We start from the raw sequence: 144,179 nt of genomic DNA on the forward strand, positions 1-144,179 counted from the left end.
ACACTAATCTTCCCGCATAAGAGTTCTGCTCATTTTATGTGCCACAAAGGGTACATTGTGACAGCAGTGATCAAATATCAAATTGCACAATTCTTTTCAAACTGCCGTCCTGTAACAGGAGCATGCCGTAGTCGCGGAGAAAGCTCAGCTTTCCCATTGATACCCATACTGCTTTTCCAAAAGCCCCAGTGTCCTCTAAACTTATTATTCATGATGATTGTTGTTTTAAAGGGCCTGATATCTAGGGCATTCCTAGAATTTTAACAACAGGAAAATTCCGATCAGTTTTAACTACTGTGTTGATGGGGTGATAATATCTGATGGAGATTGTAAGCAAATAGGTTATAAAAATAATAGCGGAAAGTAGGCGTGAAAACTTGCGACAGCGACTGTGGCTCTCTCGGGAGGCTCGTAGTGTAGACGTAAATCTGGGCGTCAACAGCTGTGAAGTAATTTAGTGACAATTGTTAATAATATTTAATTGTTTAAAGAAAATATGGCTGTAATAGGCCACAAGGAGCAGTCGACAGCTTTTCGTTTTTACACTGCGAGCCGCTAGATAGGGCTAGTCTCGTCGGAAAACTAGTTGCTGTAAGTACACAGGTGTTAATACTGAATAAAGAATGGTCTTCATTGAGGTAATCACATTAACGAGATCGTAAATAAATGTTACAGATCTCTTCACATGGTTATGAGGGTATTTAGGCGTTGTAGTAAGAATGTAAAGGAGAGGGCGTAAAAGTATCAGGTAAGACCCCAATTAGAGTACGGTTCCAGTGTATGGGATTCACACAAGGAGTTTTTTTAATGCTATTTGTTTGGAGCGTCGACGTAGAAAGATCTTTTGCCCCTACTTGCACCATATGTTATGAACCTGCGTGTATTTGGAAATTGCAGAAGTGTAAAGTGTTGAATGTGAGGAAAGGAACGCTAAGGACGACAAAAACACCCAGGCCAGGGATATTAATCATTTACAATTAATAACCCCTGACCCGGCCGGGAGTCGAACCCGGGGCCGCGGGGTGAATGGCGGACGCTGGGCCGGATCACACCAGGGCTACTTGATACGAGAACTGAAAAGGATTCAGAGGACAGCAGCACGTTTTGTTCTTGGTGATTTCCGACAAAAGATTCGTGTTTCGAAAATGCTGCCAACTTCGGGCTGGAAGACTTGAGAGAAAATTGGAAACCACGGAAAAACACATTCAGGGATGTCGACATCATGACCGTTATTATCACTTACGTAAGCCTGAGTGGAGCTTTTGAAAGTAGAAAAACCGAGCTCGATAGCTGCAGTCGCTTAAGTGCCGCCAGTCTCCAGTATTCGGGAGATAGTAGGTTTGAACCCCACTGTCGGCAGCACTGAAAATGGTTTTCCGTGGTTTCCCATTTTCACACCAGGCAAATGCTGGGGCTGTACCTTAATTAAGGCCACGGCCGCTTCCTTTCTATTCCTAGCCCTTTCCTGTCCCATCGTCGCCATAAGACCTATCTGTGTCGGTGCGACGTAAAGCAACTAGCAAAAAAAAAAAAAAAAAGTAGGAAAGATAAAGTTATAATTCATGTATGAGAAGAGAAATTGGGGACTGGAATAATTTATCAAGGGAAATGTTCGATAGGTTTCCAAGTTTTTTGAAAACGTTTAAGAAAAGATTAGGTAAACAACTGATAGGGAATCTGCCACTTGGGCGATTGCCCTAAATGCAGATCATTGATTGATTGATTGATTGATTGATTGATTGATTGATTGATTGATTGATTGATTGATTGATTGATTGATTGATTTTACGTCCCACCGTCTTAACGGATGTTCGGTCCGACTCGTTGACTGAATAGTCAGCGTACTGGCCTTCGGTTCAGAGGGTCCCGGGTTCGATTCCCGGCCAGGTCGGGGATTTTAACCTTCATTGGTTAATTCCAAAGGTTCGCGGGCTGGGTGTTTGTGCTGTCCCCGACATCCCTGCAGCTCACACACCACACATCATAACACTAGCCTCCACCACAATACCACGCAGTTACCTACACATGGCGTATTCCGCCCACTCTCATCGGTCGGTCTGCCTTACAAGGGCTGCACCCAGCTAGAAATAGCGACACGAAATTATTAATTGTATTAACGGCTGTTCGGAAGTATGATGCTCACTTACGGAACCACGTCTGGACTTACGAATGTTATTCCGGTCTTAAGATCAACTTCCCGAGCTGTATCTGATACATCGGTTGGCTTCTGAACATCTGAGGGTAGCAGGGTTTCGTCCTTTTTAGAAATAAAGTGTTGAAACGGTGGTTGGTGATATTTGAAGTTAGGGTGTATGTTTGTTCAGTCGTCAGCCCGAAGGCTGGTTGGATACTCAACAGCTCCGCCATCAGCTGTCATAGATGGCCTAGTCATCACTGAAGAGGCGTACTAGAGAAATGAGGAGTGAGGTAGTTTCCCGTTGCTTTCCTCACCGAGCCAGAAGTTGCTATTACATATCAGTCTGCCAAGCTCACTGAAATGCATGCATCAACTGGCCCTATGAGCAACATTTTCACACCATTCATAGCAGGGACTGGCTGCATAAGGAATGACATTACTAGCATCGCTCATACCTCAGTCACTTTCGTATTGTCACAGCCAAGGATAAGACTATGACAGGTCAATGAAAGTAACAAAATTGCTCTAGCCTATACCAGAAGACATAGTGCACTGCAAACACTAGGGAAGTTAGAGTAGGGCAGACTAATTGTCTGTTCTTACAAATAATCCAAGATACGAGGGCGAAGCTATGAATATGTTAATACGGTACCTACCACTGATGTACTTGCAGTTGATGTTTAACCGGGCGAGTTGGCCGTGCAGTTAGGAGCGCGCAGCTGTGAGCTTGCATCCGGGACATAGTGGGTTCGAACCCCACTCTCGACAGCCCTGAAGATGGTTGTCCATGGGTTCCCATTTTCACACCTGGCAAATGCTGGGGCTGTACCTTAATTAACGCCACGGTCGCTTCCTTCCCACTCTTAGCCCTTTCCTCTCCCATCGTCGCCATAAGACCTATCTGTGTCGGTGCGACGTAAAGCAACTAGAAAAAAAAAAAAGTTGCTATTTAGCATGCTACTCTATGGACAAGGTTCAACGTCTCTAAATAACCTGCTTATTGCGTCACGTGAAGGCAACCAATCTACTGTTAACTACGGCATCATTCATTGTAACGCAGACGCGTAGCCGATTGATTCCCACCTGATTGGAGATAAAATTCCATGCGTCTCTACTTCAAGCTAAGAATCTGCCGCACACTTATTCTGTTCGAATTTACGAGGGTTACTTTAAAATTAATGCAACACGTTTGTTACAAAGCCAATTTTTATTCCAATCCTTTATATCTCTACAGTATAATGCTGTATTAGACACACCACGTCACTCCTCTGCATAATCTGCGACTCTATCAATTGTCTTACGTCAACGTTGTCAAGAGGGGTCACTGGTGGCTTTCGCCCTTGTTTTTCCATGAAGCTATGCCCATAGCTGTTCATGTTCGAGCTCGTAGATCAGTCATCTCGCGACGATTGTTGTAAATTATTATTATTATTATTATTATTATTATTATTATTATTATTATTATTATTATTATTATTATTATTATTATTATTATTATTATTATATTGATCTAAGTCCGCCTCTGTGGTGTAGTGGTTAGTGTGATTGCTGATTAGCTACCACCCCCGGAGGCCGAATTCGATTCCTGGATCTGCCACGAAATTTGAAAAGTGGTACGAGGGCTGGAACGGGGTCCACTCAGCCTTGGGAGGTTAACTGAGTAGAGGTGGGTTCGATTCCCACCTCAGCGATCCTTGAAGTGGTTTTCACTGGTTTCCCACTTCCTACACATTCCTACACTCCGGATTTTTATTATCAGGAGACAAACCTCGTGGGGTAATACACCCCAGGAACCCTTAGGGGCGGGGGAAGGGGGTGAGGGCGAGAGCACTGAGACATAAAAATCATTGAAAGTAGTGTCGAATCGATACGTTTCGGGGTCGCTGAGATGAATAGTGACACTCCGCAATTTTTTAAAGTCAAAGTTCAGCCCCCTTGGGGGTGGGGGTCGATGGGAGTGTAATATAAAAATAATCGAAAATAGCGTCGAATCCACAGTTGTCGGGGTCGCTGAGATGAATAGTGAGACTCCAGATATTTTATAAGTCCAAATTCATCCCCCTTTCGGGTTGGTTTTTTTTTTTTTTTTGCTAGTTGCTTTACGTCGCACCGACTCAGATAGGTCTTATGGCGACGATGGGACAGGGAAGGGCTAGGAAGTGGAAGGAAGCGGCCGTGGCCTTAATTAAGGTACAGCCCCAGCATTTGCCTGGTGTGAAAATGGGAAACCACGGAAAACCATCTTCAGGGCTGCCGACACTGGGGTTCGAACCTACTATCTCCCGAATACTGGATACTGGCCGCACTTAAGCGACTGCAGCTATCGAGCTCGGTCTTTCGGGTTAGGAGTGAGGGGGAAGTGATACATAAAGTTAATCTGAAATAGTGTCGAATACATAGTTTTCGGGATCGCCGAGATGAACACTCCGGATTTTTAGTATCAGGAGATAAACCAGGGGGGTGGGGGGTAAGACACTCCAGGAACCCTTAGAGGTGGGGAGCGAATTGGGTGAGATATAAAAATCATCGAAAGTAGTGTCATATCCATACTTTCCGGGATCGCTGAAATGAATAGTGACACTCCGAAATTTTTAATGTCCAAGTTCAGCCCCCTTCGGAGCGAGGGGTGATGGGGGAGTGATATATAAAAATAATAGAAAATAGTGTCGAATCCATAGTTTTCTGGGTTGCTGAGAGGAATAGTAACACTCCGTATTTTTAGTATCAGGAGACAAACCACATGGGGTAATACACCCCCAGGAACCCTTAGGAGTGGGGGTGGGCGAGGGGGCTGTGATATAAAAATCATCGAAAGTAGTATCGAATCTATACTTTTCGCGGTGGGGGCGATTTGAGAGTAATATATAAAAATAGTCGAAAAAAGCGTCGAATCCACAGTTGTCGGGGTCGCTGAGATGAATAGTGAGACTCCGGATATTTTATACACGTATGTCCAAGTTCATCCCCCTTTGGGGTGGGGCGAGGGGGGATGTAGATACAAAATAATCAAACATAGTGACGAATTTTTCGGGGTCGCTGAGATGAATAGTAATATTTCGGATGTTTTAAAGCCAACTTCACCCCCTTTGGCATAGCGGGTGAGAAAGAGTGAAAAAATAAATTGTCCAAAATGACCGAGATAATAGACGTGTATATGTTCCAGTATGACTTACAAGTATGACTTACTACCTGGAAAATATAGGCCTACTGTGGGGTAATACGCCTCTAGAATCACTAGGGAAGCGGGTAAAATATAATCCATATTAATTATGGAAGTCTGTTTTGAGCGATTTATACGAGTATATTCTGTATCTAATGTATATATATTTTTAAATTAAGGCATAAAAATGAAAACAGACGTGAATGAATGAAGCACTTCCAGGCATCTTAGAAACTTAAAACTTGGAACCAGACAAGCTGATGACTTCAGGATCCCTAGAAAAATCGAAAATTCTCAAAATTATCTGAGGGGGACACGCTGCGAGTTTCAAATCTGCATAAGAAAGCAGTCGGATATATTTACCCAAAATTATAACCTATAGGCTTCATGAGCTTAAACGTTTCTTGAAATTCCTAATTTTGAACTCCCTCCTCCGTATCAAGATGGCGGCACAATCTGCCAGACGAATTAGAAATTTGAAATTTTGCAAAATTATAGCTTTGAGCGTGTAATCGACGGAAAATTTACGAGATGTTTAATTTTTTTTACCCACGAAAAATATCGAAATATGGAGGCAATTTTAATGACGGTGCAGACCTTCCTTTCGAGGTATTTGGTGGCTAACGGTAAGCCATATCACAAAACGGATGGCAATATCTCTGTTTAGTTTGGAGTGATATACAACTTTGGTCTTATGACATTTTGTCGTATCTCTATCCCTTATACCGGTACGTTAAATTTGGCTCTATTTCTGGATTTGCCTAAATTTTGCACTTTGTACACGTATAATTGATGGTTTGAATCACTTATAGGAAAAATAGGATCATCAAATTCTACACGAATATTGGCCCACCCAGTAGCCATATGTGAGCCAAATTCTATGTTTGAAGCTGTCGCATTATCTGAAAAGTAATTCACTGTGTGAAAACCTTACACAAATTTCACCCTATTCAACGTTTCTAAAACAATCTTACCTTTAAATAGATGAGATACAAGGAAATATCGTAGGACCAGCCATTTAGATCACTAAATGAGGCCAGAGGCGTCTTACCGAGCTCGATAGCTGCAGTCACTTAAGTGCGGCCAGTATCCAGTATTCGGGAGATAGTAGGTTCGAACCCGACTGTCGGCAGCCCTGAAGATGGTTTTCCGTGGTTTCCCATTTTCATGCCAGGCTGTACCTTAATTAAGGCCACGGACGCTTCCTTCCCAGTCCTAGCCCTTTCCTCTCCTATCGTCGCCATAAGACCTATCTGTGTCGGTGCGACGTAAAGCCAATAGCAAAAAAAAAAAGAAAGAAAGAAAGAGGCGTCTTATCGTACAATCCGTTTTTGATATGATGCACCGTTTAGCAGCAGTTATTCTGTAAATGAAGGTGAACATGCATATACTTCCGTATGTCGATCTATAGACTATTTATTCATTCAAGTCGATTTGTAGCCATCTAGAAGGGGTATGCCTTCCATTGTAATTAATACTTTACAAATCAATAGTGACTCTCAGCAGGAGGGCGTTTGCTGTTGTAATCAATAATCCCCACATCGACTTTAACTGGCAGTAGAAATGGGGTCCTCCTCCAACTCCTGTGGACCATTGTAATAAATAATTCTCTTCTCGATTACACTAGCAGAAGGTAAGGGAGCGTGCAATTTTCTTCAAAACTCCTTTACCCGATTCTCTTTGTAATTAGGGAAAGGTGCCCCCTTGCAAGGGTGCCCCCCGATTATAAACAAATTTACCCATCAAAATGTGACCACGTTACGCATAGTGAATTGCAGTAGACAAGTGGACCTGTCGTTATCATCACAAATCCGCAACTCGCACTTTACATTGGAAACAACGTCTGCGGACCTTCCCATGCTATTTCTCGGATAACGCCAAGAGACATGCAATTAAAACGTCTTATTCACTTCGAGTACAGTAATTTACGTCGATATACAGTATAGAATACCGTAGCGAAGCACGGGTACATTTGCTAGTTACTAATAATAACTTACCAATATCACTAGGCTTGGTCCATTTTTTGCTCATTGTTATAATTCTATAACCATTCTCATCCTGACTTAACGCATATCAATCATTACTATGTTTACATGAAAAGACCTGCAACTGGCCTCTCCGATGGCCATTCAGCATTTTATTTTACTGGAAATTTTAATTGTTTGAAACAAAATGACAAATCATTTGAGATCAATCGTCGCATATCCAAATCGATCGATTGGTAGATGTGGACCATTTCCATAGCTACCCCGGTCGCCAGATTTGACACCTTTCGAATACTTTCTCTGGAGTGGTCTGAAGAGTGCATGGTGTATGGCACTCCCGTGACGTCAGCAGAGGACTGTTTTTGTTCCAGTCCAAGGAAAGATTAGAATTCTCAAAGACAATCGCACGAGGCTCATCAATGACGTACGAGGTAGACAGTTCGAGCCCCGTTTGTAATGAACCCGATGTGCTACTCATGTTGGGTTTATTGATGACATGTGGAACGCACACCCATCTCACACTTCGATGTGCTACAGTGTCCAAGCCGTGCGTTTCTGGGTATGGGTTTCTTCTTGAAAACCGATCAATTTGCATACGTTGTCGGTATTTTTGGGGGGCACCCTGTATGTCTACACGGTAGAAGTCTGGGCTAAACCACTGTGTAGCATCTGTCACGACGGAGTCGTTATGTTAAAACCTTCTCCCCCGAAGCGAGTCCTCCAGTTTACTAAGGAGATGGCAATAAAACGGTGCCATATCAGGACTGCAATGTGGGTATGACAATGCTGTTTATCCTAGATTTTAGACAGTGTCCTTGGTTTTCTAACACGTATGGTCGAACCTTGTCATGTTACAGAAAAACATCCTGCCGATCCCTAAGTCCTATTTGGTACGAAAGTTAGCTCTATAACCATGCTGTTAACGTAGTCCTCAATGTCAGTGTTGGTGCAGTTTGCAGTGTGTGTTGTGGAAGAGAATCTCGAATTTTGATCACTCAATTGTTGCCCGATAATTTTTTTGCCAAGAGATAAGCCTTACTGTACAGTGATTGACACCGCCATCTCTATACACTTATTTCAATCTCGTTGTGAATGTTTCCGCGGTTTCTTTCAATATAGGATCTCCATAACAGTATGTTGTTATTGACGAGCAACAAGTGCAGCGGCCACCTTTAACGTCTGTTACGACCGCACCGGGTGTTGAAACTATTTTAACTAATTCGAATGCAATCGGACAGGGCGTTCCTATGTTTTCCAGAAAGAGCAAAGGTGTACAACAGAAACTGAATTTATAAAAAGAATGTGGTGCATTAGTGTAGGAGTGACCCTCGTAACAACGTTTATTTATTTATCGTTTGATGAATCGAAGTTATTTACTTATACATTTTATACACAAATTTTGTGGACAAGTTTGCAGTCACAAGCTAGTACAATGTTACAATTCTAGGTCTAGTTCTCTGACCCTTTCCATTACTTCAACTGGCCTATGATGGATGTCCATTATCGTTCTTCTGAAAGCACGAAGAGGGCAGTCAGCAACAACGCGGTAGACACTCAGCAGCTCAGTGCAGAGAGTTTCGAACTCGCTTCTATCGACCATCACAAGGCGTGATGCTGTACACTTGGCTCGACTCAAGACAAGACCGCCATATCACTCTGTTCCATTAACGTTCTCAACCCATTCAGTCTCTTGTACCAGAATTTCAAAGCCTTCACACAGTATTAAAGGAATATTTGCATCTGTGAAAGATAATTTTCTTTAAGGTAACGGAGTAAATTGGTTGTCATAGGATGTTCATTCATACGGTAATAGGAATAGACGGACCGACGAACTGCATCAAGCTGAAACCATCCAAACGTGACTACTTTAACTTTGTTCCTATTCTTGCCCGGCGTATCAAGTTTTGATTCCTTGCACTGTACTTTTATTTGCCGATCACTATTACTGTGCTTCGATGTATTTCCTAGCGTCGACCATTCTCTGCACTCCTTGCGCTACAGGTAAAAAGAGTGTGTCCCCTCTTTCCTTCTGCCGCTCAAAAGCTCACACGTTACAGTGGGATCTCTTGTCCTATAGCCTACAGCTCTTATTGGCTAAGGCCTTACTCGAACTGGAATCACCTGCCGACATTTCACAGTAATGTCCAGCACACACTCAAAGAAACCCATAGACTTCAAAAATACCCTATAGCTACAGCGAATTAAACTCTGAAATACAGCACGAGTATAGAATTGTACTAAATGATATTGTACACTGAACAGTATTCTCATCTAAAGACATGAACTAAGAAAATTACACAAGAAAGAGAAGAGAGCAAAAGATGGCCAAAGCAACCGAAAACTACGCACGTCACGCAGCTATTAAAGCATGTGGTACACTGAAGAATCAACTGACGAAGGTGGGAATAATTTTCGATTTAAATTTGATTCATTGTGACTTACAGATGCATATGACACCACATGATTGCTAGTCTCAGCAAATAGGCCATTCCTCTGATTGTTGCTATATAGCAGTGATGAAACTTCACGTAGGAAGTAAGGTATGCTGTACTATAACAACGCAGCCAACGTAAAGAATGAAGCTTTCCATACAAATTCGTGGAAGCTACAGCCCTCAATAAATTATTTTTGAAAATGTGAGGATTTCAACAGGAACATGTGAAAAATGTTATTTAATTGTAACTAAGTTGACCGCCACTGCGGTCTAGGGGTAGCAAGCATGCCTCTTACCCGGAGAACCCGGATTCGAACACCGGCTACGTAAGGATTTCTGGATCTAAGGACTTGTCCGCGTATTCAGCCTACGTGAGAACAGGCAGCTCAGGAGCTATATGATGGTGTGGTGATATAGCGGACCCGGTATGGAGAATGAAGAATAACAACCAAGAGGATTCGTCGCACTGACCAGGCGTCACCTCGTAGTTTGCATGCCTTCGGACTGAGTGGCGATCGCTTGGTAGGCTAAGGCCCTCAGTACTGTAGCGCCATGAGGTTTGTTAGCTTGTTCGAATGTTCGTAACTATGTAGACATCTACACCAGAAACTTTTATCTACTGTGGAGTATATTTCTTAAAAACTGGTTTAATCAGTAAATTATCAATTTTTTATGGTATGAAATGCTAAACTATTTCATTTTTAGACCCCTAAAACCCCTCAATGTCTTATTAGCTTACGACTAAACGCATTTGTAAATCGGCGCCTTTGACAACAGCAGTAATATATCAAAGACAACTTGCATTGTGGATAATTCATCTTATTTATTGTCTCCGGGGATGTTTAAGTTGTTAGTGAACTAGTAATAGGTATCATAACATAATGTCTAGTTTTATACTTATAGTAAGCATTAATAGATGTAATTTATATCTAGGTTTCATATACCGGTTGGTTAAAATTAAATTTTCCCTATTTAACTGCCTCTATATATGAACATGAAACCTAATCCAAGCATTGCGAAGGGCATGCGGAAGATACAGCCGCTCGCAAAAATATTCGTCCACGCTCGTCATGTGAGGACAATAGCCAACAGCACCAATACAATAAAGAAGTTAATTGTAAACAAGTAATAATATGTTTTATTTGTCATCTGTACAGCTGAGGACATAATTTATAGCACCCTATGCACTGGCATCTGGAACAAATATAAAACAATCGCACTGCTTGCAGGAATGTCACGTTGCAAAAGTATTCGTCCACAATAAGAACTCAAGGAATGTTCAATCATTTCCTAAGTATCAGTAGCGCGTCGAACGTCCTTTGGCATCAATCACGGCTTGAAGGCGTTTCGGCATGGATGTTACCAGTTTTTCTGTCACTTCCGGGCCTATTTTGTGCCATTCTTCCATGAAGTATTGCTTCAGACCTTCTTTATTGGGAATACGCGACTTGCTCAGTTTACACTTCAATTCCGCCCATAAATGCTCTATGGGGTTTAAGTTTGGGGACTGGGAAGGTGTCTGCAGCACATGAGATGTATTGTAGAGTAGCCATTCCCTAACAACCCGAGCAGTGTGCTTAGGGTCATTATCTTGCTGGAAGAAGTACCCACTACCAAGACCTAATTTTGCTACGCTGTGTGGTAAGTGTTGCTTTAATATATTCAAATACACCATGTCATCCATCCGTTCAGGTATTATATGGCAGTTGCCTACACCAGCCGCCGACATACACCCCCATACTATTATGGAACCTCCTCCATATTTTACGGTCGGTTGCAGATTTTGACTTTGGACCTCGGCGTTCTTCTTTCTCCCTACACGTCGCTTTCCAGAGCAATTAAATAAACAAACTTTGCTTTCGTCCGTAAACAACATGCGTTTCCAAAATGCTGCTGGCTTCATAACGTACTGTTTAGCAAACGCCAGCCTCTTCTTATGGTTCACCTGACTTATCCAGGGCTTCTTCCGACCTGTACGCCCCTGCAAACCAGCTCTGTGTAACACACGTCGTACGGTGTCGGTACTGATGTTCTTCCCAGTGGAGGTTTGTACTTCTGTTCGAAGCTCAGGTCCAGACACATGGGGATTTTTCAGGACGGTGCGTATAATGCTTCGCTCTTCGCGTGCTGTCAGCTTCCTTGGCCGCCCAGTTCTTGCTCTGTTGAGTACAGTTGCACTGGTCTTATATTGCTGAATGATACTTGCGACTGTAGTTCGCGGTATTCCGGTTTTCTCAGCAATTACTCTTTGCGAATTACCAAGTTGGTGGAGTTGGATAATTCGTTGGCCTTCAACAACAGTTCGTTCCCTTATCTCACCCATTATACGCAAGGCATGCACTAGATGTGGACTCACCGACACTGTCCGTATCACTGGTGGACTGAGCTTAGTGATGTGTCTCACTCCTCAATACTGTATTCGTTATACAAGCCAGTGCACAAGGTGGACGAATACTTTTACGTTGCCATTTCCTAGACCAAACACACTCATTATCTTTTATTGAAGAGTATTGACGTGCAAGAGGTATATTCTGCCGGTATTATTCTACGTATATATTGCATATCACTGCGTATTTGTTTCTGAACGTACCCGAAGCCTTGTAATGCATTTTTGGTGTTCAATATATGAAAAGGACAGATGGACGAATACTTATGCGAGCGACTGTAAATCTTGTTAAACTCTGCCCTTCAGGTACAGCGAACCATGCAAATCTTTTACCCCATAATTTGGACATTATTCTTACCGAGTTTGGTACTTGTACTGTAAATACTGTAGTTTCCTGTGTAGGCGGTTTAAGCAGAGACAGTTTAGTTGTAACCACCCGCTATTTTAAATGTGGGTGTATTGTATTGTGTACCGTAGGTGGGCCGGGATGAGTGGCTCAGATGGTTGAGGTGCTGGCCTTCGGACCCAAATTAGGCAGGTTCGATTCTGGCTCAGTCCGGTGATATTTGAAGGTGCTCAAATACGTCAGTCTCGTGTCGGTAGATTTACTCGCACGTTAAAGATCTCCTGCGGGACTAAATCCCGGCCTCCCCGAAAACGTTAAAAGCAGTTAGCGGGACAAAAAGCCATTATTTTTTTTTTTGATTCGTTGTGCCCAGCTGTGGAGCGCGTTTGAACTTATTTTGCACAATGTTTCTTCTTCTTTTCTTCCCAATATCTCTTCATTTTTTCACTGTGTTCCTTTCTGCGTGTTTCTGTCCAGCCTGTATTTTTTCTTGTTGGTTTCTCTGCAAATTTATGTTTGTTTACTAAGCTTCTAAATTTCATTCTATCTTGAATGGTTTCGTCTTCAATACCCATTTCTTGTAGATCTTCATGAATTTCTGCTAACCAATTGTTGCGGATTTTCAAGGTTAGAGCTAGATTTAGAATTTTCTTTGTCAGCCTGTTGTTATCCATTCTGTGTAGGTGTCCGTAGAATTTTAGTCGTCTCTTTCTGATGGTATCTGTGATTTTTTCTGTGAACTGAAAAATTTCGTGTGGTTTCTTTTTCATCCAAATTCCATTTTCGAACTTTGGTCCTAGGATTTTTCTGAGAATTTTCCTCTCTTGTTTCTCAATGCTTTTCATTTGTGACCTGCCGCCAATGATCAGTGTTTCAGATGCATAAAGTGCCTCTGGTTTGATGACTGTATTGTAGTGTCGTAATTTTGCATTTTTTGATATACATCTTTTGTTGTATCTGTTCCATGTGATTTTGTAAGCCCTTTGCAGTTTAGCAGTTCTTTCTTTGTTAGCTTCCTGATTTAACCCTGCTGGCTGAATAATTTCACCTAGATACTTGAATTTGTCTACTTGGGAAATTATTCCACAATTGGTGATTAATGGTTGATTGTCGAATCTTGATTTAGTTCCTTCCATAAACTGCGTCTTTTCAAATGAAATTTGAAGTCCGGCTTTTGCGGCTATTTCACCCAATTTTTCTATGGATTGGATTGCTTCTTGTCTGTTGTTCGAAAGGATCGCAAGGTCATCTGCGAAAGCTAAGCAGTCAAGGTGAATTTTGTCTTTAAGAAGTCTGCCAATGTTTATACCTTTAGTTTCTTTTCTCCATTCACGAATCACTTTTTACAAAACTAAATTGAATAGTAGTGGGGATAGTCCATCTCCCTGTCGGACGCCAGTTCTGATTTCGAACGGTTCAGAAATTTCTCCCAAGAACTTAACTTTTGATGTTGTGTTGGTCAGAGTTTGTTTAATCAATTCCCTCGTTTTCCTGTCGACTTGAAATTCCTCTAGTATGTTGAACAGGGTCTGCCGATCTATGGAATCATACGCTTTTTTGAAGTCAACAAAGGTGATTACTGTTTGTTTGGTTTTGCGAATCTGCAGTATGGTTTTTAGGTTTAGGATTTGTTCTGCGCAGGATCTCCCTTTTCGGAATCCAGCCTGATAATCTCCGATCAGGTGGTCTGTTTGTTTCTCTAATCTATTAAGTAGAGCTTTAGAGAAGATTTTATATACGAGTGAGAGGAGAGAAATTCCTCTGTAGTTATTAATATCTGATTTGTCTCCTTTCTTGTGAAGCGGGTGAATCAATGCACATTTCCAATCCTCCGGAATTTCTTCAGAAAACCAAATGTCCTGTAAGATTTTTTTGAATACTCTGGGCCAGTTTGTCACCACCAATTTTCAACATTTCAGCGATTATTCCATCTTCTCCTGGTGCTTTGTTGTCTTTTAAATCTCTGATTATTTGTTTGACTTCTTGTAATGTGGGGGGTTCTGAATCTGGAATAGGTGTTGGTTTTTCATAGGTGAATTGTTCCTTTGGAGATTCACAGTTTAAAAGGTTCATGAAATGGTTTGCTAGGAGTTCACAATTTCCCTTATTGCTTGTTTCTGTACGTTTGAAACAGAGACTAGGTGCCTGGTAATTGGATAATTCTTCTCTGAATGTTCTGTAGAAGTTCCGTGTATTGTTTTTCTTGAAATCTTCTTCTATTTCTACCAGTCTGTTTTGATCATATTTTCGTTTTTCAGATCTGATGATTTTTGAGGTTTGTTTCTGTGTTTTGAAGAATTCATCACGATTTTGATCAGTTTTATGGGAACTCCAGTTCAGCCAGGACCTAATTCTGACTTCTATGGCCTTGTCACAGGTGCCATTCCACCACCTGTGTTTGCGTTTCCTTGGGGGATGGCTGATGTTTTGTGAAGCTTTCAAGAGTGTGTCCTTGAGTTCTAGCCAGTTTGAAGGAGCATCGTTGGAGATATTCGCAAGGAAATTGTCTGAGTTCTGTCTCAGAAATTCAGGGTCGATTCTTGGGTTTCTGATTGTTTTGGTTTTCTTCCTGTTGGGTTGAAACTTTACTTTAACAAGAGATAGGTGGTGGTCAGAGTCAATAATTCCCTTTTTGACTTTAACGTTCATAATTTCTTTTTGGTTTTTCTTGGAAATAGCCACATGGTCTAGTTGAAATTCTCCTAAATGCATGTTCGGGGATCTCCATGTCATTTTCTTTTGTGGAAGTGCCAGGAAATGGGTTGACATCAATTTTAGATCGAAATTCTCGCAGAAGCCAATTAAACGTTCTCCATTTTTATTGGTTCTTTTGTGAGCAGGGTAAAGTCCTACAGTGGTCCTAAATTTCTTCTCTTTGCCAATTTGTGCATTGAAGTCCCCCAGCAGAATTTTGATATGATGTTTTGGAACTTTGGCTGTAGTTTCTTCTAGTAATTCCCAGAAGTCATCTACCTTCTGTGGGTCTTTTGTGTTGTAATTGTTTGTTGGTGCATGTGCATTGATTAGTGTATAAGCTTTGTTTCCTGATTTGATTGTCATTAGCGAAATTCTTTCAGAAGGAGATGTAAAGTATAATACCGAATTTGTGATATTTTTTCTCACTGCAAAACCAGTGCCAAATTGTAATATTTTGTTAGGGAGGAGGGTAGCTGGTTTACCTTTATAAATTCTATAGTTTCCTGATTCAAAATGATTTTCGTCACTGTACCTAGTTTCTTGGAGTGCCAGAATTTGGATGTTGAGTTGGTTTAATGTGTCTGTTAAGTGCTTCAACTTTCCAATTTTGCGAAGCGTGTTGATGTTTAAAGTGCCAATAAAATGTTTTTCCTTTGGGCGAAGAGATTTGGGAAGCTCCGATACATTCCCGCATGATGTTCTCGGTCCCCCAGAATCCGATGACCGAGAAAACCTAGTATGAATACTAGGGCCTGGGGTAGTAGTATCATTAACTGACGTTGCCATCATGCTAGTAAGTTGAAGATAATGGGGAGATTGATCTTTGTCAATCTCATAGTTACAACTAAGGTATTGAGCCTCAGAGGTTGCCTCAAGATGTTTTCTGGCTGTGCCTGTTTTTGGTCCGCGAGAGGTATTTTATTTCCCTCAAGCCCTCCGGACAAGTCCGGCGAGCCCCCCGATCCGCCACCTGGGACGCGCCCGATAGGGGAACAGGCAAAACCCCCACGGGCATTATTATTATTATTATTATTATTATTATTATTATTATTATTATTATTATTATTATTATTATTATTATTATTATTATTATTATTATTATTATTATTATTATTGTACTGCGAGGCACACCCGTCCCGATCATTCAAATGAAGCGCCTTGAAGAAGGCCATCTGATGTATGAAGGTCGCCACTATTAGCGCAAAAATTATGGACATTCCTCTACAGACGTCTATACCATTGCCGACTTTACACAAGGCCGCGGCGTTCGACCTTGCAACCCCGCACTTCTCTAGCCCGGGATGGCCACTGCCAGCTCTTGGCACGTGTTTGCTTCGCTACGAAAGTAATTGAAATAAGGAAATAAAGTATTTGTTATTATCAGCATTAAAGTGAAAGGATAGTGAGGAGTGAGCACATGGAGTAACAAAACCAACTTCCTCTCAATTTTTATTGGACTTTTTTTACAGAAACATAATACCACAAGTAGGCCTACTCTAACAAAGAATAGCGAGGTTTCTGTGATTAGTATGAGAAGTTACCCGTTCAGTCCTCAAATTCCTGCAATTATTTAACAAAATGTTACTCATTGTTAAGACAATACTTGTAACTATTGTCGTAACATTACATCCACAGACATAAGTTTTCTCGGCAATTTCTGACAATTCATTATCTGATAAAATGCCAAGTAGACTAAGATGCTGAATTAACTGGCGTTGATCGTTACATTTACATTTAATCTGCACAACTATTGAACTGACAGAACTTTCAGGTAAGAAAAAGTCGTGCCAAAATTCCATTGCTTGGAACAACTGGCTCCACTTAATAATGAATTTCGAAATATTAGAGAGCCAGAATGAATAACATTTGCGTTAGGAATTACGCCGCCACTACTGATATGGATTCCGACTGTAAAATCGTTGTGTATCGTAATACTTGACCTTATTTTAGGTATGTTTGACAGATCTAATTTATATAAAATAAAATAGATTCCACCAGTACTTACAGACCACTCAATTTTATACTCCGCCAATTTGTTTTGTATATTAGAAATAAAGGACTCAAAAGTCTTAATTTTGTTCGCTTCCTCAGCTAGGGTCTTCTTACATTCCTCTGCAGACTTTGTCCGTTTTTCTTCTTCTTCTTCCCTTCTTTCACCTGGGGATTTCCTTATCTTGGAGGAGCACTTACTGAAGTACGATGGTAAGTTTGGAACCTTAAGAACCGCACGAGGTAACAAAACAGGCTTCTTCCGTGTGAATTCCCGATTGTTCCCATCACCATCCTTGTATTTTTCAACGTAGCTTACGTCTTCAGGAAGAAAGTGTTTAATACATACGAACGAATATTTGGTAGGTACTGTGTAGAGATGAGAAGAATGCAAAAATGAGGAATGTGGCCTGCAAACACGAACTTCCTGTTCTGCGCAGACAGATCAGCTCTTATCTGCTCGTATCTGCTACACGAAAACATTGACTCACACTTTGCAGTTTGTTGGATTACAACTGACAAGAGCGAAGAGCTGCCAGTAGAAGACAATACAAAGTCGCCTGGATAGTAGCGGAGTTACTATGGTAACCATTGCGTCACTGGCTCTGCTAGTGAAAACCCCTTCGTCCCGTGCCTCACCGGGCATGTGCATTCTTCTGATCTCCCAACAGTACCCAACTGGCTCGAGGAATGGCACGTTCCCACACGGCTTTCAATTGTGGATTTTTAGGAAACCCAAACACTGTCACAAATCCTTCAGTTTTTATCGATAAACGATAATTAGAGTTACAATTCAGCACAACACAAGTCTTTGGGATTGTAACCAACCACTATACACAGATAAGCAACGGTATCATTTAATTTAGTTACAGTATTTTGAAGAGAACACGAGCGCGAGACACATCTCCCACGTAACTCAGTGGGCTACACAGAGCAGACTAGCCATTCACTGCGGGGTTGCCAATTTTCGCTCGCCGCGGCCTTCTACAGAGTTGGCCATGTCTATACCGGAAAAAACTTATGTCATGCCTTCTGGTGTGAAGCTGCACTATTAAAATTCGAAAGTATTTTTTTATTATTTTAAGGTTTACTACACCGAGTTGATTATTCTTTGTTTGGTATGTTAAAGTTGTCAATACTTCATCTCTTCCTGCCCACTTCAGACATTGGCCAATAGAAAATTTTGTGTATTTCTTTTCTAGGGGCTTTACGTCGCACCGACACAGATAGGTCTTATGGCGACGATGGGAAAATGGGAAACCACGGAAAACCATTTTCAGGGCTGCCGATAGTGGGATTCGAACCTACTATCTCCCGGATGCAAGCTCACAGCTGAGCGCCTCTACGCGCACGGCCAACTCGCCCGGTGTATTTAATTTTAAGCCAATTACATTTATCCTGTAACTATTTAATTATCCAATAAAAATTGGGGGGGTGTCAGGCCTTAGCCCAGATATCTCTAGAACCTTCCTCTCGGGTATAAAAGCTGGTACCTTTTCGAGCCCTTTTGTCTTATTGATCGTCCAGTTTACTGAATGTGTGCTAATAGAGGAGGCGGAGGCGTCTCGGCCTTCATCGAGTTTTACAGCTGATTAAGGTAATGGCAGCCATTTAACGACTATGTCATAGCCTCTGAAAGCTAGCTCGAGGGGAATGTTTCCAATGTTTAATACTTTAACCTTAAATTTCCAATTTCAATAATGTAAATCACAAAAGTAGTCTTGAAACTTATCCGAAATTCAGGAATAGAGAGTGTGACACCCTCTCGAGTTCCCTATCAACTTGAATTCGAGGTGACTAGTTTTAGTAACCGTTTTCTGTCTGTAGCTTTTGTAACTTAAATTTTCTCCATCTAGTCACCTCAGTAGTATAGACTTAACCTCTGTAATTTCGAGCCGAGCGCCCAAATAGGGTTTCAATCTTTAATGCAAATTTCAAGGAGTGCAAATTTCCGCCTCTGCATCATTTTGATTTTTGGGCCAGTAACTTTAACCTGTGTTTTGTTTCCCACAAAGGCCCGGTGGAATGGGTATTCGACACTCCTGTAAAATTCAATCATTTATGTGGTTAAACTGTGGAGCGGTTGAGACAGTGAATACTGTTTGAATTTTAAAACGTAGGTTGTGCTTCGAGAGGACTGGAAAGTATATATATATATATTTTTTAGCAAAGATGCTCTGGTAGTCAATATAACAGTTCAAGGTTGCCTTGAGAAGGCGTTTAGGGTATAAGGTTCGGAGCGCAGTCTCCTAGACAAGTTTGTAGAGCATAGATGCTCTTTCTATTCTTGAATAGGTGTTAGTGTAAACATTGAATGGTGCCTGTTGGAAGGCGGAAACGTTGTGGAGCAAAAGGTGCCATTGGAAGGTTGTACGTTGTGAATACTTTGAAAATGAAATAGGGAAATCTATCTCCTTGACCACTGAGTGGATGGATCAATAGTGCTCAAGTAACATTCGTACAATTGGGAGCTTTAAGCTCAGTTGACAAATTTGGTTGATTTTCTGATTTCTCTCACTTTGTATCTAAGCTAACAAGTCAGTTCTGTACCTGAAATCTTGTGCTGTAGCTGAGCGAATTGTCTGTTAAAATTTCATATCTAAAAAGAAATAAAAGGGGAGAAAAGAAATATAATTTTAATGCTTTTAATTAATCTCTTGATTGTCGTAGTTAGACTCATTCATGTCCGCACCTTCTTTCACATCTGTGATCCACGAAAACACGGTAACACTTATTATTACTGCAAGTGGGTCAACCAGATCTTCTGCAGGTGAACGACTAGTTCGGTACTGAAATACGAGGAAGTGCTGTGATAAAGGGCACAATTGTACCCATTTGCAAGCTGAACGTGCGTTTTAATTACATATCGTCATATTGAGGAACGACAATCAACCCGTAAGTCAACCTTCAGTTATTTTTGTTATTTTTAGAGGTTTAACGTCGCACTAACATATCAAAGGTTTTCGGCGACGCAAGGATCGGAAAGGGCTAGGATTGGGACGGAAGCGACCATGGCCTTAATTAAGGTACAGCCCCAGGATTTGGCTGGTGTGAAAATTGGAAACCATGGGAAACCACCTTCAGGACTTCCGACCGTGGGATTTGAACCCGGCACCTCTCGAATGCAAGCGCACAGCAAAACGACCCTAAATTCATGGCCAGCGCGCTCGGTACCTTCAGTTCTATCATAACTCTTTAATATCGTCGATTTCCTATGAGTGCGAAAATAACAATCAATCACCACTGATCTGTATTTAGGGCAGTCATCCAGGTGGCAATTCCCTATCTGTTTACCTAATTTTTCTTAAATAATTGCAAAGAATTTGGAAATATATTGAACATCTTTCTTGGTAAATTATTCCAATCCCTAACTCCTCTTCGTATAAACGAATATTTGCCCCAATTTTTCCTCTTGAATTCCAAATTTATCTTCGCATTGTGATCTTTCCTACTTTTAAAGACACTGCTCAAACGTATTCTCCACTGACAGCTCGGAACATACTACCTAGTCGAGCAGCTCGTCTCCTTTCTCCCAAGTCTTCCCGGACGAAATTTTGCAACGTTTTCGTAACGCTACTTTTTGTCGAAAATCACCCAGAACAAATCGAGCTGCTTTTCCTTTGGATTTTCTCCAGTTCTGGAATCATGTATTTCTGGTGAGGGGCCCATACACTGGAATCATACTCTAGTTGGAGTCTTACCAGAGACTTATATTGTCCTCTTCTTTAAATCCTTTCTGCAACCCCTAACTTTCTTTGATAACTGGAAATTATTTGTTTTTTCTTCATTCTATCATTTGCAATCTTCTTATTCTCATAAGCACGTTTTCAGCTGTACGTGTGGTAAGGCCTACCATCGAAATAGGCCTTCCGAATAATTGGGCATGATCTGAGATATCTTCAATTTAATTAGGGCCTATAAAAATTAAAATCCACAGCCTGTTTCTAGTCATTATATCGGGTCAGGAATGGAATGAATGAAGGTCTCATCTAGCGGCCGGCTGCTGAAGCCTGTCGCACTCTTCTGGGGCAATGATAATGAACGACAGACGAAATGATATTGGGGAATGATGCTGGAATGAATTATGACAGGGAAAACCGCCCAACTCGGAGAAAATCCTGTCCCGCCTCCGCTTTGTCCAGCACAACTCTCACATGGAGAGACCGGGATTTGAACCACGGAACTCAGCGGTGAGAGGCTGGCGCGCTGCCACCTGAGCCACGAAGGCTGTTAATTAGAGCCTATGACATATGTTTTTTTATTATCATTATTATTATTAGGTTCGTTACGACCCCTGAGGATCACGGGTGACTTGTTCGGTACGTCTTCTTTCTTCCCAATACCTCTTCATTCTCTCACTCCTCCTTTTTCTCTCGGCTTCCGTATTCTGAATCTTGATCCTGGTGTCTGTCCATCTGTGACCTTCCACGAGCCTTTTCTATTTGCATCTATCCTGTACTGTCATCAGTGGATATTTTTCCTCTATGCCAATAGTCTCCCAATCTTCTCTGACTTCCTTCATCCACTTATTTCCAGTTAAGCAGGTTGCATTCCACATCTTCTTCGTCAGCCTACTGTCATCCATCCTCATGAGATGTCCAACAAATCCTAACCTTCTCTTACTTATCACACTCGAGATTGGTTCTATACTCACATGTAGTTCCTGCCTTGATCTGTGTACCCAGATTTCACCTTGCTTTTTGGTGCCCGATATATGTCTCATATCTTATTTTATTTTTTTATTTATATATATTTAGAAGTCTGTCTTCCCGGCACGCAACATATATTTTTCATTGTGTACTGTCACATTGTATCCAACAAAACAGATGAAATCGGAGAAATCTGGAAGACAGAAAAGTTCATTCAAAGACCAACAGAATTTTGAATCCTTCAGGTATTAATGGCAGATGGTGCAGCTTCTCTTATCACTTGTGTCGTTTTTCATGAGCGTAGTAAACCTTATACATGGAACTTGTCGGCCTTCACTTCGTAACCCATGACGCAAGGATCTACCTCAAGCCTGAGGGAAGAGTGCTCTGTCACAATAATGCTTGTAGCTAAGAGGTACTTAGTCGGGCGTTGTCCATTTTACAGTGTCCGTGAAAATATTTGTCTGATATTTGTCTGGAATGAAACTCAAGGTCCGCTTCTTTGGTTTAGTGGTTAGTGTGATCAGCTGCCACCCCCGGAGGCCCGGGTTCTATTTCCGGCTCTGCCACGAAATTTGAAAAGTGGTACGAGGGCTGGAACGGCGTCCACTCAGCCTCGGGAGATCAACTGACTAGAGGTGGGTTCGATTCCCATCTCAGCCATCCCGGAAGGGGTTTTACGTGGTTTCCCACTTCTCCTCCAGGCAAATGCCGAGATGGTACCTAACTTAAGGCTACAGCCGCTTCCTTCCCATTTCCTTGTCTACGCGTTCCAATCTTCCCACCCCCCCCCCCCCCGCAAGGCCCCTGTTCTGCATAGCAGGTGAGGCCGCCTGGGCGAGGTACTGGTCATCCTTCCCGGTTGTATCCCTCGACCCAGAATTTGAAGTTCCAGGACACAGCCCTTGAGGCGGTAGAGGTGGGATCCCTCGCTTAGTCCGAGGGAAGAACCGACCCTGGAGGTTAAACTGATAAAGAAGAAGATGAAACTCAAGGTTCTAGGAATTACTAGACCTTCCTGACATGAACAGAAGTATGACAGGCTTACTTCAACAAATCGGGGACTAACCGACAGACATATTCGGCTTACATGCTACCGATTAGAAAATTGTTATATTAGGTCGTGACGTATTCCTTTGATTACATTTACTATAGGCTACTACAATTTATCAGTGTCTAACTCTATAATGAAGATATTAATTATGAAAAAGTTGTAAATTATTTTCTATAAAGGATGTATTTTTTTTACAACATGGTTTATGTTGCACCGACACAGATAGTTTTATGGCGACGATGGGATAGGAAAAGCCTAAGACTGGAAAGGAGGCGGCGGTGGCCTTAATTAATGTACAGCCCCAGCATTTGTCTGGTGTGAAAATGGGAAACCACGAGAAAACATCATCAGGGCTTCTGACAGTGGGGCTCGAACCCACTATCTCCCGGATGAAAGCTCATAGCTGCGTGGCTCTAACCGCACGGCCAACTCGCCCGGTATAAATGATGTTGTAACTTAAAGAAATCACACTGACGTTTCCTGTTTTTTTTACACTTCGTTTTATGTCGCACTGACACACATAGGTCTTATGGCGACGATGGGATGGGAAAGTACTAGGAGTGGGAAGGAAGCTCCAGTGACCTTAATTAAGCATGACTGGTGTGAAAATGGGAAATCACGGGAAACCGTCTTCAGGGCTGCCGACAGTGAGGTTCGAACCCACCATCTCCGAATACAAGCTCACAGTTGCGCGACCCTAACCGCATGGCCAACTGGCTCGGTCCCTAGTGGTTTAAAGTTGAACTAACACATCATCGAAGCAAGGGTGGGAAAGCGCTAGGATTGGGAATGTAGTGACCTTGGCCTTAATTAAGGTCCAGCCCCAGCATTTGCTTAATGTAGAAAATGTGAAACCTTCTTCAGGGCTGCCGATGGTGGGATTCGAACTCACTATCTCCTGAATGCAAGCTCACAGCTACTCGACCCTAACCGCACGGCCAGCTGGCTGGGTGCAACCTGAAGTAAGCAAGTCTCTGGACAGTGTAAGTTACTTGATGTCTTTAATTACAGCATTCATCTTTGTTTTCCGAGTCTTCGCATTGTTAACATCCAAATATTTGACCGTGGAGGTCTGCGGTGTTATTTATTAAACAAGCAGGGGCAAACAAAGATCTGTAGGCTCACGAGTGCCGTGGGAGTTGTCAAAGGACTGTATATAACATTGATCACGGTGAGTTGGTACAATATGTCCCCTGCTAACAAGGCTAACAGTTTATTGATACTCAGTTCGCGTGCCCACTGGTCATCTTAGTGCTTGTTGCTAATCGATACTGTCCCCTTCTACACAAGCAATTCTACTTTACGGTAGGCGAGCCCGCTTTTCATTTTCATCCCCCAATGACTTCAGCGACGCAGTCGGTTATATGTTATCCTTCTGTTCCCAAGAGACTCTCCTAGCCTGGATGCCGGACTAAGTGGCTCAGACGGTTGAGGCGCTGGCCTTCTGACCCCAACATGGCAGGTTTGATTCTGGTTTAGTCCGGTGGTATTTGAAGATGCTCAGATATGTCAGCCTCGTGTCGGTAGATTAACTAGCACGTAAAGGAACTCCTGCCGGACAAGATTTCGGCACCTCGGCGTCTCCGAAAACCATCAAGAGTAGTTAGTGGGACATAAATAATAATAATAATAATAATAATAATAATAATAATAATAAAATAGCAATAATAATAATAATAATAATAATAATAATAATAATAATAATAATAATAATACCTATCTGTGTCGGTGCGACGTAAAGCCACTATAATAATAATAATAATAATAATAATAATAATAATAATAATAATAATAATAATAATAATAATAGCTGTCTTTGTGGTTCCACCTTGGCAGGTTTGATTCCGGCTCACTGCGGTGGTGTTTGAAGTACGGCACTTTTTTAGGCATGCAGAACTTACACATTTAGCTTCGAGGGAAGGCGTATGGCACCGTTGTCTTAGACGGCCGCTGGTGGCTTTCATCCTCGTTTTGCCGAGATCCTGTGTCCGCAGCTCTTCGTGCTCCGAGCTTGAATGCCAGCCCTCTCACTACGCCGGTTGTAAATAATAATAATAATAATAATAATAATAATAATAATAATAATAATAATAATAATAATAATAATAATAATAATAGCGAGTTGGCCGTGCTGTTAGGGCCGCGTATTTGTGAGCTTGCATTCGGGAGATGGTGGGTTCGAATCCCACCGGCGACAGCCCTGAAGATGGTTTTCCGTGGTTTCCCAATTTCAAACCATATAAATGCTGGCGTCGCTGTACCTTATTTCAGGCCCCGGCCGATTCCCTCCATCCTTGCGTAGCCGAAAATTTATATTTATTATTATTATTATTATTATTATTATTATTATTATTATTATTATTATTATTATTATTATTATTATTATTATTATTATTATTACCGTGGTTTGGTGGATTAGCAGAGGTGAAAGAAGGTGCTGGCATGAATGGGTCTAACTACAAATGCCAAGAAAAAAATTTAAACTGAAATGGAAGGTTATATTTTCAAAAAACAACAATTTCTCACTTAGTGAGATAACAATGACCAAGCAATTTAAAATCAAGACTTAGAAAGAAATCCAAGATTTCAAATTCTGTAACACACATCGGCTATAAGCCCTCGTTTTTACAATTTTTGCGTTTCCAGAGCAAAATTTACAGAGCAGCATAAATTTACAAAGGGGCAGAAATCCCCTAGTACCAGGAGCACCAGCTCCGTAATTAACAAATGTCCAGCATCCTAGAGGCACTTTTACAATGCATAAAAGAGCTGATCCGCTCTCAATTTTTCAAGCCTATTAAAGGCAATACCCGACTTTACAATTAATTGCTATCAAGGCACAACTTACAAAATGAAACGGGGGTATCTTGTACCCAACCTACTGTGCCTTACAGGTTAAGTAAATGGCCCGAAATATAAAGGGATGGGAGCGAGAATTTGCACTCCTACATGTAACTTCTTAAAACCTAAAAGGCACTAGGCCGATGAAACAGGGGCTATTCCCAAAGTATGGAGGTGATCCGTATAAGAAAGAAATTTAAAACAAGGAAAAGAAGAAAATCAGTTACCAAAACGTAGTCACCTCAAACCAAACTGAAGGGGAACTCGAGAGGGTACAGCACTCTCTATCCCCGATTTACAATTAAAGATATTTACATTTTTAAGAGATAGGTTACATCGTAAAATTTTCGGACCTTTCCCGCGGGTTAAACTGCTGAGCTAGCAAGAAATAAGGATGTTAAATGGCCATTACCTTACTGAAGATCTGCTGCCTGATGAAAGAGGCACCTCCCGCCTCCTGCTACACGTCCATACGCTGGGTTAGATGTAGATCGAGTGGCAAGGAGACGTGAAAATCAGCAGTTTTTATACCCTCGGGGAAAGTTCGAGACTTTTTATGAATAAAACAGCCACACCCAATAAATTTTACTGGGTCGCTTAAAGTTACACACCAAAATCGAAGAAGAAACCTGTGATTGACCGAAAATTAATTACAGAAATTCTTGATTGGTTAAAATCAAAACAGGCGCAAAGACAGGATAAATATTGCCAACCCAAAAATGAATGCACTAAATTTAGTAAAGAACAAACTTGCGAATACAAAATTTATTCAAATAAAGTTCCTTTACTTCGCACCAGGGTGCATGATCATAGATTTTTGCAGAGGCATCTATGAGAGAATGTCCACAGTTCTAGATAAATAGGAAACAAAACAAGTCGAAATTCACACAATACATCTTCAGAGGAAAAATTTAAGTAGGTCCAGTTTTAAGTTCACTGTTTCTCCTGTAGAGGAGTACTTTAAGGCAGAAAATTTAAATGTGCGGCGTAGAGGTGTACCACCCGGTACAATTATTATTATTATTATTATTATTATTATTATTATTATTATTATTATTATTATTATTATTATTATTATTATTATTATTATTATTAAATGCCGAGCTATTTGACTATGCGATTAAGGTCGCTTACTTCTAAGCTTCTATTCGGCAGATGGAGGGATCGAATTTCACCGTTGGTAGCCCAGAAGATTGTTTTGCGTGGTTTCCTATTCTCATACCGGGCAAATGCCTGGGCTGTACCTTAATTAAGGCCACGGCCACTTCCCTCCAAAATCCTAGCCCTTTCCATCCTTGTGCTGCCGAAATACTTTGATGTGTTTTGTTTTGTTTTCTTTTTTTACAATTTGCTTTAAGTCTCACCGACACAGATAAGCCTTTTGCAACGATGGTATAGGTAGGCCAGGATGGGTAAGGTAGCGACCATGGCCTTGATTTAAGTACAGCCTCGCATTTTCCTGCTGTGAAAATAGGAAACGAAGGAAAACTATCTTTATTGATGCCGATAGTGAGATTCGACCCCATTAACTCCTGAATGCATGCTATTAGCTACGTGACCCAGACCGCACATCCACTCGCTCGGTCTTTGATGTGTTAGTACGACGATAAACAACTTGCAAAAAATTAATAATAATAATAATAATAATAATAATAATAATAATAATAATAATATATAATTTATAATTTCGTGTGGCTATTTCTAGCCGAGTGCAGCCCTTGTAAGGCAGACCCTCCGACGAGGGTGGGCGGCATCTGCCATGCGTAAGTATCTGCGTGTTTGTGTGGTAGAGGATAGTGTTATGTGTGGTGTGTGAGTTGCAGGGATGTTGGAGACGGCACAAAGACCCAGCTCCCGGGCCATTGGAATTAACCAATGAAGGCTAAAATCCCCGACCCGGCTGGGAATCGAAGCCGAGACCCTCTGAACCGAAGGCCAGTACGCTGACCATACAGCCAACGAGTCGTACATATATGTATGTTTTGGTATTCAGCCCGAAGGCTGGTTTGATTCTCTGCAACTCCGCCAACAGCTGTCATAAATAACCTAGGCGTCACTGAAGAGGCGTACTAGGGAAATGAGGAGTGAGGTAGCTTCCCGTTGCTTTCCTCACCGAGCCAGCCGCTGTCATTACATATCAGTCTGCCAAGCCCACTGAAATGCATTCACCAACCGACCCTATGAGCGATATTTTCACACCATTCATAACAGGGACTGGCTGCATAAGGAATGGTATTACTAGCATCACTCATACCTCAGTCACTTTCATATTGTCAAACCAAAGATAAGACTGAGACAGTTCAATGAAAGTAACAAATTTGATATAGTCCACACCAGAAGACATGGTGCACTGTAAACACTACATCTCGCCAGCAAAGGCATGAGTCGGACATAATAATAATAATAATAATAATAATAATAATAATAATAATAATAATAATAATAATAATAATAATAATAATAATAATAATAAAAAGTACTGACTTCACTTCCTATTAACTACTTTGGCGGTCCCGGAGACGCAGAAGTGCTGAAATTTCGCCCCAATGGAGTTCTTTGACATTCCAGTAATTCTACCGACACGAAGTTGATTTATTTGAGCACCATCACGTACCATCAGACAAAGCCGGGTTGTACCCATCAACTTGAGCTCAGCAGGCCAACGTTCTACTCTCTGAGCTGCTCAGCTCGGCTGTTTTCTCGAATGGACAGGGTTATTACATTAGTACCGTATTTCACATTTCGGTTTTCACTGCTCATAATGCACGTAAATCACCGGTTTTATAGCTATGCTACATCCTCGATAGCGATACGAACCGCTGGAAAACCATCACTAGCCATACTCTAACTACTCTGACAAGGGGGCACCGTCACCACCGATTTCGCTCAAATTTACAGAACATGCAGGGCTTGGCTAGAAATAATAATTTCGTGTGGCTATTTCTAGCCGAGTGCGGCCCTTGTAAGGCAGACCCTCCGATGAGGGTGGGCGGCATCTACCATGTGTAGGTAACTGCGTCTTACTGTGGTGGAGGATAGTGTTATGTGCGGTGTGTGAGTTGCAGGGATGTTGGGGACAGCACAAACACCCAGCCCCCGGGCCATTGGAATTAATCAATGTAGGTTAAAATCCCCGACCCGGCCGGGAATCGAACCCGGGACCCTCTGAACCGAAGGCCATTACGCTGACCATTCAGCCAACGAGTCGGACTTCGCTGGAAATGAAAGTACCCGAAGTGGGAACTCCAGATGGCCAAGCTTATAGAAAATAAAAATGTTGACGCGGCTCTCGCCCTTACGTAAGTGCGCGCGCTGATCAGCTGTTTGCGTAGCGGTAAGAGCTCGGACTGGTAATTCGATGATCGTGGGTTCGACTCCCCGTGTGGAGACCGTTTTTTGTCAAGTTTTATATTTTTCATTTTCCAATTACGCAAAGAGGTGAATAATTCATTTCATTTATTTATTTATTTATACGCAAAAGGCATAGAAAAGGGAAAAAATTGGGATTTCATTGTGAGACTTTTTTCTACCTGCGCCAAGAATCTATTGTTTGTGTACAGCCGCCAGGAGCAACCTTCACTTGTCAGGTGAAAACGAATCCTACAGCGAAATGACTATTCACGTTTATGGCACATTCCCCAAGGAGGGGAGATAGCCAATACAGGAGAAAAAAAGGAGAATTTCTGTTTGAACACGTCGGGAAAGTTCGCAACTCCAAATTTTCTACAATTCTGCGCTCATTAAAAAAATGACGCCCTATATGCCCTTTGCATATAAATAAATAAAATAAATGAATAATACAAACATTGAGAAAAATGCTCTCCACACGGGGAACCGAACCGACGATCATTGAAATACTAGTCCTAGCTCTTACCGCTACGCCAACAGCTGGCCGGTGTACGCACTAACGTAAGTGACTTATACGGTGTGAGAGCCGCGTCAACATTTTTATTTTTATTTTCTATACGCTTGGCCATCTGGAGTTCCCACTTTGGGTACTTTCATTTCTAGCCAAGCCCTGCATGTTCTATAAATTTGAGCGAAATCAGTGGTGACGAGTAGGGAATGCCCCCTTGTGAATAGTGTTTCTGTTGCCAGATTTAGCATATTACTTCGAGGGCTACAGAACCCTTCTTGATGTCACGAATTAACACTTGGAAAGGTTCTAATAATAATCCAATTGATTAATGGTATCGGTATATCTGATGAGTTTCACTAGAACTCTTTTACAACATTCTATCGTTCACAGCAGAGCAATTAGTACCTACTTATTAGCATACTTCTCACTTTTAAGAAAATAATCGAATGTTTGGCTTACGATATGGAACACGGGAGATGTATGTATATCCATACGCCAGTCAGTAATGTGGAAAATAATCTATGTTTCAATGTTGCCAACTTGTAAATGATCTATTTTATTGTTCACGGATATTGCAATGCATTCTATACCAAGCTCGATAGCCGCAGTCGCTTAAGTGCGGCTGGTATCCCGTAATCGGGAGATAGTGGGTTCGAATCCCAATGTCGGCACTCCTGAAGATGGTTTTCCCTGGTTTCCCATTTTCACACCAGACAAATGCTGGGGCTGTACCTTAATTAAGGCCACGGCGGCTTCCTTTCCATTCGCAGGCCTTTCCTATCCCATCGTCGCCATAAGACATTTCTATGTCGGTGCGACGTAAAGCAAATAGCAATAAAAAAGGCATTCTATTGATTTTCAAGTTTTAAGCAAATGTTGTGCTTGTACCCTAATTAAGGCCACAGCTGCTACCTTCCCAGTCATTTCCCTATAATTTCCTTACGTCGCTAAATACTTCCATTGAAGGTGTGATGTTAAACCACTAACAAACACGAAAAAAAAATTAACATTTGGCCTGATGTAGCATGAGTTTGATCATTTTGGCAATATTGGAATTGAAAACCGACCATTAATTAAGGGAAGAGATGACATATTCGAAAGAAGACCTATTACAATAAATTATTGTGTTAATATAGCACTTATATTACTGGCACTAAACTTCAGTTGCGTGCGTTGAGCGCAAATGAAGAATTTCCTGGATGTGTAATACATTTCAAAAATGTAGATAATACGTTTTCACAAATAACATAATCGAAAAAAAAAATTAACGTTATAGGAAATGGTAGTAAGGAAAGAATGAACAATGACAAAATAACAAGAGGAAAGAAAGAAGGAAACAATGAGAGAAATCAATCAATCAATCAATCAATCAATCAATCAATCAATCAATCAATCAATCAATCAATCAATCAATCAATCAATCGTCCATTGAAACAACCAATTAACCTAAAAACAATCAATCACCATGTGATATATCCAGCCAAAACAGAAACAAATCAAGCAACCGACCAAACAAATAAACAAACAAATCGACAACTGGCAAATCAACCAACCAATCAATCATTCAAATAACTGAGTAAACAACTAACTAATCAACCGAATGATCAACTCAACAACACCTTATCAAAAGGCTAAACAACAAACTATTCTAACAAACAAACAACTGACTGAACAATCACTAATCAACTGAATGATAAACTGAGCCTTCCACCTTATTAAAAGGCTAAACAAGAAACTAAAGCAAACCATTCTAACAAACAAACAACTGACTGAACAACCAACTACAGCCAGCCAACTATATAACTAAGCAGCCAAAGGTATTGACAACAAACAAGCAATAAACAAACCAAACAAGTGGCTATACAACGCAATAATCAACTGAATAACAAACTAAACATCCAAACCAAACAAACAACGAACGAACCAAGTAATCAAGGAAGCAAGCGAACAGACAAGAAAACAAACAGATGAATCAATGAATTACATAAATGATCAAACAAAATTATGTCGTAATTTTGGAATGTTTTGAACTATCCATAACTTATTTTTAGGGTGCTATTTATTTAATGAATACAGCACACAACATATTGGGTGGGGAACTTTTTTTGAAAGTACTGACAGGTGAAAACTGTCCCTATTTTATAGTAACTGAAATCCTGTTTCTTGTGCTATATATTGCTCAATGTTGGTAACGGTTGAAAACAGTGATACGGCCAGGAAGTTCACATCGCTGTGTCGGCCGTGGGTTTCTAGTACATAGACGAGCTCTCTACGTCACCCTCACGTCTACGCGACAGAAAAGTGTACAGTCTGATGTCAAGAAAACTTCTCTTTCTGCCAGCACACAACAAGGTGTTGGAGCAAATGCAATAAGCATGCCTACCAACATTTTATAATGCTCTGTGTCTATAGACCAGAAGTATAAGGTAAGTGTTAATCATACAGATTCTTAATCTTTGGGTCGCATGTATGGTTATCACGTGACCAAGGTTTGATATCGATTCTGTATACTTCTGCTACTGTAGTCCCCAATTCCCTGTCCTAACTCCCTTGATCAGCTTTAGTTATTATCTGACCTGTAGCGCAAGTTTGCGAGGTATAGACAGACTTTCAACTTCTTACCTTTTATAGACCTTCATATTCTTTAGCCAGTATCTTTGTCCTTAATGAGGAAATGATTGGTCTATGAGGTCTATATAGACTTGTTTTATCAGAATTTTTGTTATCCTTTACTTTCTTTAACTGAAGCAGGTTATGTTAATGGTATTACAATAAGCTTTTCTACGAGTATTGCTATAAGATTCCGATCTTCGTAGATGTGCTCTCCTGCTCTTAATACTTACAGTGGCGTATAGTACATTGAATCCCATCAATCCCAACTCCTGCTGGTGTAGTTCACTTTCTCACACTCATTGCACAGACTGGTATGGTACCTGAGTAGATGTAATTGTGTGTCTGCAGTTATGCGCATATTAATTGTTCTAAATTTATCTTTTCAGAGCCCCAATGTCAGACTATCAGCCAAGGCGAGAGATGAAAAGAAGGTGCACTGTATTGTGATGCACGCAATGCACGGCGCTACTTCAAAGATGCCAGATCATCAAGTATGCACATTTCTGGAGGAGCTAGGAGCCCCCTTAGCCTAGTGCGTTAATATGCTCGGCCAATCCACTCTGTTATTCCTGCCTTGAATGTGGCTTCAAATATTTTACACACCCTGTGTTATACAGATCCGGCATTTCTTACCAACATAATTTTTTTTTAAATCTTCCTTTTACAATTTTGCTCTATACTTGCGTTGCAGTGACTTACTCTCCTACATGAAATCAATATGCTGTAGCTAGGTGATATACGATATAGAGTGTCCCTGTCGTGTGCTCAAGAGGTGTTGCAATCACAGCACAAGGGAATAAATAATGCATTTGAAGTTAATCCTTTCTGATCTGGATTATTTTCCATTGGTAAGGTATTACTGCGTCACCTCAGTTTATCCGCAGTGTCCTCTATATGCTTCTTGAAAGACGGGGTCCTATCCTGAGTAATGCACAAATATCTTGGGAACCTTCGGCGATGGAGAACTTTCTCATTAAAGCTTCTTATTCATCACTCTGCTGTTGAGATGAAAAAGATCGATTGCCAGTTGAATTTCAGTATGATGATAACAACACGATGCACTAAAACCATTCCTCTGCTCCGGTTTTCACCTCTAAATAACATTACACCACCTAATTTACGTGGACAAGATACCGTTCTCGGGGAGTATAATGCACCCATAAGCGAATGTGCATAATAAATGCATAAATTAAATGTTTAATAATTCGCATATGGGAATACTGCAGTAGGCTGGGAAAAGCTTGCAGTCTCACAAAGCAACAGTCAGGCGCCGTTCAGACTGAAAATATATCCACAGAATACGTCTTAAGGCACGAACAGGAAGTAGCGGGCCTAAGTGGTACGTCCAATTATGTTTATGATGCCGACGAGAGGTGGAAACTTTCTATCCAGTTCCCACGTGAATCCGCACATTGGAATGTGCCCTGCCTAGAAGTGCGAGAGAGTAACGAATAATGCCCGTCATCCCTTGGCAGAAAATGGAAGAATCCAAGCTACTAAGAGCGCGAACGTCCCAGCCAATCACAAAATTGAAAATTTTAATGTCTTGTCATAGCGGGAATCTACAGCTAGTATTTCACGATTTGGTGCCCGAAGTAGCTGTGAAAGATTTTGTCCTGACTTCCAAACAATATTTGAAGATTTATCTGTGGAAAAGTGTGGTTAATCAGTGGTTAAATAAGAAATTTTCAATTTTTCATGGAAGAGTGGTATCGCCCAGGAAATGAACAGTCATGGCGGGAAGGCGCCATACTCTTGCAGAAAATAGAGCCAGTGACGCGCGCCGTCGTATAAATTAACCTGTGATCGTTTCTCATAACGCAATGTAACACGTAAATCGGACCAAAATCAGGAATGTTTAAAACACATTTCCTAAAATCCTAACCTACGGACGTATGATAAATCGGTCCCAAGTGCAGGATTATTACGCCACATCCCTTCCACAGAACTATTTTCGAAGTGGGGGAGGACTGTTTACAAAACCGGCGACACCAGTGTGGTGAATTTCAGTCTTGGAAGAATCTCAGTCTTGGAAGAACCTGTCTTGTGAGAATTTCAGTCTTGTCAGAATTTTGAGTCTTGTGAGAATTCGCAGTCTTGTAAGAATCTTCAGTCTCGTACAGTTGTTGGCATCCGAGTGAGTAATGTATTTACTTGTGTGGGTAATATCTTAGCCGAAATGAACACTTTGACAAACTTTTATTCAACTTTAGTTTATGCAGAGATAATCAGGCAATTAAATTAACATATGACAATGATTGTTATATTCTCAACACTTGCCTTGAATGAACTTATAACATACTAGGACCGGAATGAACAATGAATCTCTTCGTAACACGTAGCTGCATAACATTTTCCCTAGTTCATGTGTAGCTTGTATATTTTGTGGAAAAGTCATATTTTGGAGGACAATTATTATAAAATTTCTCCACATATCATTGGGAACATTACATTTAATTTTCCACACTCTCATAGAACTATTATTGCAAGTGAGATATTTGGGAGCAGAATTAGTCAAGCCAGTTACAGGGAGAAGAACTTTGTTTTCGCTAGTGGAATGCTAAGACCTTGAGTCCAGTGTTACGGTCAGAGGAGGTGAATAACCAATAATCCTTTACACAAACAAACTGAGAGGGGTGAGAGAGACGACAGTAGGAGGCTAGGCAGGTAGCGGAGTCCAGACTTTCAACTTCACGTCAGGTGCTCAATGCAGTGTCATTGAATAATCTTCATAGGAGTGTTTAAAAATGCGAGTGCTAATATAATGGTGGACGTGTGCAACGCTATCGTAAAAATGCATCAAGTTTGCGTGTGTGACCTCTTGGATAACCACATCAGCTTGAAGATAGAGTACTAAATTCATCATGACGGAGGCTGGAGGGTGATCTGACCTGCCTCCAGCACAAATAAGGTAAATGAGCAGAATGTAAATATGTAAATATGTAGGACTATGAACAATCGATGATCAAAAATGTAGTTTAGAATTCTAGATAGTATTGTAAATAATTCACGTGTTGGATGGTATTAATTATAGATTGATATCATTTTTATTTTGAGTTAAACGTGAGACTACGACAATTATATTTGGCGATTCGGAATATAAATGCCATAGTGTCACAATAACAGTAATTATAAAAATTAGGATCGTAATAATAATAATAATAATAATAATAATAATAATAATAATAATAATAATTAGGTGTTAGCGAGTGTTATTTGCGTAGTTTCCTTAAGTAAATGTTTTTCATATTATTTCTGGATCATTTTGAAGTAAGTCATTTGACATATGAGAATTTATTTTTAAGAAATTAACATACAGTGTAGTGCAGATTTTAAAGTGCTGGTGATAATAATAATAATAACTATGGTAATGAGCGGTATTTTTGTTGACGTTTTGATTTTGTAAATGCTGCCATGTTAGTTTAAATGTTTACTTTGTTATTAGCGCATCCAGTTTATTATTTCATGCTATATAATCATTATTCAGATGACCGTTTCCGGTAGCTCGCATACTTTGTATTTCGCGACGATCTGGTTGATACGCAAAGTTCATTTCTTTATGTAAACGTGGTTACACATTTCGATAGCCGTGTTTTTGAGAGGCAATCTTGTTACTTCAGTTAAATAATTAGTGACAGGAAGCCATTGATATGTTAGCTCTGATATTCCATGATATGTGAAACGGTAAATGAACAAAATAACGAGCAAAGTAATAGTAATATCTCTGATGATCTGCGTTGAAAGTGGAAAATGTGATATTTGGACCATGTCCTGAATAATGTCGTAAAAATGAATATGTGAACGACACAGTTATTTCGCCCGCCTGATATGAGCGACGCCGTACGGTACTATAAGTTACTACGTCGAGAGTATTGATGAATAAATAGAATTGAGAGATGAATTATTTAACCGAGAGTGTTAAATATGTGACGACATGTGTAATGGTTGTAGGCGAAAAGCCTGTATTGTTTCAAATAGTTTCCAGGGAAAATGGATGCTCGGAAAATATGCAAGTTAGAGTCCGAGGTGAATTGTGAACAGAGCGACCGATCAATGTGTGTTTCGACAGTCATGTATAAATCATTGATGACATGTAATACCAATAATTATTGTCCGTAAAGATTGAATAGGGTCATGTCCAGACATTTTTCGTCTGAGGTGAGAAGATTGCCATCAAATTCACATAATTTTGCTACTTGAATTAGGGTAATATTTTATAATTCGATATTGCACATTTTTTTTAAAAAAATTATTAGGCAGCGATCTTTGGGATCTGGATTTTTGTTACAATATCCTTTTTTTTGTATACATTTTGTCACCGTAGTATTTATAATCTGATACGTGAATAGTGTTGGTATTTAATTTATGTAAATAAAATAGGTGTAGTCAGGTTATTTTAATTTCAGTATTTCTTGGGAGCAGTGTTTCTCCATTGACATGTTCATTTGTGTAAATAAGATTTTATGTGTTAGGGTAATAGATCATCGATTAGTTCATAGTCAAAACCAGAGTAGTGGTATGCTCATACCAGAAGACAGTTAGTAATCACCAAGCCTTAGAAATCCACTACATTTCAGTTAGGCAAATGAAGCGATCTTTAATAAGCAGTTGTATCACAAGGGCCGCAAATGAGTTACGTGAATAAGATGGGATCTGCCTCCGTCTAGAGTTGGTACCACACAAATATGCATTCGCAATGAAAATGCAGACAGCGGCAAACTAGGTAAAAGTTAACGATGTAAAGGGATCGCTTTCATTTAAGAAGTAAACTTGAGGCACTTGGCTTAATTAATTTAAGTGTTTTAAGCGTCCAGACTATCACAGTTAAATAGGTAAAGTTTAACTAATTAAATGAGTGATGGTAGCACTCAGGTTTTGGTTCTATAAATTTTCTTGTTTCAGCCACGAGTAGTTTAAATATGTGGCAAAGGTTACATAACGGATAAAGTACCATGTTCATGGTTGTTTTGTTTTTCTCTCTTCTTTTTATTGTCACACATGGTTAGTGCATTATACTATTACTTTAGAGTTAGGTGTTTCCTAACTGGATTTGAATATGGGTTAACTATTTGATAGACACTTCAAAGTCAATGTCAATTTGATGAATTAACAAATTAATTAATTAATTACTCAAATTTATTTTGAGAGGACATTTTCCAAGGTATTGTAAATCATTTATTCAAATGAGGCTGTATTTCTGACCAGTGTTTTAAATGTGGTCACGTCATCGTCATGGAGACAGTGGTTCGGTGTAACCCAGAATATTTAAATTTTGATCGACCTTCAGTCGAAAGGTATTAAGGCAGATAATTAACTTATCGTAATGCAGATCTTTTAATTGTTTTAAATTTTAATTTCATTTCACATTATTTATTTTACACCATTTTACTTTCATTTTTACACTTTGCAAATTTTGTTTAATAAACCATTTTATTTATTTAAATTAATTCAGTCTTTGGGTACCGTCATTTAATAGTTTAGTTTACCCCATCTTTCACTTCCTCAACCCCCGATCGACTTGTGGCCCATCAACCCGAGGGATCTACGGACGCACCACGCCTGAGGAGAAGAGTCTACATGAGGCGGTAGGTATTTTTAAATGTCATTATTTGCAGGAGCAGCCGGCGCACAGATCAAGAAAGAACACCGCCGCATTGGGTGCCTTTAAAAGGGCACAATAAGAATGTAAAAAGAAATAACATGCAATCCAGAACATCCTATCCACTCACGCACCTATGCTAAAGAAGAGTCGCTTATAATATCCTCCTCGATCTTCTTCTAGAAAGTGTCTTGGTCGAGCCTGAAGTACCGAGAGTCGATTCTCAAGTCATCCATTGTCGAGAGTTTCGAGCACGTCTCTATGCAGTCGAACGCCTTCTGGTAGTCGACGAAGGCCAAGTGGAGGTGGATTCTGTACATTGCTGCCTTCTCGAAGAGCAAAATGTAAATGTATTACCTATAGCTGGTCTACAGTACTGAAGCCTCTCCTGAACTTGTCCTGTTAAAATGACTGGTAGAAGCCGAACTGGTTTGTCCACGTCTGCAGCTTTTAGCTGATCGAGAGCAAAGAGAAGGGGTGGTAGTTATCTCCGCCTACGATCATCTCGTCATTTCTCCACATCGAAAGGAATCTATTGTTCTTGAAGGCACTTATCCATTAGAGTTATCAGGGCGTCCACCAGTGGCTCTTCTCCTAACTTCAACATGTCACTTGTTATTTGGTCTTCGCCTGGAGCTTCCTTGTTCTTAATCCCCTTCAGAGTTGTTCGCAGTTCACCCCACCTCTGGAGTCTCCTCAGACCCAACGTCCAGAATTATCGGTCTGTTACTGGCTACCAAGTGGTCCGCCCTCGGGACTATCATACTGTAGAGCTTTCGGTACAAGTCCTAATGATGTTGGTGTTGCCTTGTTTATGTGTCACGATTTCTCCACCCCAGTTTTGATTTTAGTGTACCGAGAGTGTTGGACGTGCGGTTAGGGGTGCGCAGCTGTGAGCTTGCATTCGGCAGATAGTGGTTTTGAATCGCACTGTCGACAGCCCTGAAGATGGTTTTCCGTGGTTTTCCATTGTCATACCAGGAAAATGGTGGGGCTGTACCTTAATTAAGACCACGACCGCCTTCTTCTCACTCCTAGCCCTTTCGTATCCCATCGTCGCCTATCTGTGTCGGTAGGACGTAAAGCTCATTGAAAAGAAAAAAGGTTCATGTATGTTTAATTTTGATATCCAAGAACTATTGTGTTGTATTTTGCTCGATGCAGCTGATATTTATTGTAATATTTTGATGAAAATTTGTGGATTTATCTTTTCATCGTCGCCAGTTATTACGTGTGGTCATGTAACGCTGTTTAATTGCAATGTTTCTATCATCATGGCTGATTCTGGTGCTTTGTTCATCTTGGACCTTTTATTGCTAGATACTGTTTTATGTTGCATTTTAAGTATAACTCAGGTTGATAATTATTTAATTATTTCATTCGTTCAGTGAGAGCCGTGCATTAAATTAAGCCACATATTTGTTCAAGCCACTTTATAATACTAAAACCCATTTTATATCATTAAAGTCACTTGTGGTGTTTTTCGAATTATTTTGTCATTTAAATTACTTTCCCTTGTTATTTTTTAAGGATTACTCAAAAAAGAACCTTCAGACGATTCTTACTTCTCGTAATATTTAAAATTACATTTCGCTGCTCGTCGTTCATGATTATGTTGTGTACAATACTTGTTATCTAAATTTAGGGACTTTGAATGTATTCACCCCTTTTGCTTGAAAATATTACTTTGTTAAATTTATTATATTTTTAAGTATTGCGTAGTAAAGTTAGAAAATAACGTAACGATCATCCTCCATATCATCAGTTATCCAGGATTTTTCTTCTTCTCTTGTTTCCGAATTTGGCCGCCTATGGACCGCGTTGAACCTAAGGCTTTTTCTTCTTCTTCTTCTCCTCCTCCTCCTTCCAGAACCTCTTCATGATTTCACTTCTAATCTTCCTTTTATCCTGGAATGTTTTGATGCTGTCCACTCGGCTCCTAAATTCTTTTCTGTTATAATAATAATTTCATGTGGCTATTTCTAGCCGAGTGCAGCCCTTGTAAGGCAGACCTTCCAATGAGGGTGGGCGGCATCTGCCATGTGTAGGTAACTGCGTGTTATTGTGGTGGAGGATAGTGTTATGTGTGGTGTGTGAGTTGCAGGGATGTTGGGGACATCACAAACACCCAGTCCCCGGGCCATTGGAATTAACCAATGAAGGTTAAAATCCCCGACCCGGCCAAAAATCGAACCCGGGACCGTCTGAACCGAAGGCCAGTACGCTGACCATTCAGATAACGAGTCGGACTTTTCTGTTATGAATCATATCCATTGTAAGGCCAATTTCTATTGCATCTCTTTTTACCTCTTCTACCCACTTCGTCGAAGTTTTCAATCCAGTGATGTACTTGAATATTTTCTTAGTTAGCCGTTTCTCACCCATTCTCTCTAGATGCCCATAAAATTTTAGCCTTCGTTTTCGCATGGTGACAGTGATATTTTGCGGTGTATTTGAAGAGATCATCATTTTTTCTATTCCTTCACTCCCCATCAGCATTTTCCTGTGGTCTTAAAATTCTCCTTAGGATTCTCTTCTCCTTTTATTTAGGATCTTGAAGCTCGCCCTTTTCATTCATTGTCAGGCTCTCTGAAGCGTAGAGACGCTCTGGCTTTACCACTGTGCTGTAGTGTCTAAGTTTCGCCTTGTAAGATATTGCTCTTTTGTGTATCTGTTCTGGGTCAACCTGTAAGCTAATTCCAATTCTTGCCCTATTTTTTGTAAACAAATCTTAACTTTTACCTTACATTATGCTCTATGAATGATTTTGTTTTATTAATATTTCATCCCTCATCTATCAGCATTTTTCTGTAGGGACTAAACACCCCTGATTAACTTTTTACTCAATGTTATGAACGCCGAACAGGTGAAATACTGTACATATATACTACATACATACCATATAGCCTATACGTGCAGGAATTAACCCGGTGGCCTACAAGATTCTTATATCACGTGGAATTGTTCTTTAAGCAAACAAAATGATCATTTTGATAATGTAGCCGACATGCACAACGTAAGTTCTATTCATAGAGGTAAAATCGGATATATGTGGATTACCTAAGTAGGTGCATGTCTAACGATACTTACGCGCTGTTATTCATCAACATTCTCGATGCAAGCTCCTAGAGTATACCGTGACATTTTTTCGGAAGTTTGTAAAATGGGATCTTATATTGAAACAAATGTTATCAGTGTTATCACATTTTCCTCGCGATTCTCAAAGATCTGAATTGTGGGATATCATTCTAACACTCTTAGAAACGTATAGTGACAGATAGTATCTTAGATTTTCCCATCGCGAGTTGGCCGTGCGCGTAGAGGCGCGCAGCTGTGAGCTTGCATCCGGGAGATAGTAGGTTCGAATCCCACTATCGGTAGCCCTGAAGATGGTTTTCCGTGGTTTCCCATTTTCACACCAGGCAAATGCTGGGGCTGTACCTTAATTAAGGCCACGGCCGCTTCCTTCCAACTCCTAGGCCTTTCCCATCCCATTGTCGCCATAAGACCTATCTGTGTCGGTGCGACGTAAAGCCCTTAGCAAAAAAAAAAAAGATTTTCCCATCATAATTCTCAAGGTGAGAGTATGTCGGCTATCTCATCTCTTATGAACTTATCTCAGTCGGGATCGAACTCGAGATTATGAGAACACGAGGACAGCACTCTAGGTATGTTCTATTGGGGACAACTATTTTCAAAGCCGGGCTGAGTGGCTCAGACGGTTAAGGCGCTGGCCTTCTAACCCCAATTTGGCAGGTTCGATCCTGGCTCAGTCCGGTGGTATTTGAAGGTGCTCAAATACGCCAGCCCCGTGTCGGTAGATTTACTGGCACGTAAAAGAACTCCTGCGGGACTAAATTCCGGCACCTCGGCGTCTCCGAAGACCTTAAAAAAGTAGTTAGTGGAACGTAAAACAAATAACATTATTATTATTATTATTACTATTTTCAAGACGATCATAAATGAGCATTCGTAACATATACCAGGTATATGCATAAGTTTTTGGTAAAGAAAACACGTAATTTTCAACGGAAATTCATTTTTTGTTTATTCAGAATATTGGCCATCGGCTTCTACACACTTCATCCTTTTTTAGGTAAGTTATGAATACCGTGCCAGAAAAACTGCTTGTCTTATGCGGCAAAGCATTCCTGGAGCCATTTCCAACTTCCTCGAAACTGCTGATATGCTGCTCTGCGAGCGCGTGCCCAATTGATGCAAAGAGGTGGTAGTCAGATGGCGCCAGGTCGGGAGAGTACGGCGGGTGCAAATGGATGCCCCATCCAAGCGATGTGTGCTGTGTGAGACGGTGCACTGTCGTGGAACAAAATCACTTTGCTATGCCTTCTGGCCCATTCCGGTCATCTTTCGATCAAGGCGTGATTTAAATTAATCATTTGTTAGCGATAGCGTTGTGAATTAACGGTTTCGCCAGGCTTTAAGAGCAGTGTTGCCAACTTATATTTTCAAGATCCGCTAAATACTACTAAAAATCCGCTAAAATTCCGCCAAGAAATCCGACCTCAAATAATGAGCAATAATAATAATAATAATAATAATAATAATAATAATAATAATAAATGTCTGCACTCACCTGATCTGAGTTTCACTGGGATTAACCCCCTGCCTGCGAGCTAAAACTTGTAGGCGTTTTTCTGCCGGGTGAACTAGGTGAATCTCCTACCTAAAGGGCCACACACAGAACAGGCCATTTCAATAACCGGTCTTCTTTCATAGCATAAATATAAATGCTACTCTCTCACAGTTTCATTATCTGTCGTCATTCGTCAACTAAGGGATAAGTAACCTTTCTCCACGCATTAAACATTTATGATACCATGATCTTATAACATCAAATCCAAACAACATGTTTTCCTAATGTGACTGTTAGCTCCTGAACAGAAATACGGAATAGCTCAGAGAAAGACAGGGGTAAAAATTTAAAAAAAAAGTAAAATGGATAAAACACTAAATTCCGATTTTATAAATAACGAATTCCGCTAAAAAATCCGCTGTCCGCTAAATGATATTTTTCTCCGCCGACAGTCTTCTAATTCCGCCAAATCTAGCGGAAAATCCGCTTAGTTGGCGACACTGTTCAAGAGTTCATAATACACAATACTGCACCGGTCCCACCAGACACAAAGCATGGTCTTCTTGCCGAAGCGATTTGGCCTTGGTGTTGAAGAACCGCCTTCGCCAGGTGACAGCCACGATTTTCTCCGCTTCCAGTTTTCAATATAAATACATTTTTCGTCACCTGTCACAATTCGGTACAGAAAAGATTTTCTTTCGTAGCGTTGAAGCAGCATTTCACAAGTTATTTTGCGATTTTCCATTCATGCAAATCGGGTGGGACCCATTTACCGAGTTTACTGATCTTCCCCATTGCTCGTAAACGTCTGCTGATTATTTCTTGTGACACATAAATGCTTGTGCCATTTGCTGTTGAGTTTGAGTTGGATCATCATCCAGTGCGCGCAGTCTTTCACATTGAAATCACTACGTTTTAATTTGTTGAAAGCATGTCTCACATGTTCTAATCGATGGAGCGTGTTCACCGCATGTTTCTACCAGCAAAGTAGTATTGGGGAATCTGATTCTTTTAGAAGAACCGATTCATTTGAACCGATTCACTAAAATGATTCGTTCATTTGATTCGTTCATTTAATTCGTTCATTCCAATACCACGTGACGGAGAGCCGAAAGCGAAACCATGGACTCAGATGAACCATTCCGTTATGTTCTTTATAACTGCTACTGCTTTACATGTTTACAGGTTACAAGAAGTGAAATGTTCAAGGTATAATAATAATAATAATAATAATAATAATAATAATAATAATAATAATAATAATAATAATAATAATAATAATAGTATAATATACGGGTTCTGCCGCCACCTCCACCTCAGGCTCCCAGTGGCCACCTCCACCTCCACCTCAGCCAGAGGCCTCCCAGTGGCCACCTCCACCTCCACCTCAGCCAGAGGCCTCCCAGTGGCCACCTCCACCTCCACCTCAGCCAGAGGCCTCCCAGATGCCTCCTCCACCTCCCGCGGGAAATTTGAATTTGTAAACAAAGCCACGTGCTTTTTGACAGACAACAACGCATCGCAAACCTCAGTACTGCCATCTTGACGGGCCTAAACCTCAGTAGTGCCAACTTAACCTAACTAGCGCGAGGTAAACAAAGCCACGTGCTTTTTGACAGCCACGTGCTTTTTGACAGATTTGTAAACAAAGCCACGTGCTTTTTGACAGCTCTCATCAACAACAACGCATCGCAAACCTCAGTACTACCATCTTGACGGGCCTAAACCTTAGTGGAACCAACTTAACCTAACTAGCATGAGGTAAACAAAGCCACGTGTTTTTTTGACAGCCACGTGCTTTTTGACAGATTTGTAAACAAAGCCACGTGCTTTTTGACAGACAACAACGCATCGCAAACCTCAGTACTACCATCTTGACGGGCCTAAACCTTAGTGGTACCAACTTAACCTAACTAGCATGAGGTAAACAAAGCCACGTGTTTTTTTGACAGCCACGTGCTTTTCGACAGATTTGTAAACAAAGCCACGTGCTTTTTGACAGCTGTCATCGACAACAACGCATCGCTAACCCCAGTACTGCCATCTTGACGGGCCTAAACCTCAGTAGTACCAACTTAACCTAACTAGCGCGAGATAAACAAAGCCACGTGCTTTTTGACAGCCACGTGCTTTTTTGACAGCTGTCATCCGCCATCTTTAAACCACAGAGCACTGTGCTGCCCTCTTGCGTCACCTGTCATCGGCAGTGCTGCCATCTTGACGGGCCTAAACCTTAGTGCTACCAACTTAACCTCACTAGCTCGAGATAAACAAATCCACGTGCTTTTTGACAGCCACGTGCTTTTTTGATAGCTGTCATCCACCATCTTTAATCTATAGAGCACAGTGCTGCCCTCTTTAGCTACTTACCTTTGAAATGTGGTGGCGGATAATTTGAAAAATGCTTTTCGACAAGCAGCCATCTTTAATCCAGAGAGAACAGTGCTGGCGGCAAATTGAAAAATTCCACGTGCTCTTGTTTGAAAACTAACTCACGTGCTTTTTTGACAGCTGTCATCTGCCATCTTTAATCTATAGAGCACAGTGCTGCCCTCTTTAGTTTGAAACGTGGTGGCGGTAAATTCCACGTGCTCTTGTTTGGAAACAAAGCCATGTGCAGCTGTCATCCGCCATCTTTAATCAACAGAGCACCGTGCTGCTATCATGCGGGCAATTTCATCACCTGTCATCCGCCATCTTTAATCCACAGAACACCGTGCTGCCCTCTTTATGACTACTACCTTAAGCATGTAGTAGCGGGCAATTTGAAAAGTTCTGTTAGCTATCATCCACCATCTTTAATCAAGAGAGCACCGTGCTGCCATCTTTAGCTAGATACCTTTGAAATGTGGTGGCGGCAAATTGAAAAATTCCACGTGCTCTTGTTTGGAAACAAACTCACGTGCTTTTTTGTCAGCTACCATCCGCCATCTTTAATCAACAGAGCATAGTGCTGCCCTCTTTAGTTTGAAATGTGGTGGCGGCAAATTCCACATGCTCTTGTTTGGTAAACATAGCTACGTGCTTTTTTGACAGCTATCATCCGCCATCTTTGAGCACCGTGCTGCCCTCTTTATCGCAGTAGATGTAAATTCGTCACCTGTCATACGCAGTGCTGCTATCTTTAGCTAGATACCTTTGAAATGTGGTGGTGGATAATTTAAAAAGAAAAATTCTACAGCAGTCCTCTCTCAACGCTAATTGCATAAGATGGCGGCTATACATGACTCCTTAAGGGTGCTTAAGCAAGATGGCTGCTATACACAGGTTCTTATGAGACGCCCTTGGGATGCTTGCGCAAGATGGTGGTTATACAAGGCTCCTTATGAGACGCCCTAGTGATGCTTGTGCAAGATGGCGGTTGCTCTTATGAGGCGGCTTAAGGGTCCTTGCACAAGATGGCTAGAGACGCCCTAAGGATACTTGCGCAAGATGGCGGACACAAGATGGCGGCTATACACGTCTGCTTATGAGACGTCTTAAGGGTGCTTGCGCAAGATGGCTGCTGCTCTTAGCTTAGAGACTAACGTGTCGTGCTAGTTCGATTCATTAAATTTAGGGCTTAAATGCAAAATGTTAAATATCTCGAAAGCAGTGCATCGTAGAGCAAAACGGACAAAAAATTTTCCGCCCAATACCTCGGTTCGCAGTACGAGGATCAAGTAAAACATAGTCTAATGATGAGATCAACGGTTCGGTTCCTACTTAGGCCCTTTGGCATTCACTCTGTTTTAGCTTGTATTGAAGTAAGTCTTCGTAACATGATCAGGTCTAGCTATGGTAGAGAGTATAACGTGCCGTGCAGGTTCGATTCATTAAATTTGGGGCTTAAATGCAAAATGTTAAATATCTCGAAAACGGATAAAATTTTTCTACCTGATACCTAGGTTTGCAGTATCAGGAACATGAAAAAACATAGTCTAATGATGAGATCGACGGTTCGATCCTTACTTAGGACCTTTGGCATTGGCAGCTATCTATTTCTACAAGATGGTGACTATACATAGCTTCTTATGAGACAGCTTAAGAGCGCTTGCACAAGATGGCTGCTACTCTTATGAGACGCCCTAGGGGTGCTTGCGGGAGGTAGCAGCGACAAGACGGTGACTATACACAGCTGCTTATGATACGGCCTAGAGGTGCTCACACAAGATGGTGGCTGCTCTGATGAAGAAAGTTAGCTTTGCATCGTGCAGGTATCTTTACAGCACTAAACCTCATACCTTTGAAATGTGGTAGCAGGTAATTTGAAAAATTCGACGTGCTTTTTCTTCACAGCAGCTATCTTTAAACAATAGCGGCTATACATAAGCTGTTAAGGCCTCCTCTTATGTCAAGGTATAGCTCTATCGAACAAGTTTAAACCTGCATCGGGATAGCTAGAGTAAGCATGTGCTGCAGTGATGACGTCATTATGCATGTTTAGACTTGCAAATCACTAAAGAAACATAACAAGACTAGAATCGAACACCGCACTCTATGCCGTTAACTTTATCATGTGATCGGAACATTGATTGAAGTGTTTAGAACACTAAATAAGTGATCAAGACTATAATAGAACACTGTACTCGATACAACATGTGTTTAGAACATGTCAGGGGATACCTTTGTTCTAAGAAGATTAGATTACCGCACATTCCTTGGCTAAAGGGCTAATGGGCTAAAGGGCTAATGGGCTAAAGGGCTAAAGGGCTAAAGGGCTAATGGGCTAAAGGGCTAGGGCGCCTCTCCTCTCTTTATCCGGGCTTGAGACCGGCTCTACAACTAGAGGCGAAGTTAACACCCTAAGGAAGGGAGAATGTTGGGAAATAATATATACGAATATAGCTACTCGATCGACTATATACTACAGATGGATGACTTAGGTGAGGGTAAGCGCTTACTTAATAATACCAACACGACGTAATTCATGCTCTATTTCAAAAATATCTTCTTTGTACTGTGTGTAACCAGCATCATGATAGGCTCTTAGCAGTTGTAAACGTTTTACCAGTACGTTGGGGTCTTTACAGTAGCTTATATCTACATAGGGTAACAGAGGCTTGTTGTGAACTTTGAGTCTATATGCAGACAGTTGATGTGCAGGGACTTGTTTTGATATAATACGTGCTTCAGCAGTAGCCTTTCTAGGTACAAACATAACTTGTTTCGATAGCGATGAAGCGTTGAAATTTCCTTCTTCTTTACCTTGCATCTCTTCTTGAGATGTTTGCACTTCGACAGAACGTGTAGTAGGCTTAGGAAATGAAGTAAAATCATCAAGCTGTAATGGCAATGAATTTTCTTCTTCTTCTACTTTCCCTTTACTACTGTTTTGATCAACATCATTATCCTTATTATCATAATCATGATCTTGCCTCTCTTTATCTTGAAGTTTGTGCTCAGTAACAGAACTTGCAGCAGGCCTAGACAGCAAGGGAGAATTAAAAATCTCTCGCAGAGGTGTACTTTTTAAACATAAATCAGTGTTCGCTGGAATATGGTTGAGCTCTTTGTATTTCGTTCCCGATGAAGCTACATTACACGCGGCTTCATGACGTTGAGCGTTGTATGCGTTCTTGAACTCTCTTCTACAATGTTTGCATTGAAAAATCATCCTACATGATATCTCATGACGTCTCCTCTGATAGCTTCGGGAAAATGCTTTTCCACACTCTTCGCAAATATACCTAGAAATAGGTTTTTCCATGACGGACTTTTATCTTCTGCTAACAGATTCTTCTTTAAATCTACTCGACATTTGTTACTCTCTACTTCGATGATGCGAACAGCTTAGCGATTAATAGTAAACTAACACAAAAGCGTATAACCAAGGTAGCAACAGTAAGGTTTAAGCCCATCAAGATGGCAAGAGTGAGGTTAGCGACGTTCTGCTGTTGGATTTTAAATTCCGCGCTGTAACATGCATAAGGTGGCAGCCTTGAGGTTTACTGCCGTAAAGATGGCAGCAGTGAGGTTAGCGACGCTCTATTGTCCTTCAAAGTGAGGTTAGGGTTCGTCAAGAAGACAGCTGTCAAAAAAGCACGTGGTTATGTTTACCAAACAAGAGCACGTGGTCGTGACGTCACGGTCACTTCATCAATCCTTAGCTCTACGTCGTTAAGAGCAGCATTAGGATTAGCTATGTTTAAAAATCTTAGGAACAGAGCAGCAGTATGAATAGCCATGTTTTAAAGCGTGTAGACATCACCTATCGATTTTACATGCATCGACTCTCGTACTAAACTTCTTTCGCTAGATCGTGCTGCTATCTTAGCATAACCTATACGCATGACCTTAAAGTACAATGAATGGTCATGTTTCAAAGCGTGTACGCATCAACTATCGATTTTGCATGTATCGAATCTCGTACTGAACTTCTTCAGGTAGATTGTGCAGGTATCTTAGCATGAACTTAAAGTACAAAGAATAGCCATGTTTCAAAGCGTGTACACAACACCTATCGATTTCGCATTCATCGAGTCTCGTACTAAACTTCTTGCGCTAGATTGCGCTGCTATCTTAGCATAACCTATACCCATGAACTTAAAGTACAAAGAATAGCCATGTTTCAAAGCGTGTACATATTACTTATCGATTTTGCAAGCATCGACTCTCGTACTAAACTTCTTCCTCTAGATTGTGCTGCTATCTTAGCATAACCTATGTGCATGAACTTAAAGTACAAAGAATAATCATGTTTCAAAGCGTGTACAGATCACCCTGAACTTCTTCCGCTAGATTGTACTCCTATCTTAGCATAGCCTATACGCACGAACTTAAAGCACAAAAATAACGATGTTTAACAGCGTGTACACATCACCTATTGATTTTGCATGCATCGACTATTTTTTACCGCCAGAGTGTACAACGATCGCATATGTGTATTGCTAACGTATGTGTATAAAGTTAAAGCACAAAGAATAGCTATGCTCCAAAGCGTGTACACATCACCTATCAATTTTGCATGCATCAACTATCGTACTAAACTTCTACCGCTAGAGTGTACAACGTTCGCAATTGTGCGCTGCTACCTATGTGCGTGAACTTAAAGCACAAAGAATAGCGTGTACACAACACGAGTCAATTTTGCACGCATTAACTCTTGTACTAAACTTCTGTCACAACAGCGTGCGATCATCGCTTGTGTGTGCTGCAATCTTAACATAACCTATGTGCACGAAGTTAAAGCACAAAAAATACCCAAGTTCAAAGCGTGTACACATCACCTATCGATTTTGCATGCATCGTCTTTCTTACTAAACTTTTCCACTAGAGCGTGCAACAACCTTATAAGTATGCTGCTAACTTAGTATAACTTATACGCATGAACTTAAAGCATAAAGAATAGCGATGTATAAAAATCTTGTGATCATAGCAGCAGCAGTAAGAATAGCAATGTTTTAAAAGCGTGTACGCATTGCCTATCGATTATACATGCATCAACTAGAGTACTAAACTTCTCCCGCTAGAGTGTGCTGCTATCTTAGCATAACCTATGTGCACGGATTTAAAGCACGAAGAATAGTTAAGTTTAAAGCGTGTACACAACACCTATCGATTTTGCATGCATCAACTATCGTACTAAACACATTCCGCTAGAATGTACAACGTTCGCATGTGTTTGCTCTGCTACTTTAGCATGACCTATGCGAACGAACTTAAAGCACAAAGAATAGTGATCTTTGAAAATCTTGCGAACATAGTAGCAGTAAGAATAGCAAGGTTTAAAAGCGTGTACGTATCACCTTTTGATAATGCATGCATCTTCTACTAGAGCACGTGACCATCACTTGTACGTGTGCTGCTATCTTAACATAACCTATGTGCACGAACTTAAAGCATAAAAAATAGTTGTGAGTAAAAATTTTGTGAACATAGCAGAGTGTTTACTACGTAGGTGTAGACATTGAACATTGCATGCTGAAGCAGCATACTACGTGACCGTGACGTTACGACCACGTGCTCTTGTTTGGTAAACATAACCACGTGCTTTTTTGACAGCTGTCTTCTTGACGAACCCTAACCTCACTTTGAAGGACAATAGAGCGTCGCTAACCTCACTGCTGCCATCTTTACGGCAGTAAACCTCAAGGCTGCCACCTTATGCATGTTACAGCGCGGAATTTAAAATCCAACAGCAGAACGTCGCTAACCTCACTCTTGCCATCTTGATGGGCTTAAACCTTACTGTTGCTACCTTGGTTATACGCTTTTGTGTTAGTTTACTATTAATCGCTAAGCTGTTCGCATCATCGAAGTAGAGAGTAACAAATGTCGAGTAGATTTAAAGAAGAATCTGTTAGCAGAAGATAAAAGTCCGTCATGGAAAAACCTATTTCTAGGTATATTTGCGAAGAGTGTGGAAAAGCATTTTCCCGAAGCTATCAGAGGAGACGTCATGAGATATCATGTAGGATGATTTTTCAATGCAAACATTGTAGAAGAGAGTTCAAGAACGCATACAACGCTCAACGTCATGAAGCCGCGTGTAATGTAGCTTCATCGGGAACGAAATACAAAGAGCTCAACCATATTCCAGCGAACACTGATTTATGTTTAAAAAGTACACCTCTGCGAGAGATTTTTAATTCTCCCTTGCTGTCTAGGCCTGCTGCAAGTTCTGTTACTGAGCACAAACTTCAAGATAAAGAGAGGCAAGATCATGATTATGATAATAAGGATAATGATGTTGATCAAAACAGTAGTAAAGGGAAAGTAGAAGAAGAAGAAAATTCATTGCCATTACAGCTTGATGATTTTACTTCATTTCCTAAGCCTACTACACGTTCTGTCGAAGTGCAAACATCTCAAGAAGAGATGCAAGGTAAAGAAGAAGGAAATTTCAACGCTTCATCGCTATCGAAACAAGTTATGTTTGTACCTAGAAAGGCTACTGCTGAAGCACGTATTATATCAAAACAAGTCCCTGCACATCAACTGTCTGCATATAGACTCAAAGTTTACAACAAGCCTCTGTTACCCTATGTAGATATAAGCTACTGTAAAGACCCCAACGTACTGGTAAAACGTTTACAACTGCTAAGAGCCTATCATGATGCTGGTTACACACAGTACAAAGAAGATATTTTTGAAATAGAGCATGAATTACGTCGTGTTGGTATTATTAAGTAAGCGCTTACCCTCACCTAAGTCATCCATCTGTAGTATATAGTCGATCGAGTAGCTATATTCGTATATATTATTTCCCAACATTCTCCCTTCCTTAGGGTGTTAACTTCGCCTCTAGTTGTAGAGCCGGTCTCAAGCCCGGATAAAGAGAGGAGAGGCGCCCTAGCCCTTTAGCCCATTAGCCCTTTAGCCCTTTAGCCCTTTAGCCCATTAGCCCTTTAGCCCATTAGCCCTTTAGCCAAGGAATGTGCGGTAATCTAATCTTCTTAGAACAAAGGTATTCCCTGACATGTTCTAAACACATGTTGTATCGAGTACAGTGTTCTATTATAGTCTTGATCACTTATTTAGTGTTCTAAACACTTCAATCAATGTTCCGATCACATGATAAAGTTAACGGCATAGAGTGCGGTGTTCGATTCTAGTCTTGTTATGTTTCTTTAGTGATTTGCAAGTCTAAACATGCATAATGACGTCATCACTGCAGCACATGCTTACTCTAGCTATCCCGATGCAGGTTTAAACTTGTTCGATAGAGCTATACCTTGACATAAGAGGAGGCCTTAACAGCTTATGTATAGCCGCTATTGTTTAAAGATAGCTGCTGTGAAGAAAAAGCACGTCGAATTTTTCAAATTACCTGCTACCACATTTCAAAGGTATGAGGTTTAGTGCTGTAAAGATACCTGCACGATGCAAAGCTAACTTTCTTCATCAGAGCAGCCACCATCTTGTGTGAGCACCTCTAGGCCGTATCATAAGCAGCTGTGTATAGTCACCGTCTTGTCGCTGCTACCTCCCGCAAGCACCCCTAGGGCGTCTCATAAGAGTAGCAGCCATCTTGTGCAAGCGCTCTTAAGCTGTCTCATAAGAAGCTATGTATAGTCACCATCTTGTAGAAATAGATAGCTGCCAATGCCAAAGGGCCTAAGTAAGGATCGAACCGTCGATCTCATCATTAGACTATGTTTTTTTCATGTTCCTGATACTGCAAACCTAGGTATCAGGTAGAAAAATTTTATCCGTTTTCGAGATATTTAACATTTTGCATTTAAGCCCCAAATTTAATGAATCGAACCTGCACGGCACGTTATACTCTCTACCATAGCTAGACCTGATCATGTTACGAAGACTTACTTCAATACAAGCTAAAACAGAGTGAATGCCAAAGGGCCTAAGTAGGAACCGAACCGTTGATCTCATCATTAGACTATGTTTTACTTGATCCTCGTACTGCGAACCGAGGTATTGGGCGGAAATTTTTTTGTCCGTTTTGCTCTACGATGCACTGCTTTCGAGATATTTAACATTTTGCATTTAAGCCCTAAATTTAATGAATCGAACTAGCACGACACGTTAGTCTCTAAGCTAAGAGCAGCAGCCATCTTGCGCAAGCACCCTTAAGGCGTCTCATAAGGAGACGTGTATAGCCGCCATCTTGTGTCCGCCATCTTGCGCAAGTATCCTTAGGGCGTCTCTAGCCATCTTGTGCAAGGACCCTTAAGCCGCCTCATAAGAGCAACCGCCATCTTGCACAAGCATCACTAGGGCGTCTCATAAGGAGCCTTGTATAACCACCATCTTGCGCAAGCATCCCAAGGGCGTCTCATAAGAACCTGTGTATAGCAGCCATCTTGCGTAAGCACCCTTAAGGAGTCATGTATAGCCGCCATCTAATGCAATTAGCGTTGAGAGAGGACTGCTGTAGAATTTTTCTTTTTAAATTATCCACCACCACATTTCAAAGGTATCTAGCTAAAGATAGCAGCACTGCGTATGACAGGTGACGAATTTACATCTACTGCGATAAAGAGGGCAGCACGGTGCTCAAAGATGGCGGATGATAGCTGTCAAAAAAGCACGTAGCTATGTTTACCAAACAAGAGCATGTGGAATTTGCCGCCACCACATTTCAAACTAAAGAGGGCAGCACTATGCTCTGTTGATTAAAGATGGCGGATGGTAGCTGACAAAAAAGCACGTGAGTTTGTTTCCAAACAAGAGCACGTGGAATTTTTCAATTTGCCGCCACCACATTTCAAAGGTATCTAGCTAAAGATGGCAGCACGGTGCTCTCTTGATTAAAGATGGTGGATGATAGCTAACAGAACTTTTCAAATTGCCCGCTACTACATGCTTAAGGTAGTAGCCATAAAGAGGGCAGCACGGTGTTCTGTGGATTAAAGATGGCGGATGACAGGTGATGAAATTGCCCGCATGATAGCAGCACGGTGCTCTGTTGATTAAAGATGGCGGATGACAGCTGCACATGGCTTTGTTTCCAAACAAGAGCACGTGGAATTTACCGCCACCACGTTTCAAACTAAAGAGGGCAGCACTGTGCTCTATAGATTAAAGATGGCAGATGACAGCTGTCAAAAAAGCACGTGAGTTAGTTTTCAAACAAGAGCACGTGGAATTTTTCAATTTGCCGCCAGCACTGTTCTCTCTGGATTAAAGATGGCTGCTTGTCGAAAAGCATTTTTCAAATTATCCGCCACCACATTTCAAAGGTAAGTAGCTAAAGAGGGCAGCACTGTGCTCTATAGATTAAAGATGGTGGATGACAGCTATCAAAAAAGCACGTGGCTGTCAAAAAGCACGTGGATTTGTTTATCTCGAGCTAGTGAGGTTAAGTTGGTAGCACTAAGGTTTAGGCCCGTCAAGATGGCAGCACTGCCGATGACAGGTGACGCAAGAGGGCAGCACAGTGCTCTGTGGTTTAAAGATGGCGGATGACAGCTGTCAAAAAAGCACGTGGCTGTCAAAAAGCACGTGGCTTTGTTTATCTCGCGCTAGTTAGGTTAAGTTGGTACTACTGAGGTTTAGGCCCGTCAAGATGGCAGTACTGGGGTTAGCGATGCGTTGTTGTCGATGACAGCTGTCAAAAAGCACGTGGCTTTGTTTACAAATCTGTCGAAAAGCACGTGGCTGTCAAAAAAACACGTGGCTTTGTTTACCTCATGCTAGTTAGGTTAAGTTGGTACCACTAAGGTTTAGGCCCGTCAAGATGGTAGTACTGAGGTTTGCGATGCGTTGTTGTCTGTCAAAAAGCACGTGGCTTTGTTTACAAATCTGTCAAAAAGCACGTGGCTGTCAAAAAAACACGTGGCTTTGTTTACCTCATGCTAGTTAGGTTAAGTTGGTTCCACTAAGGTTTAGGCCCGTCAAGATGGTAGTACTGAGGTTTGCGATGCGTTGTTGTTGATGAGAGCTGTCAAAAAGCACGTGGCTTTGTTTACAAATCTGTCAAAAAGCACGTGGCTGTCAAAAAGCACGTGGCTTTGTTTACCTCGCGCTAGTTAGGTTAAGTTGGCACTACTGAGGTTTAGGCCCGTCAAGATGGCAGTACTGAGGTTTGCGATGCGTTGTTGTCTGTCAAAAAGCACGTGGCTTTGTTTACAAATTCAAATTTCCCGCGGGAGGTGGAGGAGGCATCTGGGAGGCCTCTGGCTGAGGTGGAGGTGGAGGTGGCCACTGGGAGGCCTCTGGCTGAGGTGGAGGTGGAGGTGGCCACTGGGAGGCCTCTGGCTGAGGTGGAGGTGGAGGTGGCCACTGGGAGCCTGAGGTGGAGGTGGCGGCAGAACCCGTATATTATACTACTACTAATAATAATAATAATAATAATAATAATAATAATTGATAGCATTTTAACAAGAGTAATATTCTTTTTAGAGGTTACAGTCGAAAAATGCTACACAACTGTCTGACTAATCCTTTCCAAACTTAAGTAGCTACCATTCGAAACTATACGAGAATCGAATTTGAAATTTATAGTAGATATGAACATTTTTGTGGCCATGTTTCACACGTTAGTTCACGAGAACAAGAACGTGAACGGAAACCTTGAAGTGAACTTAACCTAACATTTCGCAACGAGCTAGAAGTTGAGTTTATATTAAAGTTCCGAGAAGTGTGTGACTTGAAACTACGTGATAATTTCTTATTTAAAAAATATATTTTTTCCTGTAAGGTTAGGTTAGGAGTATTTGACTTGTGGACAGGACATTCAGTTCAGGTTAAATAAAAATAACAGAGTCGTACTTCAGAAGTAGTCATTGATTCAAAATGGTGGATACCCGATTTGGCGATATGAATCAGAACGAACGAGGAACCAAGCAACGAATTGCGGCTGCCATCTCTAGATTCAGATTTCGATTCACAAACGAGTCGATTCATTTCGTTCATTGAATCATGATTCAATCGTTCAGTGCAATGATTCGTTCATTTTGAATCACTCGTTCAGAATCTCCCCATCTCTACAGCAAACCATGACTTTCCACAGCCTTTTTCTTTTGATTGAATAAGAAATGCAATGCGTGCCGCAAATGTTCTTTTTCAGGTACAAACGTGGACATGATCACTGAATGATACAACACAGACGCTAGTGTTTGGCGGACTCAACTTGTGTGTGTTGATAGGTTAATATCAGACGAACAAACTGACGTATGTGTCAAATTTATACGCTGCGTACTGTTCGCTGGTGCCATCTCTTAGCGAAACCGGAAACGACTCTTGCTTACACCTGGTAATGAAATAAATGCAGTCCGGTAGTATTGTGTAAACATATTTTAAATTTTAAGAAACTATTATTGTTTTAACGTCCCGCTAACTACTTTTTGGCAGTCTTCGGAGACGCTGAAGTACCGGAATTTTGTCCCGCAGGAGTTTTTTATGTGTCAGTAAATCTACCGACACGTTGACGTTTTTGAGCACCTTCAAATACCAGGGGACTGAGCGAGGATCGAACCTGCCAAGTTGGGGTCAGAAGGCCAGCGCCTCAACCGTCTGAGAGTGGGGCCGGAATAGCTCGCCTGTACAGGACATTCTCGTTGTCTGTAAGGTAAATAATATTAGTATAGTTGAATAAAGTCCGCCTCTGTGGTGTAGTGGTTAGCGTGATTAGCTGCCACCCCCGGAGGTCCGGGTTTGATTCCCGGCTCTGCCCCGAAAACTTGGAAAGTGGTACGAGGTCTGGAACGGGGTCCACTCAGCCTCGGGAAGTCAACTGAGTAGAGGTGGGTTCGATTCCCACCTCAGCCATCCTCGAAGTGGTTTTCCGTGGTTTCCCACTTCTCCTCCAGGCGAATGCCGGGATGGTACCTAACATAAGGCCACGGCCGCCTCCTTCCCTCTTACTTGCCTATCCCTTCCAATCTTTCCATCCCTCCACAAGGCCCCTGTTCAGCATAGCAAGTGAGGCCGCCTGGGCGAGGAACTGGTCATTCTCCCCAGTTGTATCCCCCGACCAAGAGTCTGAAGCTCCAGGACACTGCCCTTGAGGAGCTAGAGGTGGGATCCCTCGCTGAGTCCGAGGGAAAAGCCGAACCTGGAGGGTAAACAGATGATGATGATGATAGTTGAATAAATATGTATGCAGTATTATTGTGGAATGATACAATACATGGTCTTCGTAGTGACCTTCGGTTCATAGGGTCCCTGGTTCGATTCTATCCAAACTGAGAATTTTAGCCACGTCTAGTTAATTCCTCTAGTTTCGGGCTAGATGTCTATAGTCTTGTTAATACACGGCTTCATCCACATACAAGACATCACACTACCAACCCCTGCGCTGAGCAGCTCAGACGGTAGAGCGCTAGCCAACTGAGCCCAGTCCGGTATTTGAAGGTACTGAAATACGTCAGCCTCGTGTCGGTAGACTTACTGGCACGTAAAAGAAATGCGACAAATTTACGCCACCTCAGAAAATCAGGTAGTTGATGGGACGTAAAGCTAATTATTTTCCCATATAGAAACCAACGGTAAAGCACTCTTAAATTCAAGTCTTCATTATTAGAGAAATCTTCCTCGTGAACATGCGAGAATTTCTTCTGGAGACGAAGAGTAAAGTTCTCTGCAACACGTAAAGAATTTCACCTTGTTATCTCGACACGGGCAGAAACTTATGATCATGTCTACAAGCATCAACCTAAATATCTACCTAACTTGTTATTGCGATCATTCGAACCACAGGAAAGTGAGTTTTTACTTGAAACATAGCACATGCATCGGTTGGAATTTGAGTCGTGGCAACCACGGATCACCTGTAACTCAGGAGAGAGTGATCATTCATTGGAATACAAATTATTTTGATACATGAATGCTTTTTTTGTTATCTACTAATTTTTCTACTATTACATTAAACACAGTGCCATGCACTGAACCCTATCTACCCGAGCGCTGCTGGGGTAAAATACTTTTCTCATTATTCCTTAGGCCGCTTTTTTATAATGTTTAAAAATTGCGAGCATCAAAGCCAAGCCCCAGTACAGCTGTCTCGACAATCCGCTTGTACTACCGCAGTTTAGCTTCTCCAGCGAGCTGGGTTTCCTTGCCGGTGCAAAAGAGAGCTACCCCAGCGAAATTTAAGGTCGCTTGGGTGACGCATGCACACTTGAAGCTTCCTTGTTCTGGCAGCGGGGCGGGCCTGTGAGCACTCCCCGATAGCAATTTACGGCGACAGGCCAGCTAGCTTAGGTAAGGGGTGTTAGTTTTAATACTTGACACTATAAGTCTTCAGCGCCACACACTAGAGACTGCAAGAAAAATATGAACATCTTAACAGTATAACCACTTGCACATCATTTTGCTAATAAAAATAGAGCCAGTATATGAAATCAATTGTAATATAGAAGAATATATTTTAGTCTTAGGTTTTGGCAAGTATGCCGTTTTTTCGGGCAATTCATTGATAACTGCAGAAAAAATTTAAGTTGCCCAGCATGAATACAGAGTTAAGCGCGAATGGTTGTCTGTGATACTGGTAAATACTATCTGCGCACATTTTAGCGATAGATTTGTGTACGGGTTTGAGGAGCAAGGAGGGATCACTTTCGGTTCCGTTAGTACTGCCAACCGAATGGAAATGAAATCTGAATTGAATCGATAATATGATCGATCGATATGAATATTCTAAACCTTTGTTATATTAAGCCAACAACTGTGTCACACACACCATTATATAACATTTTTCGATGCGAATCTTATTCCTGGAGTGAATTCTATAGTTTAGCTTTGCTGTGTAAATAACAACAGTACTAGTGTACGCCAGATGTCGCACAGCGATGCTTAAGCGATTCATAGTTTGTATTTCAAAAGTTGCCAGTACGAATCTCGAAGTTTGCCGAGGTCGTCCGATTCAGCACTAGGGCGAAAATCTGTCGCTAAAAAGTGCGCAGATAGTAGTCAATTTTTGTAGTGTTCCTCTTGGATTATAGGTGAAGGTTTCGCGAGTTCTGTGGCATTCTTCATGAATATAACGTGTGTTATACGTTGTGACAAATAATTTCCCTCGTTTGTCGTTGATGCACGTACACTCAGTATGCGAGTGAAACTATAGAACTTCAGTGACGGTAAAATACCAGTTACATTAGTTTAGATTAGGTTGTTTAAGAAAATAACAAATAGTTAGTTCCAGTGTATTTTTGTGAAAACCATGACTGCACTATCACGAAGCGTCACCGGTTGAAACTGTAAGTACATTGTTTAAAATCTGCTATACATTGAGTTATGATAGTGTCGTCACTGCCGTGGATATCAGTTTGGAAGTAAGTACGAGTGTGTGGTTGAAAATATTATTGAAAGATCTTTCTCAGGTAGACCTTTCCACGAAAAATGCAGCCTTATACAGTGGTAATGTTGACTTTAGAGAGTGTAGTGGGGCTACGATTGTTTATATTTTAAAAAAAATGAATATGTTCACCGCACGCCATTGATTAAACATTACAATTGCGTCTAACCAATATTTACACCCAGTCTCTAAATTGTAGTTTTAAAAATTGTATTCATTTTTGCCATTAACACTGTTGTATAGTCTTACCATAATTGTTAAATTCAATCAATATTCTAAAGGCTAATGCCTTGTCGATGCAAGCACTCTCTTCTATCATTGGCTGTTCTTTTCAGTTCCATGTAATTTTCACAACCTAACCTATTCTTGATGTCGTTCAAATACTTCAACCTAGGTTTTCCTTTCTTTCCCAGCACTTTCCCTTCAAGACTGTTAGTGATTAAAGTGTTGTGTATGATGACATGTCCAATAAATTTTAATTTCCTGTTTTCCATTTCCTTTAATAATCTTTTCTCTTCTTTAACTTCTCTTAAGATTTCCAGGTTGGTTTTTCTTTCCATCCATCTTCTTCTGGTCATTTTCCGCCATATCCACATTTCAGCATTTATAGAGACTCTCAGCCGGCAATGTCCTTTCCAGGATAGGGAACGGGGAGGTGATCTCTTACTGTAACTCATTTTCACTCTTTGTTTTGAGTAATTTATTTACTTTTTAATTTATTCAAGGAGAGTTTGTCATTTCTTTACTTCTTTATACAAGATTCATCGTATGTAATGAGGTTTACTCACGTACATTCATTCAATAATAACTCTTTTTTTCTACATCTTCCATCGTCTTATCGTAGTTTCTACACAAGATTCTAAAGCATTTTCTAAGGTCACCCATTTCGTTGAGATCCTTCAGCGAACCACTTTTCGATCCGAACAGTTGCTTTTCGTTTCTCTTTGTTCTCCAAGTTCAGCTTTATTCTGTCGAAAACGAATCCTTGGTGCTCTGCATCCTCCCCCAGGTTGCTAACAAGTGTTTATAAACTATGGTGTGCTGGTCTGTTCATTAAGTTGTTTAGGTGATGTTTTCAAACCTCATCAGCATTGTTGGTTCCGTGGCATTTGTCGTGACAGTTCACATTTATACTTTTTAAGTGGAACTATCGAGCCACTACTCTACAAAAGTAGTCTTAAATTTTTGGAAGTTATTATTGGTCTAGAAGGCTTTCTTGAATCTTCAATCAACCGTCTTCAAATTCGTCGAGTGACAAATAGGCGGAGCAATCCGTGCGTGAAATCGAACTTCCTCATCGTGCATGTAGTGATTCGTCAGTTCTAAGTTCTTGTATCTTTCTCCAAAGGCACTGACTAAAATGATAATTTAAACGAGAAATCTGAAGCATCGGGAGCAAAGTCTTCGAAGATTAACTGCAGCCGCAAAATATGGTATTATCTTTAATCACTCTAAATAGCCTGCTGTAAGTTTAATTTCTTTTATTCCAAAGACGATCACACACTACCAATGTGACATTGGTTTCCTCGGACGAGCTTTCAACATTGACGTGGATGATGTACACTTGGCTGTACTTCTTGCTGTATCTTCTAGATGTCCCTTCAGTGGAAAATATTACTTTCTCCCTAAGTGAAGCCATTTTCTTTTGCTGCTCTAAAAGGCAGAGATCCTCTCTATGGCTCTGAAGAATCGTCAGCTAGAAGAAATCCACTTCCGTATCCCTTTTTAACAATTCCGGTGGCAAACTGATGTCTCCGAGCCTTGCAGGCTCTTCCTAAACATTATGCGTTTTTTCAGAATTCGTGTAAACTGGTTTTACAAACAGGGTGAGGAGGCATTTCTGTTATCATTTCATAATCGAGGTTGAATAAATGTCCTATTTAAGTAAATTGTACATATTGATGTCGTTTCTTTTGCTACTCTCTTTCCTGTGTTAGATAAGTGCTGTTGAACTTCATCGGAAGCAATATCTGATACACAGGTGTGTATAATTTTAATGAAAGTAGTTTTAGTCGTCTTTTACAATTCAACCTGGTGCAATTGACGCATCACAATGAAGTCATGTTCATCATCATCATCATCATAAATGTCCCACTCCAGTCGCCCGGGTGTGGTTAACAAGCCTCCTCCACTCCTGTCTGTCCTTCCACTATTCCTGCTCCATTACTTCCGCCACTCCAATGCAGCTTCTCTAATATCCTTCCAAATCTGATCCATCCACCTTCTTCTCGGTCTTCCAACTGGTCTCTTTCCCTTAACTTCTCTTTCCAATTCCCTTCTTGCTACCCGTTCCTTTCCCATTCTTTTTACATGTCCAAACCATCTCAGTCTTGCTTTCTGTATGTTCTGTACTAATAGTTCTATATTTAGCTCTTCTCTGATTTTAATAGTTTGTTTTCTATCTCTTTTTGTCTTTTTAACCGATGTTCTTAAAAATTTCATTTCCACTGCTTGGATCTTACAATCTTGTCCCTTATTAGTTACCAGCGTTTCTAGTCCGTATTTACAATTGGTATGAAATACTGTTTATATAATGTTAATTTCGTTCTGTTGAGTACTTTGTCATCCCAATAAAGCTCTCTGTGACTTGATGATAAAATATTGTACCTTTACTTAGTCTGTTATTAATTTCAGGGTTGATTTAATTACTTCCATTAATAATGCTACTCAGATATGTAAACTTTTCTACCTTATCTAACCGTTCTCCGTCTATGTTCATTTGGCTTCTCTTTTCCACAGTGCATGACTACAGCTTCCTTTTTACTAATTACCATTACCATGTTCTCCTTGTTAATCCTATAAATTCGGTAACGGTATTCTTCGTGAAGTTCACAAGTCTTCCCTTCGGCTGTTTTGATATTTTCCGTTTCTTTAATAGCACGAAGACCGAATCGAAGATGACACTGTAACGTACAGAATACAAATGATGGATTTACCAGAGCAAGGTCTGGGTTGAATCACTCGAACACCGAGAGTCAGGCCGTGAAAATCATATTTCCCCCTCTTTCCACCGGTAGTCTACATTCTTCTGCGCTGAAGTGCTACTGTGCTCAGTCCTGCTGTTGTCGTCTGCTGCAGATCCAGTGCGCCAGCCCCATGGTGAAGAGATAGCGTGCCTTATAGGCCTCGTAATCAATTTCCTGCCAGTCTAAGAAATCTTGATGTTGAGCTGAGGGCTTGAACAAGTTTCACTTAGCCCCATGACGAACTGTCTGATAACAGAAACGACTGAACCCGGTCAGGGAAGTCGAGCAATATGGCTGAGGATATCATCGTGTTGACCACGTGGCAATCTAATATCTGCTGGATATTTTACTGGGCAGCAGTCGCCTTGGCAATCAAAGGCGCAAAATGGGCTTATATGCCACTGGATATTTCCTGCGAAAAATATATCTACTGTATGTGTAACAAGGTTCAGGAATTTTAGTTCACTGCCTGCTTGGCACTGACCTCTTTGGTCGAGACAGGAATACTGCTTTGTGAATGTAGTTAGTTTTACAAAAGCAGCTGTATCTCATAAACAATACTTCGATCATATGCTGACTTCACAATCTTCGGCGTCCTTCGGTAAAATTCGCGAGTAAACACAACTGGATGAGCAACTCAGACATTCACCTATAGGTCACGTGTTCAATTCTCTGCCAGTACTGGAATTTTAATTCTGAGCTGCGGGCTTAAACAGGGTTCACTAAGCCACATGACATCAACTGTCTGATACCAGAAACTACTGAACCCGGAAAAGCAGAACAGAACAGAAAGTTCCTTTAGAAGTTCAACAATATACCTATTGTTTATATTTCAACTCAGTAGACTACTCCATTTATGTTAACTGAATCCCTTTTATTTATCTAGTGTGATTGGCGACGCTGGAATAAGAACGGATTAGAAAAGAAAATATACCGACCAGGGTTTTAATTAAGGTGCTGTACAGTCCTGACCATTGCTTCACATGAGAACGTTTTTTTTTTTTTTGCTACTTGTTTTACGTTGCACCGACACAGATAGGCTAGGAGTGGGAAGGAAGCGGCCGTCGCCTTAATTAAGGTACAGCCCCGGCATTTGCCTGGTGTGAAAATGGAAAATCACGGAAAACCATTCTCAGGGCTGCCGACAGTGGGGTTCGAACCTACTATCTCCCGAATACTGGATACTCGGGAGATAGTAGGTTCGAACCCCACATGAGAACGGAAACCCATTTCCAGGTCTGCCAACGGATAAGTATGAGCTCACCATCTCAGCAATGCGATCTTGAGGCTGCACGATGTAGCTCACTGTAAGTAATTTTTTTTAGAAGTTGCAGTAAGGGGAAGTAAAGGGCTAGGAGTGGGAAGGAAACGGTCGTGGCCTCAATTAAGATACAGCTCCAGCATTTGCCTGGTGTGAAAATGGGTAAAACCACGAAAAACCATCTTCAGGGCTGCCGACAGTGGGGTTCGAACCCACTATCCCCCGAATGCTGCATACTGCCCGCACTTAAGTGACTGCAGCCATCCAGCTCGGTAGCTTGTAGTTTTACATTACTATTGATAACATGACATAGCCACGGGAATCCAGTTTTTGAATCAAAATAAAGTGGTTTCATTTCAAAATTTCGTGATTAGAGCCGCAATCCACGTATGTTTGTAATAATATAAGCTACATGTGTGTGTATCCTAAATCGTACCAACTTCGTAAAAGTTAAATCATACTGCCATCTGGCACAGACAGCTTTGAAGTCATTTGGTGAGCGGTCGAGGTGATGGTAGCATTGGTCAAAAACTGACGGCATATTTGTGTAAATTTCTCATCACGTAGTGGCAGGTAAATTGAAGAAAACCGTGCTATATATGACTTCAAAAACTGAATTAGTATATCCTAATTCTCACGAAGCTACTGATATGAGAAAGCTCTGGTCTGGCATAAGGACCTGACAAAGATACAGTTGTGCTTTTTCCTAGATGGTAACGGTTTCTGTTTTCTAGATTGTACCGCTCCATCCGCTTGACATTACAGTGAAAAATGAGTTGATATATCATTACAATCATGACCAAGGTCTGGCAAGCAGAAAATGGTATGAACTAGAGGAATCAACCAAACGCTGTTAAAATACCCAGCCAGGAATCGAACCTGGGGACCTGTGAACTGAATGTTCGCAAATTATTAAGTTAAAAAGCCAAACTAATTTGATCCTAATGTATTTTTGGAAATTTTTACTCTAGGACACCGGCGTGGAGTCTACGTTGCAGGTAATACTTCCGGCAACATAGAGAAAAATAGAGATGAGGTACAGTATGTTTATTTGTCTAACCCTTGTTAGTACCATCATCTCCTCATCCTCTTCCAACCCAGCACTGTACACAATGCAACGATACATACGGTATTTTCCTTCTTTGTTAATCTGCTTACCCTCCAGGGTTGGTTTCTCCCTCAGCGAGGATCCCACCTCTACCGCCTCAAGGGCAGTGTCCTGGAGCGTGAGACATTGGGTCGGAAGATACAACTGGGGAGGATGACCAGTATCTCGCTCAGGCGGACTCACCTGCTATATCTCGCTCAGGCGGACTCACCTGCTATGCTGAACAGGGGCCTTGTGGAGGATGGGAAGATTGGAAAGGATAGACAAGGAATAGGGAAGGAAGCGACCGTGGCCTTAAGATAGGTACCATCCCAGCATTTGCCTGGAGGAGAAGTGGGGAAACCACGGAAAATCACTTCGAGGGTGGTTGAGGTGGGAATTGAACCCACCTCTACTCAATTGACCTCTCGAGGCTGAGTGGACCCCGTTCCAGCCCTCGTACCACTTTTCAAATTTCGTGGCAGAGGCGGGAATCGAACCAGGGCCTCCGGGGGTGGCAGCTAATCACACTAACCACTACACCACAGAGGCGGACCCATACGGCCTTTTACAGGGACAAATAAACAAATCAGTCCTTGAAAGCTATCAATTTTGCAACTTTACCACATCCCAGGTAACTGGTTGTTAAAAAAATCTTATATGATATTCGAACCTCCTACCTCGAGCACCGTCCACAATCACAGATCTCCCCGCCCGCTTGCCGTGTGAGCTGTGCGGTCTGTGCGTCCACCTCTTGTTTTAAGGTATGTGTTCTGCGCATCTGTACTCGTTTTACGGGTTCATTCGAGGTAACCATAATGAATTAACAGTGGCGCTCACAATTCCTGCTGTCTTCTAGCCCGTAAACACACATCTCGTTATATTACCCCATTTAGGGAGAGGGAACGATGTTTTTCTGAATTGTAGTATATATGTGAAGTGATGCATAAAACTGGATCGCAAGGGGCTGGTGCACCACCCGGTATAAATTGTATTTTGTATCTGCAATCTAAATCCACCCGACTTCCGTAACACATGTCAGGAAATATATGGTTGCCATCTAGCACTGACTATTTGAACTGACACGTAGTACGTACACATAACGTCTTCAATGCTTCCGATTTACGCCACATGTTGCTTACAGCGCTTCAACGGCAAATTCACCCTGGCAGGGTGTCAGTGACCTTCAGCGCCATGACGAGAGTGTGTCGCGCTTAGGCGTTGTGCATTATTTACCGGTTAGACACAAAGGCAAACGGTGTTTTTCCTCCTTGCCCTAGACTCACCAATAATGTCTTCTAGATTGACTGTTGAAAAGTATACTCCTAGGATTGTGGCTGTGTAATAGAGAGCCTTGTTAACCATTTCACAGTACCACGTACATTTAGAATAGTATTTCGAATGGCAGACCTACTCCTGAATTAAAAGACTTGAAGACTAAATCACGTGGAGGTTTTGAAAGTCATTTTAATCTATCATGGTACAAGGAATCACTGTGGCTGTGCGTATATATTACTCACATTTTCAAAATGAAAAATTCACACATTTACTATTGCTATTCTTATAATTCCGTAACATTGGATATTGTATTTCCCCGTAAAATATTAGTAGAACGCTCGAAAGAACGGTGTCCGGACATTTGTAGTCACCACAAAATCAAGGACATGTACGGTTACTGAGATTGTGTTTGCACTCGGGTTGGATCAGTCGAGGCACGAGAGATTTGGGGTCACCACAAATCACGTACATTTGTGGTTACTGATATGTGTGTTGTGTCGGCCGAGGTGCGAGAGGTATCTGTCTCCGGAGAAGTCCGGTCATCAGTGCAGTCTACCAAAATACACTGCTGTGCAAAACTTAATGACGAGATAAGATAAAGCAACATAACATATCAACTATTAGGTGAAAATGAATGAAAGTGCGGGAACATGTTGCCAGAGGTCTCCCACACGTGCATAGAAACCTGGCGTGAGGTCAGCGCGACTATAGCGCCAAATTGGTCTGGGCCAACCAAACGAGGCAGTTGAAGGAACGGGACAAGATTGCGTGAGTGAATCAGTGAGCTGTTACGGTGCACTGTGCTGCATTTGGATGACTTCACACGGGAAAGAATCATCGGCAAACTGCAAGAAGGACGAAGTGTGATGAGTGTAGCCCAGAGGTTTGGTATTGCTGACAGCATTGTTTCCCGTGCATGGAGAGCATTCCGAACTACGCACACACTGCTGCCGGAAGGAGAGGAGAGGATCGACCACGGTCAACTACAGCAGCAGATGACCGTTACACTTTGCAACAGGCAAGAAGAGACTTACGTCAAACAGCGGGAGCAATTGCAACCACATTTAACAGGACTGCAAGGCACATAATCTCACGCTCCACAGTAGCACGGTGACTGCATGGGGGTGGTCTGTTTGCCCGACGACCATTATATTTTGTGCCGTTGACACCCGTTATCGCCAGCACCGTTTGTGATAGAGCCAAGAGCATGAGGTCTGGACCGACGAGGAGTGGAGTCGCGTGCTCTTCCCAGATGAGAGCAGATTCAGTCTGAGTAGTGATTCTAGACGTACCCTCATCTGGCGAGAGGTGGGAACACGTAATGCACCCAGGAACATTGTCGAACATGATCATTTTGGTGGTCCGAGTGTTATGGTGGGGGGAGGCATAATTTTGCATGGGCGTACCGACCTCCAAAGCTTTGATCGGGGTATACACCGGCCAATGTTATTGTGACAGTGTACTCCTTCCCCATATGCGCCTTTTCAGGGTTGCATTCTGCCATGACTTCATTTTTATGGATGATGATGCACTACTGAATCGAACAGCGTAGCTGGGGGAGCTCTTGGAAGGAGAGGATATTGGGCGAATGGACTGGCCTGCCCGTTCACGCGACTTAAATCTCATCGAGAACGTGTGGGACGTTGGGTAGACGTACTGCAGGACGTCCACATGCACCGACGACCGTCCAGCAGTTGTCAACCGCGCCGGTGGAGGAATGGAACGCCCTACCAACAAGAACTCCTTACCAATCTCGTTGTCCAGCGTGAAAACACATTTTAGAGCATGCATCGCTGTCCATGGTGATCACACACCCTTTTAAGAACCATGTACCTTCCTTTGTGACGTCCAGGGGACCAACATTAGTCGCAGTGACTTACGTGTAACTTATTGCCTCTGTATGAAAGTGTCATTTCTGTTCGTCCCATCGCATGTTCCTTTCGGTCGCCTACCGTAACATACTGTAGCAATTCTTCCTATGTATGGTTCAAGTTTCATCGAGCTATGTTTCTTGGCAGTGACACCACATGCGAAAGTTACTTTCGTCCTTAAGTTTTGCACAGCAGTGTATTATGTGCACTCGAGTTTGAAGGTTGTTTATGAAATAAGCAATAGGCTTACAGACAAGTCAATAACAGCTTCATTTCCCTCGATTCATTTCGTGTTGGGTCAAGAAGGTTTGGAATGTGTAATTTATATTTTTATATATTTTATGGAAAGTGGAACACAAGAAGTGCATGTTTTTAACGTGTTTCAACTATGAATCAATTTTAAGACATCATTTCTCTAAATAATGCGCGCGAGAGAAAAATGTTGTTCTCGAAGTGAGTGAGTAGGAGCCCAGGCAGGTTAGCGGGGATACCCGGAAATGAAACTAATGAGGCCCACCTACTGCTGGAGTGACTGCAAATCGCCTGTGACTGCTGGAGAATTTATATAAGTATTTGCTGTATTCGTGGTTCAGATCACGGTGACAGTAAGAATGCGGAGAATTTTACTTCTATATTTCCGGTTTTTCTTGTCATTTTGATACCAGTAACACTCCGGAATCATTCATATGTCGCGGAGTTTGCTAACTCAGCCCCAATCTGTCAACTACAGTACTTCGGCACCTCTTATCAAGATATCGTCCTTCCTATCTTATACACATATAAGATTGTCAGCATTGTCCGGACACCGAAAGAACTTCATCTTTTCCACGAATGTACCGGTTTCGAACCGGTAACATCAAGAAATCCCCACGCCACGCCGTGCTGTGGGAGAACGGCGAATTACACTTTAAGATTGAGTAAAGTATTGACCGGTCGCTACCAGCGGAAGGAATTAATGAATTCAGGACGATTTAAAATTACATTCGAGAGAAACCCCTTTTTAAAAATACTAGGACTGATCATATTTATTTATCGCGGGCGTGATGTCCTGTAAGATGGTCCATTTCCGTGCCAAATTATGTATGTACAACTTACATGAATTCGCCTCAGGGCAACTTAATTGATATCCTGGAATTTATCAAAGCTACTTGTGTGATTGTTTATTCTTTGTGTGCTGGACGCGGTTAGAATAAATGAATTTAAAGGGAACGCTGGTCCCTATCCGAGTCACGCAGGTACCTGGACCTCATGTTTCACAGTAACAGCGGACATTATTTCATTGCCAACCTCAAAGAGTGGGGAAGAGTCTCTTGACAATAAACATTAGTCTGTTGGCATGTGCCTGGCACTCGAATACTTTCGGATGTCCTCAGGTTCTTGAAATACATGATCTCTCCCTTTTGGTTAGAAGTCGGCCATTTATCGCTGTATTCGTGGTACAGATCTCGGTGACAATAAGAATGCGGAGAACTTTACTTCTATACTTGCGGTTTTTCTTGTCAGTTTGATACCAGTAATACTCCGGAATCATAAATATGTCGCGGAGTTTGCTAACTCAGCCCCAATCTGTAAACTACAGTAATTCGGCACCTCTTACCGACGATACAATTCTTCCTATTTTATACAGATATAAGATTGTCAGCCTCCGTGGTTCAGGAGGTAGCGCACCGGCCTCTCACCACTGGGTTCCGTGGTTCAAATCCCGGTCACTCCATGTGAGACTTGTGCTGGACAAAGCGGAGGCGGGACAGGTTTCTCTCCGGGTACTGCGGTTTAACCTGTCATTATTTACTCCAGAAACACTCTCCAATATAATTTAATTCCATCTATCAGTCATCAGTCATTGCTCCAGAGAAGTGCGACAGGCTTCGGCAGCCGGCACAATTCCTATCCTCGCCGCTAGATGAGGGCTTCATTCATTCCATTCCTGATCCGGTCGAATGACTGGAAACAGGCTGTGGATTTTCAATATCGTTCTATCTTTCAATCAAAATTAATCCCGTTTGATTTTTATATGTTTACTAATTTTTACGAATGAAATAGATATGTCATAAAATGGAAATATATATTAAAATATGATTTCAAAAATATTTTTGTCGCACCGAGACGCAGTTAGGTCTTATGACGACTATGGGATAGGAAAAGGCTAGGAGTGGAAAGGAAGCGGCCGTGGCTTTAATTAATGTACAACCCCAGCATTTGTCTGGTGTGAAAGTGGGAAACCACGGAAAACCATCTTCAGGGCTGCCGACAGTGGAGTTCGTACCCAATATCTCCCGGATGCCAGCACACAGCTGCGCGCCTCTAACCGCACTGACAAATCGCTCGGTTATAAAAAAATTTAGTCACTGTTTCGAAGTAGAAAAGTAAGAAAAATTAGCTTCGATTTTTTTCTTTTTGCAATATTACCTTGCATATCAATTTTTTTTTTCATTGGGCATAAAATTTGACAAATTTTGTATCCAGAAACATTACCCAGGTTTGTATAATGCTTCCTAAAATTCAGAGTGAGATCAAGACAAAACCTTTAAATATCTGAAAACTGTAAATATGGACTTACACCGCTTGGAAAATAAACGGCTCATCTTGACATACTATGCACTTCTCCTGCCCCTCCAAACCCCACCCCTTCTCTGGCTGGCAGTCGACCTTATTGTTTGACGTGCTGCTAGTGGTCAGACTGTTGATTCACTTCCTTTCCTCTAGATAAGTGCTACGCACGTTGCATACCTCAGTACACAGTGAGCGACTCGGCGCACGGTCACATTTTCGCCAGGGCTGCGGAGCCAGCTGCCTCGTAGGCTACGGCCCAAATTACACCTTTCCCTTTCATTCTTTGCCCCTGGGTTGTACACTGGTGGCCATAATTCTGGAAACGTTTTCTTCATTTACACTGCATTACCGTGCACTTATTAGCAGCTGAACATCATTTAGTAATTGTGATCCGCAGTAGAGATAATTTGGCCTTAAGTCTGTGGTATCCCCCTGTGGGTGTGGGCGGTAGAATAACACCCACGGTATCCTCTGCATGTCGTAAGAGCGACTAAAAAGGGGCCCAGAGGCTCTAAACTTTGGAGTGGGGGTAGGCGACCGCGGGGCTCTTAGCTGAGTCCTGGCATTGCTTCCAATTACCTTCATCTATCCTATCTGACCTCCCTTGGTTAACTCTTGTTTTTTTCCAACCCCGCCGGTATTAGAGCACTCAAGACCTAGGAAGTATTTCATATCACGCCCTTCATGGCCCTTGTCTTCCTCATGCCGATGTCTTCATTTTTTGAAGTGTTGGATCTCTTCCATTATTTTCCTCTGATTAGTGTTATATGGATGATGGTTGCCTAGTTGTACTTCCTAATAAAACAATAATCACCACCACCACCACTACGTTTGTGTTATTTACAATTGTTATAGGTTATTAAACTGTGGTGTAGTGGTTAGCGTGATTAGCTGCCACCCCCGGAGGTCCGGGTTCGATTCCCGGCTCTGCCACGAAATTTGAAAAGTGGTACGAGGGCTGGAAAGGGGTCCACTCAGCCTCGGGAGGTCAACTGAGTAGAGGTGGGTTCGATTCCCACCTCAGCCATCCTGGAAGTGGTTTTCCGTGGTTTCCCACTTCACCTCCAGGCGAATGCCGGGATGGTACCTAACTTAAGGCCACGGCCGCTTCCTTCCCTCATCCTTGCCTATCCCTTCCAATCTTCCCATCCCCCTACAAGGCCCCTGTTCACCATAGCAGGTGAGGCCGCCTGGGCGAGGTACTGGTCATACTCCCCAGTTGTATCCCCCGTCCAAGAGTCTGAAGCTCCAGGACACTGCCCTTGGGGCGGTAGAGGTGGGATCCCTCTCTGAGTCCGAGGGAAAAGCCGAACCTGGAGGGTAAACAGATGATGATGATGATGATAGGTTATTAAAGAAGGCTGCACACAGGCCTACAGGGAGATTTACAGGAGGATTGTTGATGGTACTGTACCTGCTGTTATAAAAGTATGCCAGAAATACAAGTTTACAGATGTTATAAAAGAGCTACAAAATTTGGTAGTTATCCTAAAGTAAGTCTCAAGGGACGTGAGGACTATTTGAAGATTATCATCCAGATATCGCAAGAATTCCTCTGGAGAAATCCAGGTACTTTGACAACATAATAGAATTGATGTTTCTGCGAGAACTTCCGTAAGGAAATTAGATCAGACAGGAAAAAGTCATTTATCAACTAAAGAAAGCATGTGAAATAGCGTAAAAGTAATAAATTTGGACTGGTTATAATTATGTTTATCCAACAAAGGTCCGACATTACCTTAATACGAAGAGAATGCAAAGAACATGACTTATAACAACTGGTTTACATGTATTTTGACAGTTATTAGGTTTAGAAAGTGCTTTGAACTTATTTTAATGAACAATTCATTAATTTAATGTCTTTGGAGTAATTTCAAATAGTTAAAAGTAAATTAAATACTTGAAAAAATGAAAATTGCCATTTTTTACAAAGTTTCCAGAATTATGGCCACCATTGTACAGTAAAAAGTACTGAAAAATTCAAATTAGATGTTTGTGTGTATTTAAAGAAATCTGAGGAATTACGTCAGCATAGGCGGGGCCGAGTCAGTAATGGTATTTGGACTGAACTGTGATAGCCTTATTTCCCAATTTATCCATAGCGCCGAATTCGCATGGAGCAATTTTTCATCGATGTGGGGAGATGCCGTAGGTGTTACCATATTGCACATCCCTACATCTTGACGTTAGCTGGGTCTTCAACATTTCGCTGGAAAGCTGCGTACAGGGAAAATGAAAAGGTGTTGAAGAAAAATATATAGATATGAAATAAAGAAGGACTCCCTGCGGCTGATTGACAAAATTACTTGAAAATGATTTTTCATAGAGTGTCTATAATCATAAGGACACATTTGCTGGTGAGTATAGTGGTTGTCTTATTAACGCATCCGCGTGGCCTACTGTGTATTCTCAAGCGACTGAAGAGACCAATACTAGAACCAAAATGTCTGTCACAATGCTGGCACTTCAAATCTTCCAGAGCTCCTTGTTATAGCAGAACCTAGTAAAAAAATATTATCTGATTTTCTCGTTCTCTTTTATCAGACTCATGTTCCGTCACGGTTGTTCAAAATGAGCAAGACATCGGCCAATCAGATAATACATCCTCCGACATATGTTTGGGACTTTTCCATGTCATAATTCAGAACGTTCTGCTGTCTGTCTTATTTCCTCTCTGTACGTTTTATATCCTTCAACTGAGAATCTATCACTTACCTTGGAAGGCATGTGCTAGGCATACAAATAAGCAGATTGCTTAATCATTTACTGGCAAGATAAATCAATATCATCATCATCATCATCTGTTTACCCTCCAGGTTCGGCTTTTCCCTCGGACTCAGCGAGAGATGCCACCTCTACCGCCTCAAGGGCAGTGTCCTGGAGCTTCAGACTCTTGGTCGGGGGATACAACTGGGGAGAATGACCAGTACCTCGCCCAGGCGGCCTCACCTGCTATGCTGAATAGGGGCCTTGTGGAGGGATGGGAAGATTGGAAGGGATAGACAAAGAAGAGGGAAGGAAGCGGCCGTGGCCTTAAGTTAGGTACCATCCCGGCATTCGCCTGGAGGAGAAGTGGGGAAACCACGGAAAACCACTTCGAGGATGGCTGAGGTGGGAATCGAACCCACCTCTACTCAGTTGACCTCCTGAGGCTGAGTGGACCCCGTTCCAGCCCTCGTACCACTTTTCAAATTTTCGTGGCAGAGCCGGGAATCGAACCCGGACCTCCGGGGGTGGCAGCTAATCACGCTAACCACTACACCACAGAGACAGACTAAGTCAATATCTTCTAGTGAAATATCCTCCTCGTTCTTTTGTAGTATTCACTTTTGTAACCTGCCTTCTGTCTTGGTGGTTTAACAAACCCTACTTTACCAGCTAATTTTCCTTTTTGTCTGATTTTATAAACCCGGATTTGCTTATTTGTCACTGATTCTGAGGCTTATTCTAAAGCGAAGTTTCTCGAAGTTGAAGATACGACGATATAAGTACAGTCTATATTAATGCTTTCAGTTCTTACACATTTTCAATAAAAGTAACCGTCAAAATGTAAAACTCATTACAACACAATTCAAAGTCATCACATAAAGCAAACAAGCAAGTTGACTTGTGGTGTTACGGGACTTCTATTATCACGGGCATGCCACCAGAGTTCCCGTTTTACGTGGAATATGAACCACAAGGACGTACGTTTGCATTTGAAGACTCGCACATGCAATGACCGGGATTCGAACCGCTATTTCCGTTAGGTACATACTCATGTTACTGGATCACATTCATTGCAGTATTATCAAACATTACTGCCACGAAATTTCAAGAGTACTACGAGGACTGGAACGGGGTTCACTCAGCATTGGGAGGTCAAATGAGCAGAAGGGGCTCGATTTTCACCTCAGCCATCCTCGAAGTGGTCTTCCGTGCCCACTTCTTCTCCAAGCAAATGCCGAGATGGTACCTAACTTAAGGCCACGGCTGCTTCCTTCTTCTGTCTTGCATATCCTTTCCATTATTCCCATACCTCACAAGGCCCTTGATCAGCATAGCAGGTGAGGTCGCTGGTCCACCCCAGTTGCATCCTCAACCAAATATCTCACGCTCCAGGACACTTCCCTTGAGGCGGTAGATGTGGCATCTCTCCCTGATTCCGGGGGAAGAACCAACCGTGGAAGGTAAACGGATTAATAAATAGAAAGTGAAAAATGAAAACCTACAACCTGTTTTCCAGTCATTGACCGGGTCAGGGATGTAATGAATGAAAGATATATAGGCTGTTATTACAATGGCGTCGCCACTCCCAAGGTGATTTATTAATAAGTGATAAATGCTATGAAATGGTAATGGAGAATGTTGCTGGAATGAAAGATGACAGGGAAAACCGGAGTACCCGGAGAAAAACCTATCCCGCCTCCGCTTTGTCCAGCACAAATCTCACATGGAGTGACCGGGATTTGAACCACGGTATCTAGCGGTGAGAGGCCGACGCGCTGCCGTCTGAGCCACGGAGGCAATAAATAGAAAGTAAAATATAATATTATTTTGAATTACTAAATAAAAATATAGTAAGTAACTATTGTTCCACCGTATAAATATTGTATTGATAATTCTAAAAACGTGTCGTTTGCTTTAATATTTCGGATTTAACAAAGTCTCCCCCATGTATACTGGAGTCGCGAGGTGTTAAATTTGGAGAGTGTAAATGTTAATTTAGACACTGGGGAAGGATTATCTGTTGATCTGACCATCGGAAGTCTGAGTTTTGTATGATAATTATCGATCATTAACATGGCAACGGCTAGAATAATAAGAGGGGGGGGGGAAGAACTAATTAATGTGTCACTTGCGTGACGACTGTAATTGCTCTCTCACGAAGTTTACAAACAGAAGAGCAGCTATCTTTGGCTTTAGCCAAACGTAGCTATTGTGAGGCAGACGAGACGGCACGCATAATGAAGAGTTAACTTCTTCACACAAACAGTGATAGGATGAAAATTTCTCAAAGACCCCAAGTACAAGTCCGAGCAAAGGGTAGGAGAACATTATCACATAGATTTTTTTGGCTAATTTTACTAGTGCTTGTCTGTGCACTAGTTTTTGACGCAATTTCGAGAGGTTTGAAAATATACCTACACATTTTTTTTTGCGTATAGCTTTTATTGCCTATTGTGTCCGAGGACATGTTCGACTCGCCAGTTCCATGTCTGCTTTATCCGGTATTCCCGTAGGGGTGCGCTACATATACCTCTATACGAGGGTGTTGTCTGTGGGTGTAAGTGTAATTACACCGGCTAGGAATGTAAAAGATGCAGTCGTAACATTCAGAAAGGTAGCATTCCGGAATTTCCCTGGAACTGAAATTGGAAACCACTTAAAACCATTTCTAGGATGTCCTACAATGGATTCGAACCCACTTGTCTTCCTAGTGAAGATCTAGCAGCCATACTTGGTCGTGCCGCAACGCACTGAGCTAAGTATTGCCTATCTCAAGTACGCGGAGACGATAACCATCATTTTTGATAGTTTTGTCTGCTTATCATTCTGTTTGAACTGAATAATCGCAGAAACTTCGCACTCTTTTATTTATTTATTTATTTATTTATTTATTTATTTATTTATTTATTTATTTATTTATTTATTTATTTATTTATTTATGAAACTTAGAAACATCCGGAACTTCCCTGCAGCCGGACTGAGTGGATCAGACAGTTAACGCGCTGGCTTTCCGGGCACAAGTTGATAGTTTTTTTACTATTTGCTTTACGTCGCACCGACACAGATAGATTTTATGGCGACGATGGGATAGGAATGGAATGGGAAGGAAACGGCCGTCGCCTTAATTACGGTACAGTCCCAGAATTTTCCTGGTGTGAAAATGGGAAACCACGGACAACCATATTCAGGCCAGCTGATAGTGGGGTTCGAACCCACTATCTTCCGGATACGAGTTCATAGCTAACGGCACGGCAAACTCGTCTGGTATTTGGTAGGTTCGAGAGCACCAATCGAAGTAAAATCTCCGCCAGTGCAAGGACCTCCGAGCTGACAGGATCGTGACGGTGACACCGGTTGATCCCGCCCCCTCCGCTCTTGTCTTGTTTGGTTATGAAGCTGGTCATAAGCCAAGTGACAATTTAGCAACACCGCCTCGCAAAGCCCATTTGAATTTTCCCACGAAGCGATCAGACTGGCTATTTTCAGATGATAAAATTACAACGGAGCCTGATATCGATATTTTTCAAATTATTTATCAGTATGACCAACACTCTATAACCCGTATACCTATTTCACGTAGTTTCCGACCATAATATATGGGAGAATGGAAAATACTAGGCTAAAGAGTAAGACAGGATCCCCAGAGGCCCGGGTTCGATTCCCGGCTCTGCCATGAAATTTGAAAAGTGGTACGAGGGCTGGAACGGTGTCCACTCAACCTCGGGAGGTCAAATGAATAGAGATGGGTTCGATTCCCACCTCACCCATCCTGAAAGTGGTTTTCCGTGATTTCCCACTTCTCGTCCAGGCTAATGCCGGGATGGTACCTAACTTATGGCCACGGTCGCTTCCTTCCCTCTTCCTTGTCTATCCCTTGCAAACTTCCCATACCCCTGCAAGGCCCCTGTCCAGCATAGCAGGTGAGGCCACCTGGGAGAAGTACTGGTCATCCTCCCCAGTTGTATCCCCCGAAGCAGAGTCTGAAGCTCCAGGACACTGCCCTTGAGGTGGTAGAGGTGGGATCCCTCGCTGAGTCCGAGGGAAAAACCAACCCTGGAGGGTAAGCAAATAAAGAAGAAGAAGAAGAAGAAGAAGAAGAGTAAGACAGGAAATATTGTATTATGAAAGACTATAACACAGGATTAAGTAAACAATGGCTAACGCTGATACGTCTGTACTAGAGCGCTGTTTGAGCGAGTATGAAGATAAAGTAGGTTATATAAAATAGCCTGACGCCCGACTACATCAGCAAACCACCAAACGTTTCTGTGAAGAAGTACTGTCTATTTGAACGGAATATACAGTAAAAGATCTGCCCGAATGCTAAGTAAATGCTTTTAATTATATTCATTTATTTAGGTTATACGTAGGAAACTAAATTAATTAGCGGGGCTGAGTGGCTCAGACGGTTGAGGCGCTGGCCTGCTGAACCCAACGTCGCAGGTTCGATCCTGGCTCATTCCGGGGGTATTTAAAGGTGCTCAAATACGTCAGCCCCGTGTCGGTAGATTTACTGGCACGTAAAAGAACTCCTACGGGACTAAATTCCGGCGCCTCGGCCTCTCCGAAAACCGGGAAAGTAGTTAGTGGGACTTAAAGCAATTATTATTATTATTATTATTATTATTATTATTATTATTATTATTATTATTATTATTATTATTATTATTATTATTATTATTACAAAATTAATTACTTTCACATTTGATAACTAAATGTTCCTTTGACTACTACCTGTACTCAAAATAAATACTGTACTGATTAGGAATACAGCATAAACAACGAACGACAACGAACTGTACGATAGTATTGCGTATACGTAATCTACTCAGCCAGCTACACTGCTGTGGCTTTGCCTGCGCCTTACTCCGCATATCGCCACCTAGTTTTTACAGCACGAACTATTAGAAGTCAGCTGCTCTCAGTTCTTCCCGCGCTCATGGCGTTAGCTCTCTCATTGCCCACCTGTGCTTTATGGGGCTCTTTTTTACTGATTTAAATTCTATTATGTATAAGAAAAGAATGTTGTGTCAATTATTATACACTTGTCGTTAATATTATTGTTTTGTTAAAATCGTGAGAAGTGCATTATCTAAATAATTTGGAACCAAGATAGATCCCTAAGTTACGAGATATTGAACCTTTGCATTGTCTGTATTCTGTTATGTTTAGTGGTGTTGTTGTTTCTTAAGTGATGGTACGATCTGTGGCAAAATTGATCCGTTATCAAATGTTTGGCGAAGTGCACCAGTCCAATTATCTTCTTTGACCGGTCGAAGTCGAACAGAGTCCAAACCAATTTACGCAGATCTCTAATCTGTAGAACAGGATGAGGAACCGTGCAAGTAGACTATGGTTTCAAAGTCCATTGATGGTATTTAAACAGCTATCAGAGAACGTTACACTGTCGATCGACAGCTGTCATAGTAACCTCTGTATTTCCGTTATTATATGTGTACCCTCGTGACTAATCCATGACCGCCGAGTGCCACACTTGTTATGTTATGGATAAACGTTGACGAGAGTGGAAAGGTATTTTATACCGTCAAACAAGCCAAATTAAAATGTTTCACTCCAAGAACACATACTGCACCTGCAGAACATGACCTGCCTATAATTTGTGGTCAACTGTTGTAACGTATCCCTTTATAGATCACTGGTAATATATTTTACCACCCATGTAATGTAAAGCATTTTCTTTTAATTCTTGACGATCTCTGACATCACAAACAAATTAAACTGAAGGTCAGGCGTATAACAGAATTCAGGGCCGTAAATATTCCTTTTTTATGGACTCCTCTGCGAACCATGTGACCTTGCCGCGGTGGGGAGGCTTGCGTGTCCCAATGATGCAGACAGCCGAGCCGCAGGTACAACTATATCGGATGGGTATCTGTTGAGAGACCAGACTAACGAATGGTTCATCGGAAGGGGGGTAGCAGCCTTTCGGTAGTTGTAAGGGCGGCAGTCTAGATGATTGACTGATACGGCCTTGTAATAATACTCAACATGGCTTAGCTGTGTTGATACTGCTACACGGCTGAAAGCAACGGGAAACTACAGCCGTAACTAACTCCCGAGGACATGCAGCTCTCTCTGTATGAATGATGTACTGATAATGGCTTCCTCCCAGGTAAAATATTCCTGAGGTAAACTAGTCCCCAATACGGATCTCCGGGTGGGGACTACACGAGAGGGGGCGATCATCAGGAAGATGGATACTGACATTCTGCGAGTCGGAGCGTGGAATGTTAGAAATTTGAATCGTTGTGGTAGGTTAGAGAATCTGAAAAGGGAGATGGATAGGCTAAAGTTAGATGTAGTTGGTATAAGTGAAGTACGTTGGCACGAAGAACAAGATATTTGGTCAGGCGACTACCGAATTATCAACACAAAATCAAACAGGGGAAATGCAGGAGTTGGTTTAATAATGAATAAGAAAATAGGGCAGCGGGTAAGCTACTATGACCAGCAGAGTGAAAGAACTATTGTCGTCAAGATAGACACCAAACCAATGCCCACCACAATAGTGCAGGTCTATATGCCTACCAGTTCAGCGGATGATGATGAAATCGAAAGAATATATGAGGAGATAGAAGATTTAATACAATATGTAAAAGGTGACGAGAATCTAATTGTGATGGGAGACTGGAATGCAGTGGTAAGCCAAGGAAGAGAAGGTAGTACAGTAGGAGAATTTGGATTGGGACAAAGGAACGAAAGAGAAAGTCGGCTGGTTGAATTCTGCACTGATCGTAATTTAGTCCTTGCCAATACTTGGTTCAAACACCACAAACGACGGCTGTACACGTGGACGAGACCTGGAGATACTGGAAGGTATCAAATAGACTTCATTATGGTTAGGCAGAGATTCAGAAACCAGGTATTGGATTGCAAAACTTTCCCAGGAGCAGACGTGGACTCTGACCACAACTTGTTGGTCATGAAATGCCATCTGAAGTTGAAGAAATTGAAGAAAGGAAAGAATGCAAAAAGATGGGATCTAGACAAGTTGAAAGAAAAGAATGTGAGGGATTGTTTCAAGGAACATGATGCACAAGGACTAAATGAAAAGGCTGAAGGAAACACAATAGAGGAAGAGTGGAGAGTCATGAAAAATGAAGTCAGTAGGGCTGCTGAAGAAATGTTAGGAAGGAAGAAAAGATCAACTAAGAATCAGTGGATAACTCAGGACATACTAGACCTGATTGATGAACGACGAAAATACAAGAATGCTAGAAATGAAGAGGGCAGAAAAGAATACAGGCGATTAAAGAATGAAGTGGATAGAAAATGCAAGGTAGCTAAGGGAGAATGGCTGAAGGAGAAGTGCAAGGATGTCGAAGGCTGTATGGTCCTGGGAAAGGTAGATGCTGCATACAGGAAAATCAAGGAAACCTTTGGAGAAAGGAAATCTAGGTGTATGAATATTAAGAGCTCAGATGTAAAGCCACTTCTAGGGAAAGAAGACAAAGCAGAAAGATGGCAGGAGCATATCCAACAGTTGTATCAAGGTAAAGATGTAGATAATTTGGATCTGGAACATGAAGAGGCTGTTGATGCTGATGAAATGGGATACCCAATTTTGAGGTCAGAGTTTGACAGAGCTGTGAGTGACCTCAATAGGAACAAGGCACCTGGAATTGATGACATTCCCTCTGAATTACTGATTGCCTTAGGAGAAACCAGCATGGCAAGGTTATTTCATTTAGTGTGCAAGATGTATGAGACAGGAGAAGTCCCATCCGATTTTCGGAAGAATGTTGTTATACCTATTCCCAAGAAAGCCGGTACTGCCACGTGTGAAAACTACCGCACCATTGGTTTAGTATCTCATGCCTGCAAAATTTTAACACGTATTATTTACAGAAGAATGGAAAAACAATTTGAAGCTGAGTTGGGAGAAGATCAATTTGGCTTCAGAAGAAATGTAGGAACACGTGAAGCAATCCTGACTTTACGTCTGATCTTAGAGGATCGAATCAAGAAGGACAAGCCCACGTACATGGCATTCGTAGATCTAGAAAAGGCATTCGATAATGTTGATTGGACCAAGCTATTTATGATTCTGAAGATGTTAGGGATCAGATACCGAGAACGAAGAATTATCCACAATCTGTATAAAAATCAGTCTGCAGTGATAAGAATCGAGGGCTTTGAAAAGAAGCAGCAATCCAGAAAGGAGTGTGGCAAGGCTGCAGTTTGTCCCCTCTCCTTTTCAATGTTTACATAGAACAGGCAGTAAAGGAAATCAAAGAGAAATTTGGAAAGGGAATCACAGTCCAAGGAGAGGTAATCAAAACCTTGAGATTTGCCGATTATATTGTTATTTTATCTGAGACTGCAGAATATCTCGAGAAGTTGCTGAATGGTATGGATGAATTCTTGGGTAAGAAGTACAAGATGAAAATAAATAAGTCCAAAACAAAAGTAATGGAGTGCAGTCGAACGAAGGCAGGTGATGCAGGAAATATTAGATTAGGAAATGAAGTCTTAAAGGAAGTAGATGAATATTGTTACTTGGGTAGTAAAATAAATAACGATGGCAGAAGTAAGGAGGACATAAAATGCACATTAACACAAGCAAGGAAGATCTTTCTTTAGAAAAAAAAATTTGCTCACTTCAAATATTGATATCGGAATTAGAAAGATGTTTTTGAAGACTTTCGTGTAGAGCGTGGCGGTGTATGGAAGTGAAACATGGACGATAACTAGCTCAGAAAGAAAGAGAATAGAAGCTTTTGAAATGTGGTGTTACAGAAGAATGCTGAAGGTGAGATGGATAGATCGAATCACGAATGAAGAGATACTGAATCGAATTGGTGAGAGGAGATCGATTTGGCTAAATTTGACGAGAAGAGATAGAATGATAGGACACATCTTAAGACACCCAGAACTTGTTCAGTTGGTTTTTTAAGGAAGTGTAGGTGGTAAGAACGGTAGGGGGTAGACCAAGGTATGAATATGACAAGCAGATTAGAGCAGATGTAGGATGCAATAGTTACGTAGAAATGAAAAGGTTAACACATGATAGGGTGACATGGAGAGCTGCATCAAACCAGTCTATGGACTGATGACTCAAACATATGGACTATATTCCATACACAGAACTGTCTCCCTGGATGTTTTGTCTTACACATTGCGGTTGATTTTTCAAAAATCTCAGAAAATTTGTTCATGAAGATCAGAACTAACTGGATATAAAATAGAGTTTGATGATATATTTAATTCGTTGGTGTATTATTTTACTTAGCCTCCACGTCTCACGCAGCAGCGCGTCTTCCTCTCACCGCTGGGTTTCGTGGTTCAAATCCCGGTCACTCCACATGAGAGTTGTGCTGGACAAAGCGGTGGCGGGACAGTTTTTTCTCCGGATACTCCGGTTTTCAGTGCCATCTTTCATTCCAGCAACACTCTCTAATATCATTTCGTGTTATCTGTCAGTCATTAATCAATGCTCCAGTGGAGTGTGACAGGCTTAGGCCGCCGGCACAGTTCCTATTCTCGCTGCTAGATGGGGGCTTCATTCATTCCATTCCCGGCCCGGATTTTTATTCTTCGTTTTACTTGTGATAATTTTGTGAGAATAGTTGTTCAAATAACACCATGGCATATCACATACCAATTCAGAGCAGGAAGCCATCTTCGTACAGGCCACGAAGACCCATAGGGGAATGGAAGGTAACCTCGGCACCAAGTAGGATAGAATATTTTACTTTTCACTTTGTTTTACTTCGCACCGACACAGATAAGTCATGGCGACGATGGTATAGGAGTGGAAAGGAAGCGAACGTGTCCTCAATTAAGGTACATCCTCATCATTTGCCTGGTGTGAAAATGGGACACCACGGAAAACTATCTTCAGAGCTGCCTACAGTGGGGTTTTAACCCACTATCACCCGAATGCAAGCTGATAACTCAGACCGTGCAGCCACTTGCTCGGTCCCCCAAGAATTAACCTGATATTCATTTTAGTGTTGGCTGAGTGAACCTCAGAGCCATGTGTACCTCCGGCAGTGGAAATCTCTCTTCGAAAGGTTACGTGCCAGAAGCGACCGTGCCGGATGTGCCCACGCCAAAATCGTGCCGCTAGCGACCCAGTGAATTAAGTATCATGCCGCATGCGACCAATCCGTCAGTCACCAATGATTTGTATTTAGCGCCGTCGCCGAGGTGGAAGATTGCCTATCGGCTGATTCATGAAAGTCTCCAATAATAATCTGTCAAGATCTACGATCTATTCACCTTTATTTCACAATCACATCTGTTATCGAGGCAATTCGGAATGTTCATCTTCCGTATTTTCTCTCCTTCTTTTTAGATCTTGACAACTTATTAATGAAGACTTTCACGAATTTCCCCAACATAAGACAGGGTCAATAGGTTCTCTATTGATGACATTAACAACGCACAGTTCCACATACAAGCTTCAGGACTCCAAACAAGTGTAATTATTCAAGCAAATCATAACTGGCATTCACCATAATAAATGTCGGCAACAAACAGTGGCACTTTTAATTGCATTTTACTAAAGACTATACTAGAACATTTTCAAATTTATAAACCATCAAACAACGTCTTGAAAGAGGACATTCATTTTAATATGATATCATGTGTTTTTAAGGTTTAATATATTGCACCCTTTCGATCTGATGGGTGCAATATATCTCTGTAAATAACGCATCACATATAAAGTGACCAGTCAATTTTAATTTTAGCCGACGATGAACCAAATAAGAAGCTAAACATGTCCTAGAAGTGTAAAAAGAACTTAGAATAAAATAATTTTGATAAGTATTGAATAGGTGGATGAGATCAATAGATTATCTTAAAGAATTGAATGTCTTTAACGTTACATGTCAGTGCGGAACCAAAATGAAATGGATGCTGTTAAAGTTTCGCTGTTGCGGTCATTAAGTGTAACCAATGGTCGCAATGTATGGTCTTGTACGGCATGTCCTAAACATAGACTTCACAACATACCTTTCCTCGGTCTACCTCTTTTCTTCACTTAAGCATATCATCAGAGAATTCTTTGTTATTCAATAATGTTCGAAAAATGTGCGTGCTGTGGTGAGATTGCACTATCGTCTGAAATGTATGTTTCAAAACCGGACAATCTTCCACAAGAATGTGTATTCAGGGTCTACCTACATTTGCAATTAGGTTTTTAAATTTTATTTTCAAAATGAAGAAATTAAAACCGCGAAGCAGCCCGCATAACAGACAACGGCTACTTACGAGGTAACCCCTTATATTGAAAGCCAAGTGAAGTAAGATGTATGCTCCAGTGTAACAATACAGCTCTTCTTCTTCTACCGCTTTTCCCACACCTGCGTGGTTGCGCGTGGAAATTGGGTCGAACATGAGGATTTGGTCCTTTCTTTTGGCCGGATGTTCTCCCTGAAGCGAGCCCTATGAAGAGAGATGTAATCACTATTGCGTGTTTCTGTGGTGGATTGTAGTGCGGTGTGTTGGCTGAACATGAAGGGGAAATTGTTGGGAAAACAGAAAGTCCAAGTCCTCGAGCCAGAAGAATTAACCAAACGCGATTAAAATCCCCGACACAGCTGGGAATCCAACCCGGGAGCCTCTGAACCGAAGGCAGTACGCTGACCATTCAGCCAAGGAGTCAGCGGTGTACTAATGCAGTAAATTAACTAAACAAGAAGTAAATAAATACAACAAAATAAATGAATACAGATGAAACTAATCTCATTCTCTCAGGTCTTTTCCCAGTTACCTGAAATCGGCACTTTGCATGGAATTAACCAAGTTTTACGGATGGATGTCTTTTCCAGACATCAACCCTACATAGAGGGATGCATTTACTATTGCGTGTTTCTGAGCTAGATTGTTGTGTGTTAATGAAGATGTGTATTAAGACAAACGCAATTACCGAGCCCCCGAGCTAAGAGAATTAACCAGCCGCGGGAACCCAGGGCCCTCTGAAGAGAAGGCTGCTATGCTGACTTTTCAGTCAAGGAAACAGACAACTGAGATAATAATAATTTCGTGTGGCTATTTTTTCTAGCCGAGTGCAGCCCTTGTAAGGCAGACCCTCCAATGAGGGTCGGCGGCATCTGCCATGTGTAGGTAACTGCGTGTTAGTTTGGTGTGGTGTGTGAGTGGCAGGGATGTTGGGGACAGTACAAACACCCAGCCCCCGGGCCACTGGAATTAACCAATGCAGCTTAAAATCCCCGGCCCGGCCGGGAATTGAACCCGGGACTCTCTGAACCGAAGGCCAGTGTGCTGACCATCCAGCCAACGAGTCGTACGACAACTGAGATGAAATGAATATAGTCCTAATACTAAGCAGACTGCCGGGTTGAGTGGCTCAGACGGCTCAGACCTGACAGGTTCGATCCTGGCTCAGTCCGGTGGTATTTGAAGGTGCTGAAATACGTCAGGCTCGCGTCGTTAGATTTGCTGCCACATAAAAGAACTCCTGCGGGAATACATTCCGGCACCTCGGGTCTCCGCAAACCGTCAAATTAGTTAGTGGGACGTAAAGCCAATAACATTATTATTAACATTAAACAAACTGTCTGCATCCTCGCTCAAATCGACGAACGCACGCTATCTCTAGCCTTCGCTTTGTGTCCAGCTAGTAGTATGCAATTTATGACGTTTTATTGCATGGACTTACCTGGGATTGGCGTCCAGCTCCATGGCTAAATGGTTAGCATGCTGGCCCTTGGTCCAAGGGGTCCCGGATTCGATTCCCAGCCAAGTCAGGAATTTTAACTTTCATTAGTTCACTGCGCTGGCTCATCTTAGCTAGGGCCCCATCTTCACAGAAGCGCAGGTCGCCTATACGGAGTCATCTCGAAAGACCTGCATCAGGCCCACCCAGAGGCCACATGCAAAAATTAATAATAATAATAATAATAATAATAATAATAATAATAATAATGGTATTGGCGTTACGTCCTACTAACTACTTTTGAGGTTTTCAGAGACGCCAGTGCGCCGGAATTTAGTCCCACAGGAGTTCTTTTACACGCAAACATTAAAAAAGTGGGTTAGGCAGACTAATATGTAAGCTTACCTTCCGGTTCGCTGAAGAAAGTAACAGAAAACTACCTGTTTACATGGATGATTTCATCGTTCAGAAAATAAACGTGGCATGCGTAATGAGACAACAGACAGAGAACGGCAAAGAGCCAAATATAATAACATCACGAGTCGTTCCCGGCCAGGCCACGGATTTTCATCTGTATCTGGGAGTTGGTTTGACGTCCACTGCGCCTATGTGATTACAATTGAGGAGCTTTCTGACGGTGGGATAGCTTCCTCGGTCTAGAAAACCGAGAATAATAGTCAAGAAGAATAGTCTTGCTGACTACACGACACCTCGTAATCTGCAGGTCTTCGGGCTGAGCAGCTGTCACTTGGTAGGCTGTTGACCAATGGGAATTAAAAAGAGAAAATTAACTTCAATCCCCATTTCCCTCATACGTCTCTTGACTGGCGTCCAACCTGTCTGTGACAGCTGATGTGGATCCAACCACCCTTCAGGCTGAGAACTCAAGACATATTCACTGACCGAGAGAGTGACTGCGTGTTTTGGGTCACGTAGCTGTCAGCTTGCATTCGGGAGATATGTGGGTTCAAAGCCTACTGTCAGCAACCCTGAAAATGGTTTTCCATTGTTTAACATTTTCACACCAAGCGAACGCTTGGGCTGTAACTTAATTACGGGCACGGTCGCTTCGTTCCCATTCTCAGCCCTTTCCTATCCGATGGTCGACGTAAGACCCATCTGTGCCAGTGCGACGTAAAGAAAATTGTCAAACAGATTCACTGTGTTGTACAGGATTCCACATATAATCAACAGAATTTAAACAACATTCTGAAGAAACATTTAGCTGTCGAGACTCACCTTTGCTGCACCGCTGCACATTAAATGACGGCAGCTGTCCTGAGTTTCCTGCAGGGAATATTAAATGGACCTTTCTGCTTGGAACATCTTGCTCTACGTGTCTCTCCTGATACACCAGAACCACATTCCTCACACTCAGCACACAATAATCCAACGCTAACATATAATCCGTCTTTCAACCCTCTTTAATAACATGAGCTTGATATGATCAAGCAGACACATTACAGAGCAGGGCGAATAACCTCTTCTTTAAAAAAAAAAAAAGGTAGTTTAAAGTATTGTAGTTTTGCACCATCTTGACCCCACCACGACTTGGCTATGAACATGGATATTCTCATGCTTTTCCATTAGGACACTTGTTATTTATATGAAGCTGATCCTTTTACTCATTGCTTAGGCTTGTTATATTTTATTATTTTCGTTAAACGTTTGTAGAGCGGATTGGATACGGGGTTCGGGGCGTGTAACTGTTAGCTAGCATTCGGATGTTAATAGGTTCGAGCACCAATGCCGGCAGTCCAGAAAATGGTTTTCCATGGATTTCCTTTATCACAGCAGGCTGTAAAATAATTATAAGGTCACAGCCACCTCTTTCCCAACCCTAGCATTTGACCCCCTTATTCCTTTATCACAGCAGGCTGTAAAATAATTATAAGGACACAGCCACCTCTTTCCCAACCCTAGCATTCGACCCCCTTATTCCTTTATCACAGCAGGCTGTAAAATAATTATAAGGTCACAGCCACCTCTTTCCCAACCCTAGCATTTGACCCCCTTATTCCTTTATTACAGCAGGCTGTAAAATAATTATAAGGTCACAGCCACCTCTTTCCCAACCCTAGCATTTGACCCCCTTATTCCTTTATCATAGCAGGCTGTAAAATAATTATAAGGTCACAGCCACCTCTTTCCCAACCCTAGCATTTGACCCCCTTATTCCTTTATCACAGCAGGCTGTAAAATAATTATAAGGTCACAGCCACCTCTTTCCCAACCCTAGCATTTGACCCCCTTATTCCTTTATCACAGCAGGATGTAAAATAATTATAAGGTCACAGCCACCTCTTTCCCAACCCTAACATTTGACCCCCTTATTCCTTTATCACAGCAGGATGTAAAATAATTATAAGGTCACAGCCACTTCTTTCCCATCCCTAGCATTTGACCACCTTATTCCTTTATCACAGCAGGCTGTAAAATAATTATAAGGTCACAGCCATCTCCTTATTCCTTTTTTTAAAAAAATTCGCTTTACGCCCCACCGACAAAGGTAGGTCTTATGGCATCGATGGGATAGATAAGGTCTAGAAGTGGGAACGAAACCATCGAGACCTTAATTAAGGTACAGACCCAGCATTTGCCTGGGGTGAAAATGGGAAACCACGGAAAAACCATTTTCAGGACTGTCGACAGTGGGGTTTCGAACCCACTATATCTCTAGCATTTTCTCATCCTTGTGTCGCCAAAATCCTTTGACATGTTAGTGCGTCATTAAATTACTGTCCTTGCAAACAAAGAATAGTTATATGACAAATTATTTAATAATGAATGCTAGACTGTTAAACTTGCTAAATAGCTAATGATAATAACACAATAGTATAGTAAACAGATAATCTAGCTCTAAGAGAGTTCATAATTTAGTTCCAGTGTCACTGAATAATTACAATCATAATTCAGTTCACTCTATACTCTTGACTGTAATTCTTCTTCTCCTTTATCTGTTAACCCTCCAAGGTCGGTTTTTCCCTCGGACTCGGCGAGGGATCCCACTTCTACCGCCTCAGACTCTGGGTTGGGGGATACAACTGGGGAGGATGACCAGTACCTCGCCCAGGCGGCCTCACCTACTATACTGATCAGGGGCCTTGTGGAGGGATGGGAAGATTGGAAGGGATAGACAAGGAAGAGGGGAGGAAGCGGCAGTGGCCTTAAGTTAGGTACCATTCCGGCATTTGCCTGGAGGAGAAGTGAGAAACCACAAAAAACCACTTCCAGGATGGCTGAGGGGGTAATCGAACAGCCCTCTACTCAGTTGACCTACCGAGGCTGAGTGGACTCCGTTTCAGCCCTCGTACCACTTTTCAAATTTCGTGGAAGAGCCGGGAATCGAACCCGGGCCTCCGGGGATGGCAGCTAATCACACTAATCACTACACCACAGAGGCGGACGACTGTAATTTACTTTTATTTAAAAATATTTTCTTAAATACGATAAATGTTTTCCGAAAGATATTTAAAAGCCCAAGAATGTAATGCCCGGGTCGATGATCTAGCTGCCGGACTGAGTTGCTCAGACGGTTGAGGCGCCTGCCTTCTGATCCCAACTTGCCAGGTTCGATGCTGGCTCAGTCCGGTGGTATCTGAAGTTGCTCAGCCTCGTGTTGGTAGACTTACTGGCACGTAAAAGAACTCCTGCGGTACTAAATTCTGTCACCTCGACGTCTCCGAAGACCGTAAATGTACTTAGCGGGACGTAAAGCAATGTTGTTGTTTGAGTCATCAGTCCATAGACGGGTTTGATGCAGCTCTCCATGCCACCCTATCCTGTGCTAACCTTTTCATTTCTACGTAACTACTGCATCCTACATCTGCTCTAATCTGCTTGTCATATTCATATCTTGGTCTACCCCTACCGTTCTTACCCCCTACACTTCCTTCAAAAACCAACTGAACAAGTTCTGGGTGTCTTAAGATGTGTCCTATCATTCTATCACTTCTTCTCGTCAAATTTAGCCAAATCGATCTCCTCTCACCAATTCGATTCAGTATCTCTTCATTCGTGATTCGATCTATCCATCTCACCTTCAGCATTCTTCTGTAACAACACATTTCAAAAGCTTCTATTCTCTTTCTTTCTGAGCCAGTTATCGTCCATGTTTCACTTCCATACAATGCCACGCTCCACACGAAAGTCTTCAAAAACATCTTTCTAATTCCGATATCAATGTTTGAAGTGAGCAAATTTATTTTCTTAAGAAAGCTCTTCCTTCCTTGTGCTAGTCTGCATTTTATGTCCTCCTTACTTCTGCCATCGTTAGTTATTTTACTACCCAAGTAACAATATTCATCTACTTCCTTTAAGACTTCATTTCCTAATCTAATATTTCCTGCATCACCTGCCTTCGTTCGACTGCACTCCATTACTTTTGTTTTGGACTTATTTATTTTCATCTTGTACTCCTTACCCAAGACTTCATCCATACCATTCAGCAACTTCTCGAGATATTCTGCAGTCTCAGATAAAATAACAATATCATCGGCAAATCTCAAGGTTTTGATTTCCTCTCCTTGGACTGTGATTCCCTTTCCAAATTTCTCTTTGATTTCCTTTACTACCTGTTGCATGTAAACATTGAAAAGGAGAGGGGACAAACTGCAGCCTTGCCTCACTCCTTTCTGGATTGCTGCTTCTTTTCAAAGCCCTCGATTCTTATCACTGCAGACTGATTTTTATACAGATTGTAGATAATTCTTCGTTCTCGGTATCTGATCCCTATCATCTTCAGAATCATAAATAGCTTGGTCCAATCAACATTATCGAATGCCTTTTCTAGATCTATGAATGCCATGTACGTGGGCTTGTCCTTCTTGATTCGATCCTCTAAGATCAGACGTAAAGTCAGGATAGCTTCACGTGTTCCTACATTTCTTCTGAAGCCAAATTGATCTTCTCCCAACTCAGCTTCAACTTGTTTTTCCATTCTTCTGTAAATAATACGTGTCAAAATTTTGCAGGCATGTAATACTAAACTAATGGTGCGGTAGTTTACACACCTGTCAGCACCGGCTTTCTTGGGAATAGGTATAACAACATTCTGCTGAAAATCGGATGGGACTTCTCCTGTCTCATACATCTTGCACACTAAATGAAATAACCTTGCCATGCTGGTTTCTCCTAAGGCAGTCAGTAATTCAGAGGGAATGTCATCAATTCCAGGTGCCTTGTTCCTATTGAGGTCACTCACAGCTCTGTCAAACTCTGACCTCAAAATTGGGTCTCCCTTTTCATCAGCATCAACAGCCTCTTCATGTTCCAGAAATAAATTATCTACATATTTACCTTGATACAACTGTTGGATATGCTCCTGCCATCTTTCTGCTTTGTCTTCTTTCCCTAGAAGTGGTTTTCCATCTGAGCTCTTAATATTCATACACCTAGATTTCCTTTCTCCAAAGGTTTTCTTGATTTTCCTGTATGCAGCATCTACCTTTCCCAGGACCATACAGCCTTCGACATCCGTGCATTTCTCCTTTAGCCATTCTTCCTTAGCTGCCTTGCACTTTCTATCCACTTCATTCTTTAATCGCCTGTATTCTTTTTTGCCCTCTTCATTTCTAGCATTCTTGTATTTTCGTCGTTCATCAATCAGGTCTAGTATGTCCTGAGTTATCCACTGATTCTTAGTTGATCTTTTCTTCCTTCCTAACATTTCTTCAGCAGCCCTACTGACTTCATTTTTCATGACTCTCCACTCTTCCTCTATTGTGTTTCCTTCAGCCTTTTCATTTAGTCCTTGTGCAACATGTTCCTTGAAACAATCCCTCACATTCTTTTCTTTCAACTTGTCTAGATCCCATCTTTTTGCATTCTTTCCTTTCTTCAATTTCTTCAACTTCAGATGGCATTTCATGACCAACAAGTTGTGGTCAGAGTCCACGTCTGCTCCTGGGAAAGTTTTGCAATCCAACACCTGGTTTCTGAATCTCTGCCTAATCATAATGAAGTCTATTTGATACCTTCCAGTGTCTCCAGGTCTCGTCCACGTATACAGCCGTCGTTTGTGGTGTTTGAACCAAGTATTGGCAAGGACTAAATTATGATCAGTGCAGAATTCAACCAGACGACTTCCTCTTTCGTTCCTTCGTCCCAATCCAAATTCTCCTACTGTACTACCTTCTCTTCCTTGGCCTACCACTGCATTCCAGTCTCCCATCACAATGAGATTCTCGTCACCTTTTACATATTATATTAAATCTTCTATCTCCTCATATATTCTTTCGATTTCTTCGTCATCCGCTGAACTAGTAGGCATATAGACCTGCACTATTGTGGTGGGCATTGGTTTGGTGTCTATCTTGACGACAATAATTCTTTCACTATGCTGGTCGTAGTAGCTTACCCGCTGCCCTATTTTCTTATTCATTATTAAACCAACTCCTGCATTTCCTCTGTTTGATTTTGTGTTGATAATTCGGTAGTCGCCTGACCAAAGCAATAACATTATTATTATTATTATTATTACTATTATTATTATTATTATTATTATTATTATTATAGATGACTTATCAGTCCGCCTCTGTGGTGTAGTGGTTAGTGTGATTAGCTGCCACCCCCGGAGGCCCGGATTCAATTCCCGGCTCTGCCACCAAATTTGAAAAGTTGTACGAGGGCTGGAACGGGGTCCACTCAGCCTCGGGAGGTCAACTGAGTAGAGGTGGGTTCGATTCCCACGTTAGCCATCCTGGAAGTGGTTTTCTGTTGTTTTCCACTTCTCCTCCAGGCAAATGCCGGGATGGTACTGTGACCGTATCGGTCATGTACATATTTATTTCATTTAGGCAGTGAAAACTTTTGTTAAGCTCGCTTGTACATATTACAGAATGTTGCATTTGGTTGCATCTGTTTGCACAACGCCTCTAACTTGGTAAACACGAGTCCGTCAGAGCTGGAGGAATCCCCAGATAGATAGAGAGAGAGAGAGAGTTATGAAAAATGACAAGGAAAGAAAATCAATACTAATAACTCCGCCCACTAAAAATGGCCGAAACACGGCAATGCCAACGTGCAAGCTTGATTTGTATGCTAAGATTTCGAGATATGCATAACAATTAGTAAGGGAAACCTCGGCATGTCATATGTTTTCATAATAGACCTCTGCCAAAATTCGAGTTGTTTATAAAATGTTAACATGTGGAAAAATACGCTACCATCTGATTATATAACCACTAGTAGCGTACCCACGCTAACTAAGTACGCAGACTCCTCACGGGGGATCCCCGTAAAGGCATCATTTTGATAATAAATTTTAAATTAACCACCGATCGATGCGTGTTTCGCACATAACAAAAGTACTTAAGAGTCTGAGTCGCACATTTGAGCGCATTACCGATGTCATACAACATGTAGAACCACTAATTTTTTTTAAAAAGTGGTGGGGACTGACCACCGTCTATTGTGTGTGTAGGGGTAATGTTATAAATGGTGCAGCCATGATGACACAATATCCAATTGACGCGAAAAATTGAAGGCAGTTCCACGGTCCGCTGGTGTTCTGACCTTACCTGTATTTGGGAGTGATAATATACATTTTGCAAATACGTGGTGTGAGAAACCTTGTCCAAGTGATAGTATTGAAAGTGTTTAAGTAACGTGACCGCGAGAACTGTGTTACAGTTTTGAAAAATTGTGTTTTTAGTGACGCAACTTATTTCAACGTCTTTAGAGTTGTTACAGTGAAGAAGAGGACCCTGGGATTATGAACGTGCTCAGCAGGAATAGAAGTGGATTCGAATCTGTGATCCACATCAACGCCATGGGAGGCTAAGCGACGATAAGGGCCTTTTCCTGGGCCCGAACCATGGATTTCACGACATGGTGATAAGTACAGAAAATATAAGTTATTATCTAAATAAATGCACGGTTATGTAATATGTAGATCACAAAAATTAGGTTAGTAATATCAATTGCATGTATTCATGAATTAGAGAGAGAGAGAACTTGTGAGTGGTCTTCATATTGTTTATATATTCATCTAGATGGGAATTGAATTTCTATTATATCGGCTAAAATTTCGTGCCTGAAAAATATAATTTTAATGTAATGCATGTACGTGATTTAATGGAAAAATATCAGTGTCTGAGAGTGCTTTAGATTAGGTGGGAAATATGTAGATGTGTATCATTGATGTTTTCAAATCGTGATATGTTTATTTGATGGAATATTCAAGCCTATTTTGGTAATGTATGGTGAGAGTGTCTTCAAAATGCACTATCGGCATAATAATCATTATGATAGGAAGGCACTCTTGTGTTAATGTAAGTTTGCATGATAAGAATATGTAGATGGCTGTATTAATTATATGCGCAACTTGTGACAAGCCTGGACAACGAACAAACGCCCTCCCATTTTAGATAAATGTTTTCCTTTTATGTCAAGTATTTGCCTTTTCTGTAATATGAGAATAACATTATGGATAAGTTTAAATCCATATTTGACTTTTGTCTGAGTTCAAACTGTAGAAAAACATAGGCTGAGATATTATATGTAGTCAGATGGATGTGAACCGGGACATTCTAAGTCCATGGATATGAAATTGAAAAAATGAACAGTGGCTTGATATTGAATTAAAGAATTGTAACAGAGCAGTGAATTAATAAGCCAGTGGAGCTTTGGAATATATGATAAGAGGATATCAGTTGAAATGCTATTATTTACCAAGATGTATTTTCAGGGAGATGGTTTGTCTCGCCTTGAGTTTGTTGACAAGAAGTGATCTGCGGCCACCCATTTTTAGGTGCGGTTCTGCGTTGTATGATTTATGTTTTTAGAAAGAGGGAGACCTAGCAATCCCTTGTTGGGAAGGAAACTGCCAAGTGTATTGTTCAAGCCTGTCCACTAAGACTTAATGTTTGGGGTTTCGCTTAAACCCGATTACATTTAAAGGATTCTTTGAACTCGTTATTTATTTCTATAAAGAAATTAAATAACTGGAACGCCAGTATTATTATTGATTTGTTGACCTTGTGAATAATTGAGATAGGGAGTTTTAAAGACCCGTTTGTCGATGGCATCTTGGTGATCATCGGTTCGAACTCCAAGGCAGACCATGGATTTTCTTTGTCACACCGTATTTCTTTTACGTTATACAGCGTTTATTTGTTTATAGTTTATTTTAAAATATGTGTACATATTTTTTTAAATATGCTCCTTGAGTTGTGTTTATTTTTTTGTTTGGATTCCAAAAAGGGTTCTGTCTCGTTATTTGTCATCGGATTCATTGTGATGTGGGTTCACTTTGTGGACACATCAGTCAAATCTTATTTTGATGATTATCATTTTATTCACTAGTGTTCGCTTATTCTTTTGTTTACTTATTTAGTAGTATAATTATTTAGTTAGGCGACCACTCCAAGTTGTCTCCAATTTTTCGCACAGATAATTGTTTCTTCTAATACTGAAGAACGCTTGTAATGAGAACCATCGCATTTATAAGGATATTTCTGTGCTTAAAAAAGTTTTTGTACCGATTATTTAATGTAATACTTATTGTCATGTCAAAAAGGGAATGCAACAAACAACTTCGACATTTAATCTCCAAATTTGTGTTTAGTCCATCGGACATTGTATATTTTATTTTCATTATTGTAGAATTACTCAGGGTTAATTTCAATTAATCGTGATTTTATCAAGGAATAATAAATAGGTTTTTAAACTTTTCTTTGCTTGTCATTTTGCTGGAAAAACATTGCAACCTAAATTTCCCTCCGTTTATTTATGCCTTTAAGTTAGTTAAGTGTTATTTTATGATCTTTTGTTGCGAACGCACCATGGCCCTGGGAGGCCGTTGGTTTGATTCTTTGGAACGGAGGAGTGCAGTTGGTCCTTGCATGGTCGAAAGAGCTTTTGCTCACCCATCAATTTGAAGTTTATTTTTTCTTCGTTTTCTAGATGAGGTGGCATTTGACTCTAGACTAAGAAGGCCCCATACCATCGAACGCCTTGGCGTATGGTGCTATATGGCGGTATCCCGGAATTATGGGGACAATGATGCTGTCATGTGGTTCTATGGGGTAATGACGTGGGTGGTATGGTTGCAGTACCTACCTTAAGACCAAGGCCGCTTCCTTCCCTCTTCCTTGTCTATCCCTTCCAATCTTCCCATCCCCCCAGGCCCCTGTTCAGCATAGCAGGTGAGTCCGCCTGGGCGAGGTACTGGTCATCCTCCCCAGTTGTATTCCCCGACCCAGAGTCTGCAGCTCCAGGACATTGCCCTTGAGGTGCTAGAGGTGGGATCCCTTGCTGAATCTGAGAAAAAATCCGACCCTGAAGGGTAAACAGATAAATAATAATAAGAAGAAGTGTTCTGCGTATTTGTACTCGTTTTACGGGTTCATTCGAGGTACCCATAATGAATCAATAGTGGCGCTCACGATTCCTGCTGTCTTGTAGCCCGTCAACACACATCTCGATATATTACCCCGGCTTAAGTAGAGGGACCGATGTCTTTCAGAATTGTAGTAAATGTGAAGGGATGCGTAAAACTGGTCGCAAGGGGCTGGTGGACCACCCGGTGTAAGAATAAAGCTATAAGACAACAGACATGAGGTAAATCGATGCATTTTATGCAATAAAGATATCGAAGCGGATCACCTACTAAAATATTGTAAGAAAACAGGAAAGATCAGAGATGTATATACAGTATATGCGAAGGAGATACGTAAATAGAAATTTCGTCCACATGCATTGCAGTAGTTGAATATTATCGATTGTCATGAGCAATCCAGACCAGAAAGATGTAACTCTTCGAATCAGTACCTTGCCACTCATGGGTATGTTGCATGTGCCTTTTATAATACGTTTAACAACTTCCTTAAGGTGGAAATAGCGCCTTTCGAACAGACATTCCTCATTTAGGAAGAGTTTTGGAAAATGACAAATAACAACGTGCGTTTATTTTTCGTTATGATTTCTGAGTTCACCTCTGTAGTGTAGTAGTTAGTGTAATTAGCTGCCACCGCCGGAGGCCCGGGTTCGATTCCCGGCTCTGCCACAAAATTGAAAAGTGGTACGAGGGCTGGAACGGGGTCCACTCAGCCTCAGGAGGTCAACTGAGTAGAGGTGGGTTCGATTCCCACCTCAGCCATCCTGGAAGTGTTTTTCCGTGGTTTCCCACTTCTCCTCCAGGCAAATGCCGGGATAGTACCTAACTTAAGGCCACGGCCGCTTCCTTCCCTCTTCCTTGTGTATCCCTTCCAAACTTCCCATTCCCCCCGCAAGGCCCCTGTTCAGCATAGCAGGTGAGGCCGCCTGGGCGAGGTACTGGTCATCCTCCCCAGTTGTATCCCCGGCCCAATGTCTCACGCTCCAAGACATTGCCCTTGAGGCGGTAGAGGTGGAATCCCTCGCAGAGTCCGAGGAAAAAGCGACCCTGGAGGTTAAACAGATGAAGAAGAAGAAGAAGAAGAAGAAGAAGAAGATCTCTGGAAGGGCTAAGGATAAGCTGAATTTTAAGATTAGTTATCCTCTGAAGCCATTTCTCACTTTCTAATATGTCTTTAGGCATATTGTTATGAAATGTACTGCAAATGCACTGGTCGCAGCTTGATCCTGTGCAATAAGAGGAAGTTCTCGTGTCGTTATCTAGAGCCAGCTGTTCCGTTCTGTGTAATTGAAACAACCTCCCCTACCCCAGTAGTTTAATTGAGCCCGCTCGCCACCTGTTGGTATTACACTCCGCTTCCTGTGGCGCCTTTGCTTTCTGCACGTTTACTGGCCGTTTTCAGGGATGTCAAAAGGAAGAGCTGAGTTATTCATTCTCAGATGACCATAACTCTGTTAGTTCTGATGCGCACCTTCATCAATGTGAATCAAAATCCAAGAGTTTCTTTCTTCAAGATTTCTCTTCTGTACACAGAGAGAAAAGTGGACTGTATAGCCGATGCGGTAAAGGTGTGTTCTCGGTTCACCCAGAGGAACGTGGATACGATTTCCCGTCAGGAAGTCGAAAAAAATTAGAGTTTGATACTCTAACCTACTCAGTGTCGACGTCATGGATGGTGGGGCCCTTACCTTCCACATCTCCGAGGACATTTACTGAGAAGGCTTCCTAGAGAGCGTGAGAGAGAGAAATCATATAAGAAATCCAGCTGTACAGAAAGTAAATTTCAGCTATCCAAAGATCTCTGTTTAAGAACTTCAGTTTCCGTTGAAATTGACAGACTGGCGCAGTAAGAAGAATACGACAGTGATAAAGGCAAATATGTTTCCATTAAAAGCCATAGAAGTCCCTGGAGGATTGGAGGGTAAAAGTTTCTGTTAACTTGCCCACGGCTCTTAATTGGGATTCAGTTTTGAAAACTGTGACCAGTCACCTTTTTCTCAAAGAATTAACCGGATGCAAATTTCGTATGAGTAAGCCCCAGGGACAAGTACGTATCCAAAAATAGTAGTCTCGTGTGCAATAATAATAATAATAATAATAATGCCGGGGGAGTTGGCCGAGCGGTTAGGGGCGTGCAGCTATGAGCTTGCATTTGGGAGATAGTGGGTTCGAACCCCACTGTCGGCAGCCCTGAAGATGGTTTTCCGTGGTTTCCTATTTTCACATCAGGCAAATGGGCTGTACCTTATCTAAGGCGACGGCCGCTTCCTTCCCACTCCTAGGCCTTTCCTATCCCATCGTCGCCATAAGACCTATCTGTGTCGGTGTGACGTAAAACAAACTGCAAAAAATAAAATAATAATAATAATAATAATAATAATAATAATAATAATAATAATAATAATAATAATAATAATACCTTCATTCTGAATTATTCATTTGTGAAGAACAATCAACGAAAGTAAGTTTAGATTGCTTGTACGCATGTGCCAGTTTTCTACCCAGTAAATGATTCATACAAAGAATCCGCCTGAAAACCTCGTGTTGACATCTTCACTTTATAAATTCGCCAGGCACAGCCCAGTTCAGATGTAGCTTCGCATTATTCCAGATTATCCTAACATCCTTCCAGTTGGATAAGTAACATTCAAAGGAAAGTTGACGAATTATCTTGGAACATTGATTGTTGGCAGGACTTTATATTGCGCACAAATAAAACAGAAGGAAAGACTTTAATTGGAGTAATTACATCAGTGAGGTTATAAGTAAGTGTTACATGTCTCTTTACACGGTTATGAGGGTACTTAAAGGTTGTTTAGAGGCAATTTAGATCACTCATAAGGTCCCATTTAAGTGAATGGTTCCAGTGTATAGGATGCATACCAGGGTTACTGGATTTGATAAGTGTAAAATATCTGAAAGAAGGCAGCATGATTTGTTCTGGGTGATTTCCAACAACATAGCAGAGTTACAAAGATGTTGCAAGCTCTGGGTGGAATGAGGAGATGAGCTGCTCGAATAAGCAGTATGTCTCTAGCCGTCAGTAGAGAGGTGGCGTGGAATGACATTAGTAGACTAATAAACATGAATGGAGCTTTTAAAAGTAGGTAATATGAAGTTAAAGTCTGAATTCAAGAGGAAAAATTGGGACAAATATTCGCTTATAAGAAAAGGAATTAGGGATTGGAATAATTTACTATAAGACACGTTTGTATACAAATGATAATGAACCTGCCACCGGTATGACAGCCCTAAATGGAGATCAGAGGAGATTGATTGATTGATTGATTGATTGATTGATTGATTGATTGATTGATTGATTGATTGATTGATTGATTGATTGATTGATTGATTGATTGATTGATTGATTGATTGATTGATTGAGCTGGAATGCCAAATGAAATCAGTTGATTTCAGAGCTGTTGTTTCCATGCGCTGGTCCGCAGCACGAATATAATTTAATCCGCTTATTATTTAAATTAATAAATTAATATCGCTTAAAGAGTATTACAAAACCTACGCCAAGCAACCAGCATTTGCCGGACTGAGTGGCGCAGGTGGTAGAACGCTGTTCTGAGCCCAAGTTAGCGCGTCCGATCCCAGGCATTTGAAGGCATTCAAATACGCTAGCGTCGTATCAATAGATTTACCAAAACTTAAGAGAAGAACTACTACAGGAGAACATTCTGGTACATCGGCACCTCAATAAACCGTAAAACCAATATTACTATTATTAATACTGTACTGCCAACGGCCGTAGCCCGTGAGATCTCCGAAGTCAAGCAACATTGGGCGTGGTCAATATTTGGATGGGTTGCCACGCGCTGTTGGTGGGGGTAAGGGAATTGAGGAGCGGAAAGGAACTGGCCACTCTACCGTACGTAAACTCCGACTCCGGCACACCTCTGCGGAGGTTCGGACCTGCCTTCGGGCAGAATACACCGTTACCTTACCTTAATACTGTATTAAATTAACTCTGCGCAATTTCATGGTAGTCTGCCTCTGTGGTGCAGTGGTTAGTGTGATTAGCTGCCACCCCCGGAGGCCCGGGTTCGATTCCCGACTCTGCCACGAAATCTCAAAAGTGGTGATGAGGGCTGGAACGGGGTCCACTCATCCTCGGGAGGTCACCTGAGTAGAGGTGGGTTCGATTCCCACCTCAACCATCCTGGAAGTGGTTTTCCGTGGTTTCCCACTTCTCCAGCCAAATGCTGGGATGGTACCTAACTTAAGGCCACGGCCGCGTCCTTCCCTCTGCCTTGTCTATTCCTTCCAATCTTCCCATTCCCTCGCAAGGCCCCTGTTCAGCATAGCAGGTGAGGCCGGCTAGGCGAGGCACTGGTCTTCCTCCCCAGTTGTATCCTCCAACCCAGAGTCTGAAGCTCCAGGACACTGCCCTAGGCGGTAAAGGTGGGATCTCTCGCTGAGTCCGAGGGAAAAACCGACCCTGGAGGGTAAACAGGTAAAGAAGAAAAGAAGAAGAAGAATATCATGGTTCATAAAAATAATTGTCTAATTAACGTCTTTATTTTGACCCTTAAGTTAACGATCATAATTACCACCATCAAATATTGGACGTTCATTAAGTTGATATCATTGGTCAACATGGGGAAGCATATAAATTCTCCCAACCGTAACCAAGGCTGGTTGATTGGGGAAAGAGTGATATGTCAGTCACTTATTTATTACGGCTTATAATCTCAGTTATCTTATTGACATGTCCTCTCATTGGAGTCCAGTGTGAACGTTGCCCCAACACACTCATATCCCTTGTCTTATGGTACCTGTCACTTCGTTCTGTAGATAACAGAGGCTAATATCAGTTCAGTTAACATTTATCAGCCATACTTGTCTCTATAATACAACATACTCAAGTTATTACTGACTTCGTTCTTCGTAATAAATTAATACGTTAATAGCCTACTTGAATGGGGGTCGTGATTAGCGTAGTAGCTTAGCTGCTAGCATTCCACTTGGACAGCCGAGGTTCGATTCCTAGCCGTACCCATGTTGGAATTTTAACATGAAAAAGCAGATGTGGAGGCGGGTGAGGGATTGTACCGCCGATCACTTTAAGATTAGTACACATCCTACGCCATGTAACCACGATTTGCTGGGCTGAGTGGCTCAACGCTGGTATTCTGAGCCCAAGTTAGCGGGCTCCATCCCGATTCATTCTGGTGGCATTTGAAGGCACTCATATCTGATGTACGGTGAGATGAAAGATACGTTAGACGCTAAGAGACAAACAGCTCGTCATGGGCAATTGTCACATAAATAAATAAATAAATAAATAAATAAATAAATAAATAAATAAATTTTCTTCTGCTTGTTCGGGATAGTTTTGGGGTCGCTGGTGCTATCCAGGCTGATTTTGATTTTGGCCGGGGGTTTAAGACCGATTGACCTTCCTGAAGCCACGTGATTCTTGAGATGATAATCTCAACTCAGGTTAGACCGGGATTCTAACCTCAGCCTTCAGGGTATGAAGCCAGCATCTAAGCCCCTGAACTGACCACCTCCCCCCTCACGCAAATACATTCAATAAACTAAATAAATAAAATAAGAACTGATTAACTTATCTTAATGGCTGTTATTTTATTTATACGAACTAACTTATGAAGATAGAGAATCTGGCACCTTACATTCACTTAAGAAAATGGTCTGAACCAAATAATAAATTATATAGCCCGAATATATGTTACAAGACATTTGGTATTTTCAAAATTTCTTACGTCGTGTAAATTCTGCTCTAACTGTGCTAAATCGAGCGCAATAGTACCGTTATGCCGAGCGTAGACTAGTATTCAATGACACGCAAGTCAAAGATCGAAATTTATATTTAAAACTCGTAATGAAAAAATGGTAAAAATCTCACATTTATGACCCGATAAATCATCTCACGGTCGCAATGAATCCCGGAAGCGCTGATATGTATCCCTGGAGTACTGTGTATGGATGTGTTTTCATTTCTGTTTTCATTCCTCTGCCTGTAGGAGAGGGGCGGGCCACCTTGAAGTTTACGCCATCACCCTGGCCAGGAACGGAGGTCATTTTGAACATTTCGTGTGGTCTGCTAGTACGTCCTGCTCCTTTGTGTATTCCCATAATACACATGAGTTCTAACAAGGAAGTAAAGTGTTTCCGGATCCATGGCCATAAAACATATTTTTCTATATATGAGGAATATGTCCTGAAAATTTGGCCTGCTTGATTGATACATTCTGTATACGAAGAGGAAAGTGTCAAATATTTGTGTTATGACCCTAACATTCAAGATTCAGGTTAGATCACTAGAGCTTACAGCTAGTGCGAGGAAAAATAAAACAAACAAGAAAAGGAACCAGATGATCTCCGCGATGTGTGAGTGAGTGTTCAGCTCATGAATGAAAGTACAACTCCGAACAGAAGTGCTCTTTGAGTGAAATACGTAGCAGACTTCATGTTTATTAATCTTACATGACTACCATATGTGAAGGCTTGGTTATCATCTGTTAAATGTGTAGCAGTTGGACCAGTGGCGGCCGGTGGACTCTCAGGTCGAGTGGGGGTGGGAGGGGGGACGGCCACAGTACTTTTTCCCACACATCTTTCTTTGCTACTGACCAGTATCACAGCACTCATTCGAATCTTCCGCGCGAAAACGAACTAATTCACTGTTGTCAGTTATCACAAAACGCAGGATGCAAACCAGAGGGCCAGTTTGAATCAAAATTCCTGGTCTCAAATGTTACAATTCAATATAATTATTTATTATTTTCCTTCATAAAATATAAATAATAGGGCAAACAAGGTCATGAATTATTATTTCATTTTATTGTATTCAACCATGGAGATTTGACTGGCGCATGCACATATGGGAGTTTGTAAGGACATCTTTACTGCTGCACTGCTACGGACTCTGGCCCAGGTGAAAGCCTCTTCCCGCACCCTTCCTCCTCTCGAAACCGCCCACCAGCGCGCTTCCCGCTTACATCTCAACCCCCACATCAGCACTGTATCCTCGGCTGGAAGCTCGAGAGTCATTGCCTTATCTTCAACCTGAAAACATTTACCAGTGAACTGCGCGCTGAAAGTCAGTCACCTAAGTTTGATATTGCCGAACAGTCGTCCTTCTTGATGAGAATTTACAGTTTTACAATGAAATGTAATTTTCTTAGCAATGTTCGAGTTTAATATTTGACTTCAAATGTCGAGAGAAAATGAACTTTTTCTTTCTCTAGGGAGGACACTATCTGAGAGTCTTAAGGGCCGGCCACTACTGAGTTGATGATGATGATGATGCTTGTTGTTTTAAGGGGCCTAACATCGAAGGTCATTGGCCCGCTACTGAGTTGATCCCAACTCCCGAGAAAGAAGAATCACCAGAGAACCTCACCTCTGTGTATCCATGTGGAAAATACTGAAGCGTTGCGTGAGCATCGGTAGTTCGTATTTTCCAACTGAAATGAAATAGAGTATGGCTTTTAGCGCCGGGAGTGTCCGAGGACATATTCGGCTCGCCAGGTGCAGGTCTTTTGATTTGACTCCCATAGGCGACCTGCGCGTCGTGATGAGGATGAAATGATGATGAAGACAACACATACATCCAGCCCCCGTGCCCGCGGAATTAACCAATGATGGTTAAAATTCCCGACTCTGCCGGGAATCGAACCCGGGACCCATGTGACCTAAGGCCAGCACGCTAACCATTTAGCCATGGAGCCGGACATTTTCCAACTGAAGCCCTGGTATGAAAAATAAGATTCACACAAATATGTTAACCAAAAGCAAGAATGTAACATTTCATTGCATTTGGTAGTACGGAAACATATTTCCACAATTCTTCTTAGGGTAAACGGACCTTTAAGAACAGGTCTCACCGAAGAATTATTATCTCCACGGCAAAGGCTCAGTAAAAACAGGATTCTTGCATGCCATCTTAAGATAGGCCAGAACAACATTGAACAAGTTCATAAATACACATACCTTGGTACCACCATAAATGACCAATGGGATCTTTCTGATGAGGTGAAGACCCGAATTGGAAAAGCCAGGGCTATTTTCAATAAGATGAGCAATCTGTTTAAGAATCACGGGTTAGAAATATCGACGAAGATCAGACTTGTACGCTGCTATGTGTTCTCCACTCTCTTCTATGGTGCTGAAACATAGACTCTGACAGAATCAATGGGTAAACGCTTGGAGGCTTTTGAGATGTGGCTATATAGAAGAATGTTAAGAATACCGTGGACATTACATTCACAAATGTCGAGATTCTACGAAGAATGAAGAAAGGGAAAGAAGTATTGACCACCGTGAAAGCAAGAAAGATCCAGTACCTGGGACACATCATGCGGAACAACAGCAGATACAGTCTCCTTCAGACCATCCCGCAAGGAAAAATTCCAGGAGAAAGAAGCGTTGGCCGAAGAAGAATATCCTGGCTTAAAAACATCAGAACGTGGACAGAGCTTTATCGAGCCGCAAGTGACAGGGCGAGCACAGCCAAGATGGTTGCCAACATCCGGAACGAATAGGAACCAGAAGAAGAAGAAGAAGAAGAAGAAGAAGGAGAAGAAGAAGAAAGGCTCGTTGGAATATAAATATTCTTTATTTGTGAATATTTATCGCTCAAAAAACGTTTAGCCATCGACCTTACGCTGCTGCGATAGACTGACATGTTCGCCGGGCCTGTCCTACTTACAGTAGAGTGTGTTACCGATTGGGCGATAGAACGAAACTGTAACATTTTTGCAATGTCTTGTGATAACAGCTCTTGCACGGTACTTTTTCTCACGAACTTCCTGACAGTCCATTTTTTCCTTCCAGGCTATTTTTAATATAAATGAAACAATTCATAGTCACTTTAACTCCCCTACCGCAAATTGTTACTTTAGGTTGACTGCTGATCCTGCAAAAAGAAATTGTTTACTTGCAAACTGTATCGTTCATTTCGAAGCAACGGACACTTTATTGTTTGCGATATCCACTGCTGTCAGGCTATTTGACAATCGGGAAAATTTACATTTGAGTAAAAGAGAATGTGGGTCATTTGATTCGGTAAAGAGACTTCAGGGTTTTGGATTCGGTTATTTGTCCGTTCGGGAAAAATCCCATCGGGATTTTCGGATTCGGGAAAAAGGTAGCGATCGCTCAAATCTCTGTCTGGCCTAGAAAATGCCATTTACTGGCATACTGAACAGGGGACTGCAGTCTACCCCTATAATAATAATAATAATAATAATAATAATAATAATAATAATAATAATAATAATAATAATAGTAATAATAATAATAATAAAAATTACGACAGTAGCTTAGTTTTATACAGCCATGCGTGATTAAAAATATGGAACGGAAGGCACGTCACATTCCCCGCTTATCAGGCTGAGGACTCCACGTGACCAGTTATATTTCGATAAGGAAGAATAAAGAATGTATATAGGCCTACGCGTGCACAGGCACTTTAGCCTGTGAACGAGGCTAGAGATCGCAGACGGTTCAAAGTCTGCCTTACTTCTTTCTGGACTTCAGTACCGACACCACGAATGATGCACGTTTTGTCATCGGCTGTCGTCTTTATTTGTCGCGTGAATAACGTCATTAGTGATTCCTTAGAGTGTACTTTTGATTTCTTTCTTATAGCTCGGTAATGTAATTATTATTATTATTATTATTGTTACCGAGTTTTTGCGGTAGTTAGAGGTGAAAGAAGGTGCGGGTGTGAACGGGTCTCAAGCTACGAAATTAGAGTTCATGTAAAATTAACAAGGTTATATTTTCTTTTCAAAATAAGGAAATAACAAGCATGGCAGGTACAGAGTAGCAAGTCAACAAAATGTAGTTACACAATTTACTGGATTTGGGCTTCGCGCCCCGACTTCACAATGCTTGGGCAATCAGCCCAACCTTACTTCAAAATAAGTTTTAACAGAGGGGCAGAAAACCCCATTCATGCTCAGGAGCACTTGCTCCAAATTACACAGAAAAGCCTCCTCGAGGCATACAACACTCAATTTTCAAGAAAGAGCTACTCGCTCTCAAACTTTAAGCCTCTAAAAGGCCACACCAAACTCCACCTTCAAGTTGTCCTCTCAGGACATAGACACAGGGGTAAAATACCCAACCTACTGAGGTCTATTAAGTGAGAAAAGATAAATTACATGACCTCTAAAATAACAATTTGAGAGGAGGCGAACTTGCGCTCCTAATACTCTTTGTTTAAAACCTACTTGGCACTAGGCCGTTAACACAAGGGCTAATCCCATACTAAAGAGGTGACTTAAGAAAGAAACAATTTACATTACGTTAAAGAAGAATAGGTTGAGAAAAATAAGTTCACCTCAAAACAATATGAGTGGGAGCTCGAGAGGGTTAAGCACTCTCTATCCCGATATGTAGTTTAAGGATAGAATAGATACCAAAGGTCTTTACATTTTAAGGAAGGTTACATTATGGAAAAACTTCGGACCCGCCCCGAGAGTTAAACTGCTGAGCTAGCAAAGAAAGAAGTTATTAATCGGCCATTACCTTGTTGTTGACCGCTGCCGAAGAAAGAGGCGCTACCCGCCCCCTGCTATGTACTTTACACACTGAGAGATGGAACAGAAGTGGCACAGAGACCCTAAAATCAGCAGTTTATATACTCTCGCGGAAAGTTCGAGGCGTTTTAGGGAAGAAAACACCCGCCCACAATCACTTTATTGGGTAGGGTACAGCAACATATTCAAGTTGGGGGAAGATACATCAGATTGGTCAGAAATTAATTAAAGAAATTCGGGATTGGCTAAATACAAAACAAGGGGAAAGAGAGGGGTATACAGCCAACTTAAACAATAACAGAAAGAAATTTAACAAGAAACAAACTTTTGAAATAAAAATTTCTCCAAAAAATAGTTCTTTCACATCGCACTAGGGTGCACCATTGTAGTTTTTCAGTAGTGTCCTCTAGAAGAGAAAGTTCACACTTCTTACTACCGGTAAAACAAAAATACATCAAAAGTGGCACAGTTCAAAAACTCCAAAATTTCCACGTAGTGACATCTTCTGAGAAACTTAAAAATTAATACCGTCAATAAAGTTCAGACTTCCTCCAGCAGAGGAGTTTCAACTGGCGCAAATTTTAAATTAGCGGCGTGGAGGTGTACCGCCCGGTACAGACCCCCCAAAAGTTCCTCCAGGGGTGACACATGAAATTTGTTTGAAAACAAGGTCCAAGTTTTGATGTTAATATGGAGATTAATTGCAGAAGTATTTATAAGATTTTCTTAATTTGGTTTGATTCAGTTTCAAAATTTTTGTAGTTACTGGTGAAGTAAAGTCTTTATGTTTGTAGAAGTTGAATTCAGAAGGAAGACTTTAGTTTTTAAAGTTGAGGAAAATATTCTAAGTCCACCAAATAGTGCAGTAGAATACCCAAGAAATGGTAGTAAAGTTGAACTGGAATGTCCATATAGTTGGATATGTACTTCAAACGTTGATGATTTTAACGGCCAGACCAGCCGCCACTGCTTGCGTTCAGAGGAGGCCGCCCGGGCCCCTCAAGTACCCTGAGATACCGCTCGCCCGCACTATGAGGGGAGCCGTGGTGTTGAAGCACGCCGCGCCCGCGGTGAACAAATACAGGCTGCGGGCCAGTAGCAGGTCGTGCGCCGCACATCAGCCTTGGCCGGGAGGAGAGCTCCGGCTCGCCGTGCACATGTCGTCCTCGCTGGGATCGAGGGGGCCCTTCCTCTACCCCAGTCGCGGCACAGTGCCGCGCGGCTGCGGGGGCACTGAAACATTAAAGTTAGGCGGCAGAATTTCTGTTGGACCAGAATAATAGTAGGGTACATTCATTGTGGAGAGGTTGAGGGGCCAGCAGCGTGCAGCAATTCATTTCAGAAGCGAGCCACTCTGTGTAGTGGAGCAGGAGACGGGAGCGTGGTAATGGCCGTGGCAAGGACAGGATGGCAGTTTAACGGTTCGGGGCAGGTTTTACAAAAATGCTTACATATGAAACAAAATATTATAGAAGGGGCAGAATGCCTTAAAAGTGAAACTCAAAAAAATATAACCTTCATATTCCTTTTAAATTATATGAAACAAGTTAACACAAAATTTACACTTGTTTCACCTGTGACAGGTGAACCCTAAATATCCTCTCGGTGGCTGGATTACTCAATAACAACGTAACCGGCGTAAGGAAATCGAGAATGACACACGGCCCATGAAATCTGGGGGCAAGCTTGCCCGCGGGAACAAAATTCTTGACCATTACCTGGTCACCTACCTTCAAATGGGTGGGTCTCCGTCCACGATCATACCTTTCCCTAACCTTTTCATGAGACACTTTAAGATTGGCTTTAGCCTTCTTCCAAAGATCTTTAATGTTATCCGGATCTATTGTCTCAGGTAGAATGTCACTCAGAGACCAGAGGTTAGAGCGCGGCGTGTTGGGAACGAACTTGAACATCAAAGAGGCTGGAGTAAATTTATGTGATTCATGAACCGCCGAATTCAAAGCAAAAGCTAACCAATGCAGGGACGTGTCCCACCTGGAATGATCTTCATGATGATAGGCAATAAGCGCGGACCTGAGATTACGGTTAACCCGTTCAGCCAGAGATGGTTGAGGGTAATAAGCAGAAGTAGTTACATGAGAGATGGACAAGTCAAAACAGAATTTACGAAAAAGATTTGATGTAAACGCCTTAGCATTATCAGACACAATATATTGGCACGGACCAAAAGAAGCAAAAATAGAATTTAGGCAAGTAATGGTGGACTGAGCGGTAGCCAACTTAGTCGGAAATAACCAGGAAAATCTTGTAAAACCATCTACGCATACAAAGATGAACTTGTTGGCATTTCCCTTCGACTGGGGGAAGGGTCCTACATAATCAATATACAGGCGTTCCATGGAGCGCGACGCTTGATGTGAAGACAAAAGGCCTACCTTGGTGGACATGGTGGGTTTACTGAGCAAACAAGATTTACAAGCTTTTACAAGTTCACGGATGTCACCGTCCATACCCTTCCAGATGAACATTTCACGAATTTTCTCACGAGTTTTAAAGATTCCAAGATGCCCCCCTAATGGGGTCTCATGATAGTACTTGAAGATCATAGGCACAAGAACAGCTGGATCGACAACCTTCATCATCTTATCATGTCTCGAAGGGCAACATAGAACACCATTCCTCAGAACATAAGGGACAACATGTTCCCCAGAAGAAAGGGTTTCCATTATCGGAGCCAGAGTCGGATCTTCACGTTGGTATTTCTCGATATCCCTAAAGAGCATGGGAGCATCTGTTAAGATGGCATTAACATCAGATAGTATGGACTCGGGAGGTGATGAACTGTCGACCGGTTCATGGGTCTCGAGGTCGTTGGAAAACATACGGCTGAGTCCATCAGCGACAACATTTTCGGTACCTCGGATATGCCTGACATCAAATTGGAAGGCAGAAATACGGATGGCCCAACGGGCTATACGACCAGTACGACGCGGCCTACCTAAGACCCAGCTTAAGGCTTGATTATCTGTCTCCAGGTCGAATTTGACATGTTCCAGATAGAGACGGAACTTTTCTAAGGCGAATAAAACTGCCAAACCTTCGAGCTCATAGATGGAATACTTGGCTTCTTGAGCCGACAAGGTCCTAGATGCATAGGCGATGGGTCGCCTCCCTAGTTCAGTCTCTTGAAGAAGGACTGCAGCTACTGCTGACGACGACGCGTCGGTTTGGACGATGAATTTCTTAGAGAAATCAGGCATAGCAAGGACAGGGGCATTACAGAGAGCTAATTTAAGATCTTCAAAAGCGGCTTGTTGAGAAGGTCCCCACTCGAATTTGATGCCTTTCCTACGAAGAAGGTTCAAGGGCGCCGCTCTATTAGCGAAGTTAGGAATAAACTTCCTGAAGAAATTCACCATACCAATGAACCTGGCGATACCTTTGATGTCCTTGGGAGGTTTAAAATCACGGATGGCCTGTGTTCTAGAATGATCGACTGCAACACCATCAGGTGACACAATATGCCCTAGGAATGACATAGAGGGCTTAGCAAATGCAACCTTGGACAACTTGACAGTTAACCCAGCCTTACGAAGGCGATCGAGAACTTCTCGCAGATGATCTAGATGTTCTTCAAAAGTCTCTGAAAATACGACGACATCATCCAAGTAGTGGTACAAGTACTCAAATTTGATGTCGGAGAAGACCCTATCTAGCAGCCTAGTGAGTACAGCTGCTCCCGTGGGGAGCCCGAAAGGCACGCGGTTGTATTCGTATAGATTCCAGTCCGTGGCAAACGCTGTAAGATGTTTAGACTCTTCCGCAAGGGGAATTTGATTGTAGGCTTGATTCAAATCCAAGATGGTGAAGAACTTGGCCTTACGGAACCATGAAAAACAAGAATGAAGGTCGGGAAGGGGCACAGATTGTAACACCACCTTCCGATTGAGAGCCCTATAATCAATGACAGGCCTGAAGCCCCCTTGGGGTTTCGGGACTAGAAAAATAGGTGACGAATACGCCGACTTAGAGGGCCTAATAATACCATCCTTCAACATCTGATCGATAATTTCTTTCAGAGCCCTCATTTTAGGTGGAGATAGCCTATAAGGTGGAAAACGGACAGGAATCGAATCCGTGACCTCAATTTTGTATTCGATAAGGTCAGTAACACCAAGAGTATCAGAGAACACCTCTGGAAACGACTGACACAACTTACGAATACTATCAGCCTGCTCCTCAGGTAGATGTCTAAGGTCTAACAACATCTCATCCTGGGTAGGCGAAATAGATGAACATGCTACAGAATTACACTTTAACAAGGGAATTTTACAATTGGAAGCAAATTTGAATGTGCACGACTTACTCTGAAGATCGAGCACAAGACCAGTGTGAGAAATGAAGTCAGCTCCCAATATGATGGGGCAAGACAGGTGCTTAGCCACAAACAATTTGATTTTCCAAGTAAATTTAAAAATACGAATTTTGGCATTTACAGAACCTAGGATTTCCAATGGAGATGAATTAGCCGAAACATATTGAACAGGAGAAGAGACATAGTCAGGTAGTTTACAAACAGATTGCAATTTTGAATACCATTGGTCCGAAATAATTGAACAAACACTGCCTGAATCTAATAGAGCTGTTATAGGCTCGTTATTTAACTCAATCTTAAGGAAAGGAACAGGTGCGGGGGTATCTGCCGCAATCCTAAGACACTCTTTGGGGCATTCAAAAGATGAATTTGACGACTGAACGTTCCCTGAATTTACGACCTTTTTGCCAGGGGCTGAGTCTTGGGAAGCAGAATTAGTCGACTCAGCCGAAGCCGCTAGTCACTTGGTATTATTGGCATTGGTGGGATTTGCACCAGAGGTTGAGCAGGAGGGGGTGCTATTCGAATTGGGACAATTCTTGGCGATATGTGAGAAAGCCCCACATTTAAAACAGCCTTGTGATGAGCCAGCTCCATTATTTGCCCTACTAGCTTTGATCAATGGACACTTATTGCGAAGGTAGTCAGGCGACCCGCAAGCATAACATTTACGGGGTGTGACTGGTCGGCGAGGTGGAGGCCGAGGATTACTAAACGAAGGAGGGGGTTCTTTCGCGACACGCAAAGAATCGGCGTATCTAACTCCTTCCGCTGAGACGGCCAATGCTTCAAGTTCAGAGAAGGTTTGCGGGCACGCCGCGAAACACAAATATGACCTATAGGATGGTGAAATTCCTTCTACAATAGCCTGTACAATCTGATCTTCAGGAAAATGAAGAGCAAACACCCTAGTATAAAATTTAATGTCTTGGATCAAGTCTGTCAAGTTTTCATCCAAACGCTGTACACGATAATAGTACTTCTGAATAAGGGAGGACCTGGCCCTAGCCGGGATGAAGTTAGCTAGCAAGTGGGCGTGGAAATCCTCAATAGATGATTGCTCGGCAATGGCTCTTACTATTTTGTCTGAGAGAATGCCAATTGCATAAGGATAGATGATTTGCAAAATCTGACATGGGGAAAGAGAAAACACAAGGGCATGATCCTGAAATTCAACTAAAAATCTTAAAAATGAAATTACTTCACTGGTGGTATTAACGGAAAACTTAGAGATACCTCTGAGCAACATTGCCAATGGATGAGGCAAGCTGCTAAACCCGGGTGACATAGTAGGTAAAGGTTTCAGTGGCAAGGAAGTTAATTCAGAACGGATATTACTCAACGATGCACGGCGTTCAGACTCGTTGTCCAATGGGGCGGAGATAGTTTGAGCAGCAACGGTTATCCTATTGACTTCTCCCTTAGGAGGCTCTTCCTCGCTACCTACATTCATCGTGGTGGGTTGATCAATTTTGGGAGGAACTTCCCCAGTTAACAATTGAGTGACCTTGCTAGATAATCAGAAATACTCTCAAGCAACGTACCAGCTTCCTTCCTCTGAACGTCATTCAACTTCAGAGACAACAGATCGTTAACCCTATTTGAAAAATGATATAGCCTGGCTTGCACACGCTTAATTTGATTAGGAGAAGGATCATTTTCATCAAAAAAACTAACTACCGATGCTAGCCCAGTAGTATTCTCGGTGATCGTGGAAAGAGAGTCATCAATTTCTTTTTCTCCCAAGTTGGGGATGGAAATAGGCAAATCAAGGGACTCTCTAAGCTTGTTGGTGTCTATCGCAACCGTGCCTCCAGATTGCACATTTCTGATAGTTAACTCATAGATCAACTCCTCTTTGCGCAGATAGTTAAGATGGAGAACATCGCGAGGGCCGGGCATGATGACAGAACAATTTTGAAACAGGGAAGATCAAAAATTCCAGCAACTGAGAAAATTGTTAGAGTTTGAATCAAAGCAATGTTTAGCCGTCAAAAGGGGCTAAATTGAGACCCATTCAACCACGCTCTGCTACCACTTGTTACCGATTTTTTGCGGTAGTTAGAGGTGAAAGAAGGTGCGGGTGTGAACGGGTCTCAAGCTACGAAATTAGAGTTCATGTAAAATTAACAAGGTTATATTTTCTTTTCAAAATAAGGAAATAACAAGCATGGCAGGTACAGAGTAGCAAGTCAACAAAATGTAGTTACACAATTTACTGGATTTGGGCTTCGCGCCCCGACTTCACAATGCTTGGGCAATCAGCCCAACCTTACTTCAAAATAAGTTTTAACAGAGGGGCAGAAAACCCCATTCATGCTCAGGAGCACTTGCTCCAAATTACACAGAAAAGCCTCCTCGAGGCATACAACACTCAATTTTCAAGAAAGAGCTACTCGCTCTCAAACTTTAAGCCTCTAAAAGGCCACACCAAACTCCACCTTCAAGTTGTCCTCTCAGGACATAGACACAGGGGTAAAATACCCAACCTACTGAGGTCTATTAAGTGAGAAAAGATAAATTACATGACCTCTAAAATAACAATTTGAGAGGAGGCGAACTTGCGCTCCTAATACTCTTTGTTTAAAACCTACTTGGCACTAGGCCGTTAACACAAGGGCTAATCCCATACTAAAGAGGTGACTTAAGAAAGAAACAATTTACATTACTTTAAAGAAGAATAGGTTGAGAAAAATAAGTTCACCTCAAAACAATATGAGTGGGAGCTCGAGAGGGTTAAGCACTCTCTATCCCGATATGTAGTTTAAGGATAGAATAGATACCAAAGGTCTTTACATTTTAAGGAAGGTTACATTATGGAAAAACTTCGGACCCGCCCCGAGAGTTAAACTGCTGAGCTAGCAAAGAAAGAAGTTATTAATCGGCCATTACCTTGTTGTTGACCGCTGCCGAAGAAAGAGGCGCTACCCGCCCCCTGCTATGTACTTTACACACTGAGAGATGGAACAGAAGTGGCACAGAGACCCTAAAATCAGCAGTTTATATACTCTCGCGGAAAGTTCGAGGCGTTTTAGGGAAGAAAACACCCGCCCACAATCACTTTATTGGGTAGGGTACAGCAACATATTCAAGTTGGGGGAAGATACATCAGATTGGTCAGAAATTAATTAAAGAAATTCGGGATTGGCTAAATACAAAACAAGGGGAAAGAGAGGGGTATACAGCCAACTTAAACAATAACAGAAAGAAATTTAACAAGAAACAAACTTTTGAAATAAAAATTTCTCCAAAAAATAGTCCTTTCACATCGCACTAGGGTGCACCATTGTAGTTTTTCAGTAGTGTCCTCTAGAAGAGAAAGTTCACACTTCTTACTACCGGTAAAACAAAAATACATCAAAAGTGGCACAGTTCAAAAACTCCAAAATTTCCACGTAGTGACATCTTCTGAGAAACTTAAAAATTAATACCGTCAATAAAGTTCAGACTTCCTCCAGCAGAGGAGTTTCAACTGGCGCAAATTTTAAATTAGCGGCGTGGAGGTGTACCGCCCGGTACAATTATTATTATTATTATTATTATTATTATTATTATTATTATTATTATTATTATTATTATTATTATTATTATTATTATTATTATTATTATTATTATATTTATTATTATTATTATTATTATTATTAAATAATAAATAATTAATAATAATAAATAATAAATAAATTATTATTATTAAATAATAAATAATTAATAATAATAAATAATAATTAAATAATAATAATAATAATAATAATAATAATAATAATAATAATAATAATAATAATAATAATAATAATAATAATAATAATAATTGTTTTTAGGTTCCTTCAAATGTTCAGGAGGGCCTGGTTTGATTCCAAGTTGCGTTACCAGATGAACGAAACACGTAGAGGTTTAATACATCCCTTAACATACAATAAGTTTGGAGTCAGAAAGAGTATATGCCAATAATACCGAGCCAAGTCCACATGAGCTAAAAAGAAAAAAAAAATCCGATCCTGACCCATCATAGTGTGGGAAAAGTGTCAGAATAAGGACAGAAGCATTGTAAACATTATCAGCTGGCCAGGCTCCATTTGAGATTAATAAAATAAGCGGTTATTATCTGTATGGAAACTAAATATCTGTCTCAAACTGTATATTTGGCGAGTGTCCCAGTGAAATTTAAATACCGCCGCTACGCTGTTTCAGTACGTGTAACATAATTTAAGTTTTGAAATGTACAATATATTTTACGCCCTTGGTTTTATGTCACACCGACTCAGACAAGCCCTATGGTGAAATGAAAGGCCGTACCCTCAATATAAGGTACAGTCCCAGCATTTTCCCTATCCGCACAGCCAACTCGCTGGGCGCAATGTAGGTCTCCTAGCAAGACGATGTAATGTGAAATAATTCGTGGGTCAGGGCGTTTAACTGCGACAATTTTGGCATGTTAAATACTGCCGCGAGAAAAAAAAAATTGCAAAATTCTGGCGTCTCTTAGAATTAACAGCATTTGAAGGAAATAAGGAAATAGTAATAATTGTTTTACTTCCTTTAAGAAATGTTGGGGTGTCAGGATGATAACTTCTTTCAGCTAAGAAATCGAACACGAAGTTTACAGAGCACGTGATTAATTAACTTTCAATATTTAGAAAATCATCCAAAATTATGCAGATAAAATTTTGTTGTATAATCAATGTTATACAGCAATAATAATAATAAAATGGAAAGTTCACCAAGAATGAGAGTTTCGGAGATAGAGAGGAAAATAAAGGAAGTTCTAAAAGGACAATTCAGGGGCCTAAGAAAGTTCCCGAGATGGATTTATATTTCACGTGATCAAAGAAGGACGTCTGTAAATTGTCTGACGGGATATCAGTCATCATGAAAAATGGAAGACTGATTTTTATGGGTATACAAAAATAATGCGGTCCGATAAAGCTGGGGAACAAAATACTCATCCTTCAAGAGGAGAGAAGGTCACAAATTTCTTGGTTTCAAGAAATGTATCAAGTCTTGGCTGAACATCACAACGGAAGATGTCTGTTCAGAATAAGCTTTGGGACGAAATTCGGAGGAGCAAGGGATCTCCCCCGAGATCTTCTCCAGAAGAATGACTAGGCCTAAGAAAAAGTCTAAGACCGGGGGATGAAAGGAAAAAGCAAAGAAAAAGCACTTTTAAGTAGGAATGAAGGGCTTTTGTGGATTCATAACCTGCAGATGGTTATATTGATCTTAAAAGTATAATAATAACAGTAATAATACTAATAATAATAATAATAATAATAATAATAATAATAATAATAATACATAAAAGGATCCGCCCGTTATCTAGATGGGAAACCTCTAAAGACTAAATTCGGCAAAATTAATCGAGTGAATAAGTTCAAGTACTTAGGAGAAGTAATTCAGCAATCAGGCTTGAATCATGAAGCAAATAAAGAGAGGATCTCAAAATTACAGAAGGCCTATAGACTCACTTGGAACGGATATAACAAAAAATCAATTTCGAGGAACGCAAAATTAAGACATTACATCTCACATATCAAACCTGAAGCCTCGGAAACTTTGATCATTGGAGGCAGATCACTTATTAAAGATATAGAGAAACAGGAGAGGTGCAGTCTACTAAGAGGGAGTCTGGATGAAACGAAATTCTCGGGAGCTTTATCACCGACACTATCAGGAAAAGGCGATTAAAGTTCTATGGCCACATTCTCAGAATGCACAATCACAGGCTCAGATTCTCAACCTTGCTCTCTCAATGAAAGTCAAGAACTGGCTTAGTGAAATAGAAAAAGACGTCCAGGAAATTAGCATCCCACAGGAAATTAATCAAGATCGACTCCAGTTCAAAAAAGCAGTCAACAACTACTGTATTATTTTGTTGAGAAAATGAATACCAGGGCCAATAAATCATGGACTGAAGAACGGAGGAAAATATTCAGTGCGCAGATGAAGAGATTTTGGGAGAAGAAAAATTCATGGCGAAATAAGTTCTATCGGGTACTCCGGTTTTCTTTGTCATCTTTCATTCCAGCAACACTCTCCAGTATCATTTCATTTCATCCATCAGTCATTAATCATTGCCCCAGAGGAGTGCGACGGGCTTCGGCAGCCGGCACAATTCCTATCCTCACCGCTAGATGGGGGCTTCATTCATTCCATTCCTGACCCGGTCGAATGACTGGAAACAGGTTGTGGATTTTCATTTTCAATAATAATAATAATAATAATAATAATAATAATAATAATAATAATAATAATCATTGACCGAGCTCGATAGCTGCAGTCTCTTAAGTGCGGCCAGTATCCAGTATTCGGGAGATAGTAGGTTCGAATCCCACTGTCGGCAGCCCTGAAAATGGTTTTCCGTGGTTTCCCATTTTCACACCAGGCAAATGCTGGGGCTGTACCTTAATTAAGGCCACGGACGCTAGATTCCCACTCCTAGCCCTTCCCTGTCCCATCGTTGCCATAACACCTATCTGTGTCGGTGCGACGTAAAGCAACTAGCAAAAATAATAATAATAATAATAATTGTTTTAATTCTCTCAATTAGTATGGATTTTAAGAAATGTTGGGATTTCAGAATTATTTTTCTGACAAATATTCTTGTCGGAAGCCAACGACACAGTTCACGTGCCTCCGATCTCTGCTGGTAATAAGCTCGGCACTTGAGAACGGGACGACGACCAAGCGACTCCGTTCCTAAGGTCAATAGCAGGTATGTGAATGGTTCGTGTACTGCATGCATAATGCCCAGTATTAAATTCAGTCAGCTGAGAAAATTTAGTTCCGGTTGACTATTAATAATCATGAATATATTTTCGGTATTTGACAGTCAACGTCTACATTATCAGTATATTGACCAAGAGAGTGATTCAGGGACTTTTTGTTCCAGTTCACAATGGAACTGGACTAAATGATCAATTGAGCAAATCTTAAATTTCATGGTGATAAATATTTTGCCATAAAGTCCGACTCCTTGGTTAAATGGTCAGCGTACTGCCCTTCAATTCAGGGAGTCCCGAGTTCAATTTTTGGCCAGATCGGGAAATGTAATCGTTTCTGATTAATTGTTCTGGCTCGGGGACTGGGTGTTTGTGTCTGTCCCAACACTCTCCTCTTCATATTCAGACAACACTCCACACTACCAAGAACCACAGAAACACGCAATAGTGACTACGTCCCTCCATACATGGTTGGCGTCAGGAAGGGCATCCGGCCCTGAAACAGGACTATATCCACATGTGCGACGCAGTTCGCACTTGCGATCCCACACGTGTGGGAAAAGCGGTACAAGAAGAATCAGTTTGTCATAACATGAACCGTAGTGTTGTAATTAATTGCTCTCGTCACCATAAGACCTATCTGTGTTGGTGCGATGTAAAGCATACATACATCATCATTAATGACTGTTATGCCTTTCAGCGTTCAGTCTGCAAGTCTCTGTGAATTTGCTAAACGTAGCCACAATCCTCGACTTGCAACGAGTGCTGTGGCCTCATTTAGTTCTATATCTCCTATCTTTAAATCGTTAGAAACTGAGTTTAACCATCGTCGTCTATGTCTACCTCTACTTCTCTTACCCTCCATAACAGAGTCCATTATTCTCTTCGGTAACCTACCCTCCTCCATTCGTCTCACATGACCACACCACCGAAGCCGGTTTATGCGTACAGCTTCATCCTTCGAGTTCATTCTTAACTTATCTCCTCATTCCGAGTACCCTCCTGCCATTGTTCCAATCTGCATTAAAACCAAGTGGTCAGGATAGGCCAGACTACTTACTACATTTCCACCTAACTGAATCCTTCCCTGCCATTTTATACCTTTCAGCAGATGATCCATGTAAATTATAAACAGCAAAGGTGAAAGATTAGTCCTGCCTCAAGTTGTACCAAAAAAGAAATAATGATAAACTGGGTGGCTCGGAGCAATTGGCTGATGATGACCTTCTGTATTCCCTTTAGAAATATACCTATTGTTCTATTTTAAAGTTACTTGAAATATTTAATAACGAAAATGTAATCTTGACAACACGAAGAGAATTTGACACACTATAACCTATAACCTATTGTACAAACCAGATAGCTCCCCAATTGTAATCACGTAGGCTGAGTGGACCATGAAACGATCCCCAGATCCAGGAAAAAATCCATGGCCAGGCCGGGAATCGAAACCGGGGCCTCCGGGTAAGAGGCAGGCACGCTACCCTTAAAAAGCGGGGCCGACATACCAACAAGTGGAGAATATTAATATATAAAAATATTAGGGATATAATACTTCTGTATCGCTTATAATGGAAGCTAAAGTACAGTATAATGTAGTATGAAATGTTGGTTAACCGGGCATTAGCTGATATTTTCTCACTGTGAAGGGTGATGTTCGAATCCCGATCGATTCTGGGTTGAGATTTTCATCTCATATATCACTGGCATCAGGAAGGGCATTCAGCCGAAACCAAAATGAGCCTGGTGGCTTCAGTGACCGGGGAAACAACTGGGATAAGGTGAAGAACTTTGTTTCTTTTTTGTGAAATCTTGGTTATCTATACACATTGCGTTAGAAATGAGTCTCCGCAGCGAGCAGTGCAGCTGCGGCCTATACGAGTGCAGCAATGTCTGCGCCCGTGTATTTCCCAACTTCCCGGGGAAAAAACACTCCACTAAAAACTTTCGCTCCTCTGTAGTAAGCATCTTAAGTCTCGAAGGCTACTGACCACCTTCCCCGACCTTCACTTTTAACAGCATTAATTTCATCCCGTATGAGTCGGATAGTCCGCCTCTGTGGTGTAGTGGTTAGCGTAATTAGTTGCCACCCCCGGAGGTCCGGGTTCGATTCCCGGCTCTGCCACGAAAATTTGAAAAGTGGTACGAGGGCTGGAACGGGGTCCACTCAGCCTCGGGAGGTCAACTGAGTAGAGGTAGGTTCGATTCCCACCTCAGCCATCCTGGAAGTGGTTTTCTGCGGTTTCAGACTTCTCCAGGAAAATGCCGGGATGGTACCTAACTTAAGGCCACGGCCGCGTCCTTCCCTCTTCCTTGTCTATTCCTTCCAATCTTCCCATTCCCCGCAAGGCCCCTGTTCAGCATAGCAGGTGAGGCCGCCTGGGCGAGGTACTGGTCATTCTCTCCAGTTGTATCCCCCGACCAAGAGTCTGAAGCTCCAGGCGATAGAGGTGGGATCCCTCGCTGAGTCCGAGGGAAAAGCCGAACCTGGAGGGTAAACAGATGATGATGATGATGATGATGATGATGATGGTTCGGCTAGAGCGTTGCCAACAACTGTGTATCACCGCCAGTCAAGGTCACACACTGTATGAAAGTTAATTTAACCTTTAATAAGCAGAAATGTCCGCCTCTGCGGTGTAGTGGTTAGTGTGATTAACTGCCACCCCCGGAGGCCCGGGTTCGATTCCCGGCTCTGCAACGAAATTTAAAAAGTGGTACGACTGCTGGAACGGGGTCCACTCAGCCTCGGGATGTCAAATGAGTAGAGGTGGATTCGATTCCCCCTCCACTATCCGTTACCTCGGCACTCGATGGGGGTAAAGTGGTTAGCTCTACGCCCCGCCGCCTTTGACCCCGGGAATTAACCTGGTACTCATTTTTGGTGTAGGCTGAGTGAACCTTAGGGCCATGTGCACCTCCGGAAGTGGAAATCTCGTTTCTTAAATTTTTGCGACTCACTGGCGGGAAATTGAACCCACGTCCTTCCGGGTGAACTGAGTACGCCTTTACCGCCTCGGCCAGGCAGCCCCTATCCTCACAGTAACAGCGAGCACTATTTCCTCGCTGCACTGCTGGTGTGTGTTACTGTTTCTTAAAATTCCCCTTGTGTTTATTTAAAATAAAATTTGAATCTACTTTTCCAAATTGAAGTCTATTTGCTGATAGTGTTTATAAAATTAATTTTTCGAAATGATTAAAAAACATCTGAAATTATATAAAATTAATAATAAAAGGCAATTAGCCCAGAGGCTCGTTGGATCCTCAAACAGCACCACCAAAGGTACTAACAGACATATGCAAAAGTACTCCATCCATCAAGAAATGCCAGTATTCTGAAGTTACAAGTATCTAGTTCTACAAGAACATCCTCAGATTCTATTAAATCACATTACATCATGGGTATATGAGTGTCTGCTCAAAAGCTGTTATTTCCACCTTCAAATACCACTTGACTGAGCCAGGATCGAACCCGCCAAGTTGGGCTTAGAAGGCAAGCGCCTCAACCGTCTGAGCCACTCAGCCTAGCTCATTAGATCTCACTCACACCAATTAATGTCCTAAAATGTTTCTTAATATCATGAGTTATATTTTTTTTAATGGCCAATTTGTCCCTGAATAAATTGGCGTAGAAAATGAGTACCCCCTTAAACAAACACATTTCAAAACAGACATGTTTCCACCGAGCGAATCATGCATGAACACCAACCCATGTTCTACAGTATTTGTTCTTGATGTGTTGGCCTACCTATACTGGGTGAAGAACTCTAGGCTCGGGTAGCGGCAGAAGCTAATTACAACTACCTCCGCTGTTAATTTCCATTCATTAACGAGGAGAGTAAAGACCTTGCGTGATCTACTTAAAGTACAAGACTCAGGACAATCTGACAACCGAATCAGGATTAGACCGTGCTATACACAGATGTGTGGTGCTATTAGGCAGTGCATTGTCTTATTCATTGCCATTCAGGTAATGGCAGTTGAGCCCAGTCCGACATCACGCAAGACGGAATTGGAGGAGCAATGATTTATTGACGGCTATTGTGGTGATCTACTGCGGTCTTACATTACACTGTTATAGCTGCCAGGATCCATAAAGACGATACTATCGAAGAGATTTATGAGGAAACTAATACAATAGATGAGAGTTTTAAATCAATCGCTGGGCCTGAAGTAACCAGCACGACAAGAGGAAACAAAGAACACCAAACAAATAGTCAGAAAGATCCCTTACGATTCTCTCTTGCCCGGCTCTATGACTGAATGATCAGCGTAGTGGCCTTCAACTCAGAGTGCACGGGTTCGATTCCCGATAAAGCCAGGAATTGTATTCGTGTCTAGTTATTCCTTCATCTTAATACGCATCTTCATTTAGATACAAAACATCACACACCATCCAAGACAGAAACACAGTATAATGACTACATCCCTCCTAAGAATGGCAACCTGCCGTAAAGAAATACACATATAGTGTTGAACCTAAGAAACTGAGAAAATGTCAGTAATAATAATAATAATAATAATAATAATAATAATAATAATAATAATAATAATAATACCGAGCTCGATAGCTGCAGTCGCTTAAGTGTGGCCAGTATCCAGTATTCGGGAGATAGTAGGTTCGAACCCCACTGTCGGCAGCCCTGAAAATGGTTTTCCGTAGTTTCCCATTTTCACACCAGGCAAATGCTGGGGCTGTACCTTAATTAAGGCCACGGCCGCCTCCTTCCCACTCCTAGCCCTTCCCTGTCCCATCGTCGCCATAAGACCTATCTGTGTCGATGCGACGTAAAGCAACTAGCAATAATAATAATAATAATAATAATAATAATAATAATAATAATAATAATAATAATAATAATAATAATAATAATAATAAACATCTCTGATGCACAGAAACAGAATGCTATAACAGAAGAGCAAGCAGAAAAAAATACAATTTAAAATCTCACATGATAAACTAAATTTATGACAAATATCAAAAATGCTCCATCTGAACTTACCACTGATAAAATTGCAAGTGTAAAGGAATTTAAGTACTTAGGTGAATGGATCACTGAGTATAGCAATGCAAATACACTGACTGACAGAGCAAATGCAACACCTAGAAGGAGTGGTCAGAACTTTATGCCAATTGCAGGGTAGACTGACGTCACTGAGGTATGCGCATGATGTGAAATGCGCCGCTGTGCTGCGCACGTAGCGAACGATAAATGGGACACGGCGTTGGCGAATGGCCCACTTCGTACCGTGATTTCTCAGCCGACAGTCATTGTAGAACGTGTTGTCGTGTGCCACAGGACACGTGTATAGCTAAGAATGCCAGGCCGCCGTCAACGGAGGCATTTCCAGCAGACAGACGACTTTACGAGGGGTATGGTGATCGGGCTGAGAAGGGCAGGTTGGTCGCTTCGTCAAATCGCAGCCGATACCCATAGGGATGTGTCCACGGTGCAGCGCCTGTGGCGAAGATGGTTGGCGCAGGGACATGTGGCACGTGCGAGGTGTCCAGGCGCAGCCCGAGTGACGTCAGCACGCGAGGATCGGCGCATCCGCCGCCAAGCGGTGGCAGCCCCGCACGCCACGTCAACCGCCATTCTTCAGCATGTGCAGGACACCCTGGCTGTTCCAATATCGACCAGAACAATTTCCCGTCGATTGGTTGAAGGAGGCCTGCACTCCCGGCGTCCGCTCAGAAGACTACCATTGACTCCACAGCATAGACGTGCACGCCTGGCATGGTGCCGGGCTAGAGCGACTTGGATGAGGGAATGGCGGAACGTCGTGTTCTCCGATGAGTCACGCTTCTGTTCTGTCAGTGATAGTCACCGCAGACGAGTGTGGCGTCGGCGTGGAGAAAGGTCAAATCCGGCAGTAACTGTGGAGCGCCCTACCGCTAGACAACGCGACATCATGGTTTGGGGCGCTATTGCGTATGATTCCACGTCACCTCTAGTGCGTATTCAAGGCACGTTAAATACCCACCGCTACGTGCAGCATGTGCTGCGGCCGGTGGCACTCCCGTACCTTCAGGGGCTGCCCAATGCTCTGTTTCAGCAGGATAATGCCCGCCCACACACTGGTCGCATCTCTCAACAGGCTCTACGAGGTGTACAGATGCTTCCGTGGCCAGCGTACTCTCCGGATCTCTCACCAATCGAACACGTGTGGGATCTCATTGGACGCCGTTTGCAAACTCTGCCCCAGCCTCGTACGGACGACCAACTGTGGCAAATGGTTGACAGAGAATGGAGAACCATCCCTCAGGACACCATCCGCACTCTTATTGACTCTGTACCTCGATGTGTTTTTGCGTGCATCGCCGCTCGCGGTGGTCCTACATCCTACTGAGTCGATGCCGTGCGCATTGTGTAACCTGCATATCGGTTTGAAATAAACATCAATTATTCGTCCGTGCCGTCTCTGTTTTTTCCCCAACTTTCATCCCTTTCGAACCACTCCTCCTTAGTGTTGCATTTGCTCTGTCAGTCAGTGTTTTTAAGGGGGTAAAACGAAATGAAAAGAAAACCTACCACCTGTTATCCAGTCAGTGACCGAGTCAGGGATGGAATGAATGAAGCCCCCATCTTGCGGCGAGAATAGGAATTGTGCCGGCTGCTGAAGCCTGTCGCACTCCTCTTGGGCAATGATTAATGACTGACAGATGAAATGAAATGAAAGTAGAGAGTGCTGCTGGAATGAAAAATGACAGGGAAAACCGGAGTACCCGGAGAAAAAACTGTCCCGCCTCCGCTTTTTCCAGCACAAATCTCACGTGGAGTTACCGGGGTTTGAACCATAGAACCTAGCGGCGAGAGGCCAACACACTGCCGCCTGAGCCACAGACGCTTGGGTAAAAGGAAATATAAATAATTACTATTACCTTAAATATCACCTATTTAAGATTTTTTTTTCCTTCTAGAAAATTCTGTTGTTTATATTATCGGTCCATACTGGTTTGAAACAGGTCTCTGTATCAACCCATCCTCTGCTAACTATTAAACCTCTATGTTAATTATGGCATCCTACGTCCACTCTAAGTCCGGATCTCTGATCAGATGTGCGAATGACAATGCCCTGTATACCTGCGCGGAAACAAGGTGAACAAAGTATATGCGCTTTACACCATTGGCCAGCTTCTGAAGTTAGCCAATCAGATCGCTTCGCGGGTGAATTGAGATCTGCTGTACGAGTCGGTGTTGCTAAATCTGCACTTTGTTTGGTCGAGCTTGAGAGCCGAGAAATGAGCATCAAACACTAACATATCGTGCCGTTCAGCCAATGCCATCATAGCATGATTGCTGTGGGCCGAGCCTATCAGCAGGGAGGTCCTTGTTCAAGTTTCTCCCCTGGAGAAGTTTATTTCTTCTATTGGCGCTCTCAGGCTGGTCATAAGCGTCACGCAGATTTAACAACACCGCCTCGCTGAGCCCACCTGAAGTCATCCGCGAAGCGATCTCATTGGCTAACTTCAATAGCTGATACAAAAGACAACGGCGCGAGGTATCTACAGTACTTTTTTTCAATTATTAACAGTATGATCAGGCCTCTAACGTTCATATACCTGGTTCACACTGTTTCCGATCACCCTGTATTCTGGCATGGGCTAGATAATGTGTGTTACTTTCAGTAAATTGTCTCAGTCTCATCCTTGACTTTGACAATATGAACGTGACCGAAGTCTGTTCGACGCTAATAATACTATTCCTTTTGCAGACAGTCCCTTTGAAGAATGGCGTGATGACTACACTCTTAATGTCGGCTAGTGTGTGTGTTTCAGTGGGCTTGGCGGACACATTCATTCGGGAAAACAACGGCGAACTAGCTAATTCTTCATTTCTGAAGTTGGCTTTCTCTGGTGAAGCTGTAGAGAACGCAACCAGTTTTTGGACTGAAAACTCCATGTAGATACATACATATCCTTTAATTGTTTGTCATAGTGATGCCATGGCCTCTTCCTATTTTTCTGACTCCCTGGGCCCGTATACAAATAATTGACCAAGTCCTGCGTATCCCTTCTACTTCCTCTGTAGATAAGTATTGCAGTGCCAGCCCCCGAATCTTACGATCACGGGTTCAAAGCTGACAGAAGCTGTTGTATGTTTGAAGGGAGGAAAAGTCCCAGTTCGCCATTCCATGGCGTAACAATCTTCGGTAAAATATCAATATTTTGTCTATATAATCAACTGAAAACTTAGCCTGAGATCGCGTGAAAAAGTCCCACTTCCTGTGTCATCTGTAGAGAGGGTCTTTTAAATCGACACACACATAGAGATAACCTAAGTGACTTCATATCAAGATATCTGTGAACGTTAGGAAGACATTAAGACGACGATGATGGTGATTATTATTATTATTATTATTATTATTATTATTATTATTATTATTATTATTATTATTATTATTATTATTACAGTCAAATTTCGCTCAATCAAATTGCTCCCTTACCATCCTCAAGGTGTAGAGGTTGTGTTTCTGCCTCTTTACCGGGTGGCCTTGTGTTCAATTTGCGACCAGTTCAGGGCTTTCCATTCCTGACTGATGGGTGGAACGGAGTTCACTCAGCTTCGTGAGATCAGCTGGGGAGCTGTTAATACGACAGGCAGCGATCCGGTCACGGCCGAGTATGTTGTTACGTTGACCACAGGATTCTTAAACCTACAGGTCATCTGCCTTGTCAACAGCTATCTTGGTAGGCCAATGCCTTCAACAGGCATTGTGCCACGGGTTTTTGTTTGATTTTTGTACTACTTTCCTTAGTCTGGCTTGCTATCCCATCATTTGTGAGTCGAGCTATGTTCAAGTTTGTAATGTCTATTTCAATGTCATCTATTCTGTTATTTCATGAACCACTCCACTCCACACAAAAAGGGTTTTAAGAACATCTTCCTTACACGAGGAGACTAAATATCTTCTTCAGAGTAGCATTCCATACTTGTACTAGTCTACATATGATATCCGCTTCACTTGTACAATGTCTTATTATTTTAATACTCAATATTCATCTAATTTTCTAGTCTGATATATTATTGGCATTGACTCATTTTTTTTGAATTCAATTCTGAATTTTTTTTCATTTATTTATTTTTATTTACTTCCAACCTTTACGCCTTGATCAGTTGCTCCTGATTCCAGATCCTCCCCGGACTCAGATAAAAATCAGTACCATAAAATATTCATGAAGTAAAACTCCACAGTTCTCAGACTATGCACATTTGATGAACTACGAACATGCAGTTAAAGACAAGATATCTGAAATACAAAGTGAAGCGAAATTCGCGCACTCGCGCGTCGCAGCGCGACTCCTCACATGCCATCAATAAAAAAGTGTCTGTCACAAAACTTCGTCCTGCGCGTATATCCGGCAGAAAAAGGACGTTGAAGAGTGGCAATCTGGCAACACTGTAGGGTAACTATCTATCTCAGCACATATTAGTCGTGCTGTACAGCTGGTGCAATGGATAGAGTTTGGGTTAGCGTGCATGGGACCGAGGAGTCGATCCTGGGTTGAGGCGTATGTTTCATATTTTGTAAATGTAGTCCATGTGGTATGGTATCTGGCATCTTAATCGTCATCATCATCATCATCATCTGTTTACCCTCCAGGTTCGGTTTTTCCCTCGGACTTAGCGAGGGATCCCACCTCTACCGCCTCAAGGGCAGTGTCCTGGAGCTTCAGACTCTGGGTCGGGGATACAACTGGGGAGGATGACCAGTACCTCGCACAGGCGGCCTCACCTGCTACGCTGAAGAGGGGTCATGCGGGGGGGGATGGGAAGATTGGAAGGGATAGACAAGGAAGAGGGAAGGAAGCGGCCGTGGCCTTAAGTTAGGTACCATCCCGGCATTCGCCTGGAGGAGAAGTGGGAAACCACGGAAAACCACTTCCAGGATGGCTGAGGTGGGAATCGAACCCACCTCTACTCAGTTGACCTCCCGAGGCTGAGTGGACCCCGTTCCAGCCCTCGTACCACTTTTCAAATTTCGTGGCAGAGCCGAGAATCGAACCCGGGCCTCCGGAGGTGGCAGCTAATCACACTAACCACTACACCACGGAGGCGGACCTGGACTACATTTACGAAATAAAAAACATACGCCTCAACCCAGGATCGACCCGTCGACCTCCTGCATGCTAACCCAAAACGCTATCCACTGCACCAACTGTACAGCACGACGACTATGTGCTGACAGAGGTAATTACCCTACATGTGGTTACAGTGTTGCCAGTTTGACAATCTTCAACGTCCTTTTTCTGCCGGATATACTCGCAGGGTCCGCCTCTGTGGTGTAGTGGTAAGCGTGATTAGCTGCCACCCCCGGAGGCCCGGGTTCGATTCCCGGCTCTGCCACGAAATTTGAAAAGTGGTATGAGGGCTGGAACGGGGTCCACTCAGCCTCGTGAGGTCAACTGAGTAGAGGTGGGTTCGATTCCCACCTCAGCCATCCTGGAAGTGGTTTTCCGTGGTTTCCCACTTCTCCTCCAGGCGAATGCCGGGATGGTACCTACCATAAGGCCACGGCCGCTTCCTTCCCTCTTCCTTGTCTATCCCTTCCAATCTTCCCATCCCTCCACAAGGCCCCTGTTCAGCATAGCAGGTGAGGCCGCCTGGGCAAGGTACTGGTCATTCTCCCCAGTTGTATCCCAGACCAAGAGTCTGAAGCTCCGGGACACTGCCCTTGAGGCGGTAGAGGTAGGATCCCTCGCTGTGTCCGAGGGAAAAGTCGACCCTGGAGGGTAAACAGATGATGATGATGATATACTCGCAGGACGAACTTTTGTAAGAGACATTTTTTTTATTGCTGGCAGGTGAGGAGTCGCGCTGCGACGCCCGAGTGCGCGAATTTCGCTTCACCCTGTATATCCTATCATCTCTCTTGACCTTAACGAACATAGTTTCACCCATGAATAATGGAACTGACTCATGAAGAAGCGTTCTTCTATTGTTACTCATGTGTTTGTGCTGCGAAGTTAGAAACAGATGTGTGCAAATATTGTCAGCGTTTAGGGGAAACACCGTCAGAACTTTCATAATTCTAACGGTTGTGTATGGTGACCCGTCCGCCTCTGTGGTGTAGCTGCCACCCCCGGAGGTCCGGGTTCGATTCCCGGCTCTGCCACGAAAATTTGAAAAGTGGTACGAGGGCTGGAACGGGGTCCACTCAGCCTCGGGAGGTCAACTGAGTAGAGGTGGGTTCGATTCCCACCTCAGCCATCCTCGAAGTGGTTTTCCGTGGTTTCCCACTTCTCCTCCAGGCGAATGCCGGGATGGTACCTAACTTAAGGCAACGGCCGCTTCCTTCCCTCTTCCCATCCCTCCACAAGGCACCTGTTCAGCATAGCAGGTGAGGCCGCCTGGGCGAGGTACTGGTCATTCTCCCCAGTTGTATCCCCCGACCAAGAGTCTGAAGCTCCAGGACATTGCCCTTGAGGCGGTAGAGGTGGGATCCCTCGCTGAGTCCGAGGGAAAGGCCGAACCTGGAGGGTAAACAGATGATGATGATGATGTATATGGTGACTCTACGATGATGAGATCAAAAGTGTTCAAGTATCATCGGTGTTTTAAAAAAGACCGATAATGAACACTCTACTGCAGATGGACAGTAACCGCATGCACTGGAGAAATCATTAATCGTGTGGCACAGTATATTCTCCAGAATCGTCGTCAGAATACTCAGGACATCGTTAACCCTCCTCAGGTATCGGCCAAGTTGACAATCATGCGCCTACACATTGATTCCTACTAGTCTCTGAGTTTCTCGACAAATGAAACTTATGTCCTTCAACATCAAGCCTATTCGCCTGATTTTCTTTCCTTGCGACTTTTACAGTTTTCCAAGGATAAAAACCATCTGAAAGGACGTCATTTTACATCGGGAGGTTACAAAAGATGGTCTTCGAAGGTGCTTCCAGAAACTATACTTAAGAAAATGGAAATTGCAACACCATGAAGGCATTGGTCGTTTGTTTTGATTTTCAAGATATGGAACTATGCCATGCAGGTATGTAAACGATCTAAGTTTCAGACCCATTGGATTGTTGCTACAGGTCTCCCCGCGTGATTGGTCGCGGAGGAATCAACTCCAGTATACGGACTCTGGTGTAGCGTAGTTGACTTGCAGTCTGTGCAGTGAAGTGTTCCCCGTCAAACATTCCTCGACGACAGGGAAGAGCACGCTATCAACAACTGTCGCCGTTTGAGAGGGCTCGGATAATTGGGCTGTGTGAGGCTGGATTATAGCTAAGGACTGTCGCTGCACGTGTTGGCCGATAGGCATCTACGGTACAACGTGTATGGCAGCAGTGGTCAAATGAAGGTACCCACACTCGTAGACCTGGCACAGGCACAGCGCGACAGACAACTGTGAGAGAGAATTGCCGCATCATTCGGATGGCCCGAATAGAACCCCATGCAACAGCAGCGCAAATTCGAGCAGCTGTGGCACCTCACGTTACACAACAAACAGTTGGTAATCGCCTGCGTGCAGCTGGCTTACGAGCCCGTGTCCCTGCAGAAGGTGTTCCATTGACCCCACAAAAGCGACGTGTAAGGCTGGCCTGGTGTCGAGAAAGATCGACGTGGGTCGACGATTGGTATAGGGTCGTCTTTAGTGATGAATCGCGGTTCTGTCTTGCCCGCAGTGATCGCCGGAATCGTGTGCGCCGACGTACCGGGGAGAAGGGCCGCCCAGATCTTATTGACGAGAGGCACACAGGGCCAACACCAAGCATTATGGTCTGGGGAGCTATTGGCTTTAATGTGAAATCACAGTTAGTGCTTGTTGAGGGCACTATGACTGCTCGACAGTACGTTGATAGAGTACTCAATCCAGTGGCTGTCCCTATGATGCCAATCATTGCTAATGGGATGTTTCAGCAGGGTTCACACTGCACGCATCTCCAGAGAAGCTCTCCACGACATCACAACCTTAGAATGGCCCGCCAGATCCCCGGACCTCAGTCCTATTGAGCATGTGTGGGACATGAGGGGTCGACAATTGGCCAACCGTCCTCAGCCACCCACAACTCTGGAACAACTGACCCGTGCAGTGTAGCAAGCATGGGCCACAATTCCTCAGGAAACGATCCAGGGCTTTTTGTTGATTCCATGCCTCGACGAGTTCATCAATGTATTGCAGCTCGTGGTGGGCACATCCTGTATTGATTGTTGTCCAAACTTGCGGTCAGAGGGACCTGAAAGTGTAATCATCGAATCACAACCGAACACTCGTCCTGCATGTTCAATTGCAGCAATGTAGCACCACTCCTTCTGGGTGTTGCAATTTCCATTTTCTTCAGTGTATTATCAACTTCGGGGGTAAAAATATCGTTTAAGGGATTGGAAGATTTTTCTCAATTTGTGTTAATTTTGAAAACATTTCTTATCAGACAAGGTAGAGTTCCCCATACCATGAAAAACGTAAAATTAAGCTATTTCTTCAATTGTGCCGAAAATTTAAGGGCTAAAGGACCGGAAAGATTTCAAATTGTGGGTCTTGGATATCTCTATCAAAACTAAAAACAAATTTGGAAAAATCACTTCTGGCCTAAATGCAGTTCCACTTTCAGTGCTGCCGACAGTGGGTTTCGAATCCACGGTCTCCCGGATGCAAGCTCACAGCTGCGCGACCCTAACCGCACGGCCAACTCGCCCGATATTGGAGTGTGTTGCTGGAATGAAAGATGACAGAAAAAATCGGAGTACCCACCTCCGCTTTGTTCAGCACAAATTTCACACGGAGTCACCGAGATTTGAAGCACGGAACCCAGCGGTGAGAGGCCGACGCGCTGCCGCCTGAGCCACGGAGGTTCGAGGCTGTCAGCAATATGCCTAAAATGTACCTTGCAGGTCTTTTATCATACTGGACGTAGATAACACAATAACAGTCTAATAGCTTGTGGCCTCTGGAGAGGCCTGGTGCAGGTCTTTCGAGTTGACGCCAGCAGCGGCGACTGGGAAGTAAAAGTGTGGGGGTGGGGGGGGGGAAGGGGGCAAAACGGCGTGATTATGCAATTAAAACCATTTACTATTTGACTACACACAAAGAAACTAACAGAAAGTAAAGAGACTGCCAGACGGACGAATGTGCGCGGCAAGTCGGTGAATCATACCTCAGTGTCCATGATCTTGGCAACAAATTATACCCCTGGTACTCTTTCTCACAGCACATGCAAAGTCTCCACTACCTGGTATGGCGCTATGCAAATCAGTTAGCCGCGGCAAACGACATTTTGTACGTATTTATGCTAAGAATTAATCGAAAATAAAGCAAAGAATTAGCCGATAGGACAACAGGGGTTGTACAAATTGCTATTTTTTAAAATAATTCCTGTATTCCTAGTTTCAGATGGCTAAAATGGAATATTTTTTTCTCCACAATGTGGCGGGAGGGGGACGACTGCCCACCCCTCTCGCCCCCCTTTATCGCAGCTCCTGGTTCACGCCGTACAGGCGACCTGCGCGTCTGTGATGATGGGTCCTTACCTCAGATGAAATCTAATGCTGAAGACGTCACAAATTTTAAAATCTCTGAACCAACCTGGAATCGAACTCAGGACCCCTTGAACCAAATGCCAGGTTGCTTATTATTTAGCCATGGAGCCGGAGGTAGATAAGATGATTATATACAAGTTACGGTAATAAGAGACATACAAGGAGAAAGGAAATGGGGCCACGTGTCAGTACAATGAACAGACCAAATGCAACATTCTACAAAGACAGTTTCCAATGGCGTACTAAGAAAACCTGAAAAATGGTATCAATGGAAGAAGTTTTTTAATGAGTGTAAACACCACGACGAGATATACATCTTGTTATTGGAGAACGGCTTTTATCACCAGCCCAGTGGTAACATGTTTGCCTCTTACCTAGAGATACCGGGTTCGATTCTTGTCTCGTCTGAGGACTTTAATCCTCTCCTGAGGGCTGGAACAGGGTTCACACAGTCTCGCAAGATCAACTAAGGAGCTGTATGATGTAAGAGGAAGTAGATGTGGTCACAAAAGCCTACCAATGCGGGTTGAGATCTCGTCAAGCTGACCATGTGACATTTCAATGTCTACAGACTAACTGGTTGAGAAGCAAGTGTTTTGCTTGGCCAAGCCTGTATGTTCCACTAATATTCATGCCGTATCCGCCAACTCTGGACCACGCCATTTCAACTGGCTATTTCTGACTTTAACGTCTGCCCAACTCTTCCGCGTTCTCGGTGTCGTTCTTTCCTCTCCTGCATCCATGTCTTTCCAGCTTTTAATTTGGCTTGTCTCGGAAACCCTCGAACACTTGAAGTTTCTTCTTAAGCGGGACACGCTCCTGGATGTCATTACGTGTGATTCCCACTTCACCTGAATGAACTGAGCCCCTTTGGTTTTCTTCTGCTGAAATAAGGTAAATGATGCGGCTGGTCAGTCTTGTAGGGTGCGTTCTTGTCGCATACCTATGAAAGATAATTCTTCGTTTCCGGATGGTATCGGTTATCTTCTCTACGTGGGTGTATAGTACATTCTTATGCCGTCTTCTGTACTCCCCATTGTCCGACCCGTTGGCTGAATGGTCAGCGTACTGACCTTTGGTTCATAGGGTCCCGCGTTCGATTCTCGGCCGGGTCGGGGATTTTAACCTTAATTGGTTAATTCCAATGGATCGGGGGCTGGGTGTGTGCGTGGCGTATTCAAGATTAGAAATCATCCTAGGTAGGGCCCTCATCTTCACAGACATGCAGGTCGCCTAATAGACCGTCTACTAAAAAAAAAGACCTGCACCAGGCCTCTCCGGAGGCCGTACACCATTATTATTATATATATAATTCGCTGGGGCCATCAAGGACCACGTTAAGTCTTGTTGCATTTGACACTGAAGTTGGCCTTCTTTAGAGCCCAAATTTCCCTCATCCTTTGTGAGTGGGCCTGCTTACGCTCCTCTGTCCAAGGGGCACCGTGTCTTCTCTTCGGTTGCTCGTCTCGGTTTAGCCCGTTCGTCAATATTTTCTTGCAGAAGAGATCTCTGTTAAGGGCATCTTCAGCTGAGATATGTAGCATTTGCAGGTCTTCTTTGGTATTTCTAAACCAGGGAATTGTGGTTTTGGGGTTTGAATCAAAAAAGTGAAAGATTTCTTTAGTTAACTTTCTTCCGTCCATTCTTTTCAGATGACCGTAAAATCGTGCCCGTCTTTTTCTGATTGTGTCGGTAATTTTCTCTATTTTACTGTAGACTTCCTCGTTGGATCTCTTTTGATGGATTCCATTTCTGTACTTTGATCCCAAGATTCCTCTCACAATTTTGCGTTCTTTTTTCTCCAGTTCTTCAAGGAGTCCTTTGTTGGCATTTAGAGACAGGGTTTCGGCTCCATATAGAACTACTGGCTTCAGAACGGTTTCATAGTGACGTATCTTGGTGTTTTGGGAAAGGCATTTTTTGTTGTAGATTGTGCGGGATGTTTGGTAGGCTATTTCCAGTTTGCGTACTCGCTCCTGAAGTGCTTCTTTGTCCAGTCCATTTTTCATGATGATCTCACCCAGGTATTTGAATTTGTCTACTCGGGTGATGTCCCCGTATTTTGTATGGAGTTTTGGTGGAGCCTCTTTGATGTTAGTCATTACTTCTGTTTTCTCAAACGATATCTGCAAACCAGTTTGTTCGGCAATTTCCTTTAAAATTTCAACTTGAGCTCTAGCGGTTTCTATGTCGTTTGACAGAACAGCAATATCATCGGCAAATGCTAAGCAGTCTGTTGCGATCCCCTTGGATTTGGTTCCTATTCTCAATGGACCGTAGTTGGTTTCCTGTAATCTCACCCGCCAGGTTCTGATGATCTTTTCAAGAACACAGTTGAAGAGTACTGGGGATAGCCCATCACCTTGTCGGACTCCTGTTTTGATGTCAAAGGAATGTGAGAGACATCCGTGGAACTTCACCTTGGATTTTGTATCGGTCAGGGTGGCTCTAATTAATGCCAGCAGTTTCAAATCAACTCCAAATTCATTTAAGATGTTTAGCAGGACTTCCCGGTCAATGGAGTCGTACGCTTTCTTAAAGTCCACAAAGACAGACACATACTGCTTGGACCTTAGTGTACGATACCTGATGATCGTTTTGAGATTTTGGATCTGCTCGGCTGTTGAGCGACCTTTTCTGAACCCTCCTTGGTATTCACCTATTTGATGTTCGACTTGTGCTTCCAAACGCTCCAGGATGGCAAGTGATAGAATTTTGTAAGTCACGGGTAGCAAAGATATTCCTCTGTAGTTGTTGATGTTCTTCATGCTGCCTTTTTTGTGTAATGGATGGATCAAAGCTATTTTCCAATCTTCGGGTAGGGTCTCCTTGTTCCAAATTTCTTCTATTTGCTTTTGCAAGATATCAAGTGATTCCTCTGGGGCATATTTCCATAGTTCTGCTACTACTGAGTCTTCCCCCGGCGCTTTGTTATTTTTGAGACGGGCAATGTGGCGCTTTATTTCATCTCTGTCGGGTGGTCTGGAATCTGGGTACCTGAGTAAGGGTTCCTTGGTCTCAATGGGGCTTTGCGGTTTAGAGCAATTAAGTAAATTCTTGAAGTAGTCTGCCAGAATGATGCAATTTTCTTCATCTGACGTCGCCAGTGGGCCGTCCTTTCGCTCAAAGCATAGAGATGGTGGTTTATAGCCAGTGAGTTTGCGTTTGAAGGCTCTGTAGTACTCTCTGCTTTCATTCTTCCTAAAGTTTTGTTCTATCTTTTCAGTGAGAGATTTTTCGTATTTACGTTTCTCAGTTCTGTTATTATTATTATTATTATTATTATTATTATTATTATTATTATTATTATTATTATTATTATTATTATTATACTCCCCATTGCCTTTGATGGGACCTAATATCTTTCTCAAAATCTTCCTTTCCTTAGCCTCCAGTTTCTCGATCAGTCCCTTTTTGTTCATTGCAAGACATTCTGAAGAGTATAGGACCTTTACACTACAGTAATGCCTCAGCTTTGCTTTGAAAGATATGGATCTTTTGTTTTATCATTATTATTATTATTATTATTATTATAAAATTCTTCCGGGCTGGACCACGGCATAACAGCCCGGAAGAATTTTATTATATTGACACCGGCCGTGAAAGCCTTCATACTTTAATTATTATTATTATTATTATTATTATTATTATTATTATTATTATTATAACATTGGAAGAATTTGTAACAAAGTTTCGTTTCCTAATAAATTGCCACTTAATTTTAAAAATCTAAATTTAAGAAAAAAATATCTAATCGTTTATTATGGGAAGCTGCCTGCTGTCATTTCTTGATGGATACAGTACTTTTGCATCCATCTCTTGGCACAGGCCAGAGTAAAGTGTAGCTTCCACCGAAGTCCCAGTCAACATCCATGGCTGTGACAATATGGAAGTTGCTGGGGTTTGGGTAGTGCCGAGTAATGACATTCAGAGCACGACTAGTGCATCTGATTGTTATGAAAGGTACTGCTCATAGGGCCAGTCGTGCTGCAATAGTACTTTCTGGCCCAGTGAGGAAAGCAATGGCAAACTACCTCACTCCTCATCTTGCCTAGTATGCCTCATTTTGGTGCTGCCATTGGTTTTTGGGGTTTCCATATAACCGCATAAACTTTGGTGGTGCTATTTGAGGATCCAACCAGCCTCTGGGCTGATGACCTAACAGACAGATTATAGGAAGCATGTAAGGACATAACCTAAAACATTTATATTTCAAATATGTCAAATTTAAACCTGTAAATAACTTTGTATACATTTTAACATAATAATAATATCTACACGTAAGTTAGTACCAAGGAATTTGTGGTCAAATGTACTATAACTACTATAATCTGCTGACAAGCGCATGGGCGTTTAGAAGATGTAAATTGTAGCAAATAAAAATTTAATATATAACAAGTGAGTCTTAACAAATAAGTTAAGATGAACAAACTGAATTGAACTGAATAATAATAGATGAAGATGTGTATTAAGAAGATCAATGACACCCAGTCGCCGACTTAGAGGAATTAACCAGACGAGGCAGAAATCTCCGTCCCTGCCGGTAATCGATCCCAGAACCCTGTGAACCGAAATTCAATACACTGATCTTTCATTCAAGGATCAGGATTTATTATTATTATTATTATTATTATTATTATTATTATTATTATTATTATTATTATTAAAAATATCAATTTAATCAATTAATTGAACCGATTACAATTTTATTCTGGTGAAGGAAAACTGTTTTTCGTGACCCAAAACCAGGTCGTTAAAGTGAGCTGATATTTATATCTTTCTTTCAGAAAGGTTACAGCAATAATATCACCTTAATTGATTTCTTCTAAAACCAGGAAAAACTACTGGAAAGGAAATACCGGTCAGGCTTGTAGTATATTTGCCTTTACAAAACATAGTCAGGCGGCATATTGGGTGGGTGTGGGTAAGGTACTTGAGGAGAATTTCGTTAAGGAATTTCCAGAGATTTCCAGATAATATGCGAATGGACAGATACCAAGTGCTAGAAATACATAGTAGAAAAAGTTACAACTTAAACCTCAGTTCGTATGTGGTTGTTATTCAGTGTTTGTGAACTTCAGTTACAAATATGGCTTATGAACCGATGCAACGAAAACTTTGTGTAAGTTCCGGATTTAAACTAAACGATTGTTCCAAGGTAACAGACATAAAAACAGTGTTTTGTAAGAAATGCGGAAAAACGTTCAGTTATATTGGAAGTAGTCTTCAATAACATCTCAAACATATTCATCTCTTCCAAAGGGTACAGTATATGCATCCATCAATGTCTCTACTAGTTGATCATCTCAGTCAAAGTTGGAGCACCTTGTAGTGAAGCATGTGTCTTCTAGTAGGAAAACTGAAATTACGAATAAACTAGTGAAGTGGATTGTGCAGAATAGTACGCGGGTCAACATTGTCTCTGATCGTGGTCTTGAAGAGGTTTTACGGAAAGCTCTCAAATCTCATACTTACCATCTTCTCTCTAGACGCACGTGTTTCCAATTTGTAAGTGCTCAAGGGCCATATTGGAAACCTTAGTCATGTTCGGGGGCCGCACTTGAATAATAGGCCAATTTTCGTAAAATTCTGCATATAGTAGGCCTACAAAAGTACCATTATGAAAAAATAATATGCATAATTCAATTGAAATAAAAGTTTGATAATTTTAATTACTTAGGTAAAACATTATTTTACAATGGCATAAAAGAGTGAAATTTGGAGCCGGGCTGAGTGGCTCAGATGGTTCAGGCGCTGGCCTTCTGAAACCAGCTTGGCAGGTTCGATGATAGATCATTCCGAAGGTGTTCAAATACGTCAGCCTCGTGTCGACTGATTTACTGGCACGTAAAAGAACTCCTGCGCGACAAAATTTCGGCACCTCGGCGTCTCCGAAAAACATCAAAAGTTGTTAGTGGGACTTAAAAAACAATCATTATTATCTGAAATTTGGATTTTAAATTTTTTAAATTAAAATAATCCATTAAGATCAAGTGAATTTTTAAAAAGAGGAAATAATATTAAAGAATTAACTAGTTCGGATTTGGGTCTATAACGAATTTAAAAATTAATACACTTTGAACGAGCTATAAAATATTATTTTGTAACTATTCTTTACATTATTTATTAAAATGCTTTCGTGGGTCGCATTATATGGCTTCGCGGGCCACATGAGGCCCGCGGGCTGCCATTTGGAAACCCCTGCTCTAGAGACACGGTATCAAAATAAAAACATAAAAATGACAAGTTGTATGGCGTAGAATGTTCAAAATAATTATATGAACTGAAACTATCAGAATTTATTAATCTTACGGGGTATTTTTGGTCTTCCATATCTAGCCGTAGCTCCTTGGGAGTTACAGTTCACTGGATTTATTCTAATTGAGAACATCGTAATTCAAAATTACAAGTTAAATGTTTTACAGAAAACCACAATGTCACTAACTGCACGAAGAATTTGAAGGTGTAGTTCGTTAATGGTGTTGGAAGATAAAGTCGTCGCTGTTTGCACTGAAAATGCAAGAAATATCGTTGTAGAAATTGAAAGAGGAAAATACGACAATTTTCGGTGACAAGACCACATTCTACAATAAGTTGAAATAAAGCTATCAAGGATGCTGCTACCGAAACATTACTTTCAAAGTGAAGGAAACACAGTCATTATCTAGAAAATCAGCTTGATAAAAATTTTAAGAACAAGGCCTTGATGGATTAAAATAGGATATAGTTTCCCGATGGAATACCACTAATTTAATGTTCGAGAGACTTAAGCTAAAATGGGCATTATAGACGTCCTATCGACCCACTGTTCTAGTATTAGACCTCTAACAACAATTGAGTGTCAGATGATAGAAAAAAATTGTGTGTCTTCAGGGATGTTCAGAAATATCAGACCTCATTGGCTGTAGCAGGAACGATTAGCATTTCAGTCACCTAGGTTCATCATGTGTCCTGTTGCCTAGTAGGCATTGGGTCCTCCATGGGCGCTGATAACTTGTTCCATGCGTGATGGCATCGACGCGTATAAGACGCTAATGGCGTCCTGTGGTTTAGCCATCCATACTGCATTCACCTGGTTCCACAGTTCATCATTGGTGGCTGGCACTGGGTCAGAGCGCCGCACCCATCGTATAACCATATCCCACACATTTTCGATTGGCGACAAGTCCGGTGATCGAGTGGGCCAGGGCAACACTATGACACCCTGTGACCACAAGAAAGCACGTGCTCGTGGAGCAACATGTGGTCGCGCATTGTCCTGCTGAAATATGTCGTCTGGAGTGTAGTGCAGAAAGGGTACGGCTACGGGTCACAGGATGTCATTCACGTAGGGCAAAATAGTCAGAGTGCCCTGGACACGCAGCAACTGTGCTTTGTGGTTATACCCAATAGCACTCCCCACCATAAGGCCTTGAGTTGGCGTTGTATGTCTTGTGCGAATGCAGCCATTATAATGCCTCTAGCCCTGTCTACGGCGAACCAAAATGCGGCCATCATTTTGAAACAAACAGAATTTGGATTCGTCCGAAAACACTATCTGCTGCCATTCCTGTTCCCAGTGACGTCGTCCCATACACTATTACAGTCTATCATGTTTATGCATATTAGTCAAAGGTAGGCGGAGAAGTGGACGACGCGCCGGTAACCCAGACCGTAATAAAAGGCGGCGGACGGTCACTCCTGATAGTGTACGGATGTGTTACACTGTTCCACTGTTGCGCCAGAGCCGAGGACGCATATGTGTTCTGCAATGCCATTCGGGTAAGGTGTCGATCTTCTCGTGGGGTGGTCTTGGTGGCGGGGCCAGACCCATCTCGTCGTGAAATACGACCTTCTGTGAACCTTTCTGTACTCACACTTCGTCCCACACGAGCAGCAATTTTACGAATGGATGCATCACGTTATCTCATTCCAATAATGCGCCCTCTTTCAAACTCATTCATTTGACGGTACGATTCTCGCATACGTCTGCGAGGCACCCTGCACGTCTGGTCACACTGTTCCACTAACTTCGGTTTTGTGGTTGTCTCACTAATTAAAATATGAAACGGAATTAAAATATTCATGAAATAAAATATTCAATCGTCGGACTATGTACTCTCACTTAGTGATTATCTGATTACTTACACGTACAATTGTTGATGGGCGCCAGCTACAAATAAATGTAACGATAATAGAATGAGAATCTTGAATATCTCTAGGGTCTAAGGTAATAGGCTTTACTTTGACAGCGTAACATGTAGGTTCTAGGAAAAGGACATTGTCGTTTGGTTTCCTAATTAAAATTTAAGTTTATCTGATCTACCATTGAAATAAAACAATTAACTGTATTTAATACTAAACAAAATATATTATTTAAGTAAATAATTTAAATGGCGAGGTTTGCTGCGATAATTCAGATGATTATATAAAATTCTGACATTACAACTGAAAGAACCTCTAGGCATTAAATTTGAAATCCTCTTGGCCGGATATTTAAAAGTTGTACAAGAAATTTAACCCTCACTGTATCACTTAACTGTACCTTGAACACTTTGAGTGTTATTATGACGTATTCCTTTGAATTGGTATCAGCTGTAGGTATCTCAGACCTAATTTGGTGATGTATCCTTTTAGTTTCACAAACGAGATATAGCATGGCTTGAAATTATATTCACAATTCACAATTAACTTTACAAGTAATTCACTGATAGCTGTTAGTCTGCATTAAGACGACTCAATATTCGGCTGTCACCGAACTGACACAAGAACTCGACCGAGCAAATATACGAAACACACTCCGAAAATATAATCCATTTGGTCACTGACGACGACGTATCCATGTCACTGTTCTATCTTCAACTGACTGACTGACTGACTGACTAACATTGGCCTTAGTCTACAAATTACTATCCACCGACCATCTGACTACAACACTTCATGGCAAGCCTCTCCTTCCAACTCACCCCTGACCAACTGTGGCCTCACTCTCCTTCCAACTGACTCCAATTGAATTGATGCTATAGGTTACAGCCCTATATATAGTCACTAGTTGTCACACCCTCTAAAAGAGTACATGACATCACTCCCACCCAGCTCCAAAGTGTTACAGACTGTGATGAAATAGCCTCAGGCAAAGTAGGAACTCCATGAATATTATCTCATAGTCGAAATGCATACAATGACAGAGCGATGACTCGACAGTTACTGTAACAGTATTACACCACATGTTGCAATGTCTTAAAGGTTTCACAAAATATATCCATATCTCATATCAGGCAGCAACTCACTCTACATTATTTCAAAGCTGACATACACACACACATATATATAAGAAATTAAATGCAATGAAACAAAAGATAATTAATCAATACATAGCGAAATCAGACTATGGAAATGAATCAAACACTAATAATAGTTACAATAATAATAATAATAATAATAATAATAATAATAATAATAATACAAATAAAATATTAATAATAGTACAGATAAAAGCTTATAACAGGATTTGAACCGTTACAGTTTATAGCGACAACGAGAGCCGCAGGCACACTTTACCAGTCGGTGGTGGTGCGCCGAGATATCGATGTGGACCTTGAACCTGAGGGCCGACATGGTTCAAATGCTAATCATTTCTTCAGAACATACGAATGTATATGTCCTGTGAAAATGAACTTCCTTTCTCTAATCTTTCAAGGTGTTCTGGTTTTTATGAACATGAGTGTATGTATCATTTACTAAGGCATCCTTAAGCTTATTCAGATTACGGATTAAATGTACATTCAGCAAAGGAAGCATGTTAGAGAAAAAAATATTTTGCACAGAGTAAAACGCTTCAACAATAAACATTTTATTTGTGTTGTACAAATCTGCCTCCCGAGGCTGAGTGGGCCCCGTTCCAGCCCTTGTACCACTTTTCAAATTCCGTGGCAGAGACAGGTATCGAACCCGGGCCTCCGGGAGTGGCAGCTAATCACACTAGCCACTACAGCTGTGAAATATGCAAACAAAAGTAGGTGTTCTTGAACATCTTATCACCCTTATCAGAAATATACACTCCGATAACAAGGCGGTAATGAGATTAGATAAGATCAGCTGGAAGAACCTTGTAAAGGAGTTAGACAAGGGTGCATTATATCACCAGCTCTATTTAACATCTATGGAAAGTGTTTTCTTTTGTTTTTGTTTTGTTTCGCTTTTACAATTTGATTTACGTCGCACCGACACAGATAGGTCTTGTGGCGACGGTGGGATAGGAAAGGCCTAGGAACGTGATGGAAGCGGCCGTGGCTTTAATTAAGGTACAGCTCCAGCATTTAACCGATGTGAAAATGGGAATCAACATAAAACCATCTTCAGGGCTGCCGACAGTAGTATTCGAACCTACTATCTCCCGGATGCAAGGTCACAGCTGTGCGCCCCTAACCGCACAGCCAGCTCGCCCGGTATGGAAAGTTAAAATAAGGAAATGTCTTGATGGCTGAACTGATAGTATTCAAGTTGGTGGGGAGGGGGGGCGACAAATCGCTAATTAAAGATTTCTTGATAACACCACGCTATGCGCAGAATCACAGGTTCAAATGAGGGAATTACTAGATAGAGTTATAAGTGAAGGCGAAAGGTTTGATTTATCAAACGATAAGAAAAATTCCAAGATCATGACGAAAGATAGAGCTGAATCACTACCTGATACTGATGTACTGTCAGGATATGAGGAAGTAGGACACTTTATTTATCTGAACTCCGTAGTTAAGAAAGATGGTGATTCTACACAGAAAACACCACGAATGATATGTCTAGCTAGGGATCGCTGTGTCTAAGTTTACAATGATTTGGAATGATCGGGCCCTAACTCGGATAACTAAATTGAGTGTGTGTAAGGCTTTGGTGTTTCCAGTTTTGTTTCATGGAGATGAAACTTCGACAGTCACTGTAGGCGCCACAAAATAATTGAAGCATTGACATGGGAAAGGTAGTAAGTCATAAAAAGTGAATTTTACAGGAGAAGAAAAAATAGTCTTGCCAGCATTGTGAGGTATGCGATATTGCTATTTAAAAATTTTTTTTTTGCTATTTGCTTTACGTCGCACTGACACAGATAGGTCTTATGGCGACGATGGGATAGGAAAGGCCTAGGAGTTGGAAGGAAGCGGCCGCGGCCTTAATTATGGTACAGCCCCGGCATTTGCCTGGTCTGAAAATGGGAAACGACGGAAAACCATCTTCAAGGCTGCCGACAGTGGGACTCGAAACCACGATCTCCCGATTACTGGATACTGGCCGCACTTAAGCGACTGCAGCTATCGAGCTCGGTTAGGCGATATTGAACAAATATCATGTAAAATCAAGGAGTTATCCATTTATCAGTTTAACGCGCAAAGTTTTGCTAATTGTGTTCAGGGCACAAATTATGCGATAAAACACAGTGTGAAAATTCACTGACTAATCCTTTTTTTTTCAGTTCCCATGTATAATTCAAGCAAAAATTTCACGGTAAAACGCATGATATTTTTCATCGATGGCCAATAAACCCTTTTTTTTTTTTGGTTCGCTGATGGTTGGTTTCCTTTCAAGTGGTTGTGAGGACTGCACGTTGTTAAACGCGTGATAGGACCGCCCTCTTTTGAGGATTTTGTTCTCCTTCCTCGGTTCTGTTTGAATTATTGCCTTGTCTTGACTAATGGAAGTCCTTATGCAACTTACAGCGCTAACCTTAAGGTGTTGAGTATTTAAATATCTCTTGCTTTCCATGACGAGGTCACAAAAATCCCCAGGCGTCATCATGATTACATGAACTGTTTGAAAATGTTTAGCTTCTCTGATCATTTCCGTAACTTCTTCCGGAGCTATAATAATAATAATAATAATAATAATAATAATAATAATAATAATAATAATAATAATAATAATAATAATAATAATAATAATAATGGCAGTAGTCTGTCACTATTGTAACGGCCGCAGAGTTTGGAGAGTTTTTTGTTCCTTTTTTGTTTTTGTTTTCTATTTGCTTTACGTCGCACCGACACAGATATGTCTTACGGCGACGATGGGATAGAAAAGGCCTAGGAATTGGAAGGAAGCGGCCGTGGTCTTAATTAAGGTACAGCCCCGGCATTTGCCTAGTGTAAAAATGGGAAACCACGGAAAACCATCTTCAGGGCTGCCGACAGTGGGGCTCGAACCCACTATCTCCCGATTACTGGATACTGGCCGCACTTAAGGGGAGAGACCCAGCTTAACAAAGGAAAAAAATAGGTTAATATTCATTCGCTTGTTAAATATGCTACAATTGTTGTTGACAATTGCTGCACATTTCCCAGTATTGGCATGCTTCCTGACAACTAGAAGCGACTTTAATAATGTCAGAATTTTAATAATTTTAATATTTTA

The sequence above is a fragment of the Anabrus simplex genome, chromosome 1, assembly GCF_040414725.1.
Source record: "Anabrus simplex isolate iqAnaSimp1 chromosome 1, ASM4041472v1, whole genome shotgun sequence".
Classification (NCBI taxonomy): domain Eukaryota; kingdom Metazoa; phylum Arthropoda; class Insecta; order Orthoptera; family Tettigoniidae; genus Anabrus; species Anabrus simplex.